Source organism: Manis pentadactyla, chromosome 10, assembly GCF_030020395.1.
Source record: "Manis pentadactyla isolate mManPen7 chromosome 10, mManPen7.hap1, whole genome shotgun sequence".
Lineage (NCBI taxonomy): Eukaryota > Metazoa > Chordata > Mammalia > Pholidota > Manidae > Manis > Manis pentadactyla.
In genome coordinates this window covers 51,864,473-51,986,368 of record NC_080028.1, presented here as the reverse complement: position 1 = coordinate 51,986,368, position 121,896 = coordinate 51,864,473, and the positions used below count along the sequence as shown (strand labels likewise).

Below are 121,896 nucleotides of genomic sequence, written 5' to 3'. Positions count from 1 at the left end.
TTCTCAAAGACTCCCCACCTTAACTTAGTAATTACATAGGGGCTCTAGGACTCAGGAAATCACATGAATTTGTGTTTCAATTCTATAACTCCAAATATATCACCAACTTCCTCCCTATAAGATTTTTATTTAAATGGCTTACTGCTTCTTTATATTGCCCATTATATAAATCCATTTAATGGGAACCACCTTCACTACTAGAACGTGAACTGAAAAATTATAAAGGATAAAAAGGGTATTTCTAGAAAACAAACTAATCCTAATTCTAGACTTCACCATGCTACCCCAGATGATTAAAATCCTTTTCATCAATTTCCTTACCTATCATATTGTTCCACCTTCAGCATTTCATCCTTTGCAAAGGTATCAGCATTATCTTCCTATTAAAATGAGGGCTAAGAGAAACCATGTGTGGCATGTGTGGCATTTTAAATGCCATTTTAAAGCAATACCCTGTCCCCCAGTCAAGGTAATATAATAACTTTTCTTTTGGGAAATCCTTTCAAGAAAGAAATACAAGATATACGATGTTTGCATTTCTACTTGAACACCAGTCTGTAGTTCATACCTCATTTTCCCACCCAGCCAGAAATAAATATAATAGGAGAGGGTGATTTTCAGATTATTTGGAGTCACATATTCTTGCACCTTTCAATAGTCTAAGAAACTCAAGTTTGCAAGACTCTTTTCTTTATTAAGTCATAACATCCTTCATTCAGTGTTCCCATGTGAGAATCAAAGGAGGGCAATCTCTAAAGTCTACAATTCTGGGTTGGATGAAAATATTCATCTGCTACCTATTTCTTAGAAAACATCTGGTTTTCTTGTTGCTATTTTGAACAATAAGCAGTTCATAATCTCTTTTCTGCTCAGTCCCAATTGATTTAATTTGAACAATTATGCTTAATATTTCATATTTTCATATTCTACATTACAAATATAATTAGCCTTAATCTTGGGTTTGATGTATTATTCATTTTACAGTTGGAAAAATTGCAATATTTTGGGTAAAGTTGTAAATAAAGCTGCCCCCATGTCTTCCCTCTCTGGTATTGTTTCATGAACTTTTTCATATGCACATGAATACAGTAGTGGGTAGTAATTGACAATGGTTCCTTATAAGTTAAAACTTGAATGAGTGATTAGTCAGTATACTTGAAAGTAGAAATACTTGATTGCAATTTTAAGATACTCCTTCTGTGATGTTAACTAGGTATGGGATCTTCTGTGCTTTTTACCAGCCAAATCCATATGCCAATCTAGATTTAGTCATTCAAAGTCAATTATTGAGAGTTTATTATTTGCAACAAAAATGGAAAAATGGAAACAACAGATATTTTGAGTGCTAGCTATGTATCAGGAACTATACTAAAATTTCTATATATGTTATCTCATTTAATCTTCAAAACAAACACCAGAGAGAGATTTTTAATTCCATTTCTTTAAGTAAGGAGACTGAGGTGTATACATCTTAAGGGCTGTGCTCAAGTCACTTGGCAAATCAGTAACATCCAAGTCTACTCAAGTCTGCCTGGTTCTAGGGTTTGTGCTATAGTGCTATACTTTTTAGGGGATAGGTACAGAGATAAATGAGAAGAAGCCCTTGAATCACAGCACATCACCACCTGGAAAATAATCTAGTTAGAACATTTATATAAATAGTTATAATTCAAGGTGGGAAGAAATGACCAGCATAGAAGGCCAGGTTATGCACTACAGTAATTCAGGCCAAGGTGGATGGAGCAATTTTTATGGTTGAAGGAATCAAGGATGGCTTCTTGTAGGGGAGAAATGTAATTAAGTACAGTAATTAAAAGTATGAATTACTTGGATTCATCCCAAGCTCTGCTACTTGTTAGTTGCATGATCTTGGACCTCTCTTAGGGCCTCAATTTCTTCATTGCTAAGGAATGGATAAAATAATATTGCTTTATGGAGTCATTGTAAAAATTCAAAAGGCCAGTATCTCTAAAGCAGGTAAAATTATGCCTGGCACATACTAAGTACTAATTGTCTATTTGTTTTAAAAAAAATTGAACAGAAACTTAAAAAAGAAGAAAATTGCCTTTTATATGGAATAAAATGAGATAAGAAGAGATAAGGATTAGCAATTTTTGTGGTCTTAGATCTTTCACGTCACTATGGAAGTTATTGTAACACATTTTAAAGTAAAAGTTTGTGTCTCAGACAGGTAATAATTACCCTCAACTTCATAACACACTTGTGACAAAACCAGCTCCAATTCATAATAACATTTAGTAATTCACAAAACTAATTCTGAAGTTTCCCATACCTACCACTGTCTTTAACTGAGTCTATGTCATTTGTCATATCTGACCAGATGCTAGGTCCATCCATTTGTACCTCTATATTGTCTCCTCAAACTGCCTTCTCTTTTCATTTCCAACTGTCTTTGCCTTATTAAGGATTACTGTCTTATATTATTTCCATAAACATCTTTCCTTCCTCCTTAAAAGTAAGTTTCTTAAGTAGCACTTGTAAAAGTAGAGGACACTGTTGTTTTCCTCTCCCTGATCTTTTCATTGCACCCTATGAGAGTCTGGGGGAGTATCCCTGAGAAGATTTCACATGGGTTCTCAAATACTTGGAAATGTAGTGAACTTACAAACATAGAAATTCATGCCTATTCTTGCCTGCAGGACTGTGAAGTCCGGAGCTGGTGAAGAAACTTAGCAGAAAGAAAAAGTGCTAATTTCTGAAGCTGAACATCTACCATTTGGTAAACCAAAGATGCATACGATCCCCCCATAAATCACTGAGATGACAGGGAATGTACTGGGCTTGAGTTGTCTCAAAGGGACCCCACTTAAGAAACTCTATGATATGCTCCTCCAGGAAATGGCAGCTAAAAAAAGACAGCAAGAGGTCAGCTTGGTATTTGCTCACATCAAAAAACGGAGGATGTTCACTTAGGGCTGGATTAAATAGCAATAATCAAGTAAATCACATGCCTACTTTTCCTCCAATCCCTGCTTTTGCTCCTGGCAGTGCAAACAGCAGAGAGAGGAATAAGTGAAGGAAGACCAGATCAAATAATTCTTTGCCAAAGCAAGTCTCCAGGAAAAAAGATTGGCCTAAACTGAAGGAAAGGAAAAAACTTTAACTTGAATGAGATGAATGTTTAATGTAAGAGAGAATCAGACTTCTTAAATCTTCAGAGTGGTGGCAAAGTTGTGGGATTTTCCTCAGATGTCATCAAGAGGGACAGTAGATCAGAAATGGTGTATTTTAAGAAAAAAAAATACATTGTCTGTCCCATCATGTTTTGCTCATTTAATAAACCATTTGTTTATAGAATCCTTCACGGCAGCATCTAAAGTTGCTTAAAACTCTATCATTTAAAAAATAAACCAATCAAAGGAAAACACTCATTAGATCCTATGCTTTTCTCTACATACTTAACTTTTTTTGCAATGTAACCCTTTGAAGTAGTTATTTGTGTTAGAGTAGGCATTAGTAAGATATGAGTGGCAGAAAGGAATGGAGAGGTGGAAGCTGATAACCTTTCTAGGTTGGCTTACACCCACTGTTTGCCTAAAACAAAAAGACAGAGGCAGGAAATCCCCAAGGCTGACACTTGCACAAAGGACACAGAGGCAAGGGAGAGATCTTGGCCCAGCCACGTGATCATTAGATTAAATTAGCATTAAATCCCCAAGGCTGACCCTGTGCAAAGGAAACCAAGACATGTCCAGAGAATGACCTTAGCGCATTCACATGATCATTAGAATCCACACCCCCCACCCTGGCCCAGTTTTTTTCAGAATGCATTATGAGTAACAGCATGTGCAGAACCGGAGCAGTTATATAACTTGAATCTGTTAACCCACCCCTCCCACTTTCCTATAAAACCAACAAGTATTCAGATAAACAGTGCTGTGCTGGTCCTGACCTCTCAAGCCACCTGTTCTTTCTCTAAGAGCATACTTTCTTCTTGCTAATAAAACTGTCTTCTAGTCTTCTCATTCCTCTTCTTATTCCTTGCACATGTGCACTGAGGGAGGGGTGAGAAAGACCCTCTTGGTAACATCTGTCCCCACTACCTCCATCATTTCACAACCAATTATTCCTCAACTCTGGTTTTTGATCCTCCAATTTCTGTAGGGAAGCAAGGAGATACCCTTCATTTTCTAAATCCAACAGATATTATTCAATTCTATTTGATATCCCAGTAGTTTGTGACACTCAAAAACTATTCGTGAAACTCTCTTCCACTGTCTTCCACTGCACTGCACTCACTGGTTTTCTCTCCAACTTTGTTGCCCAGGCATTTTCCATCTTCTTCTAAGATCACCCTCCTCTACATTTAGATGTTGGGGTTTCCTATGGATTGGTTCTTGGCCATCTCTTCATATTACTTTATGCACTCTTATTCGTTGGAGGGGAGCAAAATTTGTCAAGCTCTGAAAACTGAGAAGTTACCCTTTTGTAAGAGACATTTACATTTATAAGAGAAATCTCCGTCTGTTAGAGTGTCTCCCTCTCTGTAACAGGAAGAGAAAATGACTATATCTCTAGAAACTCTTATCAATGGAGAAGGCAGCAATCCAAACCTGCACAGGAACCTTACCCTTGTTTACTGTGCTTTGCCCTAACTGCTCCACCAACCTTTTTTTCATCTTTAACTAAAGATGGTATTTAACGTGATAGCTTGGTCCTTTTCAAGGAGTTGCTATGTTTTCCTGGGTCTTTCCAAATGTGTATGGAAGTTATAAATGTTATTAAACTTCTTTTATTTTTCTCCTGTTAATCTGTCTTTTATTATAAAGGAGTCTCAGCCAAGAACCTAGAAGGGTAGAGGGAAATTATTTTCCCTCCTCTACATAATTAAACTTATTAATGTCTGCAACCCTACTTATCATAATATGCCAATCATTTTCCAGTTTAAGTCTATATTATCAACCTACTTGTTATTTCCATTTAAATATCTCAAATACACTTACAGCCTCACATGTTCACAACTAATCCTGTACTCTTTAGCCTCCATTCTGTATCTCTTCCAATGTTCCTTATGTCTTTAAATGGTAACACTATTCATTTGGTTCTACACCGATATTTAGGCCTCCCTGGTATCTGCTTCTCTCTCAACCCCCATATCTAATAAATCATCATTCCCAGTGGATTTTTAAAAGATATCTCTTTAATCTACACATTTTTCTCTATCTCCAGTGGAACTTGTCCTACTTCATAGTGTAGGAACCAACGACAGGCTGCCCCAAGACGTGTCATTGTGACATGCAGATTACTTCAGAGTTAAGAAAAATCAAGGCCCAAAGACCCTGAAAGAAACTCTGACCTCTCACCTCCCAACTGCATAAAGGGAATTTAGATGGAGGACATGCTCCAGGAAGAGAGCCATTGCCATAGATAGCTATGTTATAATGTAAACTATGTATGGTAGGGAGGGAGGGATGTGGCTAAGTCTTTTAAAATTCCTCTGTGCCTCCCCCCACCCCCACCCCCGTTGTTTATGTGGAGCCCTTCAGGCATTTATTTATCAAATATTTACTTCTGTCATATTCCTGTGAATTATTTCCCATAGAGAAAATGAAAGTTTCTCACCAGGATACTTGCCTGGCCTTAATATTGCCCATTGTGCACATAGCCTGTCTGCAGATCTATGGGATGTTTACCAGAGACAGAGACGCTGATCAATCACAGGGAGTACCTGCCCAGAGGAGGGGGTGGGGGCGAAACACCCATTCTCCTCGCCCCTCTCCTCAGTTCCTGGCACGTAATTGGTCAGGCATCTGCCAGTCACCATAGAGACCCACCCACAGAGTTCCTCCTGGTGCTAGGAGTGAAGAAGGGGAAAATGCAGGGGAACTGGAGAGAGCAGTGCAGCGTGGGAGCAGAGAGCTTAGAGCGCACAGCAGGGAAGCCTGGAGGGAGAGCCAGGAGAATACAGAGGCTGGCAGAGGGAAGCCTTGGAGCTCTGGTGCTAGGAGAGGATGAAGCTCACTCTGGAGCAGGAGGGAGCTGTGCTGGACACAGCTGCTTGTACACAGCTGGGTGACCACTGTGAGAATAAACGTGATAGGAACCCCTTTTGACCCCCCAACTTGCCCTTGTCTTTATTCCATCTCTGCAAATCCATAGGGAAATTTCCCAGAGTGGGGAGCCCCCTCCTCCTGGAGCAACACTTCCTTTTTCCTTTTAAATCTCAGACGCCTATCTTCTTCTCCTTGATTCAGGATGACATGTATACCTCAGTCTCCCTGACTGTCTTTGGAACCCATGGCTATGGCTTCCCCATATGTACATAATTAAACTTTGTTTTTCTTCTCCTATTAATCTGCCTTATGTCAGTTTCATTCTTAGACTGCTAGAAGAACCAGAAAATTTTTTCCTCTCCAACAATATTTCTCCTGCACCATTGTGACTTGAGCCTCCTGGTTGATCTCCCTACTTCTACACTTACCCTTCTTAATCTGTCCTCCATATGAAAGCCAAAGGATTAAAAGAAAAAAAAACCTACAGTCAGATTGTGCACTACCCTACCTAAATCTCTTCACAGTCTCCATTTCACTTAGAATAAAGAACTATTAGTATGTCTTTTGCAGAGATTCCTAATTTTCTACCAAATATTTATGCTTTTAATTTTTCTTAATAACATAACCCCTATTATATTTGGTGAAGTGGCAATATAAGTAACTAAAAAAACTATTATTTCTAACCTTTCTTGCAACAGAGTGATGCCAGGGATTAACTTCCCTTCAATGAAATGTAGATGAAAGATTTTCAGTCTGGGTCTTTGGTGAAGGATCCTTAATAAACTAGAGACCTTTTTCTTTCTTTCTTTTTTTCTTTCTTGATTCTCTCTTTATCTTCCCTGGAATGTGGACAGGATGGCTGGAGCTTAAGAAGTCACCTTGAACCATGAGATGACATGAGGATAAGCCATAACAGGAATGTTCAGACACAAAGATAAAAGATAACTGTGTCAGGTCAGGCCAGGACTTTCTACCTCTTCTTAAGTTATTATGCGTGACATGGGATACTAGCAGGTTAATGCAGTTCCCAATTGATACCATGATCCTATCACACTTACGTACAGAAGTAGAATAATAATATGTCATCAACCTGGGACATTACTGAGAATGGAAAGGGCAATTTTAATTACTAATTATTAATTATTATTTATCTAAAATCTCAACTATTCTAGGTAACAGGGACTTATGGTCAACCTATATATATATATATATATATATATAAAGCCCTATGTGATCTATTCTGCATTACCTCTTGCCACCTCCCTTAGGCTCAGTACTAATCACTCATCACCTCTCATTTCTTGGGCCATATCAAGTTCTTTCCATCTTAAGTCTATGCTGCCTCCTCCTCTGATTTGCTTCTGTTGGAGAGGAAAATTTTCAACTACCTCTCAAGGTTCTTCTAGCTGGTCTAAGAATTAAATTGACAGGGGACAGATTAAAGAAGAAAATCAATTTCATTTTTGCTATTTTAAAACTTTATATAAATTAAATCATATGTATTTCTTCTGTGTTTGACTTCTTTTGTTCAGCACTGCTTTTACAATTTCACTGGTGTTTCAGGTCTATTCCATTTTGTTTTATTTACTTTGTTTCCATTGTATGAAAGAATCAAAATATATTTATCTATTTTGCCATTGATAGTTTACTCCTACAATGCTGCAATTCATATTCTTATGCTTATTTCCTAGTGTACCATGTGTCTGCAATTTCCATGGATAAATACATAGGAATAAATTTGCCTGCCTTAGGCTTTGCATAATTTCAATTTTAGTAGATAATTTCAGACATTTTTCCAAAGACGTTGTACCAGTTAACATTACTAGGAGCATTATAGTAATTCCTCTCATTCCACATTCTTTATTCAGGCATTTTTTATTATATCCATGAAGGTGCTTGCATAATGATATTTCATTATGGATTTAATTTGGATGTCCCTATTTATAATGAGGTTGTACCTTTACATGTTTATGTTTGGCCAGTGCCCTTTTGTGAAGTTGTAGTCTCTCATCTTTCCCATTTTCCAATGGATTGCCTTTTTAAATCAATATTTGTAGAAACTGTTTATAATTTGTAGGTATTCTTTACAAAGAATACAGGTCCTTTGTCAGTTACATATGTTGTTAAGTATATTTTCCCATTGTGTGATTTGCATTTTACACCCCTAATGGGCCTTTGATGAACAGTTCTTACTCTTAATGTAACCCAATTTATAAATCTTTCCTTTGCCATTTTTATTTTTGGCATAAAATGCCATTAAAATACTTTTAGAAGTATTTCCTTGTCCTAATATCATGAAGATATTCTCCTTTATTATCTTCTATAGTCTCTATTGTCTGAAAGGGTATCTTGCCATGACCTTCCTGCCAACCCTCCTTACCCCAGAATGACTCAGGAGACAGGGGCCCACGCAAGAGATTTTATTATCTGAAAGAGAAAATGGCTGCCCCCAGAGAGAGGGAGCAGCAGCTCATGGGTGAGGAAGCGCGTTTTTAAGGTGTAGGGGTAGGGTGTGTTCTGCGTTGGTGATTGGATCTTAAGGGGTGGGCAACCATCTGGTTGGTGGTGATTGGATCTTAAGGGGTGGGGGGTCTTAGCATGCCAGAATTTGCCTTCATTGTCTATTGTTTTCCCTTCTACATTTAGTTCCATGAATATTGGTAGTGTGGAATAGGGTCCAATTTAATTATTCTATATGAATATTCAGTTGTCTGAAGACTATTCATTGTCACACTGCTATGCAAAGCCATCTTTGTCATATTCCAAGTGCTTGCATATCACTGTGTCTGTTACTGGGTCCTCTGTCCTATTGGTCTACTTTCATATCCCTGAGCCAACATCACACTGTATATTTTTAAATGCCATGAAACATTATTATTATTATTATAACTATTACTAGTTTATAGATCAACGTGAGTTTAGTTTTTCTATGTATTTGCTAGTTTGTGCTCTTTGTTCTTGCCTGCATTACTAACTTGTCATCTGTTAGAATTTCCTTTAACCTCAGTCAGCTAGTAGTGAATTCTTTTTTGTTTTGCTTAAGAATGCCTTTATTTTTTCAAATGTAATTCTAAAAGGAGACTCTTTAAGAAAGAAAATGTTTGGTTTCAGCATACCTATAAATTATTCCAATCTTTTGACTTCATTTCTGCTATTGAAGATACAGCTGTCAGTCTGTTGCTATTTGTCAACAAGTCCTGCTGTTATCTATCTGATGTTCTAAAGAAAGTATTTGAAATATTTTGTAGAGCTTTCAAATGGTCTTATGTGGAAGTTGTGGTCCAAAAATCCACAGTCTGCATTGCATAGAACCAAAACTCCACCCACTTTTTTCCAATAAAACATACACACACCCGGAAATACATACCCACAATTACTCTCCTGTTCTTTAATTGAAGTAGGTAAAAAATTGAACTTCTGTCTCTAACGGTTATCTTCTCCTTTTTTATCATTGAAACAAACTGCAAGTTCTTCCTGGATTATGCTCCTGCCTCCTTTAATCAGTCACAAATACTGATTTGACCTTTAAGATAATTTATCACTGAAAGAGTCTATGAGTCAGGAAGGGCAGACGTGGCTGCCGCCATTTCATAGATAAAAAGAGGAAAGTACAGAAAACTGAAGTTATTTATTCAGAGGAATCTAGTAAGAGAGATTTTGGGGACTAGAGTTCAAATTTTCTAATTCTAATATGAGTTTTATCATCCTTCAGAGAGAGTAGACAGTGGAAAATGAGCATTTTGTAAATCACTTATTCAATACATAATTTTGACATTTTCCTCTAAATGACAGGAAAGATGAGAAGATGAGAACTGTTATTTCCCAGTACTTAAACTACCCAGGGACTGAGCTAATATATTGTCTATCAGACTGTAATGATTGGTGTTTTATTATTGATAAGGAGTCAAAAGAGACCCCTTAGGAATTCGAATTTTGAAAAATAAATCCAGTTGCTAAGGTACACTAAGTTTTTATCAAATTTAAATGAATTTACTTATTAAACATATGTAGTTATAACTCTTATTAGCAAGTAACTCATCAGGATTGGATTTTAAGAACTGTAAATATGAGAAATAGGATATTAAGAATATGGCTTTAAGAAAAGTTGCCACAAATAGTAGGTTAACTTTGCATTATTTGAGAATTTATATCATCTTTCTCATACTACTTACTGATATAAACTGACAACTGTACAAATATTTCTACTGGAAGGCATAATTCAATTGGAACTTTTTAAATTAGGAAAACTGAATTCTCAGAGTAATTTCTTATGGTACATCAAATTTTCTTGGAAAGTTGTATATTTTTATTATTTAAAATAAATAAATCTGAACTCCTGAATGTCAACATGAATCACTTTATAAATGTCTAATAACATCCAGCATGATATTCAAAGTGGTCTAAATTGATTTTCCATAGCCTGGCTTTGTTAATAGTTAATTATTTCCCAGTGAGAATTCTTCACTGAAAGTTCATGTGAAGACAATAATAAAGTTTTGCATGGAAAACCTACTGAATTGGATTTCTTTGAAACAATATTCCCATTTCTATAAGCCTGGGACAATTTTAAATCAGTAATATATATGTAAGTACAATTCATGTTTTCTGGGATTCCCAGATACATTCATTTTTAAAATATAATATATGATAATGACTGCACCTCTTTTAAGAAAACCTAGCATATAAAATACAATTTTATGAAAGTATTTGTGAAACATTAGTACTAGCATAGTTCTCTTCAGAGAGAAATTGCTTATTTCACTTAACAAAAATATTAAAGCAAAGTATGTTAAAAGAGAAGTATCAGTTATATATTTAAATATTTTCATGTAATAAACTTCTTGACAAGGTATGGAGAAAAAACCTTATCTGTTCGTTTCTGACTAGAAAATGCTATCATATTATTAATCAAATTAAAAGATTAATCATAAATTAAAAGTCTTAATTTGTAGTTTATGTCAATGAGAAGCTAAGTCAGTATGCAAATATTCATCTGCAACCATTTGCATGAAATAGTTTAATGTTACATCATGTGGAATGATATACTGAAAAAATGCTCAAGTACGGATATCATATCACCAAGCAAATAACATTAGGAATCATCCATCACCTTTAACACAGATTAATGTGTTTCTGACACTGTTACAATTATTACCCCTTCTTTTTAAACCAAATGTTAGTAACAGTATAATAAATCTTAATTAATGTTTAAAATTTGAGTTAGTCCATCTTTTTTCATATTTACCTGCTTTGGCTTTTTCTAGCCTCTCTGCACATATTCATTTGACACCCATTCTGACTGCTCTAGATTTTGGGAGTCTAGTGTTGAAGCAGATATACAGGATGTCCTTGTCCTGGAAGTTTATATTCTGGTAGAGGAAGATGAAAGTTCACTAGTTAACACAAAAATAATTGCTAAAGTGAAAAGGCCATATGATAGAAATTTCAGGGGTGGGTACTAGATGTGAGAGAGGAGCGGACATAATCAGACTAGATGATTAGAGAACATTAGTAACAGTGAAATGAACTTAGGTAACAAGGCAGAGAAAGCTACTCAAAACATGGAAGGAAAAGTCATCCAGGCAGATAGAATAGCTCGTGGAGAGATCCTGAGTCAGGGGTGTGCTTGGAGTCTTAAAAAAGCTGTAAAATGTCTGGGTCTAGTGTGAGCATGACATATACTGTAGCTGGAATGTGGTTAGCAAAGGGGGAGCAGGGGATGGACAGTGGTGGTTTCTGCTGACATCAGAAAAGGAGGCAGAGCCCGACTTCCTGTAGTGCCCCAGAAACTATACAACATAAGATTTCATTTATTTTTAAGTCAGTGAAAAACCATTCAGGTATGCCAAGTGATGCCTGCAGGCGGGGGTGGGGGCCGTTCAATGTCATAGCCCAATCTCTCTCTTCATGCAAATAAATACACAATTGGGGTAAAGATGTTTCCAAAACATCTTCCCCAAATCCCCTAACCCACCTTCCCTTTCCAGATTGTTGTTCCAAAGGATGCCTGTATAAAAATGCTGGAGTTGTCATTGATGGGAAGCCGTAAAGAGCTTTATATAGGGAAGAAAAGCCTTGCTCTTATTTGAATTAATATATGGAAATAAAGGGATGGAAACTGGAAGTTCTGGACATGTTAAGTTTGGGATATGTCCAAGGCGAGTCTGTAACTAAGAGGACATGTAAGTCCTCAAAGTATATTTATATGGGTCATAAACATAGTAGTGATATTTAATCATGAAAGATGTGCTCATCCAGGGAGTGCGTAAGGGCATGTAAGAATTCTGGGCTCATTCCTGAATCCACTGATGTCTGTGACTCTGGAGGTTTACTTCATCAGCACTCTTTGACCTAAGCACATAATAATTATATCTAACTTCAGATATGGTCCTCCCACGAGTTTGGATTTTTCACATACCTGGATGACAGCACCTAGGTCTCATGAAATGGATCTCAATGCTGATATTTGGAGTTCCATATTACCTTTTTACTAACAAGCAGATTTCAACATTTGGTTTCTTATGAAGGCTGCTGGCTTCCTACATCAGGTGCTGAGTTACAGCCCTCCTTGTATTTTGCACTCAGCACTTTTGGTTTCAGTTTTGTGAGTCCCCTGCCATATCCCTTCAGGTACCCTATCCATTGGCTGGAGCCCTACTGCTCTTGAGTCCTGCCCATCACCTAATGCACTGCCTCTTTCAATTGTCTCATGTATTTATAGACGCTCCAGAACTGTACTGTACATGGACATTTCAGAGTCCCTTTACCACTTCCTGAAAACTTAGGGATGGTCTGTATGGATTGAACTTGTGACTCTGATGAGAATGGCTGATGGTGGCACATTTCTCCTAGCTGCAGCACTAGCATGCTGGGAAGGATATATAAACTTATTTATTTTACATTTCCAGTATTGTAACAAGAGCCTTTGAGTAAAAAGCATGGCATTATATTTTCTGATGAAATACACAATGTAGAGTAGACCAAGTAAATGGACAAAATTAGGTTCGGGTTTATTAAGTAAATTTCATTACACAGAACATGCTGGGAAGTTACCGCAGGTCTCTGTTGAACGCTATTTTTTCTTTCTTTATGTAATTTTAGTTGTTAAGTAAGCCTCACAATGAAATAATATCCTGTGGGAATCCTGCCCATTGGTACCAATTCAAATTTCCAATTTCTTCTCCACAGGAAAATCCTTAGATTATGGAAAAATGCTATCCACACATCATTCTTAAATCTTGTCTTTAAATGGACATATGTCTGTTTGCTTTGACAGTTCTTATGCTATTTCTTTCAAACTTTCCTCTGGAAACACTCATTCATAACAGTTTCTCTACGGTGTGGTGCCCATCGTCTGACTTGTAACACGTGCATGGGCCAGTGCAGAGCCTATGCATCTGCGGCTCTTCCTGGCCTCTAGCCTTCCAATGCTGCTGCCCCTGCAGGTGTGCATGGGAATTCTGGGGCAAGCACACAGCACTGTCCACTTGTACTAAGTTGAAGTCAACATATTCGCTTGGGTTTCCTTCATATGAACTTAGAATTCAGCCTCATTTTTTCTATGTGATATTTCAGTTGATTTTTCAAACCTAAACCCACATGTATTGGAAGGGCTTCTTAGACACATAAAAACAGAACCAACCATTTCCGGTTATTTAAGCAGAAAAAGGGGTACATTAAAAAGATATTGGGTAGCTGACTGTGTCTCTTGTATGGCCAGAGAACTGGACTTGGAGGTAACAATGTGGTCGCTCATTTTTGTGTCTCTAGACCTCGGGGAAGTCTGGTTGCAGTCTAAATAAATTTTGAAAAGAAAGTATCCAGCTTCTGTATTAAAGGTAGTTTCTGCCTCTCAACAGGACTATAAAGTGGAGAATGTATCAAACATAGAGATGAGGTTCAAAAGATGAGCAGATACAAAGGTTAACACTGACCCTGCTCCCATTTCAAAGTTTGAGATTGATTCTGTAATTACTATGGAGCCTTTCCTTTTCATTTGCATGATATGCCTACAATGTTCTTTACTATCTTCTCACGGTTTATTACATAGCCTTACCAGTTAATGTCACATATAAATTTTGGATTTTCAAATACTAACTTTTTTAATTAGCTAATGAACACAATAACATCATATCAAATTTGAAAAAGAGAAAACAATTTTTGGTGGGAAACTACTATTTTCAGACATTAAGGCAATGATTTATTTACTGTATTAAGGAATCTGTTAATGCCATAATAGCATAACAATGTTGAGATATTAGATACCCTGTATTAAAACAGGATTACTCAAAGTAAGATCAATAAATTTTTGCATGACCATTACCTAGTGTTTGTTAAAATGCATATTCTTAAACTCTGCTTCAAATCTATTAATTTCTAATCTGGGTTGGGCCCCAAGAATACAGTGTTTTGGCAGAGCATCTGACAGATTTTATGCACAGCAACATTTGAGAACTGTCCTGAATGCTAGTTATCTTTTACCTAACATATTTGAGAATGTCTTAAATTGCTGCTCTAGTTAAACCAGCGATCTTTGTTAACACCTGCACTCTCATAATGAAAACAAGGAAATGACAATTGGTGTCCATTTATATATTTTATATGTGTTTTAACATTTAATTCAATTTTTTTAATAGGTAGTGTATTCACATGGTTTAAAAAGCAAAACAACCGAAAAAGACAAACAGTTATGATTCTCGCTGCTGTTCCTGCTCTCATCCTTTTTTCGCTCTCATCCTTTTTTCACTTTTATCTGTTTACTATGTACACTGCTGGTGTTTTTATAGAGATGTTGTTATTTTCTCTTCAAGAGACAGTACCCCGTACACTCTTCTGTGTCTTGCTTTTGTAATTTAACACATCCTGAAGGGCTTTTCACGGTAGAAATGTATGTGTCATCACTCATTAAATATTCTTTTTTTTTCGGTTTTACTATCATTTTGGTGTATTTCCCTCTTCTGCTGTTTTTTCTCTTTTGATATTTTTTAATAAGGTATCATTGCTATACCATCTTATGAAGGTTTCACATGAGCAACACTGTGGTCACTATGCTCCCCCCATTATCAAGTCCCCCTCACACACCCCATTACAGTCACTGTCCACCACTGTAGTGAGATGCTACAGAGTCACTACTTGTCTTCCCTGTGCTGTGCTGCCTTCCCCATGTCCCTGCTGTATTCTGTGCGCTCATCATAACACCCTTCTCCCTCCCTTCCTGCCCGCCCTTCCCAAACCCTTTCCCTTTGGTAACCACTAGTCCCTTCTTAGGTTCTGTCGTTAAATATTTTTAACTCTGCTTCTTACTCTAAATGGTTCTTTCCATGTTATTAAACTAAATAAGGTCACCTTATTGATATTTGGTAATACTTCACATTATATTATACATTAAAGAAAATCATTAAGGAATGGATGATCTAGTTAAGAAGGCTGAAGTTCTGAAGACTAGTAGCCAATTTTGTTTTTTATGAAACCAAAGTCTTTATTTTGTGAAGGAGGGAGTATTATGCTGTAAGACAAACAAATGACATCAGGACTTCGACAAGAAACTGAAAACATGTCTGAATATTTTCTATGTTTAATAATAAAAATTGGCGAATGAATACAATCTAAATTTTCTGTTATATAAAATAAAATGAACTGATTTTATTTCAATATACTGTTAGATACAATAATGTATAAATTCATTTTACTCTTCTAATAATTATTATTAAAATCAAGCTTCCTTGAATTGCACCTGCCAACACCGTAAGTTGGAACATATGAAATAGACATTTTTGTAGGTAAAGAAATGATTACTGGGAATTTTGACAGTTCAATCAAATAGTAGCATGGGTTTTATATTCAGATCTGAGACAAGTTTCAGCCACAGAGATTAGCAGACAGAGGGCTCCCTGAAGGGCATTACAGTCACAACATAACCCTGGCTACTTGTGCTTAACATGGGAAAACAAAGCAGAAGAGCAGGAAGACATAAATAAAGGAACAGTAACAATCCATTCCAGTTCTCACTTAGTTCTCATTACCTCAAATCAGGATTTCACCATTTCAGGTTTAGGTGAAAAGTAGCTTATAAAAAAATACATCCTGGAGGGTGGGCAGCTTATAGGCATCTGTGCTCATATAGAATATGAACATATATGAGGCTTTAAAGATCTAGGGGTCTCTGTCACACCCATGTTTCTTATTTTTAGTACTTGGCTGTGTTTTTTAGTGCGACAGCTTGGGAACCTTTCCAAGTACTTGGCATATCACTGCCTTATTTTTGATGCTGTTTGTTAAGAGTTCATCAAACACTGGACACGTGCATATTTCATCCTCCTACTTAGATTGTAAATATTTCTTGGGACTAATGCTCCATATCTTCTAGTTTTCTGTTTTCAAATTCCCATCACTGCCTGGTACAAAGGTCTACATACAGTGAAAAATCAAGAGCTGTTGCCTGATTAAAGATACCAATTCCTAGTAAGATTAAAGTTGAAATTTCTGAATGCCTTGGGAGATATGAAGAATAGAGGAGATCTCTCAGGGTTTTTAGATGAGAAACGTGTAAATTTGGGAACATTTAAACCAGTATGTAACCATATTTCCCTAATTCAAAGCGAAGCAAGGATCAGCACGTTGTCGTTCAAAAGATGATTTACTTTTCCCCTAAATGAATGACATTGTGTTAATACAAATATTTCATATTTTCTAAATTTTTAAATATTTTCTTTTGCTCTTAGATTGATAACTCACCTGTAAAACATACCTGTAATCTGCAATATGTATGTATATAGCAGAATGCTTACTTTTTGGCATGTTTATTTGACTTGAACTATTCTTTCTACTAATTTCAGTTTATTTTCAGTTTTGAACATGCTGTAAGATGCTCTAAAAATGTTTTCCCCTGAACTCTTATTAAATGAAATGTTTCAGAAGGAAACATGTTTCTTTTCTTCATTTAGATATCAACTTTTGCTTCCTCTAGAGTTAGGCTGTCCAGTATGTCAGTATTTAAGTTAAAATTAAATAAAATTAAAATTCAGTTTCTCAGCTTCAATAGCCACATTGCAAGCACCACTCTAGAGCATCATGTGTTTGCCTTTACTTAAAACAGGATACTATATTGAATGAGCTGCCAGATGTATTTCAGATGCTTTCATTTAATTATCATTTTCTCAATGGCTTCATTTCAGATGATCTTCATGCGTTCTCTTCTCTTAGTAACAAAAGTATAAGATAGCAAAGAGAGTGCTTTTTAGTTTGTCTTTCAACTCTTTTTGCCAATTTTTTTTTAATTCCCCTTTTTGATAGCTTGACTTTGAAATTTCAGGCTTGGCACATATTTAAAAGAAGTTATTTTAAAATTGCATTAAAATTGGGAAATATTTTGAAAATAGTTGTAAACTATCCTATTAAGTCAATATTACTTCAGGATAAGAAGACAATCAAAACAGATACAAATTCTCCTGGGTCCTCAAATCTGGCTGTGGCTATGTAATTACTATTATAGATTATAGATTCTTGCATGTTTAATTTTGCGGCAAACATGTTTCTTAAATACGACTGTGCTATTTAGGAATTATGCAAACATTTGCATCAGATACATTCCTCTTGAAGAAAACAATCTCAATCTCAATTTACAATAAGAGTGGCTGCCGAGTTTTGGAAACTAGTACTCCAAAATTTGTCCATCTTAAAAGGAATTGCTCTTGTTTTGAAACATCTACTCAAAACAGGAATGATTTGTCATGCAGTCATTGGGTGGGGTTAAGTGACTAGCTTTATCTTTGCTTAATATTAGTACAAGATCTTAAGCAAGAAACAAAACAAAACACTTACTTCAGCCTAGTATAAAAACTTCTTAGTTTATTCTGTAGTTCCAGTAACTGGATCTCTGCCTCCTCTCTCATAATTAAATCCACATTAACTTTCTAGTTTCTCTGGAACATGAATCTTGCCTTTCTCTCTCAGCTCTATGCAGTTACTTTACAGTCCAACATGCTCACTAAAGCCCCCACTCCAATTTCCAACTTACTTTTTCCCTTGTTAAACCCTGGATGTCCTTCCCAAAATCTTCCTCCATCTAGTCTGGTTCTGCTGCAGACTCTTCAATGGGGATCCAGATTTTGTTCTCTAACCAGGCCACCACAGTGGCTATATGGGTTCATCTCTGTGGACCCTCCGCCCCGTGCAGGATGATGTCTTCATTTCATCTTTCCTCCAACCCACTGTAAAAAACCCACCACATTAATGCTCTCCCCTAGCTTTTGTTCCTGATGATCAAGGCCAAACTTAAGCGCTTGGCTTCTGCTCAGCTGGAAAGGGAGGCAAATAGTTTCTCCAAGGTATCCAATCACTTGAGAGATTATGACTTCTGCCCCACACTCCAGTCTTTGTGGATGACTGCTCACTACTTATTAGGTGATATCATGTTCATTGCCTGAATATGTTCTACCCATTCTTCTACTATCTACTGTTCAGACCTCCACTGACTGACTTTACCATTGTAGGGCTCTGAATCCCATCTGTGAGGAGCTTGGCCTATCCTGTCAGTCTCCCAGCAAGAGATATGACAACATGCCAACACCTCTAACATCTCATCCCTCAAATGAGGACTACTGGGAAGTCATTGGTGTAAAACAGGATGAGTTATGTAGGGTAGACAGATGTCCTATAATTCCTGCCTGTGGCATCCTTCAAGTATTTATTTGAATCAGACATGAAGCAACAATAGAGAAAAGTATTTGTATTTTTACTGAGTTTTAATTTTTTTAATTTTATGCTAAAAGAACACATACCAGATTCTGGATTAAAGATAGATTTCTTATTAAATATCACACAGGAAGTGATAAATGCTTTCAGTCATCTTTTCCTTAGTCCTTATGTCTTCAGCAACTTGATGAGAGCCAAATCAATAGTTCTATGCAAGTGGCTAGGTAACCCAAAGATAAGTAATGAGAAAAATGTAATTTTTGTCTGTTTATAAAGATGAAGAAGGCAGTCATTCTCTTGTCTCCTAAAAGGATCTCTTCCTTGTTCCAGCCATTTAATATGTAAATAAATCTCTCCAGAAATCAGAGAACCCCATGCGTCTTGCCTTTTAAGACACTAGAGCTGGGATACTAACACTCATTTCACCATAAAATATTTATGTCTGGGAGATAGTGCTTCCTGGTACTGTCTTCCTGGCACACTGGAGGCTTAATCTAGGAAGCTAAACAGGGGAATAACTATTTGGCCCCCTCAGAGAAAAGAGAAGTTTTTTTGCATCAGAACAATTAACCATAGAAGCAGATCAACTTCTTAAGGTATGCGAAGAGTAAAATATTTCTGGAGAATGTGAAAGTGAACATTTCCTGCCTTCATATCATATACATTTCCATGCCATAGGAGACAGGAGCACTGACAGATCTGGTCAGGTTTTACTTTCCTGCTATTCAGAACATATAAATAACTTCTAGAAATCAATAAGAAAAATGTTACTTAGAAAAAAAACAGTTAAAGGATATTACTAGGCAAACCATAGAAGCAGAAAAACAAATGTCCAATACACTTATTAAATATTGCTTAATTTCACAAGTATTGAGAAATGAAGAAAATTAAAACCAGAATGAGATTCCATTTCACACATTAAATTTGCAAGTAATAATGTCTAATAATGTTGGTAAGGTTATGAAACAACATATTTGCTTAAGAGCAATTTAGCAATGACTGTGAGGGTTGCTGATTTCCTAATCCCAGCAATTGTACTCCTCAAAACTCTGCTGTGTCTGCATCTAGTAGTCAGAAAAGTGTCCCCTCAGCTCCCCACCCCAAATATTCATGTTCTAATTCTTGAGCCTTATGAATATGTTAAGTTACATGGAAAATGGAAATTACAGTTGTAGATGGAATTCAGACTGCTAAAAAACTAAATTTAAAATCAACTCTTGTGGATTATCCACTTGAACTCAATGTAACCACAAGTGTCTTTAAAAACTGAGGAAGATATTAACAGATCTGAAAGGAGAAATAGATAGCAATACAATGATAGCAGGGGACTGTGATACCCCTACTTTCTACAATGGGTAGATTACCCAGACAGAAAATCAATAAACTTTAACTCCATATTAGACCAGATGGACTTAACAGACATTTACAGAACATTCTATCTAAAAGCAGCAGAATAAACATTCTTCTCAAGTACATATGGGACATTCTCTAGGATAGCTCTTATGTTAGGCTAAGAACAAGTCTTTAATAAATTTAAGAAGATTAAATCATATCAAGCACCTTTTCTGACCACAATGGTATGACACCAGAAATTAATTATGAGAAAACTAGAAAATGCACACATATGATTAAATAACATGCTACCACACAACCAACGAGGCAAAAAAATCAAAAGATGAATAAAAAAATACCTGAGACAAATGAAAATGGAAATACAACACACCAAAACTTTATGAAATGCAATAAAGGCACTCCTAACAGGTAAGTACATAGTGGAAAAAATGGTGAAAATAGTGATAAAATAAATATCTTAAATAATTTTACACCTTAAGGAACTAAAAAAAGAACAAATTAATAACAAAAGATCACAACAGAAATAAATGAAAAATAGAGATTCAAAACACAAAAGAAAAGATCAACGGAACTAAGAGTTGGTTTTTTTGAAAAGATAAAGAAAATCATACACACAATTAGACTCACCAAGAAAAAAGAGTGCACTCAAAATCAGAAATGAGAGAGAAGTTACAACTGATACCACAGAAATACAAAGGATCAAAGAGACTACTTTAAACAATTATATGCCAACAAACCAGACAATCTAGAAGAAATGGATACATTCCTAGAAACATAAAACCTTCAAGGACTGAATCATGAAGAAATGTAAAATCTGAACAGACCAGTTACTATTAAGCAGGTTGAATTAGAAATCAGAGACCTCCCAACCAACAAATGTCCAGGACCATATAGTTTCACTACTTTTTACCAAACATTTAAAGAAGAATTAATACCAATCCTTTTCAAATTCTCCCCAAAAATAGAAGAGAAGGGAATACTTCCAAACTCATTTTATGGGGCCAGCATTACCAGGATACCAAAACAGGACCAGGACTCTACAGAGTCCTTATAAAGAAAATTATAGACCAATGTTCCTAATAAACATAGATACAAATATTCTCAACAAGCTATTAGCAAACTGAATTCAACAGTACACTAAAGGGATCATATACTATGATCAAGTGGGATTTATTCCAAGGATGCAAATGTGGTTCAACATATGCAAATATAATACAGTACCAGAGGTGACATGTAAGAATGTCAGAGAATCATTAATGGGAGAAAGGATTAATAATAGTTATCCATGGAATAATATATAAGAGCAAAAATGAATGAACTAGAGTTACTCATATCAATATAGATGATTGTGGAGTAAATTTGAGCAAGTACAGAATAATATATGCCATATAATACCATATAAATACTTAAAATGTTCTAAAGTATAAGGAAATAAAAATCCCAACCACCAAATTCAGAATACTGGTAACTTGGGTGTGAAGAGAATGAACTAAGAGGATGATCTGATCAAGAAAAAGTATACAGGATACTTCAAGTTTATTTCTCAAACAAATGTAGGCAATAAATGTAGACAATAAAAATGGCTTACGCATTTTTCTCCAAAATTCTTTCCTACTAGCTCCCTTTATTTTGCTCACTTTGCTCCAGCTACACTGACCCTTTTATTGTTACAAAATTTGCCAGATTTATTCCAACCTCGGGGCCTTCAACTTGTGCCACCACTGTCTATCACACTTCCCTCACCAGAGTATTGTAGTACTATTATGTGTTAATTTTTTATCTGAGTATTTGAGGATAGATGTGGGCATGGAAAGAAAGGAAAGGGCCACTTCTCAGAAGATTTCAAGACACTATTCCAAAATAAATTGTACTTCCCATATTTTCAAGTCTGGATTTTCCCTACTCTCAGGAAGTATTAACTTCCCCTATAAACAAGTTATTAAAAGGGAGAAAGTAAGGCAGAAGGGGCTCCTGTGTTTTAGAGGTTCAAAAGAAAGCAGGTCCTTGGGTGGTAACCCTGGGTAAAAGCAACAGTGGTGACATTTCTCATTAGGCCCAACTTTTTCTAGGCAGAGTATCTTTTGGACAGTAAGACTCCGGAGGAATAGAACTGCTGGGGGTGAGCACTGAAAAGGATGAAGAATTGAGAGCTCGCGTAGAGGTCAGCCTGAGTTGAACAGAATACAAGAAGAGAAGGTTCATTTTTTGAAGTATCCTCCAGAGAGGGACCCCTTGTAACAAAGCTGAGTAAAGTGTGGCTTTACCACCGTGCAGACCTCATCAATGGACCAGACTTCTGCAGCAGGGCTGGGTGGCAGCCAGGAGCAAAGGCAAGTGTATCAGCTGTGGTCTGACAAACTCAAGCCCTCCTCAGTGCCTGAGAGTGAAGGCTTAGTGGGTGCCCACTTTGTATTTTATAGGCCTCTGAGTTACTTGGATCATCAAGGGGAAGATGTTAGCATTTGGTACTGGCTTTTCTCTCAGAAAGGAATGTGGTATTCAAGCTGGTTCTAAGTGTGCCCAAATAAAAGTGCACCCCATGTGAGGAGCAAGTATAAATAACCAATTGATGAAATACCTACAGTGCAACAAGGTCCTTTAAGCAGTTACCCCTTTGCCTTTGTTATCATTTACATGTCTTACTACTAAATTTGAAATGGGGTGAAGACAGTATTTCTAAATAAGGGAATATTATTTGTTCCCTTATATAATCATCATTATGAATTTGTGCTGTAATTAACTTAAGGGTCATACAGAACCTTGGTTTACTTTAATGAGAACATGAATACCTACTGTGTTCACACTCAGTTGTCAGCAAACGATTAGCTTGTCCTGCTGATGAACCTCACTGTCTTTACAGGACTGTTATTATATTATCAAAAGTCAAAGATTCATGAATGACCCAATAAAATATTAAATGTATTGTTACACAACCCGGTAATCTTGATAATCCTTGCTAAAAGATTAAGTAAGTATTTGGTGGTCTACTTCTCTGTAAACAAGTATTATCAAGTTTAGATTAAAAAGCATTTATAAGACTTCTGGAGCAATTTACATTTGAATTGAAATGTGTGCACTCTTAACAGCTGGAACAATGGACAAAAGTCAGTTTCCTCTAGGGAAAAAAATAGAATATTACTTACCAAGAATACGTCAGCAGGAATAGATGATAGTTAAATATCTAGCTGATTATAAGCACTATTTTAGAACTCTCATTTCTGCACATTCCCCGAAGCATTATCAGTATTTAAGCTTTTTCATAAGCTGCACATGTGTGGCGACGGGAAGGCAAAAATAATTTGATGTCCCGCTGGTTTATATTCAGGTTTGATATGAATGGGAGGATGGAAATTTTATGGCAGTGAAGATAATTTGATGATTCTATCATACTTGTCTTGGTTAGTAAGAGTCTTGATATTAACGCTTTCAGCTTACTTTAGGATACATAAGTTCATTAGAAGACGGCATGTAAGTTACAAATCTGGTGTTATAAGTAACAGCAGAGATCACAGTCTGACTCCACAGCTCACTTTAAAGGACCACGTGGCTCCATCTTAGTTTCTGCATACCGACTTGACCAATAGACTTGAACACTTATATAGCCACTCAGCCCTAAAGATAGGGAAAAAACCATAATGTCTTTGGATTTTGCTTTATATTATTTTAAAATAAAAGAGAATGTTTTTATAATGTTTATCAGATGTATAATAATGTTACCACAGCAGCAATAAATAAATAAGGTAGAAATCAATTTGTAACATATAGTCAGCATCATGATGTAGGGATTGTGTTGGCCACAACATGCTTTATTGCACACAGGGCAGGAGACAAGTGACCACAGTTACATTCTGACCTGGAACACCTCTTCTGCACCCAGGAAAAATTACACTCTGAGTTGCCATTTGTAATTTAGGTTGGCACCAATCAAACTGGAAGCACATGAATATACATTACTATTTCTGAGCAATAGGTGAATATTTGGTTTCAAGCTTGCTCAAAGGAGTTGTGTAATTATTTGTCCCTTCCTGCTGGTATACCTTTCCGCTAGTTTTGTGTTTACATCTGCTGAAGAATCAAAGAGAGGGGACACTAAAATTCTATCTTCCAAACTCGGAGCAAGCTAGGCTCACATTTTTCCTCTTTTAATGGATTTAACTCTGTCATTCTTTTTTTTTAAACTGTGGTCCTTCCCCCTTAAATCTATAGTAAATATCAACTTTTACTTTTTACATTTTGTCACCATTCCTCCCAGAGGAGATTGGTATATTTATAATAGGATATGGGAACAACAGAGAGAAGTATTGAGTTTTAACTGAGTGTCCAGGGAGTCCACTAGTGTTTACCGAGCACCTGCTCAATAAATTGCCTCAGTAATGAGCATTGTGTGAAACAGAGTTATTTTACAGCTGGACTAGGAAAGCTCTATGCTATGTCTGTGGATGCCTGAAATCTGGAACTAATCCTTGGCTAAGATAAGGATGAGATATATTAGTGATTTATAATTTGGTGTTAAAAGTCCAAAAGACTCTGCTATTAACTTTTGCTTGGGCATCCTTGAAATCAAGATACTTTGTGCATATCTTGGTGGTTCATAATCTGAAAATAAAATGCATTCTATGTGACTGAGAAAGGATTCTAGATCCTGGACCTCCTTGATGATTGCCTGTAGTGTCTTCTTCTATTAAACTGTACCTTTATATTTAACAAACACTTATGTGAATACACCTTCAGAAATCTTGTACATCTTCCAGTTATCCTATCCTTTGTCATCAATGCAAGCACACACTTTGCAAGGTTCTTTAAAGGAGAGAGAGGGAAAAAGAAAACCCTAGAACTTCCTTTCTAATCCATGATGTTTGAAATAGTCACTTGTGTTTGAACACTGGCATCAAAATATTTTACTGACTAAGAAAAAGGGGATACTGTTTAGGGACTATCTTTACCTCTCACTTTGCAATGTAATCACTGTATCATGATTTTTCAAATTGAAAACCCAAACACACTCATGAATGACAGCATATGTATTTTAAAGTACTGTGTATATACATGACAAAGGTAACCCAATACTTTCTGGGATCAGAATCATGGTTCTAACATTTACAAGTTGTGGAATCTTAGTCATTTCGTGTTGTCTATTTGGCTTAGTTTCCTTATCTGTAAAATGTGGACTGTAGTAGACCAAATCTGTCCATACACATTTCACAAGTGGTCAGGTAGTGTTAGCTACTATTATTGCTATTGTTAGTATTAATTCTATTATTCTATATTTATATAAGGTATCAAATGGACAAAAGTATATGGTAAAGGAATTAGAACTATTCTCCATATTAGAGATTTTGCATATCAGAAGTAAGTCTTAAATCTGACAATCCTAACTTTTTAAATATTCATATTCAACAATTTTAAGTTCATTATTGGAATAATAGCAGCACAGAAGTAAGCATGTGAATATGTCCTTTGTTGTGATATCCTTGTTCCTTGATCATGTGCAATTCTATTTGACAAAGAATGTTGTGAATGCTAAAGTATTGTATAGAAGTTACTGTTACCATCAACTGGAGCTTAGCTATTGCTTTCAGTGTAAAATGGTTCTCTTTTTAGGAACTAGTTCTCTGCTACAGCACATCACTGAGTAGAGCACAGATGTGTGCATGGTACTGAAACTACTGTGTGTGATAATCCCTGAGCCTAGACTGGTTCAACATCGTGATGCTTCGATTTCTTGATAAATCAATCTCCAAGGTTCAGTTCATTCACACTGTGAGGCTACTCACCTGTTCAAAGTACATCACTTTTGTCCTCCAGTTTTCATATTGGCTTCCTGTCACAGTTTGTATTGATTTTAAAGTTTTATTGTTGACGTTTAAAGCACTTAATGGCCTGATACCTCCTTATATAAATGATTTGCCTATCCCCGTGGGACAAGAATAAATTTTGAGATCTTCTGCTAGCTGGATGTCAATCTTAAATGTCACCTTGAGATTCAGAGAGCAAAGGCTTTTTGTCTTTTGTTCATATTCGTTTTGAGATAAGACATTAGATAGAAAATGACACATCTTTTCTAAAGGTCAGTGGGGCATCATGGAAAAATAAGATATGGAGACCTTTGATTTATCAAAATAATGTATGTTTGCAAGTTCTCAAATAAGATTCATAGGAGATCAAATCCCCCAGTGACACTATAATAAAAATATGTAATCTATGAAATGTGGAAATGATTCAAATAGCATTCTTCTATTATTTTAAAAACTTGGAAAATAAATGCTATGTTCTTGACTGAAAGATTGTTTTACTTGTTCTTCTCATCTATGACTAAAAATTATAATTTTATTTTTAAAGTAAATATCTCAAGATACAATTTTTTACATTCTAAGATATTTATGATAAATTTCATGAGTGGAAAATTGCTTCAAAATATTTTACAATCAATCACAAATAGCCCTTTTGGATTTAATGTTTAATTACAAAGACTAGGTTATGCTATGCACTTGTGTTAGATAGCTTTGGTTAATGCTTAGAGCAATCTAGTTATTTGGAAAGGAAATAACTTTCATGTGTGTGTAAGTGTTAAAATATAATATAGAAAATTAACTGTTTATGACCATACATAGTCTATAAAAGGAGTGTTAATTCATGACATAGGCAAACCAATTTTTATGTGCTAGTATAATCTATAAAGGAATACCTTTCATTTATCACCCAGCAACTTACTTTTTTATCTGCTAGTTAGCTTTGAATCTCAGTCCAATGCCTTTCTGTCACTTGCCATATTGATTATATTGCCCTTATATTGATACTTGATAACCCAGTATACATCAAACCCTCTGAACATATGATAAAGTACAAGGAAGTATTTTGAAAATGTTGACTGCAAGATAAATGTGACATATCACCATAATTTTACTATTATTATTTCCTGTGAAGGATACTTTCCCTACAAAAGTGACCTGGCTGACTTCAGAAGGTCTCCTTCTTTCTCTGCCATCTCTCTCATACCTTTCTTTGTGTAGCTATGTAATTCAATTCTTTCTTATAGATATGGCAAAGGGAAGACTTTTTAAACTTTCTATATATTGTGAAAATAAAATAAAATAAAATATTCTGTTCTTTATAATATAAAATTTATTCTCCATAACTCTGCAATACTCCTTCCTAAGGTTCAGTTTTTGTCTAGAGACTTTTCATAACAGCATATGACTTTGATTTAGCACTTTTTAGAACACAGATAGGGAATTTAAATCTCAGACTTGAGATGTTCTCTAATTTGTATAGTCTACTATAAGATCCTATAGTAGAAACGGGTTTCATTGTTTCCCATCTCAATTTCCGACCTATGAATAAAGTTTACATTTGCTATTAATATAATAGAAAGTATCATTTTAGCTCATACCATTAGTTTCCCGACCTCTTAGTTATAATTTCTTTCTTATGAAAGTCAGTTTCTTGGGAATTGTCTAGACATATGGCTTCTCCTGAGAAAATTCTTTGGGTTTCCATGACTGCACCAAACCAATTTTTAGGTTGTCCATAACTATCCACCAAATTAGGAGCAACTATTTCTAAGATATTATTTAGTGATCAGTTGTGTATTATACATGTAGTTGTTAAGAGCCTTAAACCTACTTGGTTCTTAGATAAGTACTCTAGACAGTTCTTAGATAGGAACACTAAGTTAATTATACATATGGGTTAAACTGCACACCCATTTATTGCTATTTCTAAGGAAAAGTATCCAACTGTAAGAACACAATGATACTTCAGCCCACAGACTGGTAAGGTGATGCTCTTGTACTGTAAGAGTGGGAGGGGCTAACTTCTGTTAATTTCACAAATTGGTTGTCTTCTATTTCCAATTTTGTCTCCACTGATGGCTGTGCTAATTGAAAAAAAACTGTAATGACTTGTCTTAATAAGTATTGCTCTTTCAATACCCTAAAGTCAGTTATTAATATGACAGGCTTTGTTCTTGATTCACACAGTCTCTCGGAAAATGAAAAAGCAAGTTGGCCTGTGGTCCTCAGTCGGCTTCCTGCTCCCCACTTACAGCCTCACTTACCACCCACACTGCAGGTTTCTGCACTGCTGGTTTCAATGTTAAAGAATAGTACACTGTCAATTTTTTAGTTCATTTAGTCAACACTGATGAAAAAGCTCTGAATTGGCTATGCCTGTTTTTAAGGCTCTGAAAAAGTTGATTTGTATGTTGATAAACCAGATAAGACTATTGCAAGGATTAGTTTGGAGGGAATGTAAATGACTCCATCCTGTAGGATACTCCAAGACAAATCCTTTCTGTGCCTGCCTTTCTCATCTCTTCTCCTCCTTTTTTTTCCCCTTTTTAATTTTCCCCAATTGTCAATTGTCTTAGTCTCTGGGGGCTGCTATAAGACAATGCCATACTGGGAGACTTTTAACAGCAAATATTTACTTCTTGTAGTTCTGGAGACAGGGAAATCCAATATTAAGGAGCCAGCAGACTTGGTGTCTGGTGAGAGTCTACTTCCCAGATCATAGCTCTCTTCTCACATGGAGGAAATGGGAAGAAAGCTCTCTGGGATTCTCTTATAAGAGCACTAATCTCATTCACGTGGGATCCACTTTCCCCACCTAATCACCAACCAAAGGTCCCAGCTGATAATACCATCATATAGCGGGGTTAGAATTTCCACCTATGAATTGTTAAGGAGACATAAGCATTCAATCCATTGTACCAATTCAATTCAATTTAAATTCACTGGGTTTTACTCAGCTCCAAGCACTAGTCTTGGAGCTGAGTAAAACCCAGGAACTGAACATATGATGCTTGGGAGAATGCGGTCCTAGGTCTTAATAAGCACACAGTGCCATAACTCTCAAAAGGAAGTTATATTTTGCTCCTTGGAGTGGGCAGCTGGGAAGCATCTAGGGAGGGGGTCCACGTGTGCAGATAGATGCACAGAAGCAGGGAAGATCATGGCCCACTAAGAGAACAAAAAGCAAGGTGTTCTAGAGGCAGATGATGAATGACTCCAGAATTAGAGGTGGGGCCATCTTGGATCTGGGCTTTGTTTAATTTCTACCCTGAGGAGCTTTTGGTTTTCTGACTGATCACCAGTCTATTATCACTATGCCAATGGGATTTGTGGCCTATCTTGATATATGCCTATGACCAAAATGAAAATATCACCGTGTGTAAGCTACTATGGAAACTAATGACCTTATTACTACCTGTAATTCCATTTACGGTTGGGGGTAATGCTTGGATATCACTTTAATCTCCCAAATTAGGGAAAATGTGAAGTTAATCCTAGAACCTCCATAAGACAGAATATTGTGAAATAACTTAAAAATAATTATTGTGACACTGAGCAAAGAGGCACTAGAATATTGTATTGCTCAATTACTCCTCTCAAATGGCTAATCGTGGTTTAAAATTTAGTTGTTTTAACTCCTAATCCAATTGTCCCTATCACTAAGCCATAAATATGAATTTTTCCCATGAATGAGAAAATGTACTTTAATAGAATGTTTTCATTTATTCATTTGAGACACATTCATTAAATCACTATTACATACTCAGATTTTTTGTATTAAATATATAACATCTCAAAAAATAAAGTAGCAAAAGATTTGGCTGATGTTGGTGGAATAACATTACTAAACCTGTTTTAAATCTTGGTACCATCAGGATATGTTCACATCCTTTGATTTTTATTTCCATTAGAGAATTCTGCATTTGTCACCACAGGAACTAAACATGGTAACATTTTTCTGGAAAAGCTACCAACCTTATTAAAATAAAAGATTTAAGTACATTAGAAAGCTAAGGAAAGAAAAATCCATGGTTAATTACTTGTAAGAAATCCAAAACTTATATCCAATACCCAAACTAAAGTAATTTGATGCAGGAATTCATGAGAAGAGAAAAAAAAGCACAATTAATCCATATGGAATTCATGTGTATCTGGAACTATACTTGATAGGCCTTTTGTCATTTTGCGAGGGTTAATAAAAATTGAGAAAGAAAGGTGTTTTTTTGCCAGTCAGTTTCCTTCTTCTGGCATAAGACTTAGAACACTTCACAGGCATGTTCACTCTTTCAGACCACTGAGGAGCCATTAAATGACTTATTTCTGCTATGCCCTTAATGACACTACAGATTTAAATCATGAAAGCGTGTTCCTGTTAGCCTGAATTATTTCCAGGAAATATTTTATAGGTATCTTGATAAAATCCTGCCATTATTTTTGTTTCTTCTGGATAAGTTAATGAAGGAACCACTTTAGCAAATCAGCTTTTCTTATTTTCTACTTTGTCACCCATGTCTTTTAACCACAGTAAGCTTTAGGTTTTGCATAAAAATTTCCAACAGCCCAATGATGCTTTTCAGAAAGTCATATATATGGCTTTTTTATTAAAACAGCTTTATAGAGGTTCTAACTGACAAGCAATACACTACACATATGTAGACTGCATAGTTCAATATTTTCATGTATGTATGTATACAACCATAAACCTAACACCATAATCAAGAAAATGAACATATTAATCCTACCTGAAAGTTTTCTCAGGCTTCTTTGTAATTTCTTCTTCCTACCCTGTTCCTTTTCCTCAAGCAACCAGTGATTTACTTCCTGTTACTAGAAGTTCATCTGCACCCCTAGAATTGTATGTAACCAGAATTGTACAATATGCACTCTTTTGGTCTGGTTTCTTTCCCTCAGCATAATTATTTTGAGATTTATCTATGTTTTTTTTTGTGTGTGTTAATAATTCACTGCTTTTTATTGCTGAAAAGTCTCCCATTGCATGTATATAATGCAATTTACTTACCTCTTCACCTGTTGATGACATCTGGGTTGCTTCCAGTTTGGGGTTGTTAACAAGTATATACCTACAGACACTTGTGTACAACTCTTTGTATAGAAATACACTTCCATTTCCCTGAGGTGAATACCTATGGGTGTAATAAGTGTGTCATATGGTAGATACATATTTGAACGTTTTATGAAAGCTTGTGTATTTAGTCCATTTTATGACCCAGAACATGGTCTTACTTGGTAAGTGTTCTTAATGTACTCCTAACAAACACTTTCTCCACTTTTTCCTGGGTGGAGACTTCAGTGAAATTCAAGTAGCTTAAAATGACTGAAATGCTGTTCAAATCGCCCATATAGCCTTACTGATTTCTGTGACTACTTATTCTGTCAATTATTGAAAGAGGATTATTGAAACTTTGTAGTATGACTATGGAGATGGGTAGTCTTCATTACCTTTTTATAAATTTTCATCTTACATATTAGATACGCAAATGTTTAGAATAGTTATATCCTCTGAATTGACCTACATACCATGTCAAATCTATTTTCTCTAATATTAATATAGACACTCCAGATCAAAAATATGGACGGGATCATTTTCTTTCAGGGTCCAAACACCTTTCTTCACTTTACAATTGCTTTTTCCCCATCCTGGTCATTACCACCCCCATCTGTGGCCCAGATGGAAACATGGCACTGGGGACATGAAATGTGTGTGTGTGGTCCTCTGTTTCCATGAACAGGTGTAACTCCGGGGAAGGAAATCCCGGGCAAAATACCTCTAAAACTGAAATCAGTCAAAAGGCAAAATAAAGTTTAAAAGCCGTTTATTGCTTACAAACTGTGGTCCGGATCTGTCTCTTTCCTGCTCAGGCAGAAGTAAGCAATACCTCCCCCCAACCTCTCAGGTTCAGGTAAGCCTTCATTGGCCCAGATAATTACCCACTGATAAGAAGATGAACTACTCCTGTCCAACCCTTAGGCTCTCTACCCCTTAGGAATGCCTGTTGAAATGCAAATGCACTAAAGCCAAGTGAGATATTCTGGAAATATTACAGTTTTACCCACAACAGAGCATGAGGTAAGCTGATGACAGACCGAGAGAACACCTTTTCCTTCACTTGTAATTACTTTCCTTCAGAGCTTGAAACCAGATCTAGCATAAAGACTAAACTGTTTCTTGGTCTTAAAATTTTGGCTTTTATTTACACATTTTATTTTAAAATGATCTCTTTTTTATGATAAAATCATCTTTTACTCTTTCAGAAAGAATAACTCTTTTTACATGGTAAATTACTATTACATGAAATCAAATGACTACAATAAAGTTTGTGGTTCTAAAATATGTTTTCATTTCAAGTATAGTTTGTATCAATAAGAAGAAAAGGTATTTTTCTGGGATATTCCAAGTTATGTGTTATATGAAAAATTATATATGTTTTCTGGATAAGCCTTCTTATGGAGCTGTATAAAAATGTCATAAAATGACATTTGTGGTGGTTACAGTGTATTACTATGGTTTTTTTTTTTTGCTAAAGTTCTACCAAGTCAGAAAGAATCTCATGGTAAAACCGAAGTCTAATTTATATGGAATGTAGGTGTGTCAAATTCAATTCCCTTTGCAGATATTTGTCCTCAGTCAGCATGAAAATGAATTTCTTTCCTTTGTTTTAATGTATCATAATAAAAAACAACTATTAAATTCCCAAGGAAAATGAAAACAAACAGCATGTCATGATTATCAATCCCATCTATAGAAACAAGGACATTAAGTGTACTGTTAACTGTTAGGAGTTGCAATAATTTCATCAAGTTTGTTGCTTCTGGGAGCATTCTTAAAAATTAATAAAGTGTCCAACTACCACTGATTTAGTGTAGCAGTAGAACTAGTACTACTAGTACTAGCAAAACAGTTACTACGTACCAAGCAATGTGCCAGAACTTTTATCAAATCTTCAAATGTAGATGATGATTCTCAGGCTCTGGGTTACATAATTTTCACAGAGTCACAAAGCTTGCAGGTGGTGGTACCAGGAATTGAATTAATACCTCTCCAACTCCAATTAAATGTTCTTTCCTCAAGCACAGAGTCTAATGCACTGAAGGCATTTGATATCATTGAACTGAATAACTGACTATCTGCAGATGTCTTTCTGCAGTGTGATACTGAAGAATATATAATTATTTGCTGATTTCTCCCTTTCCCTCATTTATAACTCCCTATGTTTCCTACAATCTATTCTCCACATAGCATTGAAGCAATTTTTTAATAAGTAAGTTAGATCACATGGCTCTCCTGCTTTAAACCCTCCAACTCTTATTTGTTTCTCAGATTAATAATAACATTCAATACATAATAGAATAAAATAATAATCTCCAATACTCTGTATCTTCAAATCTCAGTTATCCCCTAAATATCATTCAGCTTCCCTTCCTCCTCTTCTTATCCTCTGTTCACCATGCTTCAACCTTACCAGTCTTCTTTTTGTACTTCTGAAAGTATGATACTAAGTTCATTTTTTTATGTATACTTGTTCCTTCCATCCCTTATGCTGGAACATTCTTTTTCATTTTCCCAAGTCTGGCCCCTTCTCAACATTTACATTATATAAAAACCTGCCTTATGTACAAAGAAACCTATTTAAACTATATCACTAGAATTATTTTTCAATCATATAATCCTGCTTTTCCCCTTTATTATTAGATAACACTAACTGATCTGAATTTCCTTATTAGCATGTAGACTCACATGCTAGGCTTCTTACATTGTAGACTTCTTTGTTTCACATGAGTTTATTTGTGACTCGTTTTTCTAAGGTCTATCTACTAGAAAATTAGCTCCATTAAGGCAAGAATTTGTCTTATTGATAGAACAGCTTTGGCCATATAATAGGCTCATAATAAATAATCATTTAATAGATGTATTAATAAATGTAGGAAAATATTTTGCGTGATTGGAACTGAAGGCACAATACTACCCAAGTTAACATAAGAAATTAGACTTACACTGGATATCAAGTGAATGGATTTCTTAATTCCTTAAGCATAATGGTCTTTATTAATAAAGGAGGTCTTAATCAAAATTTAAGTGGACTTTTTTCATCACATATATAAAATTAATTCCAAAGTTTAACTATGCATTTAAAAGCCTATCCTAAATTGAGACACACTCTACACAAAATAACACACAAAATTTTTAGGAGTACTGTTTGATGAATTTGGTGTATGCATGCACCCACACACAACCCACATACATCTAAGCAGGTAACATTTCCATCCCTCCTTCAGAAACTTTCCTTATGGCCATTGATTAGTGATACCAGCCCTCCCTAACCACTATTCTGACTTCTAGGATCAGTTTTGTCTGTTCCTGAACCTAATATCAACTGAATGGTCTGTATTCCCTTATGTTAGTTTCTTTAGCTCATAGTGGTTTTGAGATTCACCCATTTTGTGGAGAATATAAAAGGCTCATGTTTCTTTTCCTTCTTTTCTGTAGAGTATATTATTTTATGACTATACCACCATTAAAAAAATTCTCCCATTGATGAACATCTGAGGTATTAACAGTTCTGCCCTGTATGACCAAATCATACTGCTATTAAATAAACCACTATGGATATTATCATAGAAGTCTTTTCTGTGATGCTAGGCACACATTTCTCATGGATATATAACTAGGAGTGGAGTTCTCGATTAAATGGATTCCTAATTTTATTAGAAACTGCAAGAGGGTTTTCCAAAAGGGTTGTTCTGTGTTTCATATCCACATTATATGAAAGCCCCAGTTGCTCTACAGCTTCAGCAATATTTCATATTATCAATCTCTCATATCTCATGGTGGTTTCAATTTGCAATTCCTGTTGAATAATCTTTTCACTGAGCACTTCTTTGTGCATTTATTGGCCATTTAGCTATTTTTCCTTGTTATGTGATTGGTCATGGTTTTTGCCCATTTTTATTGGGCTTTAAAACTGTCCAATAAATTCTCAATTTAAGTATCAAATTTTTCAGTTCTATAATATCCATTTTCTTTGTTAGAAGTTTCTTTTCTCTGTTTAAATTCTTCATTCCATCCATTTTGTCCAGATTTTTCTAAATTTAATATATTCATGGTATTTACTTACAGTTTTTGCTAATTCCAATTTCTGAGTTAAATGCGGATTTTCTTTGATTGACTGATTTTTTTTTTCCTCTTGAGTGTGGGTCAAATTTTCCCCTTACCTTTTAATTTTATGCTAGATATAGTACTTAAAATAACCATAGGGATTGCAATAAATAGCATTTTCCTTCAATGAGGGTGTCTCTGTCTGTCAGGCAGCGAGCATTTCATTTCAATCAAGAACTAAACTGGATTGAAGCTGAGTTGCAGCTTTAGTTTCTATTTCCTTCTGATTTAAAATGCCTTGAGTCCTGGACCTATGTGTACCACAGGCCCATCATTTTAGAAGGACTTTGGGATCGAAATATCAGGAGCCTGTGGGGGTCCCTTTCTGCTTTCCAGCTCTGCCTCTGATGTCCAACGCTGAGGCCAATACAGCAATCAACACCCCTGAGCTCCCACGGGTGGAATCAGGTGATGGATGGGCAAAGTTAGCTCTGGATTTTGGACTCTTGGTGTTTGCAATCATTTGTTGTGCAAGTCAGCATATTTTATTCAACAAGAACACAAAAGTATGAATTACGGAGTCAAACTGACGGAATTCAAACTCCAGCTCTTCAACTGACCAGCTGTGTGACTTCAGAGAAGTTACTTAATGACCTGTTTGCCTATACAAATTGGAATAAAATTATCTACACCACAAGATTGTTGTAATTCTAGTTAACTTTGTGCAAATTAAGTGGGACAGTGCATCACACGGAGTGTTATGAAAGTATTATTTTTATTATTATTGATATTGGCATTAATATTATGAGACATTACTACCTAGGTAGGCTATGAAAATATAAAGATGAATCAAATGTTTCCTTATCTTGGAAGAATGTATGGTGTTCTGTGAAAGAAATAGGGAAGCTCCAACACAATGTCACAATGTATATATTATTGGTTTATAAGCCTCACTAAACAATGTCCCTTGGATGCTCTCAGAAATGACTAATTCTGAAGTTTGTCTTAAAATATTAGTTAGAACTTCCCAATGGTATTGGGGAACAAGTGAGAAATAAATAAGGGCATTCCAAGAAGACAAAATACAATATGAAAGTCATTCATTAAAAAAACAAATCTTGGGTGTCCTGGGAGACAAGGAGCTTTGAGAGATGAGAAAGTAGATCAGTGTATGTAGCACATCAGAAGATAGATGAGCCTGGGTTGGATCATGAAAAGTATATGTGATGGCAATTTTTATATTTCAATATAGTTTGAGGGTGACTCTAAGACAGAATAGACAATATGAGAGACCAAACACCTAGGGATCATGTGAGAGACAGTTGTAGTATTTCAGTTGGTCAATGGAGAGTGTTGGTACACGTCACATCAGTGAGACTGGTTAAGTGGCGAATAAATAAATGAGATCTTGGAGACTTGGGGCCTGATGACCAATTTGATATGGTATGTGATGGAGAAAGGGTGATTTAGGAAAATGTGTTGGCATTTATTCTAAAAAAAGAAAACCATCAAAGGTGTTCAGAGATATTTTGACTGAGTTGATCTTGTAGAAGGGGAGCTTTAAGCCCTGAAGGACAGGTAGATTTCTAAAGCCAGACATGGTAGAAAGGAGCAGGCATTTCAGGGGCCAAGATTCTTTTCAACCCCACTTTTCAATTCCTCTCAATTATATAAGAGAAATTTTGTCTTAGTTTCAGCAGCGAGAAGCAAGAATTTAAGACAACCTCTCAAAATTCAAATATTCATTCTGGCACTTCAAGAACCAAAGACAATGTGTCTTTGAGTCATCTTCATTATAAATGCAGAACCCAGAATACTGTTTTCACCCATCTGGAAGAAAATGTACCTATATAGCAAGATGGAAGGATATAAAATTTCATATGCCATCTCTTATGAGCTAAATTTATACTTATCAATGGAAGCATTATACATTTATGCATTTTAATCATCTTTTAAAAAATATTTTATGGAGTAAGCAAAAATCAATCACACATTTATAAAAAACGCTGAAGCAACTCTAGGATGTTTGCTGCATGCATATGGCACCTGGGGGATACTTCTTATAGTCTTTATAGGCTTTTATGCCTTGGGTGTCTTAGTAACTTGACATTCAATTTTCTTTTTCACTTTTGGTTTTAAAAAGAGACAACTAAATGGTTTTTATGTATGAAGCCACTGAGATTTAAAATGTTTAATAGCAATCATTTTAAAAGAAAAATAAGGTGGTATATTTGGCACTGATTTATGAATAGATGTTTGTGACTTTCTTGAAGTTTTTTTGAAAAGTTATGTAGAATATCTATTTACATCATTCTTCCATTGATCGTTCTTGGTATTTTTATATCTCATGATGACTACTATGTAGTAGTCTAACTTGTTCTAACATGTGCCTTCTATAAAATGTCAGCTTACATGTCAAGCTTATAAAAATAGTAATTTGTTTTAGGAAATGCATTATTTTCTGAAACATATGTAAATCTATAATAGCACTCTTTTCACTGGTGAGTAGACTTCCTAGAGAGTATGCACAGGTATAGGAGTTAGGATTCATGTACAACGTAGGAGGTCTCTTTATAGTCTGATTAACAGTGCCTTTGGGAAGAGAATTGCTCTATATCTCCTAAGTTCAACATTAAGTTTGTTTCATAAAGCAGCATGAATAAACCCTCAACTCTTAGTGAAATAAATGTGCCCTTTGAGACAGTATATGCTCACCTATCACTTGTAGCTCACTTAAACACTTGGGGGGCTGAAAATATTTCCACAGTCCAAACTTAGATGCATTAACAAATGGTCTTCAGAATGAAGTTAATGGGACACCTGATTCACCCAGTTGGCTTTATCAAAATGCAAATTTCTGGGTTCCCTCCATATTTAGTGAATGAAATGTCAGTAGGTGGGGGCCTTGGAATCTGATTTTTATTAAGCTCCTCAGGTGCTTCATATACCTTCTGAAGACAAAAATTTGACATACCTCTCACATTTATTTGGCATCTAGAATAACATTTGAGCTTAAAAATGTGAAAAAAAGACAGATGTGAGTTTGGGTGAAAATGTTGGAAAATTGTACTATATGTGATGTCTTGGCTATTTAGGAACTGGGAACTTATATGTCTATGCAATGTCCACATGCTGGAGGCTTTATACATAATTTGTTAGTATAATCCTAAACCCAGTCTTATGGCAGTAGGTATAATTATATCAGTTTTATGGATGAGATAACAGGCTTAATGATGTTAAATTAACTTTTTCAGGGAATAACCATAAAATAAATAAATAAATAGATAGATATATCTAGTTACATCAAACTTTAAAGCTCCTTCCGCTGTATCAGTCTGCTGGTTTGGATGGGGTGGACGATGGGAAAGAGGAAGCACTTTTTTGAAACAAACTCATGTTAGATTATAGACATTTCCTCTCTCTGTCAATATAACAAACTGATAAGGAAGAAATTCTTATACCAAGTTCACTGAAGAGACACAAAGCAGTTAGGTAATTTGCTCGTCAACACACACTCATTCCTACATTTATTTACTTACATATTAAATGGCTACAAAGGATTAGACATGAGGTGAACAAAGCTGACTTCATGTGTGTCCTCAGGGAGCTCGCAGACAAGCTTTAGAGACAAACAGGTAAATTTTTGATAAGTGCTACAAGAGCAAAATACAACAGGAGAAATCTAATTTAGATTTGGGACTCAAATAGCCCTATCCAGAGAAGTGACATTTGAGTTAAGATAAAAGGATGAGTAAGATTAGTAGAGTGAGAGGAAACACAGTTAGGTAGAGGGAATATCATTGTGAAAAGCCTGTGAAGCAGAAAAAATCTTCATCCTTTAGGAATTGGAAGTACAGTCTAGCCAGCAAAGAGGACAAGGGGTGAATGGTACAATATGATGCTGTATTCAGTGCCCAGATCACCGAGGCCTTTCATGGTAAAATGAAAGACTCTTGGCAGTTCTCCTCTGTAGCAATGGAGGTGGAGAAAGAAAAAAAACAGTCCAATTTATTGGGGGAGGACATAAGGACAAAGCCATGTTTTAAATGATTTCCTGTCTTTTGCAACTGGATGGAGAGAGAATAGAGGGACATATGCTGAGAAAAAGGAACACTATGGAGGAGCAGGTTGAAATACAGAAGGCGGATTTGAATAGAACTCTATATATGTTAGCTTTTTGAGCACAAAGGTGGTGTTTGATGCTGGGCAATGAAGTAGCTCACCCAGAAGATGGTGTCAAACGAGAAACAAAGACAACCTCTGAGGTTTAGCAGGAAAGGACTGAGGAAGTGAGACTGAGCACAGAGAGAGAAAGGAAATCACAAGATTGATGGCTTCACGGGAACCAAAATAGAAAGAACTTCAGGGAGGGGATGGTCAGTTGTGCTCGGTGTCTCTGAGGGGCCAACAAGGAAGGAGTAAAAGATGTTCTCCACAGGAACTGTTCTCAGGCCCCTTCTATTCTGAAAATTTTGGCACTACGAGTGTATAGCAAATCAGGGTAAAATTTAGCCATTTGGAGTTAGGGGAGGATAGATTTTAGAGACAGAATATAGAGAACCTGATCATATAATAATGGGAAGGGTACGAAAAGTGGGAATATTGATCATCTTGAAAGATTGCAGGTAACTGAAGGATATATGTTTTTGAGAAGATGGGGACATGTGGAGGACCTTTGGCAGGAGAATGACACTTTTTCTGCTCATAGGAGAGAATAATAAATGGTGATGACAGTTAACCCTAATTGTTCTTGCTATAGGCTATACCCTTTTCTGATTATCTATATGTGTGTGTATTATTATATGAATATATTATATGAACATATAGTAAGTGAATATATGATATGTTTTTCTTCCTAAAACCTTTGTGGGGTTGGTTATTACCATTTTATAGATGGGCACAAAAATTATAAGCAACTTGCCCACGTCCCACAGCTAGTAGGTGATGAAATGGGATTTGACCCTGAGTCTAAGCTCAGAACTACAGACTTGCTGGTAGGAAGGTGAGTCCCTTCCTGTCCGACGACTTCCTCTTCATGATGCACAGGGCAAAATCATCAACTGAAGGGTGCAGGGACGGTGGTGGTGAAGGAAATAAAGGCAGATACTCTTTTTTTCTTTTTTATTATTTTTATCAAAGTATACCTGACATACACTACAATGTTAGTTTCAGGTGTACAACATAGTGACTCACCATTTATGTACATTACAAAATGCTCACCATCATAAGCGTAGTTACCATCTGTCACCACACATGTGTGAAACAGTGCTTAGAGACACTGGGGCCATGGACTTACAGGAGCATGGTCAGATTTTCCTGTGGTGGTAAGTACTCATTTGAGTTTATGAGAAAACATTTATAGTGATACCAGTCTACCTGGGTTTCAATCCCTTCCATACTATGCTGTACGAATATAGGTAAAGTAAGTCAATGGCTGGGTTCATTTAGGGTTAGAGTGTTTTTGTTTTTATTTTGCTTTGGCAAGGAATTTGAAGGTATTTGCAAAGGAAGAGCAAATCAGGAGTGCAAACCCAAATTCATCTACATTTTATTCAGCTCCACTGCATTGTCACCAGCATTACTGGATTGCTATAGTTAAGCAAAAATTTAATTATGTTGCATCAAACTGTGATTATGTAAGATTAAAACTGGAAAAAAGAAGGTATTTAAAGGGAGTGAACAAAAAAATAATACATAGCTAGTTACTTGTAATATAATAATATGCCCTGATTGGAGAAGTACTAGACATTCTTCTTATTTATAATAGTATGTTCTGGATGTACCTACATTTGGAGAACCTTCCAGAATTGCTAGTAGTAATATTATGCCCCAGGCACATTGCTAAGAGTTCCTGTATTTTCTCCAAAGCATTTAACTTTTGAAAAAAAGTACATTTTTCCTATATGTTTGCTGCATTTTCCCTTAAATTATTTGTTTTCTTAAAACTATTTCCCATATCTACTTCATTCTTGTTAATGGACACTAGCAAAGTTACAATTTAATGGAATTAATGTTGATTAAAATAGATTTTCTATCATTTATAAAGGAAAGACATGATACATAATTGCTCACAAAATTTAAGCAGCAGTGGTGTGTAAATTGATTCCTTTAAGAGAAATGTGCTGTTTTAAGGTCACTATTTCATGCATGCATCATTCATTACCCATGGCGACACTATATTGCCTATTCAGAGTTATCTCAAAGCCAGAAACAAATAAAGAGCTGGGCCTAAGCTGGTGAGAAATGCAGGTTATTAACATTTCTACAGATTCTTGCAAGTAAAGTTTCACTAAATGGATCCGCATGGGAATGGTCTTGAATAGATAATTTCCTCCACAAATCTTTCATTGTAGGATCAAGGATTATGAATTTCACAGCCATAGACAACGTTAAATTTATTTTATTCCAATGTCAGATACACATATTTATTCCTGAGTTTTATGCAAAATCAGCTACCACATATTATGTGAAAATATTGGCTCATGCCCATATCTTGATTACAAAGTAGAATCAGAAATCAATATGTAAAATTTTGGAAAGAGCCTACCTAGTAAACACTAGAATTTACTAACATATCAAAATTCCCTGTAATGAAAAGCAGTCCTTTCATTGAAATTTAGATGTGTCTATCAAAAGCAGTGGCTATAATTTTATAAACCCTAAAATATGTTGACAATATAAGTGTTATGGAAATTAAGATCTTTTTCATGTCAACTGGTTTTGACAAAGACCGGTCAGAATGAGGGCAGGAGCTCGTTAGTATTAGGATGGGCAAAATCAAGGGACTTTACGGCCAGGACCCAGGTGGTATATAGTGGGGACTTCAGAATGGCCCTTTCTAGGTGGCTACTGGATGCCCAGCAAATAAAGCAGAGAAAAACCAAAAAGTGAGGTGCCAGGAGGCCCAAGTATTACACAATAGCCCCCTAAGGAAAAGTCGGTAATTCATTTACTCAGTAATGGCACATGCCTACCATGTACCAGGCCCAGGCAATCATTTAGAGGCTTGAGGTAGAACAATGACAAAATCCATGCCACATGGACTTTACATTCCAGTGAAGGGGAGAGACAATAAATAATAGACAGTGAATAAGTAGCTGTTGGAAAGTGATCAATACCAGGGACAAATACAATGAAACAAAACAAAAAGCCAGGGTGAGGCAAGAGGGATCAGAGCTGTGGAGTTTAGATGAGGTGACAGTTTTCAGCAGGTTGATTGGTGGCATCAAGATGATGTCACCCCCTTCAAGGCAAAACCTCCAAGGAAGTGAGAGAATTGGCTATGAGGTCTTTGGAGGAAGACAAGACTCTCTGTGCAAAAGCTCCTAACTGACTTGATCATAGGAAAGGGTCAGCCTGTCTCAGGAAAGCGAGTCAAGGGAGGTATCTGGATGCAGCATCACAGAGGCACAGGCAGGGCTGTCTCTCTGTGGTTTTCTTCTCTATGTTTATGTCTTTTTCCATTTTCCTGAGTTGTAAAAGGAACAGGCTGGCATGATAGGCTATATCTCAAATAAATTGTAAAGGCGTGGAAGGAAGTGGAAGTCTGATTCTGTAGGATGAGTAGACAGTAGGACTGTGTGAATGGCCTCATGTTCCCGGACAGAGAGTTAAGAGAAAGAGTTGGGCAGACTTGGGTGGATTCCTACCTCTCTCACTAACTAGCTGTCTGACCTGAGGAGTGACTTCACTTTCCTGAACCTTGACCTGTGTGATACAACGGGCATCATGACACCTGTTCCCTGAAACTACAAGGAGATAATGTGTGGGAACTGTTGGGCACAGAGCCTGGCATAAAAATAGGCATTTGGGACAAACTGTCTTGCCTTTTCTGTTTTGAGCATCTAGCACTAAGGTCATTGATTTCAGCTCAGAGTTTATTACCTTGTTCTAGAAATAACTTCTGGATCTGAGTAAAAGAACTATAATTCTGACATTATATCAACAAAAAACTATTGAAATCATTATACAGAATAAACTGGACACAGAGATAAGTAAAGCACTTTAAACATTCTCCTACTGCACATTCAAACCTGTTTTGTGGAACTTTTTTTTTCTTTGCCATTTCTCATTGAATAAAACCTAGGCTTTTTCTGATCACTTTTAGCACATACCCAAGTCAGCTGGATTAACTGCAATGGAAAATAGGGGCCTGGTAGTCTTGTCATTATTTTCATGCCTACAGTCCTGCCCCCTTACCCCATTTTTCAGATTTGAGTCCAACACCAATGAATACATCACTCACTGTGTACATCACACATGGTCTCTTGAAGCACATTTTTCCAGGCTTAAAATGAAGTTTCAAATGCCTCTACTTTAATGAGGGTAGGCTGGAACTCAGCCCACAGATGACTTCCTCTGGACATATCTTCTAATAACCAATACTTTAGCTTCTATACTCTAGACCCTGAGGAAGCAAGGGCCAAAAACCAGTGTTCTGCCATCTCCTCTGTAAGTCCTGCTTACATAGAAATTCTGATTAAATTCAAATATCCTCCAGAAATTCTGTGGACTTAGCCAAACTGAGACTGAAACTGTTCCATTTAAGCATCTTGTAATACTCTCTTCTCAGGAAACAAAATAGTGTGTTACAGAGTGAAAATTCCTGAGATAAAACATCTTCTCAACTATCCATGCAACAAGTGTGAACAAATGTCAAAAAAAAAAAACCCTCAGCTCCCGGAAAGGCTGGGAGATTGTCTACTGAGGCACGAGGTAGGAGAATTGCAAATGCATTGTTCCTGTCATATGTATTTAGTATTTGTTTCAAATAATAAAGTCACACCTAACCCTCCTCATCAACATAATTTATGCTTTTATGAATATACATATTTAACATTCCAGGTGATAAAACAATTTTCTTAAGGCACTGATTGTTTTTTTTGTTCCAGTGTTTAACTATTTGACAGTGGGTCTTTTCCCCACAATGTTCAGTATTGCTACATTTGAATGAATATTTTCTTTTCAAAATAATTACCAAGATAAACAAACTTTCCTCTGTTGAAGATAGAGTTCATCTATTTATTTTTTGAATGACCAAACATCATGTGGGTTCAAATCTAATGGATGATTTGTGATTGAATGATTTATGATTATGTGGTGATCAAACTGGAAAATAACATTTGTGGGGAAACATATTAAAGATATGACTTTAATGGGATAAGACTGGTTTCTCATGTACACTGAAAGGATTCTAAAAGAGGCATACAAATAGTAATAAAGAAAAGAGCAGCATTGCTAAAGAGAACCATTGCCTTTCAGGGCAACTACTTGGTAGAACACAGCATTAACTTAGATATTTCTGAAAAGATTAATATCATATTTTACTTTCTCAGCTGATCTGTAATACATGGAAAACTAAAACAAAGATACTTGAATATTACTGACATTAAAAACTTTATACTTCAGGATATAATTTTGATTTTCAATCTGCATTGATTTTAGAAAGAAATGTGATCAATCAAAAAATGTGATTAATTCCTTAGAGCACATATGTGCATATGCTTTATTTCTGGCTCTCACTCACAATACTCAAAAGACATATCACAATTAGGTGAAACTCAGAAATATCCTCTACACTACTTCTTTTCTTACAATCTTAAATATGCATGCTACTCAGAGTCAAGCCTACTAGCATATTTTCTGGATGTTAAATTCAGAAATATAGATGAGTTTCGTCTAAGGAATGTGGAATATCTATACTAGATACTCTCTTAAAGAAGGGTAAATTAGTCAGTTTGCTTTTGGATGACATTAGCATTGTTTTCTCTTTGTTTTACCCCAAAATGAAAAGCAGTGTAGCATTACTTAGATGCAACCAATGTTGCGTTACTTAAAAATACTCACTGTGTTATTTCATTCAGCAAAATGAAGGGTGAAATCCCCACTCTTAAAAGCCTGCCATAGTATTTATGAAAAGTAGGCTCAAACAAAACAAGTGAACTTTTCAACTACTTCAACTGGCATGGACTCTAATAAATAATATAAAACAAATGATATCTGTTCAGCAACAAGGACAGAGAACTTACCCACTCCTACTATAAAATAGCTATATTTCAGGTTTATTAGACTGAATTTAATTAGTTTCCTTTATGGTTTACATGTGAGAAATTAAATGACTTCCCTTCTCTGAATGTATTTCCCACATAATTTCTAATATTTGAAATATATTACAAGACTTAGTTGAATCTATGACTTCTTCTTCTAAACTTATGACTAGATTGCTTTAAAATTAATAGAAAGTGGAAGGAAAAATTACCCAGGAAGATTGTAATAAAATAAGACACAAATAAGCTTCTCAAACATAGCTATTTGATGTTTGCTTATTGTGAATAAAAGAGGGGTAATGAAATCCTCTGAATCCATTTTTTTTTCCTCTTAGGACTACAAAAATAGAGAAAATTAAGAAAAATGCCATTTATAAACAGTCTTTACATTTAAAATGTGATTATTATTCATGTATTATTGTAAAGCCATTGTTGTGGACACTAGAGTAAACTCACCAACATCCACCTCATTCCGAATTATTTTTCTGAGCCTATCATGGTCATTTCTTTCTTTTTTCCTTGCCAATAATTAGTTCAGAAATGGATCAAGGGAAATGGAGGCAGAGCTGACATCTCAAATGCCAACTCTGGAGAACATACCCTGCAAAGGACTTTGATTACATAATATAGTGTGCCACTCACTTATTTATTTGTGCATTGCCTCCATGCCCACTAGGATGAAGGGCTATGAAGCAAGGACATTCTTGTTTGCACAGCTGATATCCACAGCCTAGGTCAGTGGCTGATACATGGTAAGTACTCAATATATTTGTCAAATAAATAAGGAAAGAAAAAACATTGTTACTTTAAGGAGAGCTTGAACTTCAATCATTTACGACTGATGCACTACTTTTACTTAACCTGATGTTTAAATGCCAGTTTTGACAAATGACCAATAATGTCATTCCTGGCATTATTTTATCCTCCAGTGCCAGATCTAGTCCAGGGTAATGTATTGTGTTTAATTGCCAAGGTCCTTTAATCTATATAATTCTTCAATCTTTCTTTGTCTTTCATGACGTTGACATTTTTAAAGTATCTTTTTCTTATTTTTATAATAGGATGCTCCTCATTGTTTATTTCTCTCATGTTTCCTTATGATTAGACTTAGGTAAAACATTTTGATCTGGAAAACTACAAAAGTGATGTTATGTCCTTCTCAGAGTATCAAATCTGGAGGCTCTGCTGCTATTATTGATCACCTGTTCAAGATACTATCCAATTTCTCTACTTTATAGTTCCTATTTCTCCCTGTAATGAATAAACAATTTGTTGGGAGACATTTTAAGATCATATACATATTCCACTTATTTCTCGTCACAAAGAGCTTTCAAAGTGTAGGATAGATCAAGTGGCAAAATATGGGATTCAGGATGTCACGATACTTTTCATCAACAACACTAGATATTAGAAACAAAAGCTCTCAAGCTTCTAAGAAAAAAAAATTACCTAGAATTCTGTACCCAGACCAAAAAAAAAAATCAATGATGTATAAGGTAAAATAAAAATATTTTTAGAAATCCATGAATAACAATGACAATCCAAGCATCTTTTCCTAGGTAATCACTGGAGAACATTCTTCATTCAGCAAAATGAAGGCTGAAATCCCCAGATAGTAAGGCATGGTCATGATCCAAGAGAGGAAATCAGTGAAAAGATGTTCCTGCAGAGCATCTGGTTGCTAAATCTAGGGAACCACCTCTGCAAATCAGAGCAGAAGGTGCAGGAGGAAGGGATGGAGGTCTCCAGGAAGTAAACCCAGATGATAGATTATCTGAGGTGTTTGAATATTTGGAGGAAATTCTTGATAGATAGTTCACAAATTTGCAACAGCATAAAACACCTGTAATGATTACACAGAAAACTAAACCAATGGAAAAATGAAGTAACTATAAGATAAATAAAAATGTTGAGCAAGAAGGGAAATCCAAGGAGTGAACCGTTTATACATTGTCTTAATAAGGTAAATTCTGACTATTGCTCTAACCAAAAGGAAAAGAAAACTGACACAAATATTTTGAAGGACAGAGGAAGTGAAATTGGAGGAAGTGTGGTACAGAGCTATCTTATCAACTATCATAAAACAAAGGCAATAATGAGAAAAAAAATTAAATTAAGAGGAAATATTATTTATTTAGATAGATAGATATAAGTACCAGAAGGAATAGATAGAAGACTTGAAAGAGGTTGCTCCTGGCTAATAATACTTGTAAATAGGGAGGGACAGTCCAATAGATAATTTTTAAGTGATATTTGTATTTCTATTAGTATTATAAACATACTAATAATCACTGATTTTTAAACTTGGGTAGATTTTCATTTAAAAATTAATTTTTAAGAATAATAATATGCATCTCATGCATATATAACCAGGAAACTCATTTCAGTTATTATTTATAGAGGATGATAAAAATTTCAATATGGTTTGCCCTTTACAGGCATTTTCATCCTTGGAATTTTAAATGAGTGTAAAATTGTGATTAAATGAAAGACAATTAAGGGTTTTAGCGATACTAGCTTCAGGTAAAAAAAACACCTTTTATTTTACATAGGATTTGTGATCTAACTGAATTTAAGACAATCTACTCTGGCATTTGTGAACTGAATATCCACTCCTTTATATATTCTTTAGACAGAAACTTGAGTAAATGGGGACATAAACAACAGTAAAGGACTGAACATACATATGGTACGGACTGTTATTTATGCCAATGCTCTTTTTCCTCTTCTTTTTAGTAATAAGAAACCCAGTTTGGTCTGTTTCCCCAGGTGGGGTTGGGAGTGTGTTATAAATGTCAGCCTCCCTTGAAGCTATATATAGCCAAGTAATTAAATGTTGGTTAGTGAGATGTAAGTAGAAATAGTTCTATAACTTCTGTGAGATCTCATCTCTTCTTTGCCCCCTTTTCATTCCTGCATCTTGGAATGGGAAGGGACATGTGATAGTCAGAGTTCATGCATCCATCTTGGACTATGAAGCTGAGGGCTGCATCAGCGACAGAATGCAAAACACTGGAAGTGCACATCATGGTGCCACTGTACCAGTCACAGACTGTTTTTATGTGAAAGAATGTAATTGCCTCTTGCTTAAGCTGGGTTTCTTGGTCTTACCTGATATATAGTATGAGATTGTTTTTCTTTCTCCTAAGATTTCAAGTACTTAAATTTTAATGTAGAATTAAAAGGTACAGAAATACTAGTATTATAGTAATAGAGTGTGTAGGACTTGTGTCTTGCATTTTTTCCTAAGTAAATCACAGCTAACTTTCTGATAAAATATGTTATAAACACAACTTCATCTTGAATGGAAGTTATTAGTATGGCTTAAGAAGCAATGGAATTATTGTGAAGTATCAATAAATAAGTTAATAATGAAAGTTTGATGGGAATAGGAGTTATATTTGTTAGAAGTATTATTGCTTGAGGTTATAATTACTTATGAAATAAGAAAATGAAACAGGCTATATGCAGGAATACATTTAACTAACATCCAGCAGAATCAGTTAACAGGTTTACTGAGACTATTGCTACTGTCAACTTCCACTGGCATTGTAGGCCAAATAAAAAATTTAGGATTATTGTATTAATGGGAAGCACAGATGGAAATTGTAGTTTATTAAAATGTAATCTTAAAATAAGTAGCTATTTTATCAAAAGCTTCATCTATTTGTAGTCATCTATCTATCCACTGTATTTCCTGCATGACCTATAGTGACAAGGTATACAATAGTTTGATAAAGAGCCATGACTGGAGGGATGTTATTTATTTGTGCCTATGATTTTTTTTAACAACAGCTTTATTGCAATACATACTATAAAACTCATCCTTTTAAAGAGTAAAATTTAGTGTTTATTAGAATACCCACAAGGTTGTTCAATTGTTGCTATTATCTAATTTTGGAATATTTTCATCACCTCAAAAAGAAACCTAAAAAAAAATCCATTAGCTATTTTATTTCCTCAAAAAGACATCCATTAGCAGTCACTCTTTCCATCCTTGTCCCTGTTCTTGGGAATCAATAAACTGCTTTCTGTCAGTATGAATTTGTTCGTAGTCTTTTGTGTCTGAGTTATTTTACTTAGCATAGTTTTTTCAAGATTCATCCATGTTACAGCATACCTCAGTACCTCACAGCTTTTCATGACTGGATAATATTACATTTTAGGCATATACTGCATTTTATATTGCTATTCATCAGTTGAAGGACAATTTGGGTTGTTTCCACCTTTGAACTACAATGCATAAGGCTGCTATGAATATTTATGTACATGCTTTTGTGTGGTCACAAATTTTTAATTCTCCTGGGAATACACTTAGGAGTGGGATGGAATAACTAGGTTGTATGGTAATTCTATGTTTAATATTGTTTCACACAGTGGCTGTACCATTTTAATTCCCTACCAGTAATATATGGTTCTGATTTCTCTATATCTTTGCCAACACTTTCAATTGTCTGTCTTTTTTTATTATAGTCATCCTAATGGGTATGATGTGGAATCTCTCTGTGGTTATGATTCACATTTCCTTAATAGCTAATAATGTGGTCTTTTTAATGTGTTTTCAAGCATTTGTGTATTTTCTTTGGAGAAATGTCTGTTCCATTCCTTCACCCATTTTTAACTGAATTATTTGTTTTTTATTGTTGAGTTGTACTGTTTCTTACATGAATTCTAGACATAAAATGCTTTTCAGATGTTTAGCAAATATGTCCTCCCATCTCTCTGGGTTACCTTTTCACTTGTCTTATGGTGTCCTTTGAAACAAAAAAGTTTTATTTGTGATAAAGTCCTACTTATCTGATTTTTTATTTGGTTGTGCTCTTGGTGTCAAGTTTAAGAAATTATTACTTAATCAAAGTTCATAAGGATTTACACCTATGATTTCTTATCAGAATTTAATACTTTTAGCTCTTCATCTATGGTCCATTTTGAATTAATTCCCCTGCATGGCATGAAATAGGGGCTGAATTTTATTTTTTTGCATGTGAAAATACAGTTGCTTCAGCAACATGTGGTGAAAAGACTCTTCTTTCCCCTGTATATTGTCTTGGAGTCCTTGTAAAAAAATAAATGACAATAAATGTGAGGGTTTATTTCTTAAAACTCCCAATTCTAATCCATTGATCTATACATTTATCCTTATGCCAGTCCTACACTGTCTTGATTACTGTAGTATTGCAGAAAATTTTTGAAATCCAAAAGCATAAATCCTCCAACATTATCCTTTCTTTCCAAGACTATTTTAGCTCTTCTAGGTCCTGAATTTCCACATGAATTTTTAAGATCAGTTTGTCAATGTCTGCAAAAAAGAGAGCAGGGGTTTTGATAGGTTGCTCTACAATTGGAGGGTGCAAATTTTGCACTCATTTTGTTGTATTTATCATAATTATTTATTCTTAATGATACTATCATGAATAAAATTTCTTAGTTTCATTTTCAAGTTGTATGCTAGTGTTTAAAAATGCAATTGATTTGTATATTGAACGTCTGTCATATAATCTTGCTGAACACATTTAGTAACTCCAGATTTTTTTATTACTTAGTTTTCTATATTCAAGATTATGTCATATTCAAATATTTATAGTTTAATTTATTCCTTTCCAATCTGTATTCTTTTATTTCTTTTCCTTGATTGATTGACCAGTTAGGACATCTAGTATAATGTTGAATAGAAGTGATGAAAGTGAAAATCCTTATTTTGATCCTATCTTCAGGGAAAAACATTCAGTCTTTATCTATTAAGAATGATACTAAATGTGGCTTTTTTGTAGATAACCTGTATCAAGTTGAAAAAGTTCCATCCTACTTCATGTTATTGTATTTTTTTTATCTCAAATAGGTATTGGATTTGTTTTTTTAAGTTTACTTGCTCCCTGTTTCTCAGACTGGGTAATTTCTGTTGCTCTCTCCAGTTCCTGATTGTTTTTTTTTCCTTTGCCTTCCAGTTTGCCATTGAGCACATCAACTTAGTTTTTGAAAGTATGGTTATTGCATTTTTATTTTATATCTTGTCTTTCTTTACTGAGACTTCCTATTATTTTCTTGAGACTTTCTATTTTTTTCATTTGTTTCAAATATGTTTTCAATTTCTTGCTGATGTGTTTATATTATGACTGCTTTAAAATCCTTGTCACATAATTCTGACATCTCTTTTTTTCTTGGTTTTGGCATCTATTGATTGTCTTTTTCATTTAGTTTGAAAACTTCCTAGTTCTTGATCATAAACAGTTTTTAAAATTTAAACTGGGACATTTTCATAATATGTTATAAGGCTTTGGATCTTATTAAATCTTCTGTTTTAGCTGCCTTTCTATGACACCAGTCCTGCAGGGGAAAGGAAGGGGCTGCTTCATTATTGCAAGGTGGAAATAGAAGTCTAGATTCTCTATTCAGTGTCCAGTGATGCTCAAGAGGAATGTCACTGCTGATGCTGGATCTCCCCAGGTGGTTGCCATTCACACTGTGGTGGGGGTAAGCTCGCTACCCCTGGGTAATGGTGGAAGTCATGACTTCCCCTGAGGCCTCTTCTGACACCAGTCCATTGGGCAGTGGGAAGGATGTTTAATATCAAGTTGGTGTGAAAGTTCAATCCCTTCATGTGGTCTCCACCAGCTCCTCTGGAGATAGGCTTCATTGTCTACCAGTGGGAATGCAAATGCTGACTTCTTATTTAGCTTTCTCTGATATGATCTGACCAGTGACGGTAGATCACCTTGTTATACCCTTCCACAGCGATGGAGGTCTAAGTGCCACACTCAGACACTCAGCTCTTCCTGATATGAGTGGAGTAGCCACTGATTTTTCTGTTTTTTTGTTTTTTTTGTTTTTTTTGGTTTTTTTTCCCCCATTTGGATGGAATAAAGCAGTTATTGTCTGAAACTTTTCTGTCTTGTTGGGCTTCCCTTTCCTGCGGCTACAGAGAAGAGGCTCTTGTTGTTGTTTATGATGTACATCCATTGGCATTTCTAGGTTGTTGACTTGTTCAAGTCTGGGATACAGGAGGCAAAAAAGAAAACCCAGGGAACTCATTAACATATTGTTCCTTGGGCGCCCAAATCTGGAGCTGATCCTTCTTTCTTTCCTTTACTTTTCAGAATTTACGTTTGTTCCTTTATATTGCCCAAAGTTCTAGGTTGCATTTCATGAAAGGGAAAGAGAAAAGTGTGCTTACTCCATTTTCCTAGAAGCAGAAATCATGCTGCTTTTACTATTTTTTAATGTGTTGTTATCAAAGTAGCTTACTTGGAGATTACAATTCACATGTTAAAACCATTTTGTTCACATGAATATAAACTTGATTTCAATAGGGTATAAAAAGTTTGTTCCCATTGTACCTCCTATTCTCCCCCTCCTTTGTGCCATTTTTGTATGGATATGAGGTTTCATTCAAGTTTCATTTTTACTTTAGCTTTAATTTTTATTTTAGTTTTAACTTTAATTTTAATCTGATGGATTCACTCTGGTTTTATTTCTAGGACAGGTCTGCCAGCAATAAATACTCTCAGTTTCTGTCTAAGAATGGCTTAATATTTCCTTCATTTTTAAAGGATAGTTTTTCTGGATATAAAATTCTTGTTTTGCAGTCTTTTTTTTTTAGTACTTACAGTATATAATCCTTCTGCCTTCTATGGTCTCTGTTGAGAAGTCAGCTATTGAGGAACTTACTGAGGTTCATTGTGCATGATGATTCGCTTTGCTACTACTGCCTTCAAGATTCCCTGGATTTGGCTTCTCAGCAATTTGACTGATGTTTCTAATTATGCTACTGGAGTGTGTTGAGCTTCCTGGATGTGCAGATTAATAATTTCATCAAATTTGTAAAGTTTCTGGCTATTATTTATTCAAATATTCCTTTGCCCTTCCTTTCCTCTTCTTCTAAGTCTCCCATTATGTGTACATTGGTACAACTGATGCTCTCCCTTAGCTCTCTGAAGACCTGTTAATTTTCTTCATCTTTTTATCTTTCAGTTCCTCAGCTGGACAGTTGAAATTGACTTATTGTCAAATTCACCAATCCTTTTTTCTGCCATTCCAATGGTGATTTTGAATTCCTCTAGTGAATGTTTCATTTCAGTTAGTTAGAATTTCTATTTGGTTCTTCTTTCTTTTTAAAAATATAATCATTACACTTTATTGACAGTCTTGATTTTGTGAGACATCGTTTTCATACTTTCCTCTAATTCTTTAGACATGTTTTCCTTTAGTTCTCTGAACATCCTTAACATGGCTGACTCAGAGTATTTATTTAGTAAGTTCAATGTCTGGGTTTCATATGGACAGTTTCTTTGACCATATTTTATCTTAGGTATGGGCCATACTTTGTGTGTCTTATTTTCTTTTTTGCTGAAAATTGAATACTCTAAATAAAATAATGTGGTAACTCTGGTAATCAGATATCACCCCAGGATTTTTCTGTGCATTTTATTGCTGTTGCTGTTTATTTGTTTAGTGACTTCACTGGACTATTTCTATAAACTCTGCATTCTTTGTCATGTATAGCCACTGAAGTCTGTGCTCAGTGTGCTCAGTGGCACACTTTTACAGCTCCCCCTTTTATAATATAAATATCTGAATTGAGAGAGTACTAATAAGAGAAGAAAAAATGGAAAAAAAAAAGGCAATAATGAAACCTGGCATGAGATCCATGCCCCCTTGCTCAGACTTCCACAACCACAGAGTGTACACTGGGCTGAATTTAGAGGATGTGGGGCTCCTTCATGCTGAAGTCAAAAGATAGCTGCTGAATTTCTTTGTTTACCTGCTCTAAGTCCTGAGAAATAAATGTGTTTTCCTTTCTCAATGGTGCAACTCCTAAACGCATAAAATATGATATAATTACAGATTAAAGTGACGTTGACTACCCTCATTTTTAAAGACAGTGAAAATGCTATTGAGTGGAGTTAGGTGATTTTTTCCTAGGTCTTGAAATTTTTAGTGAGAGTTGAATTTAAGCATCCAGGTTCTTTTCCATTTACTGTGCTACTTCCCCTGTAACATTCTGTTATGCCAGTACATAAGACTTTTCTCATAATTCTTTTCGCTTACTACAATGTGATTATGCTCTTGTGATTTTTTCACACACTATGTGTGTTATTGAACTTGGACTGAAGATTTCCTATAGTGTTATGGTTCTGTATAAAATATAATAGAACAGGCTCCAGATACAATGGAGAAATGTATTTTTCAGAGGGGTGGCCTGTGGCTTAAATGTAGGGTGCCAAATCACTTGATATATGAGTATTAGGACAGTTGGGAAAGTGAATTCTCTTTGCATTGTAACCATGATATGCCATTCATCTAAAAACAATGTAAGCTCTTAAAACTATTTTCTTCTCAGCAAGTTTTTCTTTTAACAATGGGATGTATTTTTTCCAAAACTTTCAACAAGTATATTAAAAATTAATTTCATTGCCCCAATCACCATAAACACTATAAAGCAGCCTATGTTCATGTCTCCTTATCATATTATTTTAAAAATGAATATATTGTTAAAGGGGCCAGGAATGTCTAAAATACATGTCTTAGTTATAGCTTGACATTTGTCCATAATAAGTAAATAAATTCCAAAAGGGAATATTACATCAAGAAACAATTTTCTGATCTGGCAACATTATTATTCATTGGAGCTGCCATTTATATTAGCATTTTAGATGAAAAACTAGCTTTAGTATCCAATTCGACTTTAACAATTAAGTCTGGATGCAGTGTATTGATTTGGAATTTTGGAACATCACTTTTCATCATATCATGTTGCAAACAAAATGCATCATGACATGATGATCCTGGCTGAAATTTTTATATGAATAATTACAAGAAAAAAGACATGTATGAGGCTCTCAAAAGGAAATCCGAAAAGGAAAAGATGTATTTAATGACATTTAGAAAAGGCAGAACCTAATAGACTCTGTTATGGAAGTGTCAGGGTTTGTGCTTCTTAATAATGGAATCAACAGGCCTGAGTTTAAAAGTTTTAACTCTGAAAGAATGGCTCCTGCAATGCCATGACCTCCCCAGATTCCCAGGAGTCAAACTGTCTCAGAAATTGAGTGTGATTTCAGGGACCATAGGATGATAGTTATCTCCCTGACATAGGAGAGATCAGGGTTATGTTGACATTTGCAAATGATCCAGACTTCTTTGTCAGCTGACAGCCATTCCTGGATTGTGAAGCTGAAGAAAGATCTAAGTGATAATGTGTAGCTATGTATTACTTCTTTGGTTAATGGTCTTCTGATCCAGACTGTTCTTGTTAATATGAGATCAAGAAGGCAGATAAAATCACAGGAGTTACCTGCTTTACAGGCAAGCTAATTCCAGCTATTTCTATATCTGTGATTCATTCATTAGTTTGTCAATTAAAAATTACTCTAGCACTTACCTTTCCTTATTTTTTCTTTTTTGTTGAATAACACTGGGAAGAGAGGGGAAGGGAGAGAAAACTAGAACCCAGCCCTACTCAAAGGCATACTATATCCATCAGATTTTTTTTGTTTTTTAAATACAAAATAGTCAGCATTGAACTAATAGAGATTAGGAGTCATGAGCACTAGGTCATTTGATATGTGAGCATTAGGACAGGTGTGCTATCTCTGCCTTGCTTTGTCAGTTAGAGGAACCACCAAGAAATTCTTTGGCTCTGACTGTTCTTTGCCAAAAAATTAGAAAATTAAACTTGTCTAAAGTTCTGTCTCAATTACAATAATGACAATATCAATTATGTGTCAGGCTTTTTATACATAGTATCTGAATTAATGATCACAACAATTAAATTCTATAATCTCTGCTTTATAGATGAGATTATGGAGGTACAAGGTAGTTACATGATTTATCTCAGTTAACCTTATGTAAAAAGAAAGAATAAACAGATAAGTGATTGGATCTGAGGTCTGTCTGGCTCCAAAGGTTGAAAATTTTACTATAACAAGCCACAGAACTTTGCAAAATAATAGATATTTATATAAATGTTGAAATGAATGATATTTCTCTAATTTTACTTGAGTGCATGAAGTTTTACTTTCATATGGTAGTGGAGGTCTCTTGATGAGACAGTTCATGTTAGATTATTCAAATTCTTTCCTGTCACAGTGTCTGGTTCCCAGTAGGCACCAAATATCCTGAGAATGGAAGAACTAGCTCTCATTAGCAAAGGAATAATCCATTCTCCTCTCCCCAATCTATTGGATAATAGTTGTATTATAGCTATACACTAAGTACACCTTGAAAAGCATAAAAAGGGAGTGCATATTTATTATCAGAAAATAATCCCAAATGAAGCTCATCATCATCAAAATATATTCATTAGCAGAACTTTGAGGTGACCCAGAATCAGACCGTATTTAAAAAAAAAACAACAAGTGATTTACTAATCACAAGCTATTCACATTTTAAGTGAATGTTAGAGTATATACTGTGAAGTCAGAGAAGCCAAGTTTCCAAACCCAGCAGTGTGACCTTAGGTAAATCCCACAGCTTCCTCTTAAGAATGGAAAAAATATTGCTATTTCTAAAATAAAGATTAGAAATAATATCGTTAAGTTATTGGCAAAATAAGCCCTCAGTAATTGGCATTTATTATGGCAGGAAACAAAGGAGGTGTCCTCTTTAGCTTGCTATGTAAATAAAGTGAGTTTTTGGATAAATTGGAAACATTTGAATTGTATTATCAGACTAAGTTGGTCAAGATGTTCCATGAATAACTGGCTGGGAAAACACATAAACAATGAGTTACATTTTCCAGTTTTATTTATTTATTTTTTTCCCACATGTCTTTCAACACCTGTATTTCTTTGCAAAATGAATTCGATGACTTTTTTGAAACATTTTGCTATGGAAATAGCTCCAAACAAACATATCTGTACGGTATCAGCTGGAAAGAAGCTGAATAATGTTAGTGAAGTTATCCAGAAACACATGAACAGATATACCTGGACTGACCTTAGACACAAATGAACTCACTCTAAACATCTAAACATACACAATTGTTATCTAACCAAATATCATTACCTTTTCCTTTGATCTCTTTGGAACGCCACAAAGGCACTATTGTAACATTACTGTGGTCTCCACTTATTAACTTAGTGCTGTAACCTGGCTGCTTTATAACTGGCATTAAAATTACAGAATCAAAACCGTGAGTATGCAAATGCAAATTATTCAGGTTAAAAGAAATTCAGCTGGGAAACACAGGGACTCAAATCCCCTTACTAATTTTAACTTCATATATCTCCCAATTTTAAAATAATAGGAAGATCCCAAGAGTAATAATTATATGCAGCAGCCAACAAGTTTAGAGTAATAGCAAAAGTCTTTTTGTTCATTATTTTAAACTAGTTTGTAAATATATAAAGGAATTTTTTTTAAATTTCAGGTTTTCCTTCTATGTTTTGATTCTTACATTTGGTTTAATCAATAGGTGTAAATTTATATTGTCAAATCTAGGATTGTGTCTCTACAATAGGGATGATTCTACCTTCCCTACACCTTTAGCCAGAGGAGCCTGAGGAAGGACACCATTACCTGATTCCGTTTGGTCTGCAGGTGAGGGTACTCAGTAAGACTCTGTCACGGTTTTGTTCCACAGGTAGTACACAGTTATTAATAGGTTAGGCACTACAATTGAATACCTGGATTCAGATGCAATTTACTAATTAATCTATTCATTCAGCAACTATTTATAGGTCAGACACTATTTTGGACAGAAGGGATTAGATAGTAAAGAAAACAGAGAAGTCCCTACCCTCATAGTTTTTAATATTCTAGTAGGAGGACACAGATAAAAGAAGTAGAAGATAAAGAACCGTGACTGTGATGTGGAGAAGGTATTGTCTGCCAGCTTACTAGATAAATTTACTAGTTCTATTACCTTTGGAAAGTAGTTGAATATGTCTAAGTAACTGTAAAAGGTAGATAATATTACAAAATTCATAGGGCTGAAGTGAAACAGTATCCATAAAGTGCTGAATTCAGTGGCTGGTACACAGTGAGTTCTCAAAATAATCTAAGCCAATAAATGAGGCAATCTAAGCTCAACTTGGCAAAGACTATTTACAAAGAACCCACAGCTAAAATACTTTATAGTGAGGAACTCAAAGCTTTCCCTCTAAGATCAGATACAAGACAAGCATGTCCCCTGTCAGCATTCCTTTTCAAGATTGAACTGAAAGTCCTTCCTAATGCAATAAGGCAAGAAAAGGAAATAAAAGGCATACAGATTGGAAAGGGAGACATAAAACTGTCTCTGTTCACAGATGACATGACGTTCTAGGTAAAGTTCAAAAGAACTGACCCAAAACTCTTGGAACTAATAAGCAATTATAACAAAGTTGCAGGATGAAAGATTAACATACAAAAGTCAATTGTTTTCCCATAAACCAAGAATGAACAAGTAGAACTTGAAATAAAAAACACAGTACTATTTAAATTAGAACCTTCCCCCAAAAATGAAATATTTAGGTATAAATCTAACAATATACATAGCAATCATAACAGTGACCCAAATCATACATAGATATGAGAAAATGACAAAACTGATGAATGAAATTAAAGAAAAACTAAGTGGGGAGATAGTTCATGTTCTGGATAGGAAGACACAGTATTGTCAGGATGCCAGTTCTTTTTAACTTAATCTATAGATTCAATGAAACAGCAATAAAAAAACCAGAAAACTATTTTATGGATATTGACAACCTTACTCAGGTTTCTGAAGAGATGTAAAATACCCAGAATAACCAACACAATATTGAAGAATAAAGTTGAAGAACTGTTGCTACCTGACTTTAAGACCTACTATAAGGCTATAGTAATCAAGGCAGTGTGGTATTGGCAAAAGAAAGACTAATGGAACAGCAAAAATCTAGAAATAGATGTCCATAAATATGGTGAACTTATCTTTGACAAAGGCATAAAAGCAATACAATGGAGCATTCTTCAATAAATGGTCTTAGAACAACTGGGCATCTGCCTACAAAAATGAATCTAGACACACATACTTTCGAAAATTAACTGAAAATGGATCATAGACCTAAATGTAAAAGATAAAAGTATAAAACCTCTGGAAGATAACATAGGAGAAAATCTAGATGACCATGCATATAGTGAGGCCTTTTTAGATACAAAACCCAGCACAGACCATGAAAGACATGGCGAAAATAATTGACAAGCTGTACTTCATTAAAACTAAGTACTTCTTCTCTGTGAAAGACAATATCAAGAGAAATAGAAGACAGGCACTGACTGGAAGAAAATACTTGCAAAAGACACATCTACTAAAGTACTGTTACCCAAAATATCTAAACAGCTCTTACAACACAACAAAAAGACAAATGGCCTGAATCAAAAATGAGCCAAAATCTTGACAGAGACCTCAACAAAGATGATATGCAAGTGACAAAAGAAAGAATTAAAACATGTCATGTTCCACATCATATGTCATCAGGGAAATACAAATTAAAACAATAGTGAGATCTTACTTCTTACCTATTAGAATGGCCAAAATCTGGAACACTGACATCTCCAAATGCTTGTGAGGATACGGAGCAGCAGGAAGTCCCACTCATGCTGGAGGGAATGCAAAATGCTGCAGTCACTTTGGAACACATTTTGGTGATTTTTTACAGAACTATACATACTCCTTCCATAAGTCCCAGTAATTGTGCTCTTTGATATTTACCCAAGAGAGCTGAAAATTAATGTCCACACAAAATGCCTATTGCAGCTTTATTCATAATTACTCAAACTTGGAAGCAATCAAGATATCCTTCAGTAAGTTAATGTATGAATTAACTTTGGTACATCCAGGCATTGGAATATTATTCACTACTAAAAGGAAATGAGCTATAAAGCTATTAAAAGACATACAGGAAACTTAAGTACACATTACTAAGTGGAAGAACCAGTCTGAATGGGCTACATATTGTATGATTCTACCTGTACAGTGTTCTAGAAAACACAAAACTTGGAGATCATAAAAAAGATCAGAGGTTGTCAGGAGCTTGGGAGGAGGGAAAGATGAATAGGCAGAACACAGAGTAATTTTAAGGCAGTGAAGACACATTTTATGTTACTGTCATGATAGACATATGTCATTATACACTTATCTAAATTCATAAAATCTAGAAAAGCAAGAGTGAACCCCAATATGAGCTATGACTTTAGGTGATTGTGATGTATTAGTATAGGTTCATAGGTTGTAACAGATGTACCACTCCAGGGAAAAATGTTGGTAATGGGGGAGGTTATACATATGTTGGGACAGATGATAAAAGGGAAATCTCTGAGCTTCTTTTCAATTTTATTATAGATCTAAAACTGCTCTCAAAAAAGTCTTTAAAAAACTAAGCCATTGTTTTCATTGGTAATTAAATTTGTTAATTAAACTTAAGTTTTATTCTTTCTACTATTTATATTTTTTCCACAAATTAAGGTAATAATAATTATTTAGTATCTCAAGCACTGTAATAGGTGTTGCTGAGTATGTAATCTCATATGAGATTAAATTCTCTAAGGTAGATTTCTTAAATAACTATTGCTCACTAAGAATAAAAGACTATATGACCAAGGATCTTGGTTTTAGTCACAGCACCCCCAAATTTATTATTTTTGCCAGTTAAACCAGGAACCTATCCAAGCCTCAGTTTGCACACCTCTAAAATAGGGACAATTAAGACCTCAATTATATGTAGATATTTGAGAGCTTATCGTGAACTGTTAACTTTGAATAAATAAATGTAAGATGGTATTGTGTTACTTGAATTGATAATGTATATTTTCCTCAAAATGCCCTCAAAGTGGCATCTGAAAGAGTTAACATACTGTAGGAAATAACCTCTTTCCAATATCTTACAGGATGACTATGTAGGCAGAAAAACCAAGTGCAGTTATTCTAAGAATTGAAATTTAATGTGCTTTGACTATGTAGGTAAGGGTCCTGAAAATTAGCTAATACTGCCAGAGTAGTCAATTTTCCTTCTGTATGCCACCTATCGAGATCAAGCCTAACTCTTTACAGAGGGACTGTATTTTCTACTGGCGAATGTTACTTTTTTGCAAACCAAGGAAAGAACACTAGTAATACTGATAATGATAATAAACAACTGCTATAATATGAATAGCCAACACTTACACATAACTTCTTCATGTGAGGCACTATTCTTAGCACTTTACATTATTTTACTTACACTCCCTTTGGGTCAGTAGTCAAAAGTTATGATCTGCCACTGTCTGGGTTGATATTACAACGGAATTGACATTATTCATTCATGAAATGAATATTTATAGAGGGTCTTAACATGTGACAGACTTCTATTTGAACACTGAAGATAGACATTCCCACAGTGCCTCATGCCCCAGTCATATTTGATTCTATGAAAACATTAGCTGCTGTATTCCTCAGTCTTCCACATATTCTCATCTACAAATTAGTTTGTTCTATTTCTCTGCTTCCCTGTAATCCTCCTCTTTCCCCTGTGTGACTGGGACTTTTTATACATGGTAAATAAACAAACTTACATTCGCAAAGTCTCCAGAGGATTCTCTCTTTTTTTCCAAACTTAACTGAACTTGACTCAACTTTACAGCTGATCTTGTCTGTAGCCCCTCTGCGGGTAGGATGTGCATGCTGGGAGAGGCCACAGATCCCAGGGGCAGGTGTAGGATCACCATTTTTCTTAGCATCCTATTGCCTTCAGACATTTTTGTTGTTGTTAGAAACAATCCTCTTTATTTCGAGGTTGTATCATCTGGTTCAATTCAATGCAAACTGGATTTTTTAAATAAAAGCTGATAACTTAGTAGATGTATATCCGTATCAGCTCATTTTATTTTTATATACATTCAGATAGAAAATTATCAGCCATGTAAATTATTTTTCCCTTTTAAAACCTTATTAGACAAAATAATTGTAACTGAGTGCAGTAGACAGTAGCACAGTCAGAAGACCATATCAATAAGCTTATGCCAAAGACAAAACAATTCACATACCCCACAGACAGAAATTACTAGCCAGCAATATTTTTCTTATGAAGAAAGTTTCCTGCTTAATGAAAATTAGTTTTAAAATGTAATCAATAATTGTTAAAGATTAACAAGCCTAAAGTCAAATGAAGGGTCATTGGAAGAATAAATGATAGGTACTTGGACTCTTGCTATCAGGTGCACATGGCAAGCAGGAAAAATAATGAGACTATTTTGTCCTGTAGTAAATTCGTAACTCCTAATCACACTCCCTTCTGTTTGGTTTCCATCTCTGAGCACAGAGTCAGCACATGGCTCTCCACACTACTGGCAGCATCAATGTCCCTAACACAGAACATATGACCACCCCTTGGGAGTTTCCTTACCACCACAGCAGTTAGCAAGCCTCAGATAATGATTTAAAAAAGAAGAGGAAAAGAAAAGAAAGAGAGAAAGAAGAGGCAAATATTAGCTCCAGAAAAAACTATTTTAACTCTCTTCTTGCAATTTTAATTTCTGAGCTCAAATCCCTTTTCTACTCTCTTATTTTGATTTCCTTAATTGAATTCACATTTATTGAAAAATTTATTCTTTGTAAAATAGTGGTAAGTGGTATGTGATGTATTGCTAAGGGGGAGGAGCAAGGTAGCAAGCTACAGGACAGAATAATGATCCCCAAACTACTAATTTTTGAACATCATGGAGAATGTCTCTTTCATTCACCAACATATCTAACATCCAACAAACATCCATCATGGTGCCTGGCCCACTGATGGAACTTAGACAGGATAACTCAGACAGGGGCCACAGATTTAGTGACATGCTACCCACTGATCTGAAAGCCCTAGAAATAAGTAACAAAGTGAGCAATTATATACTTATAAGGCTAAAACATGCCCTGGGCTGGTGAACTGAGGGCAATGTAGCCAGCAGTTCTGGTATTACTGCACTTGTGGGTGAGAAGGACATTTACAGAGTTCCTTCCAGCTGTGAGGAAGGCCCTCCTGTATACCATGGGCTGGCTGCTGCTTGCTTCAGAGGCAGTCTCCTGAATGCAGTCAGGAAGGAGAATCTGGGCTCATAAGCATACACATCAGTACATTATTACCTCCAAATCTGTCATGTCTGCATCCTCCTGGAGAATTTAATCCCAAAATATTTGCATTAATTTCCACAAATTAGTTCCTGATTTGACAATTTTCACAGTAGCTATTTTTGTCCCCTGGTGATCTCAGAAATGACTAGGGAGGCTTAAGTTATGTATTTTGAGACAATGTGGATCTAAGATTTTTCTATTTACATGGTGGAGAGGATTTAAAATTGGTGGCCTCCATCCAACTTCCTACTTGTTCTTCTGGATGGATGATGGATAATTTTTTAAAATTCTTAACAACTCTGTTTTTTTCTTACCTGCATTGTTACATCTTAGAATATCCATCTTTCTATATAATTCTTAGGGGATTTTCTGAAGCTGCACTAAATTTACACTATAAATGAGATGTTTCTAAGAAGGCTACAGGTTGCTATGGTGGTACACATTTAATCAGTATGTCTGTCTCTTAGATCATAATTCTAAGAAGGTACTGCATGAATTATATGTTAATCTAACCTGGGATCAGAATGTTTAGAGTTACTGTGAAGTAAAGTCACACCAGCTGTTTATTATTAGTTCTTTTTGTTGAGGTGTTGAGAGGAGTTGGATTTTTGTCTGTTTTATAATTTTTAGAAAAAACAAAATTGAAGAGTAAATACTAGTCCTGTCCTGTTTACACAGCTATGCTTATTTTACAACACTGCATCTAAAGAGGTATTTTCCAATATATTCAAAATTAAACAATTCACTGTATAATATTTTATAGTTTTCAGTTTGCTATTTTTTTGAACTGTTATTTATAGTCGACTGAAGTAGACCATATACAAATTGTATACTTGTCTAATGGATAACTTTAGAAGCTATACTTAGTTCTATCCCTAAAATTATTGCCTAAATTGACATTTAAAATATATGTAGTTCATATACAGGTATCTCTTTGTCCCTCTTCAAATAGCTATACAGCTCAGGGTTAAAGGAGAAAACTTAAAATGTGAAGAGTACACGTAAGCTCAGGAGTTTTCTGATAAACAAATCTACCTTGATTATAGAAGAGGAATAAGCACTTACAGTATACCACACACTATTGTTAGTGTTTTATACTGGTTGTTTCATTTAAACCGTACAGTGATACTTAGTAGTAGGTACTTCTGTGATGTTCATTCTACAACACCAAAATGGCCACAAGCATATAAATAAATCTTACTCGTGATTGCTCAGGACTTCTCATCTCTAATAATTATTATTTCCACTGTCCTTCAACAACCCACTCCCCTAGCTGTACCCATGACCTTTTTATCAATAATAACTTCCAAAAGCTCAAATTCAAATATGCCATTTTTTGACTACCATATCTAATTCTAACTCACCTACTCTGATTCTCCAATTTCAACAAGTCTGTATTAGAACAGTGCAGAGATGAGCATGGCCTTGTGCCAGGCTAATACACAAATTATAGTGTTTCATATTTTTCTGTTCATGTGCTGGACAATTTAGTTTGGAAGTGCAGCAACTCTACAAATTGATATATAGATTTATTGTAATTATAATCAAAACACCAAATAGTTACTTTCTTTTTTTAGAAACTTAAAAGCAAATTCCAAAATTTGTGTGGAAATACAAAGGGCCAAATATATCTAAGACAGCTTAAATAAAAAGATTAAGGTTATAGATCTACAATTATTGAGAATAATTATATAAAGATAGAGTAATTAAGAGCAGGTAGTATTTGTGAAAGCAAGTTGTTTATGGACAAAGATAGGAATGTACCAGAATAGAAGCTCAGAAGCTCAGAAACAGACCCACACAAACATGAATATTTGATTTTGAGCAATGGGAGTTCTATAAAACATTGAGGGGAATAGTCTTTTCAATAAATATCTTTCGAAAAAGCGGTTATCTGTAAGTAAAACATGATATTAAATGAACCCTTTTCCCAATACACACACATGCACACACAGTCATATGAATTGTAGACCAATGTGAAAAGTACAAATAAAAGTTCTAGGATATAATTTAGTAGTCTCTCAATATAATCTTTAGGAGTCTGGGGTAGGGAGTGATTTATTAAGCAAGAAACAAAAAGAATTATGCAAAAACAGAAAGACTAATAAATGGACTACATTAAAATTAAGAACTCATCCTCATCAAAGGATAGTACTTAAAGAGTAAAAAAGGTGGCCTAAAGATAAAAAGATGTTTGCAAGACATGACCAACAAAATCTCATATTCAGACTATATTAAAAATTCTTAAAATGCAATAAGAAAAAGGCAAAAAAAATGAAGAAAATGGGCAAAAATCTTAAAAAGCACTTAAAAAATGCTTGATTTACTAGGAATAAGAGAAATAAATGCAACCTGCAATCACAATATTAGATATAACTCATCACCATTGGCAAAAATCCCACAGGGTGATAATACCAAGTGTTAGCAAGGACACAGATCGATGGGGATTTTCACAATTTCCTGGTGGGTGTATAAGCTCTTAAGATCACTTTGGATAATAATCAACCATATCTAGTAGATCTGAAAGACAGACATGTGGCACAGACTGTTTCATGCCTAGGCATAAACCCCATAGAAATGCTTGCTTATGTTCAACTGGATAAATGTGCTGGAAGGTTCCTAGTACATAATTCAAAACTGCAAACAACTCAAATGTCCAGCAACTGTAAAATAAACAAATTATAGTAAATTCATATGTAGAACACTAAATAATGAAAATAAACTATAAACTACTAATGAGTATAGAAACAATTATGAGTCTTAAAAACATAATGTTAAAGGAAAGAAGCCAAAACAGTAAGAAAGTACTATAATTTCATATACATACATTTAACACTTTTTTACTCATGAATATACATATAGGTAGCAAAACTCTAAAGTTAAGAAGGGAAGCAAATACTAAAATACTATAAAATTCAGGGTAGTTGTTAATGCAGGAAGTAGAGGAGTTTATGGCCAGCAAGACCTGTGTAGGAAGCTTCTGGGGATCTGCCATGTTCCATGTCTTGATCTGAGTGGGGTTACAGGGTGCTTAGGTGTTTCTCCTCGGTCAGTTTGCTAAAGTGGACTGGGTGTTTATGTTATCTTTGTTACATATTAGTAAAAAAGTAGGAAGTAATTATATTAAAACAGTTGTAGAAGCAGATACCACATTTTAATGTCTGAAGACAACTCTTTGAAGAAAAGGTTGAAATATTACCTTAGGGCAACAACTTGAAAGAATAAGAAGGATGAAGGCGAAGATGTTCCAACACTGGTAAGATTTGAACATATTTATAAATTAATGAAAGCAAAAAATGTAAAATTGTGAGCCACATACAAAGAGAAAGAGAGTTGCAACTTGGACCTAGAGAAGAAGAAAGCAGCCTGGATCAGTCAGGGTGCCACCTGGATGCAGATGGTTGTCCAAGAGGGTTTACTGGAAAGGGACGGAGCATCCCCAGGGTGGACAGGACTAAAGGAACAAGGACTGGTGAGGCACCTAGGGGCCTGTAACAGGAGGCCCTCCCCACCTTTTGGTCTGAGGTGGGAAGGGAGGGAATAAATGCCTTAGCCGAAGCCAAGTGAGAGGTGAAGAAGAGGAAAAGGGGTTACCCATGGGAGTCAGAACCCACACGCAGCCCCGGCTAACACTTCAGAGCAGTGGGAAAGGGGCCTGGGCGGAGGGCATGGATGGGGAAAGAAATTGCCTGATATTTTCTTCCCTCCATCCTCTCATTTCCTCTCACTTCTTGCCACTGTCCAAACCCAGATGAAAACCAGAGGGCAGGAGTGCCTAAGTGACGCCCTTGGAAGAGGCTAGTCTTCTGTGACTCAAGGCAGAGCAGAGAAACGAAGAGAAATCCTGTAGGGATGCGAAGGAACAAGTGTAGAATAATCTGCCAGGACAGTTATTAATAGAAGCAGCTTAGTTCAGAAAGGACACTTGTCCTTAGGCAAGAGGAAATACAGAACCTCATAGATGATAATTCAGAGACAATTTTGGTGGAAGGGGAGGACAGGTAAGAGAACTCTTGTCTGATGACCTTAATCCCACTAAAGTCAATGCAGGGGTTGTCTGCCAATAGGGAAGAAAAACAGAGACAGGTCAGGCCATTGAGAAGATTAGAGGAAACATACAATTACTTTGGTGGGAAATTTAGTAGGGAGTGGGTTAGGTATGGGTCCAAGAACTGCTGAGTTGCATTGAAGACAATTGAATTTTTCATATGATAGTGGTTTCTGTATTTCAGTGTTTAAACAAATATTAATCAAAACCACTTACAAAGAGTGAAAATAACTTTCCTTTATTTAATTGCTTCTAAGGCAAAAAAAAGTCCTGAGAGCAAGAATTGTCGTATTCCTGCCTGTTCCCATACCTCTCCTCCCTCACCCACATTACAGACACCAAACACATGTGCATGCTTGTGTACGCACACACACACATTATCTAACACAATATACTTACATAAATTGGCACTTGAAAATTTCCTAATCAGGATAGGTATTTCTTACTTTAATGTATTATAATTAACCTAATAGAAAAGTATACATATAGAGTGTTACTTGATTAAGTCCTGGGTTTTAATCCTAGTTCCACTATGTAATTTTGAGAAATGCGATGGTCTAAGTGTTTGTTTCTCCCCAAAAGCCATATGTTGAAATGTTAGTGCCCAGTGTGATGGTAGTAGAAGGTGGGGCCTTTGGGAAGTGCTTAGCCATATGGGCGATGCCCTCATGAAAGGATTAGTGACTTATAAATGTGGCTCCAGAGAGGACCTGTGTGAGGACATAGCAAGAAGGTGCCAGCTATGAATCAGGAAGAGGGTACTCATTCAGGAGTCAACCATGCTGCTTACTTCCCAGCTTACAGAACTGTGAGCAATAAATTTATTGTTTATAAGCCATCCAGTGGTATTTCGGTATAGCAGTTCCAAAGGACAAAGACAGGAAGTCAGGCACATATTTTCTTTAAGCTTGAATTCAGTATGCATTTACTTATATGGAGCCATTCTAGGGAAGGCTCTATGAAAGATGGTTTAGCCAGTTGGTTATTTTTAGGAAAATCAAAAGTATATGTGGCAAAATATATCAGTGAGTTCAGGAATATTTTACTCACCTGTGCTTTTCTCTGTTCATCTGTTCTCTGCCTTTAACAGTAAAGGTAGTATTAAAGCAAGAAGATATTACCCACAAATTACATGGTACAATAAATTTTTCTAACCTGTTATTGGGAAATAGTTCGGTTTTCTTTCAAAGCAAAATGTTTTAGAGAAGACATTCATAATCATAGCTTCTGAAATAATTGGTAATCATTCCCCAAAATACCAACTGAAATGTGCTCTACTTCACCTCTGTTTGTTAACAATGAAAACATCAAGTCAAATTAAGCCAACAGTTTTAGTCAGAAGGTAAAGATGAACAAGAATTTTTTCAAGATTCAGATATACCAACACCAAGAATACAGCAGTAGTTGAAATGGATATTCATCAAATATTACTAGTAAAATTTGTATCTAAAGAATAGGTTTCAAGACAGAGTCAGAAGAATGTGCAGTTCTGAGTGATATCTCTATCTCTATCTACCTATCTATCTATCTATCTATCTATCTATCTATCTATCTATCTATCTATCTATCTATCTATCTGTCTATCTATCTATCATCTATCCACTCCCTGGAAATTGGGATATAATTTTAAGAGGAGGGATAAGCTCAGAGGCTATATTCTTACAAAGGAGATTCTCTATCCAGAGTTCAAGTGTGCACCATGCCTTTCCTGAGGAACAAATGTGTGCTAGGCAAGCTGTCAGGCACTGAGGAGAGTGCCAGCAGGTGGGGCAGAGGTGGGGCCATAGGAACACCCCTAACTCCACGACCTGTCTTATTCAGAAATGGTTCATCGCCTTTGGTAATGGCAGAGGCAGAATCCACAGTTCTCTTTGAATCATCCGTTTATTAATACCTGCCAATCAGAGTCATAATCAGTTATTAGACATCTCTATGAATAGCTCCAGGGTAGTGAAAACCAGAGTTGGATGTCCTTGAGATGCTGGCTGACAAGTTTCTCCATTAGAAATTATGTAAAGCAGTAATATCCTTCCAAATGAGCAGCTCTAAAGAGAAAAGGATCAGTCCTTTGAACTGTGTACCACTTAAACATGGGGAATAGTGGTGGGAATACCAGGGGACAAGGATTGGACAGGAGGACAAATACCATCCTTTGATTTTAGGCTGTATTATAACAGTTTCTGGATAATGGGAAAGCCATTTGAGAATCAGGAGATGTATCTATTATCTCATCTGACACAATTTATCAGTGCAGAATGTGATATGGGCCCTTTGGCATGGAAGTGTAAATATACTGAAATATATTTTCAAGTAATGTGTGCATGACAGACCTCTCCAATCAGCTTCTTTATCTGCAAGCTTGATTGAATAAAGGGGTAGGGCTGGATCAGGAATAGGCAGGGTGGTATCCACTACTTGATAATATTTTTGACAATGAAAGGTGCTAGGTAGCATCAGAATGCCATTAACCCCCACTTACTAATCTCAGGTGTGTTATTTGTCCATTCTTTGTCTAATCTCTCATTTAAAAATTGAAACAGAAATTAAGTTACCTTTAGCTCTAACAGACTGTGGAACAATGATTGTTTAAGGTAAACAAAATATGACTGGATCCTACATATGATCGTTTAGGCATACTTTTTATGTGACCAACCATAACAGACAAAAGATCTCTTCTGCCACAGGGTGTTTATTATTATCAATATTATTAACAGCTTTCAAAATTACCAGAGTTTGAGCTCTCTACAATATAGCTTTGACTAATTAGTTGATATAGTGATAAGATTTGAAGTAAGAGCATAACTATGGTTTACCTAAGCTAAAGTCTTTTATTATTATTTGTTTGAGTGATTCTTAATCTTCACAGATGAAGCACATCATAAGGAATCCAGGAAATTGATTCAAAACCATGTCCATTGGCTATTGTCAAGATCGCAGAACTTTTAAGCCACACACTTTTATCTTGTTTAATTTTAACTTTTTAATCATTGTCGTAAAATGCATATAACATAAAATTTACCATTTTAGCCATTCTAAAATGTACAACTGAGTGGCATTAAGAACCCTCACAATGTTGTGCAACTGCCACCATCACCTAGTTCCAGAACTACTTCATTACCACGAATGGAAACACTACCCATTAGCAGTCACTCCTTATTTTCCCCTTCTCCTGGCCCTTGTCAATCACTAATCTTTCTGTCTCTGTGGATTTGCTTATTATGGATGTTTCGTATATATTAGATCACATAAGATAAAGTCTGACTTAGCAAGTTTCCAAGGCTCATCTATGTTATAGCAGAGATCAATGCTTCATTCATTTATTATGCCTGAATAATATTCCTCCCTTTATATATATATACCACCCTTTACTTTCCTATTCATCAGGTGATGGACATTTGGGTTATTTCCATTCTTGTAACTATTGTGAATAATATTGTTATAAACACTTATATATAAGTTTTTAGTTATTTTGGATAAGTACTTGAGACTGTAATTGTAGGCATATGTCTAACTCTGTTTAACTTACTGAGATATTGCCAAACTGTTAATCAATAGCAGCTGTACCATTTTATATTCAGTACATGTAATTTTAAATATAATTTTCAAGACACTCCTATAAGTTAGATAAAATTATTATATTAATAAGAAGACCGTGGGCTTGAGAAGTTAGGTAACTTGCCCCAGGCCACCACCTATAATCTTTTGGTTCCCTGACCAAACTTGGGGCTCAAGTTCATTTTGAAGGAAGGAAGTATCATTGAGACTAAAATGGGGACACCAAGATAAATGTTGTCATTCTAGACCTCCTGGCCTCAGAGGCACACTGTTGTACTAAAGATAATAGAATCTGCAGGCTGCAGTACAGTACTCCCTAGGAATTCCCACTTACAGAATTCCAGAAGTCTCTGAGTACCACTTGCGTACACTTCTTTTATGTACATTTCCTCACCTCCAGCTTTATAAATAAATGTTAAACACCCTTCAGTACATTAAAAAACTGCCTTAGTTCAATTTCAGGTGCCACAGAGCTCATGGAAATACATCTAATCTTATTGGGAAGAATTAAAAAGCTGTCTTATTCCTTGTATAATACATAAAACTACTGTGATCATAGGAGGTTAGGGGAATATGATCACATGGACATGATGATTTCTAGGGCATTGAGCATTCCTGAGGAATAACATGCAGAGAATTTCTGAAAGCCAGATATTACAGAAGAATTGTTTTAGTAAAGTGATGTGAAGGGGTGTGTACAAATACTGTTGCTAAAAGTACATATTTAGTATTTGAACACACAACACATTATGTCAGCTGATTATTTGCCCTGTCTCCTATTTTAACAGTTACTCCAAATAACCTAGCACTGCCTTAGGCCCTCCACAGACGTTACCTGATTTCATATGCACATACATAGGAGACATCATCACAAAACATTCATATGAATATAAATACATGTAGGTATGTATGCATTCATTTCATGGTGGAAACCCATAAAAATTAAAAGTATTAACAAAACACGAACACATTTGCAACTTAAATGTTGTATTATTTTATGAATAAGCAAATAGATGAAAATGTGGTCTTGCTCTAGCTATGTCTAAATTTTACTTGGTATTGAATTTTCCTAAAATAATCATTTGCACTTGTTTTAGATGAAAGCAATGGTTTCTTCTGTGGTTTTAAGACAGAGCTTTGGGAAAGTGGTGGGGAAAATGGAATAGTTGTAATGTTTGATGCTGCATCATGCGGATAATACTTTTCTGAAAATAGCACCTGGCTTTGCGAGTTACTTGATGTAACTGCAAAACAAAAACATTAAAAAACAACAACGCTGGATATCACTGAACAAAACAAGTAGTGCTAGTTTGGCTTCCTGGGAATGTGGCATTCCCACTGATCTCCTCATAGGATATTTCTGTACTAAGTTTACATAATCAAGCCCACTGTTAACCAGTTTTAGAGGGAAATTAGTCCCATCCGATGAACGGATTACTGTTCATGGCAGTCTATGCTGAAGTGTATTCATGCATGTTTTCCTTTATTACATGTGATTCACTGGATATATTATAGACTTGTTTACTACAGAGAAAAAAAAGTTACTTGTGAAGTTGCCTTTAGAAAAATCCAGATGACGATCAGTAATGAAAAGACTTAATTACATTTCTCAGGATTCCTCACCCCAGCAGGATCACATATGCAGGAACACAGTATCAAACATGAAAACTCTGCAGCCATCACACATATCAAGTGAGCTTACAGACTTCCCCAGAAATCTTAACAGGCAGTGGTAAAATATTTCTGAATGCCACACTAAGTTACGGCATGGTAGGGAAAGAAAGCATTGTTTTGTATTGTTAGGGCCCAGAAATTTTCAGTGGAAATGCAACAATTAAATGTTTGAATTTCTTTTCATTTCTTCAACATGGACATTCTGAATATACCTTTGTTTTTAAACTAACTACATGAATTGTCATTTATTTTCAGAAGTAATCATATTTAATGGAATGGGAAAGATAAAGAATATGTTTTGAATACTCCCAGTGCCATCTATTGGCCATTAAATTTGTTGTTTCGATGCTAAACCAAGACATACAGATACTGTTAGGTGAGGAGGAAGACATTTCACACATTCAAGATAAAAACACATCCAATTGGATGTTTGGAGGGTTATATGATGTATTATAATGCGCCTCTGGATTCTTATATGTAGTATTTCAGATCAGATAATATACTTCATATACAAATATTTTAAGTATTAACTCTAGACTCACAAGGATCCAGTAAATTATATTTAATACCATCTCATATTTTACTTATGTCACAAACAAAACTAATGACTCCTCTTGATATAATAAATAATTTTCTACAACTCTGGTAGCTTTTACAATGTTAATGTTAATCTTCCTTTTTGTCATTGTAATCATAAAGGAAGCTATTTCATGTCACAAAAATGGCTCGATCAATAGCATTTTCTCTTCTTTCAAGGATCAGAAATGAACAGAGAAAAGATTGTGAAGTAGATTTTTAAAGATGTCTTTTCTAAAGCTCCCTTTTTACATGTGTATTAAAATTGTTGAATTAGATAATTTGAGCATTCACATTAAAGGACATGCAATTAATTAATCTCAGGTAAAATTGTTTTCTCATTCAATTTTGCAAGCACAGCTAATTGAATAATGGGAGAGGTAAGCCTAGGAAAAAGAAAGGCATTTTTTAAAAATTTGGGTCTCTCTTCCTGCTTCTCATATGAGTACTTTCATGCATTTATGATTGGTAAATGTCCTCACTGAGAGTGACAGAGACAGAGAGGGGAGAGAGGGAGGAACACAAGGACAAACTGGGAGTCTGGATGTTCCTGAAAATAATCTGATATTCTCATGGTTTAGTGAGTTGTTAAAATTTCTCCCATTTTGATCTCTAATCCACCTCACCATTTGGTTTTAAATTTGTATGCAGTTTTTGACTTTATATTTTTTAGATAACACTTCCCTTTAATGCACATTTCCACTTGTTTCTGCCATATTAATTAATGATGGAGTGCTTATTACAAAACTTGAAAAGGTTTTATAGTGAAGTGATATATACATCCGAAGTCATAAATGAGAAATTTAATGTTTAATTTTCCAAAATGTGACTATTGTTAGTTTTCTCAGCCATCTTTTTTTTTTTTATTCCTATGGCGATACTTCAGTTTAACCAAAGAAATAAAGTCTGCACAGCACCCTAAGGATCTCACAGGTGACATAACTTCTGTAGATCTAAGTGTATTTGGAAATGGATCTCCATTTTCCAATATTTCTTCCATTCAAATAGATTGCTTTCATATATGGAAGATAGATAAAATAGTATTTTCCATTGTCAATGCCACCAATTCCTCAGGAGGGTTAGCTGGGTAAGGAAACATACAAAACAGCCTGTGAGAGTGTTTAGATTCTTGGCTCCTGTCCATGATTTAGAAATGTTGTGACTGATCCTCATTTTCTGTTTCCCTCCAAGAATACCTCTTATGTGAACAAAGGTCTTTTTTATTTTATAGTCTATTCAATATTCAGATAACATGTGAATAAAAGTGAGCTTCTATGTGCTTGAAAATAAACGGAACGCTTAAAATCAAACCCCAAAATAAAAACACAAGAGAAGAGGTCTTTTCTATCTTAAAACAATGTGTGTTTTTTTATGTAATGACTTCATTAGTCATGGCTTACATTGGCCCTTAAAGGCGGTCAGTCATTCTCCAGAGAATTGGTTTACTGCCTGGTAAGATCATGCCATCCTTGAAGATAAAACTCGCGGTTTGAGATGATTCAGCAATGTCCAGAAACTTGCCTGCATTTGGTCCATTAAAAATTAATATAGCTCAGAATATTATGGGAGTTCTCATTAATGGATTGCTGTTTAAGTGCTGTTTGTATACATACCTTGACAAGAAAGTAAGTATGTATGTTGGGATCAATTTAGATAAGAAAACTAAGAGAAATTAAAAGAGAGAATCTAGTTGAATTAATTTTTTGTACAAATGAGAAAAGATACATGGGCTAATATATGTATCTTTTGTAGTTTACAACATAGGCCTGCTCAGTATTTTACATCAATATCTCTACATTTTCTAGTCAAATGGAAACCTATTGAAGATCACCTCTGTAATTCCTGCAGGGAACCAAGTAGCTACAGCAGCACAAACTTTGTTCCCTCTATCGATATGTAATGATTAAGAGTCTGAGCTCTGGAAACAGACTGTGGGTTTAAATCCCCACTCTGATACTTACCTCCTCTAAAAACTTGGGCAAATTACATAAATCTCCAAACCTCAGTTTCTTTATGTTAAGATAAAAATAATACCTCCTAGAACTGAGGAGAGGTCATATACAATAGTACCTTTACTGTGCTTGTAATAGGGGCTGGCGCAGAGAGTACATATCTGACAAACTTAAGCCATTATGCAAGATGCAAAGTTATTTGGTTTTAAAAAAATAATGTATTTAAAGGAGAAAAAAGAGTGGGACACAATCAAACAATTGGATCCTAGCCTGCCAAAAGCTTTCCTTTCAGCTTCTTGATTCTCAATTGAGAAGGACACAAGCACATTGGTATTCAGCTTCTTGCCATAGCATGAAGACTGGTGCAGTAAATGAGTAGGACTGGCACCAAACCTCTAACCAGCACCCTATGCAGTCAGGATAAAGATATTCACGGAATGCACAGGTGTCCCGTGTCACAGTAACCTATGACACCAGCATTTGTCCTCCTGTGACCCTTTTATCCACAGCAGCGGTGGCACCCTTTACCACAGCAAGGGCATCTCTCCGGAAGACCCTCTCCTGCCAACACTCACACTCCAGTCCCCACTGCAGTGACCATCAGGTCCCACTTCACATAGACACACATCATGAAGAATTTAACTTTATTTTTCTACAACGCACTTTGAATAGCAAAAATGGAGAGCCACCCACTGAGAGAGAGGGGTCCAGAGACAGAGAATGGTTGGATGGGAATTTAGTCTGAAATTCAGGGTCTGAAAATGAGAGGAGGGAGAAAAGTAAGACAGTCCTAACCGCAGGACAACCAGAGCACAGGAGGGGAGGGAAGAAGAGAAGAAGCAGGAGGAGGGCAGGGAGGATGGGGCAGGGATGGAGCTGAGAAGAAGCTTCTCGGGAAGGCCAGACGCCGATGCACGGAGACAGCATGTTTTGTTCTGCCTGACAGCACTTTCCCTTCTACTGTTTATCCTTGCTTTTGTGCCACACATAGGTTTCAGTGTTTTCACTGAAATATTTTACCTCACAACTGTACATGGTAGTAGATACTATTAGAATTACCATTTTATAGGTGAGGAAACTTGGGCACAGAAATAGATAACCAACTGGAAGAAATACACACTGGTGTTTCCCTTTCCTTACAGGTACTGAGGTAATCACCTTTGATCACCCTCAAGAGATTTTATGCTACTGAAGGAACCGCAATCTCTCCTATTTAAGCCCACCCTTGCCTATTAAACTTTGTAGTCAAGCACCTCAGGAAACCAAATTCCTCTGCTCTGATATTGCATAGCATGATCGATTACTTGGTCTTGATTAATCAATTCATTAAAATGCAACCATTATACATATACACAATGGAATATTATTCAGCCATAAGAAGAAAACAAATCCTACCATTTGCAACAACATGGATGGAGCTAGAGGGTATTATGCTCAGTGAAATAAGCCAGGCAGAGAAAGACAAGTACCAAATGATTTCACTCATCTGTGGAGTATAAGAACAAAGCAAAAACAAAAGGAACAAAACAGCAGCAGAATCACAGAACCCAAGAATGGACTAACAGTTACCAAAGGGAAAGGGATTGGGGGGTGGGTTGGAAGGGAGGGAGGGGCATTACAATTAGCACACGTAATGTAGTGGGGGGGCGCATAGGGAGGGCTGTACAACACAGAGAAGACAAGTAGTGACTCTATAGCATCTTACTGTGCTGATGGACAGTGACTGTAATGGGGTATGTGGTGGGGACTTGATAATGGAGAGAATCTAGTAACCACAGTGTTGCTCATGTGATTGTATATTAATGATACCAAAAAAAATTGCAACCATTAGACATTTAAAATATTTATGAGAGCATTGAAATTAACTTCTTTCTGTTTCAAGTAAGAGGCATGAGATGTAGTGTGCTTATGATTAAAAGAGTTTTAAAATAGTGTCTTTCTAAGGAATATTTAAAAATTTAGCCCTTTCCTTATTTTAGGCCAAATACATCATATCCCCATCTTTCTAACTGTCACTATATGTGGCTAAGTTAACCACTATACCTACCATTGAAATTAATGATCAGCTGAAACACACTGCAGTAAACAAATCTCAAACTTGAAAACTAAACTATTTTGGAATTGCAATTCTGATAATATTTTCAATGCTTTTCCATTATATAGTATTTCAATAGCATTTAGAATATGAAATGAGTTTTTTATTTTTTTTAATTGACTTTCTCAATCCTGCTGCAGAGAAAGTAGGAGTTATGCATTGTGTGATTACAATTAGGTACCAGTTGAATATTTTAAACCACATTTTGTGCACAATAGTTTCAAACTGGTTATTATTAAAAGATAAGGATATTAAAATTTATGTGCTAAATTCTAAACTTAGAGATTATATTGTTAACCTGAGACTATATTGTTATAATTGGTATGCAGATTTGGGGGATAAACAATCTAATGATATAAAAATAGAATAAACTGAAGTCTAAAACTTTAGCACAGTAAGAATTTCCTTGAGTGTAGCTTTAGCTCCGTGATGCTGAAGTAAGGTTACAAAATATTTTTGAAGGTATACATTATATATTTGCCCTGGTAGAATTATGACTAATTAATAATATGAAAAGGAAAAGAGAGGAAAGGGAAGAGGAAGAAGAGAAAAAGGGAGAAGAATTACTTTTAGCTTTCATAGACTTTTTAAGATACGTTACCTCCTAAAAATCCTATGAAATTGATATTTCTGCTTTATAGATAAGGAAACTGAGGCCCAGTTTTTAAATGAGTTACCTAATATATGTCATATATATGTATATGTACATCTTATATATGTATTTGAAACATCAGATCGGTATTGGAGGACACCATTATTTTCAATACCTCTTAAAATACTCATGTGTGTGTGTGCATTTGTGTTTGCTAAATCACTTCAGCATCCTTGCATAATCATTTTGCCATATGCTCCCAGAGTGAAATAAAAATAATGTCTATTTCCAACAGCTCGTGCTTTATAATCATTTTATAACATTTAGAAAGTTTAACTAGAAACGTTTGCTCTTGGGCTAAATTCGAATGATTTATGATAACGTCCTTCGCAAAAGATGCATCGTTATTGTGATTAATCTCACCTGGTGACAGTGCCATCGGACAACTACAACATCAGGCGAGAAAGAAACAAAACCAGTAACTCTATTTAGCAGATTTCGTGAGGATGCTTGTTCAAGTTCTGCAAAATTCATATTAAAATACAGCCACATGGTATTAAACACTGTTTATTGCCTGTTGAAAACCTCAGACTAAAAACAAATCAGTCATTTTCCATTTCTATTGCATACACGTGTTTATATTCACCAACCACTTGAGATAAAACTGATATTTGAGGGAAAACCATTCTCATCGGTGCTGTTCCTGGAACCAGTCTTTGTCTATGATTTTCAGGTAGCTCTTCTTTTCCTATTTGGAAAACATATTTTTCAGTAAACATGGTGTCATAATACATTCTCCATAACTCCGGACCCTGGTCCCTAGATGAGATGGTGTTGCCAAATGTTAGGTTTTCTATTTCCATTCTTAATCTATTATATACCAACAAACTTGGTTTTATAGCATCATTTGATTTACTCTGATTTAAAACTCAAGTTGGAGTTCCGTAAAACATTTAGTTCTTCTATTTCAAGAAGACCAAGAAGCTATCTTGTTTCAAATAAACTGCCTTAACTTTAGTATCCCCATCTCTGTCTGTTCTGAACTGCACAGCTATAGGAAGGATTCTTCCTCTCCACGGCATGATTGGCACATGTCTGTTATCCACTTAAGTATGGTTGCATGTTATTCACCATCCTCATTGGAAGGTACGCTCACTGACACAGGGGTCTAATCTGATTTATTGACTTCTCAAAACCTAGCTAGATATTTCTAGTCGGTAAATAACTATCAAAAGAGTATCATAATGGTCAGTGGCAGAATGCTTACTTTGCTATGCACTTTACTTACGTTACCTTATTCAAATCTTGTGGCAATCCATGAAATAAAATCTATCACCATCCTCACTTTAGTAATGAGGAAACTCAAACAGTGAGAAGGATGATGTCACAAGTCTCTCATAAGATTGGTGTGGTGGTGGAGCCAGAACTCAGTCCCAAGCATTCGGATTGGAGAGTCAATGCCTTAAAGCACTGCCCCACAACCCTGTTGTGCTTGAGGGAGTTTTTGCTTCAAAGAATTCATGTTTCTTAATTACCAAGATTGTCTCCATGGATTTTATCAATTACATCTGATATAAAATTACATTGTCAACTAATGTGTTTTATTTGTTGTGTATGATGCTTAATTTTATGTGACATTTTGACTGGGGCACAGGTTACCCAGATAGCTAGTAAAACATTATATGAGGGTGTGCTGTGGGGATGTTTCTGGAAGAGATTAGCATCTGATTGCACAGACTGAGTAAAGAAGATCTATGCCTCACCCAGTCCATGGAGGATCCAAATGGATTGAAAAGGCAGAAGAATGGTGAATTCTCTCTCTCTTCCAACTTGGGACATCATCTCCTGCTCTCGGACTTTGGAGGTCATGGTTCTTAAGGCAGTACAGCCCCCTGGTCCTCAGCCATTAGCCTCAGACTAGGGATTATGCCTTCAGCTCCCCTAATTCTTAGGCCTCTGGACTTGGACTGAATTACACCATAGGCTCTTCTGGTTCTCCAGCTTGCAGATGGCAGTGTGTGGGACTCCTGACCTCCATAAACTGCATAAGCCAATTCCCATGATAAATCTCTTATGTGTATCCATATATACCCTATTGGTTCTGCTTCTCTGGAGAACTCTGATAAAAAGTATCATAGTTTGTGTGTTTGCTTTTCAGTGAATAAGAGCCTTTCATTATCCATGTCAGAGATGAGTGGACCGATTAAGATTTCCAAAAATGCAGATAATCCAAAAAACTTTTCTATTTGCATATTGTTTGATATTTTTTGCATCAGAATTGACTTTCTAAAAATACTTTTTCAGACTCTAAGTTTTATGTATATAAAGGCTGGGCCTCTTCTCACTGATGAATCTTCAGCAGCTAGCCTAGCAGGTAGACCATGACTTCTCAGAAATTTTGAGTTTCGTGACTGACTACTGCTATTGACATTAGACTTTTTTTTCTCTAAAAACAAGGCAAAGTGAGTAGTTTGGAAGATATATTTGGATCTTAGAAGATTTGTAACAAACAAGAATCAAGTTGGACTAGTATGTAACCACTCAATGAAATGAATGAAGAGCTCTTTTTCCCACCCATTTTACTCCAATTAGATTTGTGATGGTCATGATGCTGCCTCATAAATAGAGGCTATAAAATTAGTTGTAGAGGATATAATAATTGTCTGCCTTGTAGAAATTAAATGTGGGCTTAGAAGTAGAAAAATCATCAGCCAAAAACTTATTTAGCCCTGAGTTTTGATAATTATGATATTAATTAACTCAACTCTTCAAAATTAGTGTAAAGAAATACTTATTGGATCAATATGTACTAAGCCTGAAATAGAATGAGTAGTATTTTGGAAATGCCACTGTACTTTCTTTGATCCTGAGGCCCTCTTGCATATGGACAGCTAGTTGTAAAACAGCCATGGTCTAAGAAGTAGCTGTTACATCAGGAAAAGGAAGAAAATAGGCATTAAATTCATGCTGAGATATGAGATGCAATGTTTTAGAAGACTGCCTGATCTAGTTTTTTCCCAGTTCCAGAGTAGTTTTAAAAATAACAGGGAACTCTTTAGGTTGCAAGGAAAAGGTAAAAATAGGAGAACTATGGAGTTTCACATTAACGGTGACCTCAGATGACTTAGGACTGGCTCACAGTAGTGAGCAAAGAAACCTCAGTTAGAGATCTGAGAGTGGAGAGCACATACATATTTCTGAACCAAGTCCAGTTTAACATCTTATAGGAAGCAGAAGTTTAGCAGATGGAAAGAGGGAGTGCAGCTGCCTGTATTATACTGGGTAGGTGTCCATATTCTGAATGGCCTCACGATAACCACTCAAGGCCTTGCCTCCCCAGGCCATATGGAATGGACAAAACCAAGTTTTGCAACAATATCAAGCATAGCTTGCTCACCCCTCCACACTTTTTAGAGTCTTCCTAAAACTGGATATCCATTATCAAATTAATTGAAACATGATTTGATCAGGTTAATATCAAGAACATTAATTCAAACCAATCATGAATTTTATGGTCATGGAGTTAAACCAGCCTGATCCTACTTTCATCTCTGATAGTATTTGATTAGTTCACCCAAAAAATTTTGTACAGTTGGAAAATATTTTCCAACTTGCAAAAAAATACCACTCTTAAAAACCCTTGCTGTAAGGATACTAATAAGGACTGAAGAAGAACATCACAGTTGGGACATTTAAAAATGAACTTTCAAGGAACTTTGAGGAAGTCTAAAAATAAAGTTAATTTTAGAGTAAATGAAAAAATTAGCATGAAATTTTTTCTGAGTAAATAAAATCACACAGATTTATAAAATAATATATGCTATAGGATACATTTATACAATGTGAAAATATCATTTTATATTACATGAAAAAATATTTCTTTCCTTTCACCCAAAATTGTTTCCCAAATGCCCAAGTACACTACCACCAGCTGGCTGGCTATTCAGCGAGGGACCATTATTTTTTTGTTGAAGTGGCAGGCTTATTTTGATGAATGTATATCTTGAGGCCATTTTGCTGACACTTTATTAGATAGACTGTCCACTTCCTCCTAAAGAAAATTAAGAAAAGTGGGAACTGGACTTGGTTTAAACAATGCTAGGACATCCTTATATAGAGAGCAGACTAGTGGTTGCCAGAGGGAGAGGGTTGGGGGGGCAAATGGGTGAAGGGGGTCAATTGTATGGTGATGGGTAGTAACTGGACTTGGAGTGGTGGCCACTTTGTAGTGTACGCAGATGTTGAGTTGTAAAGCTGTATACCTCCCTTAAACTTATATAATAATTTAAAAAAGCACTAGAACATCCTTATTTCAGATGATAGTTATGTAATGGAAAAATAATAAAATAAAACCCTCTAATGATGGTTCCATCTTCAATCAGTGTGGCCTTCTCCAGCCTGCTTAAAATTCACATTAACTTAGCTAGAAAAATGGGCAAATGTAGTATCATGAGCAAGATTTAAGGCCAATAGCTTTTCTTCCTACATGCTATGTGATTTTGAACACATTGCTTAGTTTTTCTAAGCCTCAGTAATTTCATCTGTAAAGTGGGAATAATAGAAATACTAACTTCATAAAGCTCTCTTAGAGACTAAATGAAATAATGTCTTTGGAGCATTTAACAGAGTTCTTGGTACATCTTAATTGCTTCATAGATGTTGGGCAACATTATTACTATCATAATTTTGTACTTTTCTTTATGAATAACTATCTCCAAATTATGGGAGATTTGGAAGATATTTTATAAACTATATATATGTGTGTGTATTATTTTTTAAATTTATCTGCTATAGAGAAAATAAGTTGTTTCCTGTAGATCTAGTTGTAAAATATATATATTGATCTTAAACATGGTAAGAAGTTTGCTGAGTGACTAGGACACAATGATGACAAGAAAAAAAATCTGCAACATAGTGGATTGGAAATGAGCATGACTTGACACAAATTGAAAGAAGGGATATATTTATGCATTTTCTGTTTATATGTGAGCCATAAAATACTTCAAAGAGAAGAAGAGAGGCAAAATGCATGTAAGAAGGAAGGAACTGAATGATGGAGAACAAAGAAAATGTTTGGTTATTAATTCCAGAATGGAGATGAGGTCAAGACAGTAGATAGAAGTCTGGGGAATGAAATGTTGGTTGACTTTGAAGAGTAAAAATAAAAGTTTTGAGCTGAAAATATTTTGAATAAGGAACACTATTCCTACAAACCCAATAACAACAACCAAAGATTTTTAAATTTCATGTTGTCACAATATCTCTACAGGAAAGAAAAATCTAGGTTCAATTAAAATTGGAAAAAAAGACAGAACCTGAGGATACAACAGTAAACACTTGAAAATTACTAAAATTAGTGAATAACTCTTTAACTGACTCATTCATATATAGATGAATGCATTTATTTTATTTACCATGGCTTTATGAATGAAATGCAAATTTTAGATTTGAAAGGAAACACTAATCTAATTCTACATCCAATACTCGAATCTTGTTCTAAAGGAGGCTTGTTAAATAAAAACAAGCTGAGCATACTGAACATATGAACATAGAAACACACTGAAGTTATTGGTTTTAAAATGTGAGATTCTCCAAATTTATACAAAATGTCCCCATCTTTTCCAGTAGGTGGTAGTCACCTGTCTGAAAACCAAGTCTTCAGGAGGATCTCAGTGGTACCAATCTATGCTTAGTCTTAATTAGCCTCAGTATTCACTGTTGTTAAGGATACCTATCCACACCTCCTCTTTGTTTCTCTGTATGGTAGCACGGTAAAATTCAGGCAGTATTGTGGTAAGAGAAGATGACCTGGTACACTCTCCCCTAGTCACAGGACACTCATTGAAAAAACTGTACTGATTATCTTCCAAATACAAAACACTTAATTTGGTGCTAGAGAGAGAAATAGGAACCAAGTCCTAACACCCAAGGAATTAGAAGGAATTTATAGTCTAACTTAACATCCAATGATTGAATCCTGTTTTAAAAGAGGTATGTTAGATAAAAGCAAGCTACCACCAATACTTCGCTGGAGCAAAACTAAACCAATGATTTGAATACTATAATAAGTCATAGAACTGAAATATGAACAAAGGGTTATGGAAGGACAAAGTGAAGACTAAATCAGCTCAAAGGATTAGGGAAGGTATCTCATAAGATAATACTGAGTTAAATCAGGCATGAATCGGTTGAAGAAAAACTCTTCTACAAAGCAATTACAGTGACAAAGACAAAGGAGCATCAAGAAGTTGGTGTGTGAGGCAGAGTCTTGCAGAGATCCACCCAGGGAGCAGATCTCTACCAGGTACCTGGGAATGTGTCTGCACTCCAGGAGGGGTTGGAGATGAAGATTTGGGAAACCCAGGCTATAGCATAATGATAAGTAACTCACCAAGCGCGGGTGATGAAACCCTCATAAACACTAGTTCTTGAGGTGGTGGAAAGAGGCAGAGTAATGACCCAAGGGAAAAGAAAAAGAAGCATTTGAAGAACTAGAAAAAGTATGAGAAGAATGTGCTTCTGTAGGCAAGGGAGAAAAGAACTTCAAGAAGGAAGTGGTAGCTAAAGGAGAAAAGAAATCTGCAGGAAGGTCATAAGATTAAAACAAAATATGTCTATTTTGTTTTGGAAACCACAAAATAACAAAAATTATTTGAAACCCTGTCAGAGTTAGTTGAGAAAAAAAAAAGTGAAGATACAAGCAATAAATGATTTTTGTAAGAAGTGATAAAGACTCCACATTTTGGTGCGGCTTCTAGCAGCTTAAGGCCTTGTCTGTAGGATGACGCCAAGATCCTTTGACATGCCTGCCTGGGAACGCTCAAGGCTGCCTGAAGAACTTATTGTTTGTTACAGTCACCACCACCTCACGATGGCACTTTGGCAGATAAAAATCCTGTGACCTGTTCTGATGAATTTCTTTGTTATTATCACGATAAGGTGTTCTATATCAATGTGCTGAAATGACAGGATCTCATCATTTGTTTGGAACTTATAAAATGTAAAGAAATCTTCAACTGATTTGAAATTAAACAGCCATTTCTTACATCCATTACAAAAAAAAGGCCATCAGTTTATTTCATTTTCAATTGGTGGGCATTAAGCAGCCAAGAATTTCCAAGACAGACAAGTACATTTCTCAGGTTTAGGAGATGGGATGGCACCATGATTATCACACAAATCCACATGAACTCGCTCAGTGAAGGGTCAGGGGGCATCTCTCTGAGAGGAAGACCAAACACACTGCATTTGCTTTTCAGAAAAGAAAATCATGTTTTACCAGAAAATGCATAGGAGAAAATATTTAAGAATAAATCAGTCTTGACTGTTCCTTGATGTGTTTGATCTCTAATTCACAATGCTTGTCAAAATCTGAGCCAGGAAGGATTATTATGAATATAGCCCAACTCTGGCCCAGATATCAAATGTCTCTTTCCCAGATTTAGCAACACAGTTATAGTTGACTCATAGCTACTACCCTAGGATAAGAGTCATTTTTTGTATATGAAGTAATAGATGTAACCAGGAGAGAAATACCTCTCCGTATACAAGAAGTGTAGGGTCAACATCACATAATTACCTGTTTATACAGGTTGTAGGGGCATTCCTTCTCTCTTATTAAAAATACCCCTGTTCCTAAAGAATAAGGATGTTAGTTTCTGGCTGTGATGATAATATATTCTCTGATCCCTCTCATCAGTAAAGCAAAGGTTCAGAGTTCCTCTAACATTTGCTCCTCCAGTTTTTCTGAATCTACCTGGACCCGCTAAGGACGCTATTTCTGGAAGCCCCTAGTGTAAGCCCCGGGACGTACAACTGCGATAGACCATGATTCAGAGCCCAGAGACATTTGGGTGGTACTACAGCCCTCCAACAGACCTGATCAGAGGGAAACATCGCTGTCTGCCCTGCCTGCTGCCAGGAAACACATCTGTAGGAAAATTTTTTATTGGAGAACAACTGAGTTTTACTCATCTATATAGAATTTGAAACCCAATCTCTGACATTTCAGAAAAATAGAGCTTATTGCTCAAACTGCCTCAGTGTGTTTTGTGCTGAAAACACCACAAGGCAGTACTAGGTGAAAAGAGTCAGGATAAAGATTATGCTCAAAGGGAATGACCTATAGGTGAGAGAAAATATCCTGGAGTTGCGGCAGTACAGTCAGCAACAGCGTGAAACAACAAAGAACCTTGTTCAGGATGCCCTGGGCTTTTATCTTTACAAGAGTTTCTTATATCTGCAGAGCTGCCTGCAGATTACAAAACACTTCCAACACATTATAGCAGCTACCTTCCCTCCATCCCTCAAACCCCTGCACTGGGACAAGTAAGGAGAGTAAAAGGGACACTAACTGTGGCTACATAATGTCCTACTTCTGGAAAGGCATTTTAAAATTTCTGTCAGTCTTATTTTGTTGTTGAATGGTGAAAAACACTTCAGGTTTCTTGAAATGGCATGAGTTCTTGGTTATGAATAAGCTTGTTTTGTTCATTATCTATATTCTTAAATATTTAATTCAGGGTTTCTCAACTGTGCCTTTATGGACATTTTGGGTGGCATGATTCTTTATTATGGGAGGATGTTCTGGGTGTTGTAGGTTATTTAGCAACATCGCTGTTCCTTACCCATTAGCTGACAGTAGCCCTCACCACACCCAGCTGGAAAAGCCACAAATGTTGGCAAGTGGATGGGACACCTGAGGGTGGGTGTGCGTGCTAATAAGGCAGAAGAACATGACAGTTGCATTGATTCTAGTCAATTCTTGTATGAAAAAAATTCACCTTATTTATTAAAAATTTGAAAGAATTATTACTTAAATCTGCTTACCACCCACTAAACACAATTTCATTGATTCTTCTGGACATCAAGTAAACAGGTAAGTTCCAGTGTTGATTCCAGTTGAAAACACTGGGCCAAACCAGTCTTTTAGTTACATTTTGCAATAGTTTGTTCTCACCTTTTTATGCCTGCATACCTCTGCCCTAGGGAGTTCACCTTGATTCAAGGTCTTTCCAAAGGTCAGATTTAGGTTTCTCATTCTTTTTTCCCTGTCTTTCCTGTAGCCGACTAAAAAGACATAACATCTAACTATAGTTACATTATACAGGACTAGTGCTGAATCTTTTGGTTCCCATGTTTTTTTCTTCCTTTTCATGGAAACACAACCAGTATTTGCACCATCCCTTCCAAACTAATAATAAAAGACATAGATGTTTTTTTGTTCCAATCAGTATCTTTCCAGAGACCTGAAAAATTTTAAATCTCAAGTGGAAATAGAAACTCATCAAAGACAAGTGAGAGTAAAAGTATCCAGAATTAAAATATCTGATAGAATTTTAAAAGGGAAGTCATGAGTTAGGTGTAAATAAGTGTTAATTACGCTAATTTGAAACATGGGAACTACTTTCAATCTGTGGACAATATCTGAACTTGGAAGGAAAGCAAAATGTCAACTTGACCCCAGCAGAGACTTGGCCACACAGAGGAGATCATCGGGATGGATAAGCTTCCAGCTACTCAGAAATCATCAGAAATTCTTAACTGAGAGAAACTGAATTAGGCTAACTGAAAATGAGGTGGGAAAGGGGAAAAGTGTTTTGGAGATTCCAGTTTTGTAGAAGCTTAAGGGTCATGTGACTCCAACGAACATTAAAAGTAACCTTCTTGAATAAAGCCGATGTATCTGATATATTAAAGAGTAGAGTCAATCTTTCAATTTGGAAGCAGGCATCTTATTCATTTACAGTGGATTTATAATCCTGTTGCCTTGGCTTGAAGGTCCACTTGAGAAAACACCCTGCTTGCCAAGTGTGCAGCCCCTATGATGTCAGTAAATTTTATATTCCCTTAAATGCAAAGCCTTTGTAGTTTTTAAGCAGTTTTATTTTCATTAGAGCCCTAAACTCTGCAAACATTAATTTTATTGCCATGTAGTGCCAAGTTTGGGGCTTTCTGGCAGCATGACATAAAGAGCCAGAAAGAGAAGCAGCCGCCCAGGATTCTGTTTTGGAAGATGATAAATCCAAAGCTGAAAATGATTTAGCTTTAGGAACCAGGGCTTTCTTTTGGAAAACAGAAACAAAGAAATGTCTAGTTTGTTTCTCACCCTGTGGGGGCGGGGCTGGATTTTAACAATGGTCATGCATCAGCCACTGTTCAAGGCACTTTACCAATATTAACTTATTTTCTCTCTGAAACAAGCCTGGGAGGTTTATCCTTTTATAATTTCCATTTTACAGATAAAGAAACTGGAGAGGCAGTTGCTTTTCCCAGGACCCTCAGCTGACTAAACGTGAGGCCAGCTTTCAGATCCATACATTCTGGCTCTATAGTTTTGGATCTTACATGCTATGTTATGCTCCTGAGTCAGATATAAAAATCTAACAAAAGCAGCTTGTATCTGGCACCAGGAGCAGGAAATGAGGATGTTCTTTCTAAGTGCTTAGAGAGCCAGAGGGATCAAAACCTGGGAAATCAATTTTACTCTGAGGACCAGGAATATGTGACCAGAACCTAAAAGGAGAAGGGAAAGTCAGGAATCAGGTAGGACTGGAAAATGAAATAGAATGATGTAAGGGAGTCCAGGGAAATGGCCAAGAAAGGGTTTGAATGTTGTGGTCAGGCTAAACCAGTGTCATGGGGAGGCTGGGCTAATTTAAAGCAACAAAGTAGAACTTTAAGCAAATTTCCCCTGTGAATGTATCTCTTTCCCTTCCCTCAGACTTCTGATGCAGTGAAGATACAGCACAAGAGGGAAACCAGATGGAATGTACCAACTTAATGCATTTCCTCTAACATTTAAGACATTACTGTTCATTCTCTGTATATTCTTCTCACTGGTGATTGCTTCATTTTTTCTCCCCTAGGACTGTTCATCTGCTAGAGGCAATTCTTGGCTCTGAGAAATTATGTTCAAGGAAGAAAGTGTAAAACAAATCTAGATCCATGTAACATAAAATTCTAATCACAAATAAGGCATAGGAAAATGGATCTAAAAATCTCAGTCTTATAATGTGTTAGGTGAACAAAAATGCCATCACCAGGTAAATTATACTGGGTACATAAACCAATGTGGAGGTGAGTAACACTATTTGCTTTGCTTTTATGTAACATTAAAATTCAGAGGTTAGGTGTATTGAAAGTTAAGGAACAGTAATATTGGCGACTTGAATATTGTTGCTAGCTGATAACTCTTCTCAAGATTCTCCCTCAACTTGGGAAATGTATACAAAAATACAGAGAAGTCTATGTTAGTCTATAAACCAGGAAAGTGAAAAGTATATTCAAGGAACTCCTGCAATATCTGTAATAGATCCTGGCAGCATCCCTTAGTCAGGAGTGCAAGCACATGTAGTGAAAATGATCTATCCAGTAGGTTATTGTATATTTGAGGAACAAGTTCATTTTACCAATATCCTTGTGAGAACTACAGATAAAGGCACAAAAGGACTTTAGAAAAATGTTTACTTCATGCTTGGCATGCTCATGGGGCAAAAGAGTCACCACTGAACTTAGAAAGTGGCACAGCTGCCTGCCCCAACAAACTTACAAGGACCTTCTTCAGCAAAGAGATGCTGCTCCTTACTGAGAAAGACTTTGAAAGGGGTACTTCCTCCGTCCACATTCTAACCCACATGATACCGTGAAGTCCAAACTGACCAACTGAAATCACACTAAATCAAAATCTCCTTCTCTCTTTAACACCCACTGGCAGATTCTACTAGAGATACACACAGTGTCTCCAGAGAACGTATCTCAATTCGCAGTACTGCATGAGCACAGATCTGCCTCTGTAAAGATATGAAAAAAGAAGAAACTTGCCGGGATGAGAAATGCTTCAGCAATACAAAAGAAGAGACTCAATCTGAAGAATGAGAAATAGCCATTCTTCTTTGAAATGATGTTTCTACAAGATAGAAGGTAGGATGTTAGAAAATCCTTGTTTTCTACAAGATATAAGATGTTGCTAGAGGAAGACAAAGAAGAGGAAATTGTGACATCAGGAAAAAAAATGTATGGAAAGGGAAAACATGATCACAAAATTTTAAAAAGCAGCAGGAGCAGCAAAACATCAATGGATATATCACATACAACTGGAATAATGAAACAGAAAACATAGTTCTTGTTATAGGGAAAAGGATGAGGGCATGAGATTAATAAGGAAAGACATGGAGGAAATATTGATTCATTTATCAACCCATTTAACAAATGTTTTTTTAGGGCACTGTTGCAATCACGGGTGATAGAATGGTGAGCAAGACAATGTCACTGTCTTAGAGGGTAAATCAGAGTGAGTGGTACTGACAACAATCCATCAACAAGTACATGTATATTATAACATCAGGTAGTGTCAAATGCTATGAAAACAACTACAGCAAGGTCGGAGGACAGAAACATTAACAGGGTTACCAGAGATGGCCACACTGAGAAGGTGATATTGAGCAGATAATGCAATTATGCTAAGAGTGAACTGTGTGAAGAGCATTCCAGGCAGAGCTTAGCAAGTCCAGAGACCACAAAGCAAGTATGTAGATATTCAAAGAGATGACCAAGGGGAGTGATCAAGAATACTAGAAAATGAAGTCAAGAGAGTTAGTCAAGGGCAGAACATTCAGATCCTAGAAGATCATATAAGGATTTATTATGAGATCATGTGAAGCCAATTGAGGGTTTTAAGCAGGACAATGATACAGTTTGTATTTTAAATAAGAAAATACACATGGATCTGCTTTATCATATCCTTCATTCTTCTTTCTCCGAAGAGAGACCTGAAGGTATAAAACAGATCTAAAGAACTTGCTTGCCTATAGCAAGTGAATGGAAGGAAACAGGATAGAGAGAAGGAACGGATTAACTCTTCTTTGTGAGATTTTTACACATTCAGAAATGAATATAAACAGAAACGATGGAGCCAAGCTGTATTCAAGTAAATAACATAACTGTCCTGGAAAAAAAAAAAAAAAGGGGGTGTGGGAGAAATGATAAAAGCAACTATTGAACATGTATTTTGAGCACATGCTTTGATTTAAAAACAAAATAATGACAAGTCTCTAACTTTTCTTAGATTTATCAGTGCCAGAAGTAACCCAAATACCTGCCTTCTGGTTCTATAAACTTTCACTGCCATTCATTCAGCCAACGGGGTTATTGCTCAGGGCCAACAATATATACCTTTAAGCAAGTTCCTTGAAGTTTAGTTTAGTTTAGATTATGATACAGCAGAGAAATCATGGACTTTGGAATCCTACAGATAAGGTTTAAAATCTAAATTTACTCTTTGTTTGCTCTTGGCATTAGGCAGATCACTTAATCTCTTTGAGTATGTCTTTCCCATCAATAAAGTAAACATAGTAAAATCTAATTTACTGGATTATAGTAAAAATTAAATGACATAATTAGGCAAAGAATGCTGGCCATGCACTTCCTATTTATCTTAAAAGAAAAACAATGAAGTCTCCATCTTGTTAGAGTGGTTAGTGTATCCAGTGTTAACTAAGAATGACTATTTTCCATATACATGAATGAAGGCTTAACCCAAGAACCAGGCAGCAGGGATTAAGCCTGAAACAGAAGCACTATCAACATGTCCGTTGACATAGGATTTACTTTGGAGATTTCAAAGGACAACATTCAGGAGTTGAGAGGTTACTTCCTTGGTGATGATGAAACCTCTGTAATTTATAATTATCAATAGTTAAGTATTCAAAATTTCCGTCATTTAAGACAGAGAAGGGAGTTCTATAGACTTCAGTAGCTTTTGGTCTTGACAAAAAGATAAAGAAAATTGCCCAAAGATGTAGATCCTTAATCATCTTTGACTTTGCTCACATCTTTGGTTTTCTGATAATCCAGTTAAATATGAATATAAAATGAAGAAATGGTTTTCCTTCCTGAAAAGATAATCCCAGTTATTGGGATGCTATAAAATTAAATCTGTTTTTTCCTATTGAATGGCTGCTTATATAAAACTAAATTTGTTCCATCTTTTCCTAAATGTAACATAAGCTGTATTAGTTCTTCTTGTAGGCTTATAAAGAAAATGAAAAAAATACACATGTAAGAATGACCTGAGAAATGTAATGGCATTGTGAGTTATAAGACAATATCTTTAAAAATTACTATTCACTTCAAAAGACTATCACATCATTTTTTTTCCTGTCCCATCAACACTATTGTGTTAATATTTTAGATTCCTACAATGTGCCCAAAATATATACAATCAACATATTTGGAATTTTTTTGTGAAAAAGGAGGCACTTTAAATCAGTGGGGAATGAAAGAATAATAAAATGAATGCTGTAGGATATTAGTTACTTAGAAGAAAATGAAGTTTGATTATTAATCCCCATATATAAAAGGGAATTTTAGATGGATTAAAGATTCAAACATATAATATTTGGAACAAAACATATGGAGTTATTTTAATAATACTGGAGTAGAGGAATACCTTTGAGGCAATACACTAAGTCCAGAAGACATACAGGTACAACATGACAGACTTGACTACAGAGAAATTACAAATGTTTGTATAGTGTTTATATTTTTTGCCTTTAAATGCCATAAATGTCAAGTAACACAAATTGGAAAACACAATATAACAGGTCAATACAGGTATGAATAACTGAGTAGAAAAGTGGGCAAATAATACAAACAGACAATTCATAGGAAAGAAGTAGAAATAGACAATAAACATATAAAAATATGTCAAGGCTCTTTAACATGCCTCACTAGCCAAATGGAATTGGTAAAGTCAAGGGCATAGCTAGACTGGCCAGAGCAGCATTTTGTCTTTACATTAAAAAGAGACGGCTATATCTTTGGAGGAATCATTATCTTTACCCTCCACCCTCACTGAATTCATGAGGCAATGGTTCTGGCTCAATGGGGTCTTTGATGCACAGATGCTCTGAATTTCTAGGCCTGATTTATTGATGGCTCAGCTAACTTAAAACTTAATGGTGTCCATTGGGCCACTACTGAACTTCAGTCATAGTGCCAGGTACTTGTAAACCAAAGTGGATGTGGTTATCCACTCTGTGGGCTAAACTCAAGGCAGTCTTAATAGCCTTGGCCAGTGCAACCCTTGATAAACCTTTTTACATTTCTACTTAACACTTGAGCTGTTAGCAGAACGGATCTTCCCAGTTGGACGATCACAGAGTGGCAGATTAAATACACCCCTTTTTGGATCCATGAACTGTGGAAATAAATCCCAGCTGGCAATCAGACAGACTGAATCACTCATGCAGATCTACAGTAAGGACCAGTTCTCAGATGAGACCAACTGGGATCAACCTGCTGGCCAAGCCTGCTCAGGCGCCAACCCATCACTATTTAAATTCGCCGTATTAGACAGGGCAACACATCTCCTTCTGTAGACTGGGTGTAAAGTAAAGGACTGTATGTTTCTGGTGCAGAAGTCACCACTTCATGCCAAACTTGTAACTCTTGCCAGAAGTTGACCCACTTGACTTACAGTGGGAGGACATGTCATAAGACTCATTGCCTCTTCCTTCTTCTGGTAAACTGACTGCACTGGAATTTTTGATGCCTCTTCAAAGGCTATCTGTGGTGCTTTACGAGTGTCAGTGCTTCTTCTGGGCATGGTGTTGCTGTTCCAGTCCATTCAACTAACTCTGGCCACCCAGCAATGATTCTTAAATCTAAACTGTGCCCCATGTTCTGCTTTGCAAACCATATACAGTCTGACAATGGTTTGCCTTTTGTCATAAAGGTCACTGCAAAATGGGCTGATGATCATGGTATTTGATGGACATTATGCCCCTTATCATCTTCAGGCTGCTGGCATTACTAAGAGGTAGAATGGATTTTTTAGGAAATCATCTAAAAATTATCTCTGACTGTCTATCTTGTATGTTCCTCATCTATACATTTTAGTAAGTCAGTTCAGTCACCAGATGTGGCCTTTGATCTCCTCTTGGCTCCCTCCTGGGTAATGACCAGATGAAAGGAGAGGAAATGTATAAAACTATTGTGAAAATTCAAGACACTTCCCTGACCACTCCAGGGCATGATGTGTGTCATTCTCCTACTAGTGACCTAAGGTAGGCCTGATGGATATACCCTGTGGGTAGAAGCTGGCCAAAAGGGAAACTAGAGACTCAGATGTGATTCCAGATGAGCCACCTGAACTGTGACCTGAAGTTCCCTCAGAAATACTCCGTGTCATCCATGGAGGGCACAAGGGCAGGGAATGAGGCATCTTTTGGTGTTCACACAATGCTTGCTATATGGGGTGTAATAAGGCCCTTGTCTCTGACCTTAAGTCTTCTGTCTTCTACCAACATCCATGATAAGTAACAGGCTAATTAAAAAACTTGTAAGGAAGGTAAATCAAATCCCAGATTGGCATACTCATGAATCCGATACTCACCAAAAGCTGAAAAACACTGAATTTGATTGTAAAATAAGAGACTATACATCCCCCTGAAAACACAAACTATGCCTCTTCTTTTCTTTGATTGCTCCAATTCACTTGGTGTATTCTGCAAAATTTGTGTTGCTTAAATGTCAGTTAACTGAATTATACCAGGAAGCCATTACTCTAAAAAGAGTATCTGTATTATGTTGACAGGATTCCAGGTACAGACATAACTTCTGATTAACTTAACATTAAATGTATGAATATCCAAGAAAAATATCTTCTTGTTGTATAAGCCATTATAACACTCTAGGTGTTGGTACAATGTTGATTTTCATTATAAGGAGTTGTTAAATTATATTTAATGATATCATTCTCTTTGGTTCAAGAAAGTATTACCCATATTAATTTTTAAGTTAGCCTTCAGATATCACATCTTAGTTTTTGTATATTATATAACCATTTTATTAAACAATGAATTCTACTGAAAGATTTCTACTTCAGTTAGAGGAACTAAGGAAACGAATTTTCACAGCAAACTATCAACCCAAGGACAACTTCTCTGAACTTCTTATATTCCACTTTTCATTTTGAACTATTTTTTTTCCTAGTTGGTTAAGCATAAATCCAGTGAGACTCAAAAATGTCGAATTATCACTTATTTCCAAAAAAGAAAATATTCTCTCCTAATATTGCAGTGAATTCCATCACTACAGATAGAATTTCATCATAGTGTCTATAAAGAGACAGAAAGATCACAGTACAAATTGTAGGTCTTTTGTCCATAATGAGAAGGTAACATTTGAGAATGTTCATTAGCACTGTCTTTGGCTGACAAAAGTGATTAATTCCAGCATGCAAATACCTAGTAGAATAAAAAGTTTACTCAGATGTGTGTGTGTGTGTATGTGTGTGTGTGTATACATGAGATGAATGGAAGCTTCCTGTATAGAAAACATGAACCAGAGCAAACCATGAATTTCCTTTACTTTACTCCTTAACCACAACTGATGTTTCCTGGATTGGAGGTCTCCATATTTTTAGACTTCCATAATCACTACAGTGTTAAATCCAGAGTTTTGCACACACCACACTTACATTTTACTTTTCAAACTAATTCAATAATTCAAAGCCAGAGCAAATATAATCAAACATATTAGCTAGACTGTACTTTATGCATTTTATGGGAAGAAGTCTTTATACATCTAAAAGACTTCTAGTTTAAGGGATACGGAAAAGCTAATTTCAAAGGGGTATTCCATGCATAAATTTCATGATGTCTACTTTATCTTGTTGTAACCTAAATTCATTTTTCCCCCAGAAATCAACATCTCAATTGACTGCCTGGAACTGCCTTGAACTATCACAGGCAGACAAGACAGTGTAGTAAAAAGTTAGCTAAACTTTTGTGTTCCAACCATGCTTCTTTCAGTATTCCCATTTAGTCACTAGTGGTAGTATATGTGTTGTCAATTTCAGGGTTTAAAGAAAAAAAATCTTGGCTTGAAAGTACTGGGAAGGTCAAGTCTCATGAGCCAATTTCATATCCTGTATTGAATCTCTTACATACAAAAAAAGGTCAGTTTCACTGTAAATATCATGTCTGTCACTGAAATAAGACATTGATTAGCTACTGACAGATGTAGTTATTCATCTGTAGGCTTCCTTAAAATAGTATTCTAGTCTTAAAATCTAGTTCTTTCCAGAATGAATTCTGATCCAGTATCAGGAGATTTGTCTGGGTGAGTCTTGAATATGGTGATTAAAATTCAGGGAGCTCTGAGAGATTAATTGGACCTCTGTTACCTAGGAACTATGGGGAAACCCAAGTTTCCCCATTTACAGAATGGGGATCTAAGGTCATTGTGAGAATTAAATGAGATAATGTATGAAAATTAACTGACACATAGTAAGCCTAAAATAAATGATTTCAATTATTATTATGTGACACGTCCATTTTAGTTCCTTCTGTTCTTTCCAACCAAAATACTCTTTTATGACTACCTAAATAAATCTTACCTGTCTTGTAAGTTTTATGCCAAATTCAACTTTTCCTCTGAAATTTTTCAAACTGTCCTGAGTTAGAAGTGATTTATCTATCCTCTGAAGCCCTGCAATACCTCTTGGAGGTAAAAGTTAAATGAAAACAAATCATCTTCTTTTAAAGTTATATGTTGTACTGTTATTTCCTTAACCATGTACTTGGTTGCTAAAACTATAACCCACACATTAGCCATAGGAGCACTGAGACAGTGTATAGCACTTAGAACAGAGGTTCATATAAGGTTCATTTAATGAATATGTGTTAAAACAATGAAAATAAGAATAAACATGGGTATCCTAGGTCTCTATTTCCAACTGTGTTGATATGATTTGTTCTTATATGGTGAAATATATTACCGTATGTTTCCTGTACACAGAATTTTAATATTTATTATATGTGGTTTATTTATATGAAAATAAAGGGTAAGGCATAAAACATATATGAATAAAAATAAAATCAAACAGAAGTCTGTTTTTTTATATTAAAACTAACATTATTTAATTTTTCAAAAATACTAGAACTTGTAAAAATTTATAAAGAAAAAATGCAGTGAAAAGATAGTGGAATAGAAAGGCAAGATGGTAAACTCTTCCCAAAAACACATAAAAGAGGAAACTATAGCAAATGCAACTAGACTTGAAAATGACCTGAAGACTGTGGAACAGACCCACTACACCCAAGGAAGGAGAGAAGACCACACAGAAAAGGGTGAGGCGGCAAAGCTGAGATGGAGCAGGACCCTAGGCCTCCCCCCACATCAGCTTACAGGCAGGATAAAGGAATGGAGCCGGGAGGGGGTAGGAGCCCAGGAGTGCTTCTCACCTGGCCCTGGAGATCTGCTCCAGGAGAACAAACACACATCACATTGGGTTCTGGTGATTATCAGGTCTGGACACCAGGTCAGGCAGACCACTCTGGAAGGCTGAGACTCCAGCCAGTGTGGAGGGCAAGCCCACTCTGCCAGTCCCAAGACCCAAAGCAGAAGCATCAGTTTGAAAGATTTGCCAGCAGTAGGAGGGGTACCAGAGGTGACAAGGGTTGGACAGAACTCTCTAGAAAGGACATGTGAAGGATACCTCCCCAACCCCTCCTCAGTCCAATAGATCAGGAATCCATTGGCGCTCCAGATGCTCCATCTCCTTGCTGGCAATGCAGCCCTGAGACACCTCCCTGCATGCACCACAGGAAACCAACCCACTTGGCCCAGCTGCAGCATGAGACTTTGCTGCCTGGCAGGCAGAGGGAAACTCTCCCAGCTTGCTTGAATCCATTTCAGCCCAACTGGGGAGGTACCTGGAGGAGCCAGCCCCAAGAGCTCCTTCCTCCCTTAGGGTGTCTAAACCCAATGCTGCACATCTGGCAGGGGCATATGGGTCCACTTACTCCATTAACCCTCCAGCCCCACCATTGCTGCAGACTAGGCAGAGGGCTGCCCCACCTACAGCGAGCTCAACAGAGATTCCTGAGATGATCACAAAGGCAGCAGATCAAGCAAACTGCTCACCCAGACTTAGACCACTACAGAGGCAAGAGAGAAAGGCACCCCACCAATGACATGCCAACACCTGGTGCCCCCACAAAATAGAACCAGGCACTAGACAGTAAAGAATCTTGAGCTTCTGGGCACCATAGCACACCTTCATAAAGCTATTACTCTCTAGACAAAAAGGCATAGCAGAGATATTTAATACAAAGGAAGAAATACAAAATCCCTGACAAAATAAGCAGCCAGAGGAATTTAATCCAATCAAAACTACAAGACAGAACACCAGAAAGAGGGCTTAATGAAAGAGTCATCACCGTTTTTGATAAAGATTTCAAAATAAAAGTCATAAACATGCTCACATATTTATAGAAAAGTATTCAGAATCTCAGGGAGGACTTCAGCAAGAGATAGAAAACCTGAAGGAGAGCCACTCAGGGTTGAAGAATACAACATCTGAAATGAAACATACAATAGAGGGATTTAAAATTAGATTAGATCATGTAGAGGAGATGGTAAATGAAATAGAAATTAAAAAACAGGAAAACAAGCTGAGGAACTGAGAAAAAAAAGGATCTCTAGGGATGAAAGTATGATAAGAGGGCTATGTTACCAATCCAGACAAAACAATATTTGCATAAAAGGGGTATTAGAAGGAGAAGAGAAAGTTGAAGGGACAGAAGTTTTCTTTAAAGAAATTTTTGAAAACTTCTCCAATCTGGGGAAGGAAATAAATACTCAGGTCATGGAAGAGCAGAGATCCCCTAACAAAAGGAACCCCAGGAAAAAACACCAAGATATAATAATTAAAATGGCAAAGATCAAGATAAGGAGAGAGTGCTGAAAGCATCCGTAGATAGAAAAAAAGATTACTTACAAAGGAAATCCCATCAGGCTGTCAGCAGACTTCTCTACAAAACTCTTCAGGGCAGAAGGGAGTGGCATGATATATTCAATGTACTGAAACAGAAGGACCTCTAATGAAGAATCCTCTATCTGGGGAGATTATCACTTAAATTTGAAGCAGGTATTGAACAATTTCCAGATAAACAGAAGTTGAAGGAATTTGCCACCACTAAGCCAGTCTTACAGGATATGTTAAGAAATTGCTGTAGTTGGAAATGCTAAATTGCTTTCAATAGTGAAAATAAGTCCACAATAAGTAGACCAACTAATTACCAAGCAAGTAAGAAATTAAAACAAAATGGAAGCAAAGCTACTGTATGCAAAATCAGTCAAGGGATACACAAAAAGTATAGATATGACATCTATTACAAAAAATGTGGAGGAGGAAGAAGAAGAAGAAATAAAATTAACTTTAGACTGTATTTGAAATAGAGTAAACAACAATTTAAGATAGACTATTATAAAGTAAAAAACTATCCTTGAACCTTTGTTAACCACAAAACTAAAGCCTATGATGAATACACACACACAAAATAAATAAATTTTAAAAAAAGAAAGAGATCCTATCATAAAACTAAATAAAAACATCATAACAAGAGAAGAATATAAAAGAGGAAGAAAAGAATAGACAGGAGATATAAAAAAACAGCAGAAAACAATTAATAAAATGGCTCTAAGTACATGTCTATCAGTAATTACCTTAAATTTAAATGGACTGAATGCACCAATCAAAAAACTTAGAGTGGCAGAATGAATACGAAAACAAGACCCATCTATATGTTGCCCACAAAAGACTCATTTCAGACCCAAAGACATATACAGTCTATAAGTGAAGGGAAGGAAAAGGATATTTCATGCAAATAATACGGAGAAAAAATAGGGTTAGCAGTACTTATTTCAGACAGAATTGATTTCAAAACAAGAAAATAACAGGAGAAAAGAAGGGCATTACATAATGATAAAGGTATCAGTCCAGTAAGAGGATATAACCATTATAAATATCTATGCACCCAACATAGGAGCACCTAAATATGCAAAACCAATACTAACAGAATTAAAGGGGGAAATAAATTGCAACACATTCATTTTAGGGGACTTTAACAAACCACTCACATCATAGACAGATCAACCAGACAGAAAATAAATAAGGAAACAGAGAAACTGAACAATACATTAGATCAAATTGATTTAACAGATTATCTACAGAACACTCCACCCAAAAGCAGGATACACATATTTCTCAAGTGTATATGAAACATTCTCCAGAAGAGATCAGGTTATAGGCCACAAGAACCTCAATAAATTCAAAAAGATTGAAATTGTACAAAGCAGCTTCTCAGACCACAGTGGTATGGAACTAGAGATAAATTATGCAAAGAGAACAAAAAGACCTACAAGCACATGAAGGCTAAACAAAATGCTTCTAAATAATCAATGGATCAATTAACAAATTAAAACAGAAATCAAGTAATACATGGAGACAAAGAAAACAAAAACACAAGAGCTCAACATCTGTGGAAGGCAGCACAGGCAGTTTTAAGAGGGAGGTACATAGCAATACAGGCCTACCTCAAGAAACAGAAACAATTCCAAATAAACAGTCTAAAATCACAATGAAAGAAGTCAGAAAAAGAAGAACAAATGAAACCCAAAGTTAGTAGAAGGAGGGCTGAAATAAATAAAATAGAGAAGAATAAAACAATAGAAATATTCAATGAAACAAGGAGATGGTTCTTCAGAAAATAAACAAAATAGATAAACCCATAGCCAGGCTTACAAAGAAAAAAAGAGAGTGTACACAGATAAACAGAATCAGAAATGAAGAAGGAATAATCATAATGGATACCCCAGAAATACGAAGAATTATTAGAGAATACTATGAAAAATTATATGCCAATAAATTGGACAACTTAGAAGAAATGGACTTCCTAGAAAAAAAGCAATCTTCCAATACTGACCCAGGAAGAAACAGAAAATCTGAACAGACCAATTATCAACAATGAAATTAAATTGGTAATCATAAAACTCTCCCAAAACAATGTCCAGACAGCTTCACAGCAGAATTCTACCAAACATTTAAAGAGCTAGTATCCATCCTTCTTAAAGCTTTTCAAAAAGTAGAAGAGGAGAGAATACTTCCAAATTCATTCTATGAAGCCAGCATCACTCTAATACTAAAACCAGAAAAAGACACAACAAAGAAAAAGAAATTACAGACCAATATCCCTGATGAACATAGATGTAGAAATCCTCAACAAAATATTAGCAAACCAAATTCAAAAATACATCAAAAAGATCATTTATCATGACCAAGTGGTGTTTATCTCAGGAATGCAAGGATGGTACAATATTTGTAAATCAATCAATACCATACACCACATTAACAAAAAGAAAGATAAAAACCATATGATCATCTCAATAGATGCTGAAAAAGCATTTGAGAAAATTCAACATCCATTCATGACAAAAACCTCTCAACAAAATGGGTATAAAAGGCAAATTTCTAAACAAAATAAAAGGCCATATATGACAAACCCACAGCCAACATCACATTTAAGAGAGAAGCTAAAAGCTTTTCTTTTAAGATCAGGAACAAGACTAGGATTCCCACTCTCCCCATTTTTATTCAACATAGTACTGGAGATCCTAGCTATGGCAATCAGACAACACAAAGAGAGAAAAGGCATTCAAGTTGGTAATGAAGAAGTTAAAGTCTCACTATTTGCAGATGACATGATATTATACATAGAAAACCCTAAAGAATCCACCAAAAAGCCATTAGAACTAATAACTGAATTCAGCAAAGTTGCAGGATACAAAATTAATACATAGAAATCTGTTGTATTCCTGTATAAAAACAATGAGCAGAAAGAAAAATCAGGAAAACAACTCCATTTACAATTACATAAAAAAGAATAAAATACCTAGGAATAAACCTAACAAAGGAAGTGAAAGACCTATACTCTGAAAACTATAAGGTACTCATGAAAGCAATTAAAGAAGAAACAAATAAATGAAAACCTATCCTGTGCTCATGGACAGCTACATGTAAGAGAATTAAACTAGATTGTTGTCTAACTCCATATACAAAAGTAAACTCAAGAGGGATCAAAGACCTGAATGTAAGTCATGAAACCATAACCTCTTAGAAGAAAACATAGGCAAAAATTGTCTGGGGTACAAACATGAGCAACTTTTTCCTGAACACACCTCCTTGGGCAAGGGAAATAAAATAAAAATGAACAAGTGGGACTACATCAAACTAAAAAATTTCTGTACAGCAAAGGACACCATCAGTAGAATAAAATGGCATCCTACAGTATGGGAGAATATATTCGTAAATGACTCATCTGGTAAGGGTTAACATCCAAAATATATAAAGAACTCACATACCTCAAACCTAAAAAACAAATAAGTCAATCAAAAATTGGCAGAGGAACTGAACAGACATGTCTCTAAAGAAGAAATACAAATGGTCAACAGGCACATGAAAAGATGCTCCACCTCACTAAACATCAGGGAAATGCAAATTAAAACCACAATGAGACATCACCTCACACTAGTTAGAATGACCACTAACCAAAAGACAAGAAATAACAAAAGCTGGTGAGGGTGCGGAGAAATAGGAACCTTCCTACACTGTCGGTGGGACTGTAAATTGGTGCAACCACTGTGGAAAGCAGTAAGGAGGTTCCTCAAATAAGTAAAAATAGAAATACCCTTTGACCCAGTAATTCCACTCCCAGGAATTTACCCAAAGAAAAACAAAATCCCTGATTTGAAAAGAAATATGCACACCTACATTTATTGCTGTACTGTTTGCAATAGCCAAGAAATGGAAGCAACCTAGGTGTCCATCAACAGATGAGTGGATAAAGAAGAGGTGGTACATATACACAATGGACTATTATTCAGCCATAAATAGAAAAGAAATGCTGCCATTTGGAACAACATGGATGGATCCAGAGGGTATTATGCTCAGTGAAATAAGCCAGGCAGAGAAAGACAAGTACCAAATGATTTCACTTATCTATGGAATATAAAAACAAAGCAAAACAGAAGGAGCAAAACAGCATTAGACTCATAGACACTGAGAAGTGACCAGTGGTTTCCAAGGGGAGGGAAGTGAAAGGGGGCACGGGTATGGGTTGGGGGACTGTTGAACCACTGCGATGTACATTTGATAAAATTTTTTAAATGTTGACATTCAAAAAAAAAAAAAGAAAAATACAGAGAGCAAGCTCTTAAGCATGAGGTATCTTTTGCTAATTTTTTAAGTGTGTTTTAAAGTATTTATTCATTGTATTAAGTGTTTGTTAAGTTTATTAAGTTGATAGTGTTTCTCAAATGACTTTTGCAACTTGAACAAGAACCTGGTAAATTTTATCTTGACATTTGTACTGTATAGAGATCTGTTTTTCTGAACACACTATTTCCTTCCCTCAAATAATGATCCAAGTATTGCTTCATTTTCTTGAAGTAAATCCAACTCTTATGCAAAATTAAATTTATTAAGCAATCAAACCTAGGTCAACACAATTGGACAAATATTTCTTAAGGGGAGTGATAAGTGCAAAAAACAGCACAACTCACTATATGGTAGATTCTAGAATTGGAATATGATGTCATTGTCTCACATAGAACCACTATAAAAAATGTAATATTTTAAAATAATAAATATTAGCAAGAGTGAAAATATATTTTCTTTTTCACTCAACCATATCTGCTATTTCAGAGACCATTCAAAGTTCACACAAACCGTATAAAAGACTTCTATGAGTGGATTGATTTGCTCTTTTGGCCCCAGAAGGACACAAACAACTCATTTATTTTAACCTTAGTCTCAGGCTTTGTTTGTTCCCTGAAATATATAAGATTGTCATCATAAATGTATTGAAAAACTTTCTTCTTTTTCTGTTTTTTTTTTTCCAGGAATGCTTCACTTCAATGTCCCTTGTTTTCCATAGAAATTTGCTCATTATTTTTGGGGGTAGGCAAGGTGTGGTCAGGGAAGAGTTCGTGAAGACTCTTTCACAGATTTATGAAATATCAAAGATGAATAGTGCTGCCTAAACCCAGGAGGAGGTGAATGAGGGCTTTGGGGAATCCCAAGGAGAGAGCTTGTATTTGTGAGGAAAACTAGACAGATGATGTAACCAAATTGGCAAGAGAGAAAACTTTAACCTTATGTGTTTCATTTACCCTTGTGTTTGTTTAAAGATGATCTTTTCACATAGATTTTTCCAAACACTGCTTTCAAAAACTATGTTTAATTTCCATGGAAACTTCGAGAGAATTTCAGCTTAGCAATTATTTCACAGTGTTTTTCATTCAAAGATGGACTGTCTGGTTGGCATTTGGAATTAAGCAATGCTGCCCACTAGAGGATGTTGAGCGACTGCAGACTCATAAGCATCAGGAACGAACTGGGACAGAAAAACAGATGCTTTTTTCCACATCTTTTCACGTGCTGCATGGACCCTTAAAGTAGTTTGGGAAAGAAGCCCAGCTATGGTCCCAGGGTTCATATCCAACATTTATAGATCTATTGATGGTTATTCAAAGAAATCCAAACTTGTGTGAAAAACAATTACGTAAAGACTCCAGCAAAAAACTATTTGAACTAATAACTGGATTTAGCAAAGTTGCAGGATACAGAATTAATACACAGAACTCTGTTGCACTACCATATATGAAAAAAAAACTAGCAGAAAGATAAATCAGGAAAACAATTCCACTTACAATTACATTAAAAAGAAAAAAATACCTAGGAATAAACCTAACAAAGGAGGTGAAAGACCTATACCCTGAAAAAAAAACTGTAAGACACTCATGAAAGAAATTTAAAAAGACACAAATAAATGGAAATCTACCCCATGCTCATGGGTAGGTAGAATTAATATTGTCAAAATGGCCATCCTGCCCAAAGCAATTTACAGATTCAGCGAAATCAATATCAAAATACCAAGAGCATTTTTCAATGAACTAGAGCATATAATCCTAAAATTCATATGGAATCACAAAAGACCCTAAGTAGCCAAAGCTATCCTGAGAAGGGAGAACAAAGCTGGGGGTATTATTCTTCCTAACTGCATGCTACACTACAAAGCTACAGTAATCAAAACAATATGGTATTGACACACAAACAGACCCATAGATCAACAGAACAGAGTAGAAGCCCAGAAATGAATTCAAGCTTGTATGGTTAAGTTACTATATAACAAAGGAGGTAAGAATACACAAAGGGGAAAAGACAGCCTCTACAATAACTGGTATTGAGAAACTAAATGGCTACATGAGGAGAATAAAACTGGATTACTGTCAAACTCCACAAACAAAAGGAAACTCAAAATGAATCAAAGACCTGAATGTGAGATATGAAACCATAAAAGTCTCAGAAGAAAACCTAAGCAAAAATCTGTTGAACATAAGCATGAGCAATTTTTTCCTGGACACATCTCAGGCAAAAGAAACAAAATGAAAAGTGAACAAGTGGAACTACATCAAACTAAAAAGCTATACAGCAAAGGACACAATAAGCAGAACAAAAAGGTGACCTACAGAATAGGAGAACATATTCACAAATAATTCATCTGATAAGGGGTTAACACCCAAAATACATAAAGAAATCATATGTATGCCTCAACACCAAAAAAATAAAATATCCTGATGAAAAAAATGAGTGGAGGACCTGAATAGGCATTTTTCCAAAGAAGAAATGCAGATATCCAACAGGCACATGAAAAGATGCTCCACATTGCTAGCTCATCAGAGAAATACAAATCAAAACCACAGTGAGATATCACCTCACACCAGTTAGAATGGCCACTAACCAAATAAGAATAAATAATCAGTGTTGGCATGGATGTGGAGTAAAGGGAACCCTCCTACACTCTTAGTGCAAATATAAATTGATACAACTGCTATGGAAGGCAGTATGGAGGTTTCTCAAAAAACTAAAAATAGAAATACCATTTGACCCAGTAATTCCACTTCTAGGAATCTACTCGAAGAAACAAAATCCCTGATTCAAAAAGATATATGTACCCTTATGTTTATTGCCACATTGTTTACCATAGCCAAGATATGGAAGCAACCTAAGTGTCCATCACTGGATGAATAGATAAAGAAGATGTGATAAATATACACAATAGAATATTATTCAGCCATAAAAAAAAGAAATCCTGTGATTTACAACAACATGATGGATCTAGAAGTTATTGCCTTAAGTAAATAAGGTGAAGAAAGACAAATACCATATGATTTCACTTATTTGTGGAATATAAAAACAAAGCAAAACAAAATGAACAAAACAGCAATAGATTCATAGACAGTGAGAAGTGACTGGAGGTTACCATGGGGGAGGGGTTGAGGTGTGTGGGTAGGTAGGGTGAGGAGGATAAAGGGTAACAGAAATTCTCAACCATATTATAAGTTGGTCACAGGGATAGTAGTGCAGCATGGAGAATACAGCCAATGATTCTGCAACCTCTTTCTATGTTGACAGATAGTAACCACAGTAGTTGGGCTGAGGATTTAATAAAATGATAAGTGTTGAACCACATTGTTGCATACTTGAGACCAATGTAAGATTGTATATCAAGGAAGGAAGGGAGGAAGGGAGAAAGGGAGGAAGAGAGGAAAGGAGGGAGGGAGGAAGGAAATCTGTGGCCACTGTAATGCCCCTCACTTCTAACATCCCCATTACCACCACTTCAGGGACTCACTGAGGTCACACTGAGGGAGCAACTATTTGAACCAATCCTTTGCTCAGATTTCTTTGCCCTTGATAAGATATTGGTAGAGACCGCCCTCATCAAATGAGCTGGAAAATGTTCCTTTCTCACTATTTTCTGGAAGAGTTTGTGAAGGCTTGCTATTTCTCTAAATATCCGATAGAGTTTACTAATGAAGTGTAGGCCAAGGTTTCCTTTGAAGTAAGACTTTCAATTAATAATTAAATATCTTTATTTGTTATAGTTCTACTCAAATTTCTCTTTTCATGAGTCAGTATTGATTGTGTCATTCGAGAATTTTGCTCATTTCATCAAAGTTGTCTGTTGCTATAAGGTTGTTTATAATATTTCCTTATAAATCTTTTCATTTCTGTAGAGTCAACAGCGATGTTCTCTCTTTCATTCTGATTTGGTAAATTTTGTCTTTTCCCCTTTTTATCATTGCTCTCTGGGGAGAGTGTTGAGTTCCTCAACTCCACAACTCCAGAAGTCCCATCTGGTATTTGGTTCTTATTTTCAGAAAACCTAGTCCATTTTAGCTGATTGACTAAAAATAATTCAAATATGCTATTTAGGTATGGTAGGAGAACAAGTGTTGGATATTATGCAGCCAAGACCAAAAAAGCCAGGGAATATGACCCTCTATGTCACAGGACCTCTGGCAGCAGATAATGACTGCTAATACTTCTGTAATAATTGCCACAAGCAAACAAATGCCTTACACTTCATCCTTGCCTGAACATACAGTCTACCAGTGTGTAGGTATCACCTTAAATTTGTTCATTTCAGACTCATACCTACTTGGTAGAGCTTAGATCACATATTACATCCAATAGAAAAGGAGTCTGGAAAACATATTTTCACTTGGTTTGTTATACAGAAAAACCAAAACAGAGGGACCTGGAATAGATGCTCAGTCAGCTCACTTGCATTCTCTACCACAATGATTTCATATAATCTGACTAGTTTCCACTGCTCTGACCTTCTCTCTTAACCTCCCCATCAAATGACCACTAGGCTTCAGTCACATTGTCATTTTTTTCTGTCTTAGGAAACCTTGAAAAAACTCAGGGCATTAATATTTTCTGTTCTTTCTGATTTAAATGTTCTTATCTTACCTTATGGTTGACTTCTATTCTATGTCTTCCTTAATCATTCTGGGCAAAATAGCCATCTCCCTCCCATGACTCAGAAATTTCTCATTGGTTCCTGTTATCAAATTTTATTAACATGAGTTCATATTAGCAACATAAATAGCCCAATGAACACAGAAATTTTGTATATGTCCAGAATACAGTACATTTTAGACCAACATTGCTCAATAGGTTTTTCTGCAGTGATGGAAATGTTCTATATTTACTCTCTAGTAGGTTAGCCCCTGGGCATATGTGCCTACTACAGAGCTCTTCAAATGTATCTAGTGCCCCCAAGGAGCTGAAGCTGAATTTTAATTATTATTTAATTTTGACTAACATAAATTTAAATAGCCACATGTGCTTAGTGGCTACAATATTATACAGTATAGCATTGGTTTTGAAAAATTTTTGCTTATGGAGTAATAATTAGCAAAAATATTATACATAGAATTCTTATATATCTACTCTCTATTATCTATGCTTTCTCAAATATATTTGTATTTTTATATAAATTGTTTCATTTTTAACTTGCCTTTAGAATAAATGAGGAATTCCTAAGAAGCTGAGCAAAAAAAAAAAATCAATTTTTCTCTTTCACTTCTGCCCACACTTTATATGTAAGGAATTTACTCAATGAAGAGAATTTCCAAAAATTAGAGGTGCTGCCTCCATCATTTTTACCTGGAGAATGAAAACAGGACAGCAATTTTAATTATTGTCTTTACATCACATGACATATTATGGAAGAATACTAGGGACTGATGGTGGCAAAAAATCAATGTTTCAGAATGAGGAAGAAAAGGAAGGTGGTGTTAGATAATATATAAGAAGTCTGCATTCTCTATTTGTGAGTTTGTTTAAACTTTAGTTCCATAATCTATGATGCTGATCTCTGATATATCAATTTGCTTTGAAAAGAAGGCTTTTCACAGCAATTTTCATTTTCAGATTAGTATTTTTGAAAGCTTTACAGGTCTATTTCCTAGAGTAAGCCAGTTTCTTTGCATGTACCCCAAATGCTATAACTTGAGGCTAAATCTATAAAGGACAGAGATTGATTCTATACCAGAAGTGAAGAGTCTGGAAAATCCCATCTCAAGGAAGGTAGAAGATACATGTAACACCCATGAAACTTTCTTTCTCTGTGCTGAAGTCCAAGAAGGGAATGGCATGTTGGAATGAGGAAAACAAGAGAAACTATTGCCCTTATGTCCATTTGGAATCCCCAAAAGAGCACACCTTGTCCCTTTACTAAAAGCTATTGAGCCAAAACAGAGCCTTTATCCTGTGTCAAAAGAATTTTGTGGATAAAAAGCTTTTAGGTTAATTCATGTTTCAAGAAATCTGAATGTTTGCCTCACTGGTTTTTGAAAGGGAGCAATTAATTTATTAGAGCATGTCAAAAAGAAGCAGTATTAGTAAGATTTACTAAAATATATTGTCAAAAGTACACAACTTCCATTCCAGGTCAGGATTTAGATGGATATGAAATATTTTCACTGCCTGATAACAAGAAGTATTAGTCAAAACAAAAATCATACTATTCTACAGGGATAGTGAGAAGCGGTATATGCAAACAGGTTGATAGCCCTGATAAACTAAATTCTCAAAGAGAAGCAAGCTCTCACAGAAGAGCAGACTACCTGTGAATAGATTCTGTTCAGGAGGGTGTATGGCTGATCTGGATAATACAGAGAGATATTTTAGGAACAAGGGGAAGTCACCCAAGCCTTATATTCCAGGATAGACTATGAAATTAAATGATACCTAGAAAAGCTCCAAATGTATAAACAAATTGGTCAAAAACTGCTTTCATCCATAATTAACTAGGACCACACTTGCCTTCCCACCATAAACTAGAAACTAGAAAAATATATGAAAATATTTTTCATACACTGAAGAATTGGAAGTGACCCACAGAGAAGACAAACAAAAGAAATAAGCCCAACAATTGAAACATTTTCCTGGCTGGAGGAACTTTTCAAATGGTGCTGTAGGGAGGAAGACAACCATAGACCATAGAAGTTCTGCTGAACTGAGAAGACAAAATCTGGAGTTGAGGGAGATAGAGGCAGATGGAACTGTTAAGGCAGAGCACCAGAACGGAGAGAGCAGTGAACTAAAGTTTCAGAAATCTGCTTAGAGGTTTCCTAGAGTCTGTGGGTAAATAATAAAGCCAAACATATATGCAGTGAAATGCATGGCAGGAAATAGTAAGAAGAACACTCAGAGCTAACACAGGTCTGAGAATGTTTGAACACTGGCACCAAAAGTTGAGACACTATGTTGAACAGCCAGGACATTCAATAGATGCTCTAGAAGGATACTGCCTTCACAGGAGAGCTAAGCAAGACATAGAATAATTGTGACCCTAAAACTGTGCTAACAATGCTTAGAAATAAGCCTTGGAAAAATATCAAGCTGATCTCCAAATATCTGCCTTCCAGCAAAAGCTGCAACAGTCTTAAGAGAACAAAACAAAAACTCAACAATATCCAGCATCCAATCCAAAATTAATAGATATGTGTAAAGAATAAAAACTGAGCCATTTGCCAGAAGAAAATTCAGTCGATAGAAACAAATGCAGAAATAACAGATGATGAGGCTAATTCAAGGACTTAAAACACCCATTATAACTATGCTCAAGGATGTAAAAAAAGCATGAAAATAGTGAGTGAAGAAATAGAAGACATACATTTCTAGAGATGAAAAGCACATACCAGTATTTAGAAATTCACTGGATGGAATTAACAGCAGGTTATACAATACAGGCAGAAAAAAGATCAGTAAACATTATGACATTGGAATCAAAATTTTAAAAAATAACCACAGAGAGATTAAAAATTGACCACATATACAGAACCAAGGGATTTATGAGACAAACTCCAACTGTTCAATATCACTGTACTTGGAGTACCAGAAAAGGAGGAATCAGAAAAACAACTTGAAATGATAATGGCTGAAAAATATCTAAATTTTGTGAAAACTAAGCCCACAGATCCAGGAAGATCAGTAAAACAAAAGGAGTAAAATGTGAAGAAAACCATACAGGGACTATTGTAATTAAATTACTAAAAAACATTGAGGAGAAAAATATTCAAACAACCAGAATAAAAAAGATATATTTCATATAGGTAAACATAAAAAGAATGATAGACTTCTCATAAGAAATTATACATGAGAGAAGACAATTAAATAATACCATTTTAAAAAGTCTCACCTCAGAATTCTTTACTGAAAAAATAATCTTTCAAAATGAAGGTGGTCTTCCAGCCTCTGCTTAGGGTGTATTAAGTTGGAAAAAGTTTATTCCCAACCTAGCAACCAGAAAAAGATAAATTGTATATAAAATCATAACTTTTTCAGAACCCATTAAACAGCAAATAGTAGAGGGCTACCAAGTAGCCTGACATCTAAAGACACACAGATGCATCCAAAATAAAATGAGTTGCAAGTGTAGGCTTACCTAAAGCAGAGCACAAGAGGCAACTGGACTTCCTGTTATTCTGGTAAGAAATACTCACCACAAGTGTTTATTTAATCCTTTGCTTGAAATTTAGTGTAAAGCTTAAAAACATTTTGTCTATTAAGCCAGTGAGCCTCTGTGTCATTGAAAATAACTTCATACCTCATTCTCATTTCTTGACAAAATCATTTGACAAGTGATGTATGGTGCTGGGTCTGGAAAAGCTGATGGGTTTTTGTCAGGTGATAGAATGCTTTCAGCTGGTAGAGCCTTTTGGATGTGTGTAGATAGAAGCGGTGAGCCATACCACTGGGGACCTCATCTACCAAAGCCACCGAGCCTGGTGTGTTCTAATCATTATCTCAACAGGGGTTAATCCATCTGTAACAGAATACTGAAAATTCTTCCATTCAAATTTTTCTTGGTAAAATATAGCTTAAACTCTGAAGAATGTCAGTAGAGTGTGAATTTGCTGTACTCAGGGATTTAACCAAGTTGCCTGCTTAAGAGAAATAGAATAGTTATCCATTCCTCCAAGTTACACTTCACAATATCCAAGTTACACTTCACAATATGAAAGAAAATTATCAGGAAATCAGGGGTAGATAATGCCAATGTGCACTGATGCCACTTCAATTATATTCATTTCTTTCAAATCAGCTCACTTCTTTCCACCAGAGAGGAGTTTATCAGGGGATGCGTGGTCCTTTGAAGTTTGCTTTTTTTAGGAGCAAGGTAGGAAACTTTTACAGAATGCTTCAAAATCTGGCTTTTGTGTTTAAAAAAATCCTTCACTTGGTTACAAATCCAATCATTGACACATATGCCTTTTCTTTTATTAGGTCCTCATGCTCCAATGTATTCTTAGGAGGCAGTTATTAACTGCTGCATCAGACAGCTTTGAATGCAGAAAACAGAAACCACTTTTGGTATTTCAAGTAGGATGAGATTCAACACAGAGAACCAGGTACTCCAAAATCATCCAAAGAGATGGAGGAGTAAAATTCAGGTGTCTGATTTCAGCCTTCTACTTTAAATGACACCATGGCAGGCATGATACAGGAGATGGCAAACTGTCGTCATAGATCTCTCCACTGCAATGGCTATGGCTACTGGCTGCCCTACATTCCTAGGAGCTGACTAGACAGTGGTATGTATCAGCCAACATCATCACAGAAAAAAAGCCTCTATCTGCTTTCTGTCTCCCAAATATCACATGAATACATGTCCTTGGAAAGTATTGATTTTATCCAGAATCTTAGGTGTAAAGAGGAAAATAGAACAGGATGCTGAAAAATGCCCACTACTACAGGCACTATGCAGCATAGGTGTCCCTTTAACTTTGTTTTGTTTCCATTAGCAAGAATCTTTCCATACAGGTGCATTATATACAGTGATGAAAATAAAACCAGTGAATACAGCAGCTTACATTATTTTTTCTTTCCAGCTTAAGCTTAGCCCTATGTGAAATGATATGTAGGTATCCATAAATGAAATATTTTCCCTAACTGTAATTAATGGCAGACTACTTTAAATGATAAAATATGGCAGTAATAATAATTACATATAAATAATAGTTTACTACCCTGTGTTTCTTTTGGAGTGACCAAAAATCACTTCACACCATATATTCAGCATGATTTTGCACCACAAAAACATTTCAAAGCAATATAAATTAAAAAAAATCTCTTCTGGGGGGATGAGAACTAGGTGAACCTACTGATTCCTATCTATGAGTATCTCAAATAGTCAGGGTGTTAAGAATTTGTGGTTTCAACTAAAACTAGCCATATACTTCTAACAGCTACTTAGAAGCAACTGAAGATCCAGGGAAAATGAGGAAATTAAATTAGCATTTTATGCAGAAAGAAAATTCATGGTTGGAAAAGTCATGGACAGAGCCTTTCTAAGGTTTTGACTAAAGGCTTATACAATTTACAGGTAAAAGGAGGAACAGATTTTAGTTGGTCAGAACAAAACTTTCTGCCTAGTAAATTGTAGGGGAGGAAAACTTTTCCCCTTCTTCCCTTTTAGGTTCTTTGGCTGGTCTAATAATTAACTTAGTATAAGACAGATTAATAGAAGAGAAACAAATTTAATATCATACATACGTAATATCTCCCATATTATGCATGGAAACCCCAAAGATAGGAAGCTCATAGATGTGACAAATACAGGCAGCTTTTATACCTTTTAGAAAAAAAAATGATAAGTTTGTGAAGAATTGACAAGACAAAGGGGTGTGGACTTAGGGTAATAAATGAATGAAGAAGTAACAAAGTTTGTTTATATAGCCTTTTGGGCCCTAAATTCCCTATGTCTGGTGATGAGGATATCTTTCTACCCACTGGTACAGGGCAGGTACCATTCATGGGAGGTTTATTTCCTGATTTTGGGGGAACAAGAGAGGGTTAGAAAGTGGTTCTTGAAGTGTCTGTTTCTCAAGTAACTGTAATTCAAAATAACAATATGCCAAATGACACACTCTGGGGTGGGGTTCTCCACTCTGCTCCCCTCAGAATCAGCCTCACCCAAACCAAGAGCATACATTCAAACCAGGTCCGCCTTTACCCCATCCCAACAGGCTTCACTGAAGGGAGAATGGATTTGAATTACCCTGCAATTATTCAAAAGTAATAATTATGAGTGCTACTGGACAAAAGGAAAGACACCTCATTCCTTTCTAAGAGGTAAGATTTCATTTAAGTTCTATTACAGGTTCAGTTTGTTGAATACAATAGCTACACACAGGTTAGGGAGCTAGATTGCCCTCAATGTTTCTGTGACTAAACAAGTTATTTCTAATCCACTTTAGGTTTTGTTTTTTTTTATAGAAACACATCAACTTTTGTCTGGACAACTTTTGAAATTTATAGTATATGCTGCAAAATAATCATTCTTGGTTAATTAATGGGTAGAAGATGGGAAGGATAAAGCTGCGAGTGGGGGTTATTTTAGATTAGGTAAGGCAGAGAACATAACATATCTCTCAGAAGGTGACCTTTAAGGAGAAAAAGGAATAAAATTAAGATGTGTGCCACAAAGAAAGCTGGGAAAAGATACTTCCTGGCAGAGGAGAGAGCAAATGAAAAAGCCCTGAATCTACAGCGGACTTGGCAGGCTCCAGGAACAGCAAGCAGCAGTATGGTGGGAGGGGAGGCAGAGGGGGTGATGGCTCAGGAGAGGGAGCCGCACACCACAGAGGTGCAGACCTTGAAAGTCATGAGGAGGACTCGGATTTTAAGTGTGATGGCAAACCACTGGGGGATTGGGAGCGATGGAGCGAGAAGACCTAATTTACATTAAACAAACAACAGACAAATAAACCTTCTCTGGTAAATGCCAAGAAAGAAACTATAAGGCATAAGTGGTGGTAGAAAAGACCTATCAACAATGAAAACCCACCAACTCCAAGCCTAAAGTGTTATACGAACAAAAAGGAAGGAATGATTAATGGTCTGTGTGGACTTAACACATTAACAGAATGAACAGTTTGTACAGCCCTTGAGATCAAATAGAAATATACAGGTGGACATTGGGACTGGGTCAAGCACATCCCCAATTAAGGAATGAGCTGAGCAAAAACAGGGCCACAGGATGAGGCAAATTTTGATTAGTGAAAGGCTGGGGGTTCATATGATTACAGATTTCATGTGGAGAAGGATTGGGAGATGAGATTAAGTAGGTTATAGCAAAGCTCTATTCTGGCTTGTGATTTATTCCATTAGCACTGGAGACCAATTTTTAAAATTAGTAATGTAAATTTTACTTAATGAGAAAATATATTTCTTTATTAACTTTTTAAAATATACCCACAGTGTAGAGTGCTCGGCTAGAAATTGGGAATAAAGGGATAAATAAGACAAAAGCAATTCCTGTGAACTGTCATACTTTGTCAGTGGTTAGAAGAAAGTACCTTCCTACAAGCAGGTGATGTCACCTTTTCTATAGCCTCAGAAAATGGAATTTGCCCCCAGTTTTGTGGTTATCATGGCTTAGTTTTAAAGCCACTTATTTTCCATTTCCAAAGAGCTCAGCATCAATACCCAAGGTGACACCAATGCTTGTTCTTCTTTCCATATTGACCCAGTCCTTCTTGTCTGTGATCTTCCAAGTTCCCAACAGATCCTGGCCTCATATGACAGTGTGGAAAATTAGTTCATATTCTCATTAAGCACCCCAATTAATTTAACTTTGAATCTACTTATAGATCCTCCAGTTATTTCTGAGGGCCCTCCTAGGAGATGTCTTAGGAATGCTCAGGAGTAAGTTCCACTTTAGCTTATTGATTCATTCATTCATGAGCATTCATGTTGGTAATAGTACATCACTGGAGAACCACACTGCCAGGTACAGTCAGCCTCTCCTGGTGATCGCCACTTGAAGCACTGGGAGGGATGGCCTGACTATCATTTCCAATGCCACTCCATACTTCACATGGAGCAGGCCTGTCTCCTAGGTCACCACTGCACACATCTTGATGCCAGTCATTTTGCTAAGATTTCATTGTGGATGTGAGGACAAGAGTACAGAAATACAAACCCAAGACTGATGTAAAAGTAGCTCTTAACATGCTGTTCTCAGGGCCCACAGGTCCAGAGCCATCCTCTGCATTCCTTATTTCCCATCTAGCTTGTGGGAAGATGGCCAACTCCTGCTCAACACACACACCCCCTCACAAATTTGAGAAACTACTGGGAGTACTCTATGCATATCTACGTTTCCAAATAGAAAGTTCAATTGCTTGAAGGCACAGGGAAGTACCAGTTTTAGACTCATATATCATATTTTAATTTTATCTAAAAAATGCTCTTTATAGGATGCTTCTAAATGCCTCACCACTTAAAGGGAATCCTATATTCTCTCCAAAAAGTATGTGCAACAATTGTCTGGCCACCACAGCCCTATCAGTTGGAACATAGTCCAAGAGTGTCATATCTAAGTCATTCATCTGAATAGTAACTTACATAAATTATTTTTTTGAGTCAAATTCTGATTCACAGTCCATCTTATATGGAATGAAACTCTTACCTATAGATTTTTCTTGCATTATCAGGGTAGGGGGTGGAAAACTTTCCCTTCGTCCCTTCCAGGTTCTTTAACTGGTTTAATCATTAAACTGACATAAGGCAGATTAACAGTAGAAAAACAAATTTTTTACGTATGGGACACCCACAAAATTTAGACTCCCTGACAGTCAGACATTTGAGGCTTATATACCATCCTGAGCTAAGGAGAAGGGGTGGGAGTCTTTGGCTTCAAAGAGGAGGAAGACAATGTGCAGGAAGATGTAAAGAGCAAATGTTTGGTAAGCAAATGTTGGCCATGCCACACAGATACACCTTTCTAATAGAAAAGGTTCTCTCTGATAGTAGCTCTCCTAGTGGTATAGGCTACCTATCTAGCCTTTCAGACACTTAAGGGGGAGGCAAATGACTATTCCTGGGTCTGCTGGGCCCCAACTGTCTTCAGCTGGAAATAATCCACACTCCAAAGTGGCACATTGTGGGGTGATGTATTTTGCTCCACACATCAGCTTTGTGCACAAATATTTGCAAGCCAATACATACAAGACTACAAGATTCATTTACAGTTCAGTGAACTCTGAATTCTTATAATACCAAGAAAGATTTCTTCTAAAAGGGCAGCAGGTTTGTAGACATATCTTTCACTAAAAATTATACAAAGAATTGTGCTTTACCTGCAAAAATGTGTTGTTTCTAAGTTAAACATGTACATTCCAATATTGGTTTTGTTTTCTAAAAGCATGGGGAAGTATTTATATAATACATGGTACATTCAAAAGTGCTTTCCCTAAGACAGAAGTACAATTTCCTTGAAAAGTTACTTGAAATTTTCTATATCCAGAAAATTTTTTTTTTACACATGTCAAGTTTTCTTATAACTCTCAAGATCTCCTTTTCTGTCCCTGGAATGCTAGTGGACAAGTCCTGCTGCTCCAGTAGTTACATAGTAAACGTCTGCACATCATTCACTTGTCTAAGAAGATCTCATCTCACTGTTTGTCTCCCTTCCAGAATGTCAGCTCCCTGGCAGCAAAGATGCTTCTCCCCTCTGCGCCTCTGGACCAGCTCCGAGAAGAATGCCTTGCATGTCAGAGGTGTACCTGGCACATGGTAAGCTCCATACTCAGTTACTAAATTGCTACATTCTGAAGCTGAAAGATTTTCCAGTAAAGACTAGTAAGTATTAATGAATAGAGGCTCTGATTATACTCTGAACTTTATGCCTCATATTATGCTATAATTAGTTTCCATTGCCACTATTTCTTTCCCCATATTTTTAATTGCATAGACAGCTTCTATTCTAATGAGAGAATTTACAAAAACAAACTATTACCCATATGGCAAAAATGAACTAGAATCCATTTGTTTTTTTGCTACAATAATGTACAACTTCGGAGCTACTTCAGTTGTATTCTTCCCCTACTTGGCCAGGGAAAAAAATGTTTTCTCATTTTTTTCATAGTACTTAATAATTCTGTGCTTTTATTATATCCTTTGCCACAATATAATTATTTGTTAATGTGTTATTTTTTCATTAGTTTTGAATACTCCAGTAAAGAGAGCACTTTAAAAAGAATTAAAGAAATCCCCAGCACTTGTAGTTGCTTAGAAACATTTGTGAGATATTATTGAAATGCAGAATAATATGCTTACATTAAGCCTTTTGAAAAACAGGTCACAATACTTCACGTTTTAAAGAAAAAATATACAGTAAATTTGTAATTACTAAATAGCTACCAATCTTGGTTAAACTCCTTTTGCAATCTTACTTTGGAAAAACAAAGGGATGGTTTAACTTGTTACATTACCTATTCTTAATCCATAACTTTGTCAACATGATTCACTTTTCATTATTCTACTTTTTGGTCACCTCATAGATTATTTCTTCCACTGAGTAGTTAATAGTACTTGATTTTTCTGGGAGTATTCAGTAAGATTCATAACACACTTTTTCCTGCTTTCAAAGAAATCCTTTCCTATTAAAATCCTCAAAGAATTTTGCATAGCCAAAGACATGGTTAGTAGTTAATATTTTGGTTTTACTCAAGTCTTTCAGTTAGTGTGAAAATAATTATGATATTCTTCGGTACTGGATTTTGTATATGTACACATTAGATTTCTATCTTCTCAAAAGTCATGCTTATAAGCTATCTAATATAACAACATATAGCACAAAAAACTGATAGGATTTTAAGATGCCATTAACTTCTCTACATGCCATGAAAATTTTTCATAGAGTAACAGACGTGTCAATAGCTGCTCTTTGCCGGGTGTTTCGCTCTGTTAAACCCACATCCGGTTTGTTTCCATGCTCCCCATCACCGGTAATTCCTTTAGAATTCAACTTAGATCTTCAACTATTTATTTGAACAGATATTCTATTTAATGTATTTCCATGATTACTTTTATGGTAGAGAAACCATTGTACAATCTGAAATTATTAAGCAAAAAAATGGTCTTATTCATCTTGGCATCTCCACTAAGTAGTGTATTATAAAGTTTAAAGAATGATTGTTAAGTAGCAAACTTATCTGCTATCAGGGCATCAAAATGGCATATATATCATATTTGATATATGGGTTAAAGATATAATATTGGATTTCTGAAAATATCTATTAGACTGAATTTTTCAAAATTTCCTTGGATATTAAATGTGATAAAGCAACAGAATTTTCAATATTTTTTCCTTCTGCTCATGTTTAATGTTTACTCATTTGTTTCCTGTCACTTGCAGGATAAGATTAAATATTTGTTTTAACTTTTTGCAATTTTCTTAGTATGATTTTCTATTCATGTCACCATGCTGTCTGCGTCAGCTGTACAATTAGTGTTTCATTAGCAATGTCCCTTGAAAGTAATTCTTGTGATTGGCCCCAGAAATACACATTGAAATTAGGCCATGTCAATAGATTCTAGAACATAGACAGCTTTAGAATTAGGCTTTGCCTACTTATCTTTAATAAATTAGAAATTAATTGAGAGTAAACAGAAAAAATAGTGTTCTTGTCTATGACCAAAAAAGATATTGGGAATTAAAAGTGAATTCTGCTTTTTGTTAACAAGAAAACCTCTATTTCCTTTGATTATATCTTTCACGCACAAAAAGCAATTTTTTCCCCTTGATTTACACCAGTTTTAAAGTGTGTTTGCCTCTGGTAGCTTGTAAATTAAAGGGCTTTTATTGTATTCTGGCATCTTCACTTACTGAATGTGTCTCTTGTTTGAACATTTAAATTTTAGTAAGACTTTATATATTCTCAGTTACATTCACTGTAGTAGTTTTGCCATAATACCAGTTGAAAAAAAGTTATAAAATACCTGACCATATGGTCTCTTGATGCACAGCATTTAATACAAAATTCTAAGTAAACACTTCAAAAGTATTTTTGAAATCACTACCAAATGTTGATACTACATAATAAAGGCTATATTACAACACTACAAATGTTAAGCATTCTTAAGCTGAAGAGGATTATCATAATAACAGGAAAAAAAAGGGTTGCAGAAAGGGAGTATACTTGGGCATTAAACTTGATTTGAGTCAACTCATCAGGTACAGTCACTTTGAAGTTGAAGATGTCATACCTTTAAGCCTCAAGGTCATAGGAAAGACTATTTTAGGAATAATAATGTGAATCTTTATTGAAAAAAATCTGGTTTTGACAGAAAGGATTTATTCATGAACATTTTATTTGTAGCAGGTTATAGGTTACAACCATGCTTCCTTGTTACCTACATTTCTCCTGTAATTTTATTTGGTAAGTGAGTTTTCTCCTTTAACAGTTAGATTTTGTTAAATAGTTATTGTGCCTTGCATAGGAAGCATACATTGAAAAACTAATGCACCTTAAATTGTAAGGGCAGAATCACACAGAATTTTCTCAACTTTGATTATATCCAGCTTCATACCTTTTTTTGTCAGCTTTCTGAGTTATAATTTATACACAATAAATACAGTGATTATAAGGTACAATCACAGGAAATTTGACAAATACACAGTCATGTAACCATCACCACAATTGTGTTATAGAATACTTCTATCACCATACACAGTTCTTTAGCGTGCACTTGCAATGAGTGCTCGCCTAGACACTCCAGCTCCAGACAACTACTATTTTCTGTCATTATAGTTTTGCCTTTTATAGAATTTCATATGAATAGAATTAAAAATATACATAATATAGTTTTTTTGTTTGTTTTTCTCCACTTGGATTATTGTGGTTGAGATTCACTCATATTGTTGCATGTATCAATGGTGTGTTCTTTTTTATGGCTCAGTAGTATTTCACTACATGAATATATTGCAATTTCACTAGCTAATAGATATTGGAACTTGTTTCCATGTTTTGGCTTTTGTGAATAAAGCTAATTTGAACATTCAGTAAAAGTACTGGTTTGAACATATGCTTCCATTTCTCTTAGATAGACACTCGAGTTGGATTACCAGGTCAGGTGGTAAATGTAGGTTTAACTTTATAAAATACAACTAAATTGTCTCCAAAGTAACTGTGCTGTCTTGTATTTTACTATAAATATTCTGGTTGCTCCTATTCTTCACCGTACTTCCCAAATTTATGTATAGATTAAATATAATCTTAATCAAAATGTGAGCATTTAAAAAAAATTGGCAGGCTGATTCTAAAATTTATATGAAAATGCAAATTAATCTCAATCCTGATTTCATGCCATGTACAAAACATAACTCACAATGTATTACAGACTTAAATGTAAGAACAAGAACTCTGAAACCATGAACAAAACAGGAGAAAATCATTAATGACCTTGGATAAGGTAAAGATTTTTAAAAAACTATACTTAATATAAAGGACAACGAAAACTATACTTAAAAATCAATAATTAGACTTCACCAAAATTTAAAGTGCTGTTGAAAGATGCCATAACAAAAAATATAAAGTCAAACCACTAACTGGGGGAAAATAAATGCGAAACATATGTCCAATGAAGGATGTGTACATAGAATACACAAATTAATGTTAACATTCAGCAATGAGATAAATAACCAAATTTTAAAATAGATCAAGTATTTAAAACACATGCCACCAGAGAAGATACATATTTGGCAAAGAAGTACATCAAAAGATGTTTAACATTATTGATATTAGGGAAAGTGTGTTAAAATCAAAGAAATACTGGCAATCAATAGCATGGCTAAAATTAAAGACTGACTGCATAAAAAAAAAATCCTGCCATTTGCAACAACATGGATGGATCTATCATTGGGTATTATGCTAAATGAAAAAAGCAGGTGGAGAAAGACAAATACTATATGATTTCAATTACTTGTGGAATATAAAAACAAAGCAAAACAAAATGAACAAAACAGCAGTAGACTCACAGACACTGAGAAATGACTGGTGGTTACCATGGAAGAGGGGATGGGGGATTGGGAGAGGAGGGTAAGGAGGATAAAGGGGCACAAAAATTCTCAATCTCAATATAAGTTGGTCATGGGTATGGTAGTACAGCATGGAGAATACAGCCAGTGATTCTGTAACATCTTCCTATGTTGACAGATAGTAACCACATTAGTGGGGGTGAGGATTTAATAATATGGGTAACTGTTGAACCACTGTGTTGTATATTTGAAACCAGTGTAGTATTGTATATCAACAATACTTCAACAAAAAATAATTTAGTAAGATTAAAGACTGACTGTCAAGAGCTAGTGAGGATTTGGAGCAACAAAAACTCTCATATGCTGCTGGCATGAATGAAAAATAGCAGTTTGGTAGTTTCTGAAATTGTTAAGCACACCCCTCCTCTATGACTCAGCCACATCACTCAGGGATTCACCCAAGAGAAATGAAAGCACTCACTCACAAAAAGACTTGTATATACATTTTCCTACCAGTTTCATTTGAAACAGTCAAAAACTGTAAATTACACAAATGTCCAACAACCGGTGAGTACATAAAAAAAGTTGTAGTATAATAAGATAAGGAAATAGTATTCAACAATAAAGAATAATCTTTTGTTATGATTGAAACATCATTGACCATCACCAAAAATGATCATTCTGTATAAAAGTCTGACAAAAAGAGGGCCTGTTCTAGGAATACATTTCTAACATTCAAGAAAAAAGAAACTAAACTATAGTGACAGAAAACAAATCATTTGATGGACTGGGGGGTGGTGCTAAGGA

The 121,896-nt window shown here is 35.7% G+C and overlaps 1 long non-coding RNA gene across 1 annotated transcript; it reads left to right on the top strand.

The window, feature by feature from the left end:
- The first annotated feature begins 5,848 nt into the window (after nucleotides 1–5,848).
- Nucleotides 5,849–79,084, top strand: LOC130679091 (uncharacterized). Its single transcript, XR_008992057.1, has 3 exons — nucleotides 5,849–6,042; nucleotides 6,216–6,279; nucleotides 78,902–79,084. It is a non-coding gene; the product is annotated as an uncharacterized LOC130679091 (long non-coding RNA).
- Nucleotides 79,085–121,896: the final 42,812 nt, after the last annotated feature.